Source organism: Symphalangus syndactylus, chromosome 16, assembly GCF_028878055.3.
Source record: "Symphalangus syndactylus isolate Jambi chromosome 16, NHGRI_mSymSyn1-v2.1_pri, whole genome shotgun sequence".
NCBI lineage: Eukaryota > Metazoa > Chordata > Mammalia > Primates > Hylobatidae > Symphalangus > Symphalangus syndactylus.
Window position 1 is genome coordinate 104,610,775 of NC_072438.2, and position 144,179 is coordinate 104,754,953.

The following is a 144,179-nucleotide window of genomic DNA, read 5'->3' on the forward strand; positions in this document are numbered from 1 at the left end:
GAAACTTCTTTCTGATCTGTGCATTCAGCTAACAGAGTTAAACCATACTTTTGATTGAGCAGATCTGAACACTCTTTCTGTAGAAAATGCAACTGGACATTTGGAGCGCTAAGAGAGTAGTAGTGGAAAAAGGAATATATTCAAATATAAACTACACAGAAGCATTCTGTGAAACTTCTTTCTGATCTGAGCTTTCAGCTAACAGAGTTAAACCATACTTTTGATTGAGCAGTTTTGAAACACTCTGTCTGTAGAAAATGCAACTGGACATTCGTAGCGCTAAGTGGGTAATAGTGGAAAAAAGAGTATGTTCAAATATAAACTACACAGAAGCATTGTATGAAACTTCTTTCTGTTCTGTGCATTCAACTAACAGAGTTGAACCTTAGTTTTGATTGAGCCTTTCTGAAACACTCTTTCTGTAGAAACTGCAATTGGACATTCTGAGCGCTAAGAGGCCTCTATTGGGAAAAATAATAGCTTCAAATAAAAACTACACAGAAGCATTGTGTGAAACTTATTTCTGATATGTTCATTAAGCTAACAGAGTTAAACCATACTTTTGATTGCACAGTTCTGAACACTCTTTCTGTAGAAAATGCAAGTGGACATTCGGAGCGCTAAGAGGGTAATAGTGGAATAAGGAATATATTCAAATATAAACTACACAGTAGCATTCTGTGAAAATTCTTTCTGTTCTGTGCATTCAACTAACAGAGTTGAACCTTACTTTTGATTGAGCCGTTCTGAAACACTCTTTCTGTAGAAACTGCAATTGGACATGCTAAGCGCTAAGAGGCCTACATTGGGAAAAAGAATATCTTCAAATAAAAACTACACAGATGCATTCTGTGAAACTTATTTCTGATCTGTAAATTCAGTTAACAGAGATAAAACATATTTTTGATTGAGCAGTTATGAAACACTCTTTTTGTAGAAAATGCAAGTGGAGATTCGGAGCGCTAAGAGGGTAATAGTGGAAAAAGGAATGTCTTCAAATATAAACTACACAGAATCATTCGGTGAAACTTCTTTCTGATCTGTGCATTCAGCTAACAGAGTTAAACCATACTTTTGATTGAGCAGATCTGAACACTCTTTCTGTAGAAAATGCAACTGGACATTTGGAGCGCTAAGAGCCTAGTAGTGGAAAAAGGAATATATTCATATATAAACTACACAGAAGCATTCTGTGAAACTTCTTTCTGATCTGAGCATTCAGCTAACAGAGTTAAACCATACTTTTCACTGAGCAGTTTTGAAACAGTCTGTCTGTAGAAAATGCAACTGGACATTCGTAGCGCTAAGTGGGTAATAGTGGAAAAAAGAATATGTTCAAATATAAACTGCACAGAAGCATTGTATGAAATTTCTTTCTGTTCTGTGCATTCAACTAACAGAGATGAACCTTACTTTTGATTGAGCCGTTCTGAAACACTCTTTCTGTAGAAACTGCAATTGGACATTCTGAGCGCTAAGAGGCCTATATTGGGAAAAAGAATGTCTACAAATAAAAACTACACAGAAGAATTGTGTGAAACTTCTTTCTGTTCTGTTTGTTCAAGTAAAAGAGTTGAACCTTTGTTTTGATTGAGCCGTTCTGAAACACTCTTTCTGTAGAAAATGCAAGTGGAGATTCGGAGCGCTAAGAGGGTAATAGTGGAAAAAGGAATGTCTCCAAATATAAACTACACAGAATCATTCTGTGAAACTTCTTTCTGATCTGTGCATTCAGCTAACAGAGTTAAACCATACTTTTGATTGAGCAGTTTTCAAACACTCTGTCTGTAGAAAATGCAACTGGACATTCGTAGCGCTAAGTGGGTAATAGTGGGAAAAAGAGTATGTTCAAATATAAACTACACAGAAGCATTGTATGAAACTTCTTTCTGTTCTGTGCATTCAACTAACAGAGTTGAACCTTACTTTTGATTGAGCCTTTCTGAAACACTCTTTCTGTAGAAACTGCAATTGGACATTCTCAGCGCTAAGAGGCCTCTATTGGGAAAAATAATATCTTCAAATAAAAACTACACAGGAGCATTGTGTGAAACTTATTTCTGATATGTTCATTAAGCTAACAGAGTTAAACCATACTTTTGATTGCGCAGTTCTGAACACTCTTTCTGTAGAAAATTCAAGTGGATATTCGGAGCGCTAAGAGGGTAATAGTGGAAAAAGGAATATATTCAAATATAAACTACACAGTAGCATTCTGTGAAAATTCTTTCTGTTCTGTGCATTCAACTAACAGAGTTGAACCTTACTTTTGATTGAGCCGTTCTGAAACACTCTTTCTGTAGAAACTGCAATTGGACATGCTAAGCGCTAAGAGGCCTACATTGGGAAAAAGACTATCTTCAAATAAAAACTACACAGATGCATTCTGTGAAACTTATTTCTGATCTGTAAATTCAGTTAACAGAGATAAAACAAATTTTTGATTGAGCAGTTATGAAACAATCTTTTTGTAGAAAATGCAAGTGGAGATACGGAGCGCTAAGCGGGTAATAGTGGAAAAAGGAATGTCTTCAAATATAAACTACACAGAATCATTCGGTGAAACTTCTTTCTGATCTGTGCATTCAGCTAACAGTGTTAAACCATACTTTTGATTGAGCAGATCTGAACACTCTTTCTGTAGAAAATGCAACTGGACATTTGGAGCGCTAAGAGCGTAGTAGTGGAAAAAGGAATATATTCAAATATAAACTACACAGAAGCATTCTGTGATACTTCTTTCTGATCTGAGCATTCAGCTAACAGAGTTAAACCATACTTTTCACTGAGCAGTTTAGAAACACTCTGTCTGTAGAAAATGCAACTGGACATTCGTAGCGCTAAGTGGGTAATAGTGGAAAAAAGAATATGTTCAAATAGAAACGACACAGACGCATTGTATGAAACTTCTTTCTGTTCTGTGCATTCAACTAACAGAGTTGAACCTTACTTTTGATTGAGCCGTTCTGATACACTCTTTCTGTAGAAACTGCAATTGGACATTCTGAGCGCTAAGAGGCCTATATTGGGAAAAAGAATGTCTACAAATAAAAACTACAGAGAAGAATTGTGTGAAACTTCTCTCTGTTCTGTTTGTTCAACTAAAAGAGTTGAACCTTTGTTTTCATTGAGCCGTTCTGAAACACTCTTTCTGTAGAAAATGCAAGTGGAGATTCGGAGCGCTAAGAGGGTAATAGTGGAAAAAGGAATGTCTCCAAATATAAACTACACAGAATCATTCTGTGAAACTTCTTTCTGATCTGTGCACTCAGCTAACAGAGTTAAACCATAGTTTTGATTGAGCAGATCTGAACACTCTTTCTGTAGAAAATGCAACTGGACATTTGGAGCGCTAAGAGCGTAGTAGTGGAAAAAGGAATATATTCAAATATAAACTACACAGAAGCATTCTGTGAAACTTTTTTCTGATCTGAGCATTCAGCTAACAGAGTTAAACCACACTTTTGATTGAGCAGTTTTGAAACACTCTGTCTGTAGAAAATGCAACTGGACATTCGTAGCGCTAAGTGGGTAATAGTGGAAAAAAGAATATGTTCAAATATAAACTACACAGAAGCATTCTGTGAAACTTCTTTCTGTTCTGTGCATTCAACTAACAGAGTTGAACCTTACTTTTGATTGAGCCGTTCTGAAACACTCTTTCTGTAGAAACTGCAATTGGACCTTCTGAGCGCTAAGAGGCCTATATTGGGAAAAAGAATGTCTACAAATAAAAACTACACAGAAGAATTGTGTGAAACTTCTTTCTGTTCTGTTTGTTCAAATAAAAGAGTTGAACCTTTGTTTTGATTGAGCCGTTCTGAAACACTCTTTCTGTAGAAAGTGCAAGTGGAGATTCGGAGCGCTAAGAGGGTAATAGTGGAAAAAGGAATGTCTCCAAATATAAACTACACAGAATCATTCTGTGAAACTTCTTTCTGATCTGTGCATTCAGCTAACAGAGTTAAACCATACTTTTGATTGAGCAGATCTGAACACTCTTTCTGTAGAAAATGCAACTGGACATTTGGAGCGCTAAGAGAGTAGTAGTGGAAAAAGGAATATATTCAAATATAAACTACACAGAAGCATTCTGTGAAACTTCTTTCTGATCTGAGCATTCAGCTAACAGAGTTAAACCATACTTTTGATTGAGTAGTTTTGAAACACTCTGTCTGTAGAAAATGCAACTGGACATTCGTAGCGCTAAGTGGGTAATAGTGGAAAAAAGAGTATGTTCAAATATAAACTACACAGAAGCATTGTATGAAACTTCTTTCTGTTCTGTGCATTCAACTAACAGAGTTGAACCTTAGTTTAGATTGAACCTTTCTGAAACACTCTTTCTGTAGAAACTGCAATTGGACATTCTGAGCGCTAAGAGGCCTCTATTGGGAAAAATAATATCTTCAAATTAAAACTACACAGAAGCATTGTGTGAAACTTATTTCTGATATGTTCATTAAGCTAACAGAGTTAAACCATACTTTTGATTGCGCAGTTCTGAACACTCTTTCTGTAGAAAATGCAAGTGGACATTCGGAGCGCTAAGAGGGTAATAGTGGAATAAGGAATATATCCAAATATAAACTACACAGTAGCATTCTGTGAAAATTCTTTCTGTTCTGAGCATTCAACTAACAGAGTTGAACCTTACTTTTGATTGAGCCATTCTGAAACACTCTTTCTGTAGAAACTGCAATTGGATATGCTAAGCGCTAAGAGGCCTACATTGGGAAAAAGAATATCTTCAAATAAAAACTACACAGATGCATTCTGTGAAACTTATTTCTGATCTGTAAATTCAGTTAACAGAGATAAAACATATTTTTGATTGAGCAGTTATGAAACACTCTTTTTGTAGAAAATGCAAGTGGAGATTCGGAGCGCTAAGAGGGTAATAGTGGAAAAAGGAATGTCTTCAAATATAAACTACACAGAATCATTCGGTGAAACATCTTTCTGATCTGTGCATTCAGCTAACAGAGTTAAACCATACTTTTGATTGAGCAGATCTGAACACTCTTTCTGTAGAAAATGCAACTGGACATTTGGAGCGCTAAGAGCGTAGTAGTGGAAAAAGGAATATATTCATATATAAACTACACAGAAGCATTCTGTGAAACTTCTTTCTGATCTGAGCATTCAGCTAACAGAGTTAAACCATACTTTTCACAGAGCAGTTTTGAAACACTCTGTCTGTAGAAAATGCAACTGGACATTCGTAGCGCTAAGTGGGTAATAGTGGAAAAAAGAATATGTTCAAATATAAACTGCACAGAAGCATTGTATGAAATTTCTTTCTGTTCTGTGCATTCAACTAACAGAGTTGAACCTTACTTTTGATTGAGCCGTTCTGAAACACTCTTTCTGAAGAAACTGCAATTGGACATTCTGAGCGCTAAGAGGCCTATATTGGGAAAAAGAATGTCTACAAATAAAAACTACACAGAAGAATTGTGTGAAACTTCTTTCTGTTCTGTTTGTTCAAGTAAAAGAGTTGAACCTTTGTTTTGATTGAGCCGTTCTGAAACACTCTTTCTGTAGAAAATGCAAGTGGAGATTCGGAGCGCTAAGAGGGTAATAGTGGAAAAAGGAATGTCTCCAAATATAAACTACACAGAATCATTCTGTGAAACTTCTTTCTGATCTGTGCATTCAGCTAACAGAGTTAAACCATACTTTTGATTGAGCAGATCTGAACACTCTTTCTGTAGAAAATGCAACTGGACATTTGGAGCGCTAAGAGAGTAGTAGTGGAAAAAGGAATATATTCAAATATAAACTACACAGAAGGATTCTGTGAAACTTCTTTCTGATCTGAGCATTCAGCTAACAGAGTTAAACCATACTTTTGATTGAGCAGTTTTGAAACACTCTGTCTGTAGAAAATGCAACTGGACATTCGTAGCGCTAAGTGGGTAATAGTGGAAAAAAGAGTATGTTCAAATATAAACTACACAGAAGCATTGTATGAAACTTCTTTCTGTTCTGTGCATTCAACTAACAGAGTTGAACCTTACTTTTGATTGAGCCTTTCTGAAACACTCTTTCTGTAGAAACTGCAATTGGACATTCTGAGCGCTAAGAGGCCTCTATTGGGAAAAATAATATCTTCAAATAAAAACTACACAGAAGTATTGTGTGAAACTTATTTCTGATATGTTCATTAAGCTAACAGAGTTAAACCATACTTTTGATTGCGCAGTTCTGAACACTCTTTCTGTCGAAAATGCAAGTGGATATTCGGAGCGCTAAGAGGGTAATAGTGGAAAAAGGAATATATTCAAATATAAACTACACAGTAGCATTCTGTGAAAATTCTTTCTGTTCTGTGCATTCAACTAACAGAGTTGAACCTTACTTTTGATTGAGCCGTTCTGAAACACTCTTTCTGTAGAAACTGCAATTGGACATGCTAAGCGCTAAGAGGCCTACATTGGGAAAAAGACTATCTTCAAATAAAAACTACACAGATGCATTCTGTGAAACTTATTTCTGATCTGTAAATTCAGTTAACAGAGATAAAACAAATTTTTGATTGAGCAGTTATGAAACACTCTTTTTGTAGAAAATGCAAGTGGAGATACGGAGCGCTAAGAGGGTAATAGTGTAAAAAGGAATGTCTTCAAATATAAACTACACAGAATCATTCGGTGAAACTTCTTTCTGATCTGTGCATTCAGCTAACAGTGTTAAACCATACTTTTGATTGAGCAGATCTGAACACTCTTTCTGTAGAAAATGCAACTGGACATTTGGAGCGCTAAGAGCGTAGTAGTGGAAAAAGGAATATATTCAAATATAAACTACACAGAAGCATTCTGTGAAACTTCTTTCTGATCTGAGCATTCAGCTAACAGAGTTAAAACATACTTTTCACTGAGCAGTTTTGAAACACTCTGTCTGTAGAAAATGCAACTGGACATTCGTAGCGCTAAGTGGGTAATAGTGGAAAAAAGAATATGTTCAAATAGAAACTACACAGACGCATTGTATGAAACTTCCTTCTGTTCTGTGCATTCAACTAACAGAGTTGAACCTTACTTTTGATTGAGCCGTTCTGATACACTCTTTCTGTAGAAACTGCAATTGGACATTCTGAGCGCTAAGAGGCCTATATTGGGAAAAAGAATGTCTACAAATAAAAACTACACAGAAGAATTGTGTGAAACTACTTTCTGTTCTGTTTGTTCAACTAAAAGAGTTGAACCTTAGTTTTGATTGAGCCGTTCTGAAACACTCTTTCTGTAGAAAATGCAAGTGGAGATTCGGAGCGCTAAGAGGGTAATAGTGGAAAAAGGAATGTCTCCAAATATAAACTACACAGAATCATTCTGTGAAACTTCTTTCTGATCTGTGCATTCAGCTAACAGAGTTAAACCATACTTTTGATTGAGCAGATCTGAACACTCTTTCTGTAGAAAATGCAACTGGACATTTGGAGCGCTAAGAGAGTAGTAGTGGAAAAAGGAATATATTCAAATATAAACTACACAGAAGCATTCTGTGAAACTTCTTTCTGATCTGAGCATTCAGCTAACAGAGTTAAACCATACTTTTGATAGAGCAGTTTTGAAACACTCTGTCTGTAGAAAATGCAACTGGACATTCGTAGCGCTAAGTGGGTAATAGTGGAAAAAAGAATATGTTCAAATATAAACTACACAGAAGCATTGTATGAAACTTCTTTCTGTTCTGTGCATTCAACTAACAGATTTGAACCTTACTTTTGATTGAGCCTTTCTGAAACACTCTTTCTGTAGAATCTGCAATTGGACATTCTGAGCGCTAAGAGGACTATATTGGGAAAAATAATATCTTCAAATAAAAACTACACAGAAGCATTGTGTGAAACTTATTTCTGATATGTTCATTAAGCTAACAGAGTTAAACCATACTTTTGATTGCGCAGTTCTGAACACTCTTTCTGTAGAAAATGCAAGTGGACATTCGGAGCGCTAAGAGGGTAATAGTGGAAAAAGGAATATATTCAAATATAAACTACACAGTAGCATTCTGTGAAAATTCTTTCTGTTCTGTGCATTCAACTAACCGAGTTGAACCTTACTTTTGATTGAGCCGTTCTGAAACACTCTTTCTGTAGAAATTGCAATTGGACAGGCTAAGCGCTAAGAGGCCTATATTGGGAAAAAGAATATCTTCAAATAAAAACTACACAGAGGCATTCTGTGAAACTTATTTCTGATCTATAAATTCAGTTAACAGAGATAAAACATATTTTTGATTGAGCAGTTATGAAACACTCTTTTTGTAGAAAATGCAAGTGGAGATGCGGAGCGCTAAGAGGGTAATAGTGGAAAAAGGAATGTCTTCAAATATAAACTACACAGAATCATTCGGTGAAACTTCTTTCTGATCTGTGCATTCAGCTAACAGAGTTAAACCATACTTTTGATTGAGCAGATCTGAACACTCTTTCTGTTGAAAATGCAACTGGACATTTGGAGCGCTAAGAGCGTAGTAGTGGAAAAAGGAATATATTCAAATATAAACTACACAGAAGCTTTCTGTGAAACTTCTTTCTGATCTGAGCATACAGCTAACAGAGTTAAACCATACTTTTGATTGAGCAGTTTTGAAACACTCTGTCTGTAGAAAATGCAACTGGACATTCGTAGCGCTAAGTGGGTAATAGTGGAAAAGAGAATATGTTCAAATATAAACTACACAGAAGCATTGTATGAAACTTCTTTCTGTTCTGTGCATTCAACTAACAGAGTTGAACCTTACTTTTGATTGAGGCGTTCTGAAACACTCTTTCTGTAGAAACTGCAATTGGACATTCTGAGCGCTAAGAGGCCTATATTGGGAAAAAGAATGTCTACAAATAAAAACTACACAGAAGAATTGTGTGAAACTTCTTTCTGTTCTGTTTGTTCAACTAAAAGAGTTGAAACTTAGTTTTGATTGAGCCGTTCTGAAACACTCTTTCTGTAGAAAATGCAAGTGGAGATTCGGAGCGCTAAGAGGGTAATAGTGGAAAAAGGAATGTCTCCAAATATAAACTACACAGAATCATTCTGTGAAACTTCTTTCTGATCTGTGCATTCAGCTAACAGAGTTAAACCATACTTTTGATTGAGCAGATCTGAACACTCTTTCTGTAGAAAATGCAACTGGACATTTGGAGCGCTAAGAGAGTAGTAGTGGAAAAAGGAATATATTCAAATATAAACTACACAGAAGCATTCTGTGAAACTTCTTTCTGATCTGAGCATTCAGCTAACAGAGTTAAACCATACTTTTGATTGAGCAGTTTTGAAACACTCTGTCTGTAGAAAATGCAACTGGACATTCGTAGTGCTAAGTGGGTAATAGTGGAAAAAAGAATATGTCCAAATATAAACTACACAGAAGCATTGTATGAAACTTCTTTCTGTTCTGTGCATTCAACTAACAGAGTTGAACCTTACTTTTGATTGAGCCTTTCTGAAACACACTTTCTGTAGAATCTGCAATTGGACATTCTGAGCGCTAAGAGTCCTATATTGGGAAAAATAATATCTTCAAATAAAAACTACACAGAAGCATTGTGTGAAACTTATTTCTGATATGTTCATTAAGCTAACAGAGTTAAACCATGCTTTTGATTGCGCAGTTCTGAACACTCTTTCTGTAGAAAATGCAAGTGGACATTCGGAGCGCTAAGAGGGTAATAGTGGAAAAAGGAATATATTCAAATATAAACTACACAGTAGCATTCTGTGAAAATTCTTTCTGTTCTGTGCATTCAACTAACAGAGTTGAACCTTACTTTTGATTGAGCCGTTCTGAAACACTCTTTCTGTAGAAACTGCAATTGGACATGCTAAGCGCTAAGAGGCCTACATTGGGAAAAAGAATATCTTCAAATAAAAACTACACAGATGCATTCTGTGAAACTTATTTCTGATCTGTAAATTCATTTAACAGAGATAAAACATATTTTTGATTGAGCAGTTATGAAATACTCTTTTTGTAGAAAATGCAAGTGGAGATTCGGAGCGCTAAGAGGGTAATAGTGGAAAAAGGAATGTCTTCAAATATAAACTACACACAATCATTCGGTGAAACTTATTTCTGATCTGTGCATTCAGCTAACAGAGTTAAACCATACTTTTGATTGAGCAGATCTGAACACTCTTTCTGTTGAAAATGCAACTGGACATTTGGAGCGCTAAGAGCGTAGTAGTGGAAAAAGTAATATATTCAAATATAAACTACACAGAAGCATTCTGTGAAACTACTTTCTGATCTGAACATTCAGCTAACAGAGTTAAACCATACTTTTGATTGAGCAGTTTTGAAACACTCTGTCTGTAGAAAATGCAACTGGACATTCGTAGCGCTAAGTGGGTAAGAGTGGAAAAAAGAATATGTTCAAATATAAACTACACAGAAGCATTGTATGAAACTTCTTTCTGTTCTGTGCATTCAACTAACAGAGTTGAACCTTACATTTGATTGAGCCTTTCTGAAACACTCTTTCTATAGAAACTGCAATTGGACATTCTGAGCGCTAAGAGGCCTCTATTGGGAAAAATAATATCTTCAAATAAAAACTACACAGAAGCATTGTGTGAAACTTATTTCTGATATGTTCATTAAGCTAACAGAGTTAAACCATACTTTTGATTGCGCAATTCTGAACACTCTTTCTGTAGAAAATGCAAGTGGACATTCGGAGCGCTAAGAGGGTAATAGTGGAAAAAGGAATATATTCAAATATAAACTACACAGTAGCATTCTGTGAAAATTCTTTCTGTTCTGTGCATTCAACTAACAGAGTTGAACCTTACTTTTGATTGAGCCGTTCTGAAACACTCTTTCTGTAGAAAGTGCAATTGGACATGCTAAGCGCTAAGAGGCCTACATTGGGAAAAAGAATATCTTCAAATAAAAACTACACAGATGCATTCTGTGAAACTTATTTCCGATCTGTAAATTCAGTTAACAGAGATAAAACATATTTTTGATTGAGCAGTTATGAAACACTCTTTTTGTAGAAAATGCAAGTGGAGATTCGGAGCGCTAAGAGGGTAATAGTGGAAAAAGGAATGTCTTCAAATATAAACTACACAGAATCATTCGGTGAAACTTCTTTCTGATCTGTGCATTCAGCTAACAGAGTTAAACCATACTTTTGATTGAGCAGATCTGAACACTCTTTCTGTTGAAAATGCAACTGGACATTTGGAGCGCTAAGAGCGTAGTAGTGGAAAAAGGAATATATTCATATATAAACTACACAGAAGCATTCTGTGAAACTTCTTTCTGATCTGAGCATTCAGCTAACAGAGTTAAACCATACTTTTGATTGAGCAGTTTTGAAACACTCTGTCTGTAGAAAATGCAACTGGACATTCGTAGCGCTAAGTGGGTAATAGTGGAAAAAATATATGTTCAAATATAAACTACACAGAAACATTGTATGAAACTTCTTTCTGTTCTGTGCATTCAACTAACAGAGTTGAACCTTACTTTTGATTGAGCCGTTCTGAAACACTCTTTCTGTAGAACCTGCAATTGGATATTCTGAGCGCTAAGAGGCCTATATTGGGAAAAAGAATGTCTACAAATAAAAACTACACAGAAGAATTGTGTGAAACTTCTTTCTGTTCTGTTTGTTCAATTAAAAGAGTTGAACCTTAGTTTTGATTGAGCCGTTCTGAAACACTCTTTTTGTAGAAAATGCAAGTGGAGATTCGGAGCGCTAAGAGGGTAATAGTGGAAAAAGGAATGTCTCCAAATATAAACTACACAGAATCATTCTGTGAAACTTCTTTCTGATCTGTGCATTCAGCTAATAGAGTTAAACCATACTTTTGATTGAGCAGATCTGAACACTCTTTCTGTAGAAAATGCAACTGGACATTTGGAGCGCTAAGAGAGTAGTAGTGGAAAAAGGAATATATTCAAATATAAACTACACAGAAGTATTCTGGGAAACTTCTTTCTGATCTGAGCATTCAGCTAACAGAGTTAAACCATACTTTTGATTGAGCAGTTTTGAAACACTCTGTCTGTAGAAAATGCAACTGGACATTCGTAGTGCTAAGTGGGTAATAGTGGAAAAAAGAATATGTTCAAATATAAACTACACAGAAGCATTGTATGAAACTTCTTTCTGTTCTGTGCATTCAACTAACAGAGTTGAACCTTACTTTTGATTGAGCCTTTCTGAAACACTCTTTCTGTAGAATCTGCAATTGGACATTCTGAGCGCTTAGAGGCCTATATTGGGAAAAATAATATCTTCAAATAAAAACTACACAGAAGCATTGTGTGAAACTTATTTCTGATATGTTCATTAAGCTAACAGAGTTAAACCATACTTTTGATTGCGCAGTTCTGAACACTCTTTCTGTAGAAAATGCAAGTGGACATTCGGAGCGCTAAGAGGGTAATAGTGGAAAAAGGAATATATTCAAATATAAACTACACAGTAGCATTCTGTGAAAATTCTTTCTGTTCTGTGCATTCAACTAACAGAGTTGAACCTTACTTTTGATTGAGCCGTTCTGAAACACTCTTTCTGTAGAAACTGCAATTGGACATGCTAAGCGCTAAGAGGCCTACATTGGGAAAAAGAATATCTTCAAATAAAAACTACACAGATGCATTCTGTGAAACTTATTTCTGATCTGTAAATTCATTTAACAGAGATAAAACATATTTTTGATTGAGCAGTTATGAAATACTCTTTTTGTAGAAAATGCAAGTGGAGATTCGGAGCGCTAAGAGGGTAATAGTGGAAAAAGGAATGTCTTCAAATATAAACTACACACAATCATTCGGTGAAACTTATTTCTGATCTGTGCATTCAGCTAACAGAGTTAAACCATACTTTTGATTGAGCAGATCTGAACACTCTTTCTGTTGAAAATGCAACTGGACATTTGGAGCGCTAAGAGCGTAGTAGTGGAAAAAGTAATATATTCAAATATAAACTACACAGAAGCATTCTGTGAAACTACTTTCTGATCTGAACATTCAGCTAACAGAGTTAAACCATACTTTTGATTGAGCAGTTTTGAAACACTCTGTCTGTAGAAAATGCAACTGGACATTCGTAGCGCTAAGTGGGTAATAGTGGAAAAAAGAATATGTTCAAATATAAACTACACAGAAGCATTGTATGAAACTTCTTTCTGTTCTGTGCATTCAACTAACAGAGTTGAACCTTACATTTGATTGAGCCTTTCTGAAACACTCTTTCTATAGAAACTGCAATTGGACATTCTGAGCGCTAAGAGGCCTCTATTGGGAAAAATAATATCTTCAAATAAAAACTACACAGAAGCATTGTGTGAAACTTATTTCTGATATGTTCATTAAGCTAACAGAGTTAAACCATACTTTTGATTGCGCAATTCTGAACACTCTTTCTGTAGAAAATGCAAGTGGACATTCGGAGCGCTAAGAGGGTAATAGTGGAAAAAGGAATATATTCAAATATAAACTACACAGTAGCATTCTGTGAAAATTCTTTCTGTTCTGTGCATTCAACTAACAGAGTTGAACCTTACTTTTGATTGAGCCGTTCTGAAACACTCTTTCTGTAGAAAGTGCAATTGGACATGCTAAGCGCTAAGAGGCCTACATTGGGAAAAAGAATATCTTCAAATAAAAACTACACAGATGCATTCTGTGAAACTTATTTCCGATCTGTAAATTCAGTTAACAGAGATAAAACATATTTTTGATTGAGCAGTTATGAAACACTCTTTTTGTAGAAAATGCAAGTGGAGATTCGGAGCGCTAAGAGGGTAATAGTGGAAAAAGGAATGTCTTCAAATATAAACTACACAGAATCATTCGGTGAAACTTCTTTCTGATCTGTGCATTCAGCTAACAGAGTTAAACCATACTTTTGATTGAGCAGATCTGAACACTCTTTCTGTTGAAAATGCAACTGGACATTTGGAGCGCTAAGAGCGTAGTAGTGGAAAAAGGAATATATTCATATATAAACTACACAGAAGCATTCTGTGAAACTTCTTTCTGATCTGAGCATTCAGCTAACAGAGTTAAACCATACTTTTGATTGAGCAGTTTTGAAACACTCTGTCTGTAGAAAATGCAACTGGACATTCGTAGCGCTAAGTGGGTAATAGTGGAAAAAATATATGTTCAAATATAAACTACACAGAAACATTGTATGAAACTTCTTTCTGTTCTGTGCATTCAACTAACAGAGTTGAACCTTACTTTTGATTGAGCCGTTCTGAAACACTCTTTCTGTAGAACCTGCAATTGGATATTCTGAGCGCTAAGAGGCCTATATTGGGAAAAAGAATGTCTACAAATAAAAACTACACAGAAGAATTGTGTGAAACTTCTTTCTGTTCTGTTTGTTCAATTAAAAGAGTTGAACCTTAGTTTTGATTGAGCCGTTCTGAAACACTCTTTCTGTAGAAAATGCAAGTGGAGATTCGGAGCGCTAAGAGGGTAATAGTGGAAAAAGGAATGTCTCCAAATATAAACTACACAGAATCATTCTGTGAAACTTCTTTCTGATCTGTGCATTCAGCTAATAGAGTTAAACCATACTTTTGATTGAGCAGATCTGAACACTCTTTCTGTAGAAAATGCAACTGGACATTTGGAGCGCTAAGAGAGTAGTAGTGGAAAAAGGAATATATTCAAATATAAACTACACAGAAGTATTCTGTGAAACTTCTTTCTGATCTGAGCATTCAGCTAACAGAGTTAAACCATACTTTTGATTGAGCAGTTTTGAAACACTCTGTCTGTAGAAAATGCAACTGGACATTCGTAGTGCTAAGTGGGTAATAGTGGAAAAAAGAATATGTTCAAATATAAACTACACAGAAGCATTGTATGAAACTTCTTTCTGTTCTGTGCATTCAACTAACAGAGTTGAACCTTACTTTTGATTGAGCCTTTCTGAAACACTCTTTCTGTAGAATCTGCAATTGGACATTCTGAGCGCTTAGAGGCCTATATTGGGAAAAATAATATCTTCAAATAAAAACTACACAGAAGCATTGTGTGAAACTTATTTCTGATATGTTCATTAAGCTAACAGAGTTAAACCATACTTTTGATTGCGCAGTTCTGAACACTCTTTCTGTAGAAAATGCAAGTGGACATTCGGAGCGCTAAGAGGGTAATAGTGGAAAAAGGAATATATTCAAATATAAACTACACAGTAGCATTCTGTGAAAATTCTTTCTGTTCTGTGCATTCAACTAACAGAGTTGAACCTTACTTTTGATTGAGCCGTTCTGAAACACTCTTTCTGTAGAAACTGCAATTGGACATGCTAAGCGCTAAGAGGCCTACATTGGGAAAAAGAATATCTTCAAATAAAAACTACACAGATGCATTCTGTGAAACTTATTTCTGATCTGTAAATTCAGTTAACAGAGATAAAACATATTTTTGATTGAGCAGTTATGAAACACTCTTTTTGTAGGAAATGCAAGTGGAGATGCGGAGCGCTAAGAGGGTAATAGTGGAAAAAGGAATGTCTTCAAATATAAACTACACAGAATCATTCGGTGAAACTTCTTTCTGATCTGTGCATTCAGCTAACAGAGTTAAACCATACTTTTGATTGAGCAGATCTGAACACTCTTTCTGTTGAAAATGCAACTGGACATTTGGAGCGCTAAGAGCGTAGTAGTGGAAAAAGGAATATATTCAAATATAAACTACACAGAAGCTTTCTGTGAAACTTCTTTCTGATCTGAGCATACAGCTAACAGAGTTAAACCATAATTTTGATTGAGCAGTTTTGAAACACTCTGTCTGTAGAAAATGCAACTGGACATTCGTAGCGCTAAGTGGGTAATAGTGGAAAAGAGAATATGTTCATATATAAACTACACAGAAGCATTGTATGAAACTTCTTTCTGTTCTGTGCATTCAACTAACAGAGTTGAACCTTACTTTTGATTGAGCCGTTCTGAAACACTCTTTCTGTAGAAACTGCAATTGGACATTCTGAGCGCTAAGAGGCCTATATTGGGAAAAAGCATGTCTACAAATATAAACTACACAGAAGAATTGTGTGAAACTTCTTTCTGTTCTGTTTGTTCAACTAAAAGAGTTGAACCTTAGTTTTGATTGAGCCGTTCTGAAACACTCTTTCTGTAGAAAATGCAAGTGGAGATTCGGAGCGCTAAGAGGGTAATAGTGGAAAAAGGAATGTCTCCAAATATAAACTACACAGAATCATTCTGTGAAACTTCTTTCTGATCTGTGCATTCAGCTAACAGAGTTAAACCATACTTTTGATTGAGCAGATCTGAACACTCTTTCTGTTGAAAATGCAACAGGACATTTGGAGCGCTAAGAGCGTAGTAGTGGAAAAAGGAATATATTCAAATATAAACTACACAGAAGCATTCTGTGAAACTTCTTTCTGATCTGAGCATTCAGCTAACAGAGTTAAACCATACTTTTGATTGAGCAGTTTTGAAACACTCTGTCTGTAGAAAATGCAACTGGACATTCGTAGTGCTAAGTGGGTAATAGTGGAAAAAAGAATATGTTCAAATATAAACTACACAGAAGCATTGTATGAAACTTCTTTCTGTTCTGTGCATTCAACTAACAGAGTTGAACCTTAGTTTTGATTGAGCCTTTCTGAAACACTCTTTCTGTAGAATCTGCAATTGGACATTCTGAGCGCTAAGAGGCCTATATTGGGAAAAATAATATCTTCAAATAAAAACTACACAGAAGCATTGTGTGAAACTTATTTCTGATATGTTCATTAAGCTAACAGAGTAAAACCAAACTTTTGATTGCGCAGTTCTTAACACTCTTTCTGTAGAAAATGCAAGTGGACATTCGGAGCGCTAAGAGGGTAATAGTGGAAAAAGGAATATATTCAAATATAAACTACACAGTAGCATTCTGTGAAAATTCTTTCTGTTCTGTGCATTCAACTAACAGAGTTGAACCTTACTTTTGATTGAGCCGTTCTGAAACACTGTTTCTGTAGAAACTGCTATTGGACATGCTAAGCGCTAAGAGGCCTACATTGGGAAAAAGAATATCTTCAAATAAAAACTACACAGATGCATTCTGTGAAACTTATTTCTGATCTGTAAATTCAGTTAACAGAGATAAAACTTATTTTTGATTGAGCAGTTATGAAACACTCTTTTTGTAGAAAATGCAAGTGGAGATTCGGAGCGCTAAGAGGGTAATAGTGGAAAAAGGAATGTCTTCAAATATAAACTACACAGAATCATTCGGTGAAACTTCTTTCTAATCTGTGCATTCAGCTAACAGAGTTAAAACATACTTTTGATTCAGCAGATCTGAACACTCTTTCTGTTGAAAATGCAACTGGACATTTGGAGCGCTAAGAGCGTAGTAGTGGAAAAAGGAATATATTCAAATATAAACTACACAGAAGCATTCTGTGAAACTTCTTTCTGATCTGAGCATACAGCTAGCAGAGTTAAACCATACTTTTGATTGAGCAGTTTTGAAACACTCTGTCTGTAAAAAATGCACTGGACATTCGTAGCGCTAAGTGGGTAATAGTGGAAAAGAGAATATGTTCAAATATAAACTACACAGAAGCATTGTATGAAACTTCTTTCTGTTCTGTGCATTCAACTAACAGAGTTGAACCTTACTTTTGATTGAGCCGTTCTGAAACACTCTTTCTGTAGAAACTGCAATTGGACATTCTGAGCGCTAAGAGGCCTATATTGGGAAAAAGAATGTCTACAAATAAAAACTACACAGAAGAATTGTGTGAAACTTCTTTCTGTTCTGTTTGTTCAACTAAAAGAGTTGAACCTTAGTTTTGATTGAGCCGTTCTGAAACACTCTTTCTGTAGAAAATGCAAGTGGAGATTCGGAGCGCTAAGAGGGTAATAGTGGAAAAAGGAATGTCTCCAAATATAAACTACACAGAATCATTCTGTGAAACTTCTTTCTGATCTGTGCATTCAGCTAACAGAGTTCAACAATACTTTTGATTGAGCAGATCTGAACACTCTTTCTGTAGAAAATGCAACTGGACATTTGGAGCGCTAAGAGAGTAGTAGTGGAAAAAGGAATATATTCAAATATAAACTACACAGAAGCATTCTGTGAAACTTCTTTCTGATCTGAGCATTCAGCTAACAGAGTTAAACCATACTTTTGATTGAGCAGTTTTGAAACACTCTGTCTGTAGAAAATGCAACTGGACATTCGTAGCGCTAAGTGGGTAATAGTGGAAAAAAGAATATGTTCAAATATAAACTACACAGAAGCATTGTATGAAACTTCTTTCTGTTCTGTGCATTCAACTAACAGAGTTGAACCTTACGTTTCATTGAGCCTTTCTGAAACACTCTTTCTGTAGAAACTGCAATTGGACATTCTCAGCGCTAAAAGGCTTATATTGGGAAAAATAATATCTTCAAATTAAAACTACACAGAAGCATTGTGTGAAACTTATTTCTGATATGTTCATTAAGCTAACAGAGTTAAACCATGCTTTTGATTGCGCAGTTCTGAACACTCTTTCTGTAGAAAATGCAAGTGGACATTCGGAGTGCTAAGAGGGTAATAGTGGAAAAAGGAATATATTCAAATATAAACTACACAGTAGCATTCTGTGAAAATTCTTTCTGTTCTGTGCATTCAACTAACAGAGTTGAACCTTACTTTTGATTGAGCCGTTCTGAAACACTCTTTCTGTAGAAACTGCAATTAGACATGCTAAGCGCTAAGAGGCCTACATTGGGAAAAAGAATATCTTCAAATAAAAACTACACAGATGCATTCTGTGAAACTTATTTCTGATCTGTAAATTCAGTTAACAGAGATAAAACATATTTTTGATTGAGCAGTTATGAAATACTCTTTTTGTAGAAAATGCAAGTGGAGATTCGGAGCGCTAAGAGGGTAATAGTGGAAAAAGGAATGTCTTCAAATATAAACTACACAGAATCGTTCGGTGAAACTTCTTTCTGATCTGTGCATTCAGCTAACAGAGTTAAACCATACTTTTGATTGAGCAGATCTGAACACTCTTTCTGTTGAAAATGCAACTGGACATTTGGAGCGCTAAGAGCGTAGTAGTGGAAAAAGTAATATATTCAAATATAAACTACACAGAAGCATTCTGTGAAACTTCTTTCTGATCTGAACATTCAGCTAACAGAGTTAAACCATACTTTTGATTGAGCAGTTTTGAAACACTCTGTCTGTAGAAAATGCAACTGGACATTCGTAGCGCTAAGTGGGTAATAGTGGAAAAAAGAATATGTTCAAATATAAACTACACAGAAGCATTGTATGAAACTTCTTTCTGTTCTGTGCATTCAACTAACAGAGTTGAACCTTACTTTTGATTGAGCCTTTCTGAAACACTCTTTCTGTAGAAACTGCAATTGGACATTCTGAGCGCTAAGAGGCCTCTATTGGGAAAAATAATATCTTCAAATAAAAACTACACAGAAGCATTGTGTGAAACTTATTTCTGATATGTTCATTAAGCTAACAGAGTTAAACCATACTTTTGATTGCGCAGTTCTGAACACTCTTTCTGTAGAAAATGCAAGTGGACATTCGGAGCGCTAAGAGGGTAATAGTGGAAAAAGGAATATATTCAAATATAAACTACACAGTAGCATTCTGTGAAAATTCTTTCTGTTCTGTGCATTCAACTAACAGAGTTGAACCTTACTTTTGATTGAGCCGTTCTGAAACACTCTTTCTGTAGAAACTGCAATTGGACATGCTAAGCGCTAAGAGGCCTACATTGGGAAAAAGAATATCTTCAAATAAAAACTACACAGATGCATTCTGTGAAACTTATTTCTGATGTGTAAATTCAGTTAACAGAGATAAAACATATTTTTGATTGAGCAGTTATGAAACACTCTTTTTGAAGAAAATGCAAGTGGAGATTCGGAGCGCTAAGAGGGTAATAGTGGAAAAAGGAATGTCTTCAAATATAAACTACACAGAATCATTCGGTGAAACTTCTTTCTGATCTGTGCATTCAGCTAACAGAGTTAAACCATAATTTTGATTGAGCAGATCTGAACACTCTTTCTGTTGAAAATGCAACTGGACATTTGGAGCGCTAAGAGCGTAGTAGTGGAAAAAGGAATATATTCAAATATAAACTACACAGAAGCATTCTGTGAAACTTCTTTCTGATCTGAGCATTCAGCTAACAGAGTTAAACCATACTTTTGATTGAGCAGTTTTGAAACACTCTGTCTGTAGAAAATGCAACTGGACATTCGTAGCGCTAAGAGGGTAATAGTGGAAAAAAGAATATGTTCAAATATAAACTACACAGAAGCATTGTATGAAACTTCTTTCTGTTCTGTGCATTCAACTAACAGAGTTGAACCTTACTTTTGATTGAGAAGTTCTGAAACACTCTTTCTGTAGAAACTGCAATTGGACATTCTGAGCGCTAAGAGGCCTATATTGTAAAAAAGAATGTCTACAAATAAAAACTACACAGAAGAATTGTGTGAAACTACTTTCTGTTCTGTTTGTTCAACTAAAAGAGTTGAACCTTACTTTTGATTGAGCCGTTCTGAAACACTCTTTCTGTAGAAACTGCAATTGGACATGCTAAGCGCTAAGAGGCCTACATTGGGAAAAAGAATATCTTCAAATAAAAACTACACAGATGCATTCTGTGAAACTTATTTCTGATCTGTAAATTCAGTTAACAGAGATAAAACATATTTTTGATTGAGCAGTTATGAAACACACTTTTAGTAGAAAATGTAAGTGGAGATTCGGAGCGCTAAGAGGGGAATAGTGGAAAAAGGAATGTCTTCAAATATAAACTACACAGAATCATTCGGTGAAACTTCTTTCTGATCTGTGCATTCAGCTAACAGAGTTAAACCATACTTTTGATTGAGCAGATCTGAACACTCTTTCTGTAGAAAATGCAACTGGACATTTGGAGCGCTAAGAGCGTAGTAGTGGAAAAAGGAATATATTCATATATGAACTACACAGAAGCATTCTGTGAAACTTCTTTCTGATCTGGGCATTCAGCTAACAGAGTTAAACCATACTTTTGATTGAGCAGTTTTGAAACACTCTGTCTGTAGAAAATGCAACTGGACATTCGTAGCGCTAAGTGGGTAATAGTGGAAAAAAGAATATGTCCAAATTTAAACTACACAGAAGCATTGTATGAAACTGCTTTCTGTTCTGTGCATTCAACTAACAGAGTTGAACCTTACTTTTGATTGAGCCGTTCTGAAACACTCTTTCTGTAGAAACTGCAATTGGACATGCTGAGCGCTAAGAGGCCTACATTGGGAAAAAGAATATCTTCAAATAAAAACTACACAGATGCATTCTGTGAAACTTATTTCTGATCTGTAAATTTAGTTAACAGAGATAAAACATATTTTTGATTGAGCAGTTATGAAACACACTTTTTGTAGAAAATGCAAGTGGAGATTCGGAGCGCTAAGAGGGTAATAGTGGAAAAAGGAATGTCTTCAAATATAAACTACACAGAATCATTCGGTGAAACTTCTTTCTGATCTGTGCATTCAGCTAACAGAGTTAAACCATACTTTTGATTGAGCAGATCTGAACACTCTTTCTGTTGAAAATGCAACTGGACATTTGGAGCGCTAAGAGCGTAGTAGTGGAAAAAGGAATATATTCAAATATAAACTACACAGAAGCATTCTGTGAAACTTCTTTCTGATCTGAGCATTCAGCTAACAGAGTTAAACTATACTTTTGATTGAGCAGTTTTGAAACACTCTGTCTGTAGAAAATGCAACTGGACATTCGTAGCGCTAAGTGGGTAATAGTGGAAAAAAGAATATGTCCAAATATAAACTACACAGAAGCATTGTATGAAACTTCTTTCTGTTCTGTGCATTCAACTAACAGAGTTGAACCTTACTTTTGATTGAGCCGTTCTGAAACACTCTTTCTGTAGAAACTGCAATTGGACATTCTGAGCGCTAAGAGGCCTATATTGGGAAAAAGAATGTCTACAAATAAAAACTACACAGAAGAATTGTGTGAAACTTCTTTCTGTTCTGTTTGTTCAACTAAAATAGTTGAACCTTAGTTTTGATTGAGCGGTTCTGAAACACTCTTTCTGTAGAAAATGAAAGTGGAGATTCGGAGCGCTAAGAGGGCAATAGTGGAAAAAGGAATATATTCAAATATAAACTACACAGTAGAATTCTGTGATAATTCTTTCTGTTCTGTGCATTCAACTAACAGAGTTGAACCTTACTTTTGATTGAGCCGTTCTGAAACACTCTTTCTGTAGAAACTGCAATTGGACATGCTAAGCGCTAAGAGGCCTACATTGGGAAAAAGAATATCTTCAAATAAAAACTACACAGATGCATTCTGTGAAACTTATTTCTGATCTGTAAATTCAGTTAACAGAGATAAAACATATTTTTGATTGAGCAGTTATGAAACACTCTTTTTGTAGAATATGCAAGTGGAGATTCGGAGTGCTAAGAGGGTAATAGTGGAAAAAGGAATGTCTTCAAATATAAACTACACAGAATCATTCGGTGAAACTTCTTTCTGATCTGTGCATTCAGCTAACAGAGTTAAACCATACTTTTGATTGAGCAGATCTGAACACTCTTTCTGTTGAAAATGCAACTGGACATTTGGAGCGCTAAGAGCGTAGTAGTGGAAAAAGGAATATATTCAAATATAAACTACACAGAAGCATTCTGTGAAACTTCTTTCTGATCTGAGCATTCAGCTAACAGAGTTAAACCATACTTTTGATTGAGCAGTTTTGAAACACTCTGTCTGTAGAAAATGCAACTGGTCATTCGTAGTGCTAAGTGGGTAATAGTGGAAAAAAGAATATGTTCAAATATAAACTACACAGAAGCATTGTATGAAACTTCTTTCTCTTCTGTGCATTTAACTAACAGAGTTGAACCTTACTTTTGATTGAGCCTTTCTGAAACACTCTTTCTGTAGAAACTGCAATTGGACATTCTGAGCGCTAAGAGGCATATATTGGGAAAAATAATATCTTCAAATAAAAACTACACAGAAGCATTGTGTGAAACTTATTTCTGATATGTTCATTAAGCTAACAGAGTTAAACCATACTTTTGATTGCGCAGTTCTGAACACTCTTTCTGTAGAAAATGCAAGTGGACATTCGGAGCGCTAAGAGGGTAATAGTGGAAAAAGGAATATATTCAAATATAAACTACACAGTAGCATTCTGTGAAAATTCTTTCTGTTCTGTGCATTCAACTAACAGAGTTGAACCTTACTTTTGATTGAGCCGTTCTGAAACACTCTTTCTGTAGAAACTGCAATTGGACATGCTAAGCGCTAAGAGGCCTACATTGGGAAAAAGAATATCTTCAAATAAAAACTACACAGATGCATTCTGTGAAACTTATTTCTGATCTGTAAATTCAGTTAACAGATATAAAACATATTTTTGATTGAGCAGTTATGAAACACACTTTTTGTAGAAAATGCAAGTGTAGATTCGGAGCGCTAAGAGGGTAACAGTGGAAAAAGGAATGTCTTCAAATATAAACTACACAGAATCATTCGGTGAAACTTCTTTCTGATCTGTGCATTCAGCTAACAGAGTTAAACCATACTTTTGATTGAGCAGATCTGAACACTCTTTCTGTAGAAAATGCAACTGGACATTTGGAGCGCTAAGAGCGTAGTAGTGGAAAAAGGAATATATTCAAATATAAACTACACAGAAGCATTCTGTGAAACTTCTTTCTGATCTGGGCATTCAGCTAACAGAGTTAAACCATACTTTTGATTGAGCAGATTTGAAACACTCTGTCTGTAGAAAATGCAACTGGACATTCGTAGCGCTAAGTGGGTAATAGTGGAAAAATGAATATGTCCAAATATAAACTACACAGAAGCATTGTATGAAACTTCTTTCTGTTCTGTGCATTCAACTAACAGAGTTGAACCTTACTTTTGATTGAGCCGTTCTGAAACACTCTTTCTGTAGAAACTGCAATTGGACATTCTGAGCGCTAAGAGGCCTATATTGGGAAAAAGAATGTCTACAAATAAAAACTACACAGAAGAATTGTGTGAAACTTCTATCTGTTCTGTTTGTTCAACTAAAAGAGTTGAACCTTAGTTTTCATTGAGCCGTTCTGTAACAGTCTTTCTGTAGAAAATGCAAGTGGAGATTCGGAGCGCTAAGAGGGTAATAGTGGAAAAAGGAATGTCTCCAAATATAAACTACACAGAATCATTCTGTGAAACTTCTTTCTGATCTGTGCATTCAGCTAACAGAGTTAAACCATACTTTTGATTGAGCAGACCTGAACACTCTTTCTGTAGAAAATGCAACTGGACATTTGGAGCGCTAAGAGAGTAGTAGTGGAAAAAGGAATATATTCAAATATAAACTACACAGAAGCATTCTGTGAAACTTCTTTCTGATCTGAGCATTCAGCTTACAGAGTTAAACCATACTTTTGATTGAGCAGTTTTGAAACACTCTGTCTGTAGAAAATGCAACTGGACATTCGTAGCGCTAAGTGGGTAATAGTGGAAAAAAGAATATGTTCAAATATAAACTACACAGAAGCATTGTATGAAACTTCTTTCTGTTCTGTGCATTCAACTAACAGAGTTGAACCTTACTTTTGATTGAGCCTTTCTGAAACACTCTTTCTGTAGAAACTGCAATTGGCCATTCTGAGCGCTAAGAGGCCTCTATTGGGAAAAATAATATCTTCAAATAAAAACTACACAGAAGCATTGTGTGAAACTTATTTCTGATATGTTCATTAAGCTAACAGAGTTAAACCATACTTTTGATTGCGCAGTTCTGAACACTCTTTCTGTAGAAAATGCAAGTGGACATTCGGAGCGCTATGAGGGTAATAGTGGAAAAAGGAATATATTCAAATATAAACTACACAGTAGCATTCTGTGAAAATTCTTTCTGTTCTGTGCATTCAACTAACAGAGTTGAACCTTACTTTTGATTGAGCTGTTCTGAAACACTCTTTCTGTAGAAACTGCAATTGGACATGCTAAGCGCTAAGAGGCCTACATTGGGAAAAAGAATATCTTCAAATAAAAACTACACAGATGCATTCTGTGAAACCTATTTCTGATCTGAAAATTCAGTTAACAGATATAAAACATATTTTTGATTGAGCAGTTATGAAACACACTTTTTGTAGAAAATGCAAGTGGAGATTCGGTGCGCTAAGAGGGTAACAGTGGAAAAAGGAATGTCTTCAAATATAAACTACACAGAATCATTCGGTGAAACTTCTTTCTGATCTGTGCATTCAGCTAACAGAGTTAAACCATACTTTTGATTGAGCAGATCTGAACACTCTTTCTGTAGAAAATGCAACTGGACATTTGGAGCGCTAAGAGCGTAGTAGTGGAAAAAGGAATATATTCAAATATAAACTACACAGAAGCATTCTGTGAAACTTCTTTCTGATCTGGGCATTCAGCTAACAGAGTTAAACCATACTTTTGATTGAGCAGTTTTGAAACACTCTGTCTGTAGAAAATGCAACTGGACATTCGTAGCGCTAAGTGGGTAATAGTGGAAAAAAGAATATGTCCAAATATAAACTACACAGAAGCATTGTATGAAACATCTTTCTGTTCTGTGCATTCAACTAACAGAGTTGAACTTTACTTTTGATTGAGCCGTTCTGAAACACTCTTTCTGTAGAAACTGCAATTGGACATTCTGAGCGCTAAGAGGCCTATATTGGGAAAAAGAATGTCTACAAATAAAAACTACACAGAAGAATTGTGTGAAACTTCTTTCTGTTCTGTTTGTTCAACTAAAAGAGTTGAACCTTAGTTTTGATTGAGCCGTTCTGAAACACTCTTTCTGTAGAAAATGCAAGTGGAGATTCGGAGCGCTAAGAGGGTAATAGTGGAAAAAGGAATACATTCAAATATAAACTACACAGTAGAATTCTGTGATAATTCTTTCTGTTCTGTGCATTCAACTAACAGAGTTGAACCTTACTTTTGATTGAGCCGTTCTGAAACACTCTTTCTGTAGAAACTGCAATTGGACATGCTAAGCGCTAAGAGGCCTACATTGGGAAAAAGAATATCTTCAAATAAAAACTACACAGATGCATTCTGTGAAACTTATTTCTGATCTGTAAATTCAGTTAACAGAGATAAAACATATTTTTGATTGAGCAGTTATGAAACATTCTTTTTGTAGAATATGCAAGTGGAGATTCGGAGCGCTAAGAGGGTAATAGTGGAAAAAGGAATGTCTTCAAATATAAACTACACAGAATCATTCGGTGAAACTTCTTTCTGATCTGTGCATTCAGCTAACAGAGTTAAACCATACTTTTGATTGAGCAGATCTGAACACTCTTTCTGTTGAAAATGCAACTGGACATTTGGAGCGCTAAGAGCGTAGTAGTGGAAAAAGGAATATATTCAAATATAAACAACACAGAAGCATTCTGTGAAACTTCTTTCTGATCTGAGCATTCAGCTAACAGAGTTAAACCATACTTTTGATTGAGCAGTTTTGAAACACTCTGTCTGTAGAAAATGCAACTGGTCATTCGTAGTGCTAAGTGGGTAATAGTGGAAAAAAGAATATGTTCAAATATAAACTACACAGAAGCATTGTATGAAACTCCTTTCTCTTCTGTGCATTCAACTAACAGAGTTGAACCTTACTTTGGATTGAGCCTTTCTGAAACACTCTTTCTGTAGAAACTGCAATTGGATATTCTGAGCGCTAAGAGGCATATATTGGGAAAAATAATATCTTCAAATAAAAACTACACAGAAGCATTGTGTGAAACTTATTACTGATATGTTCATTAAGCTAACAGAGTTAAACCATACTTTTGATTGCGCAGTTCTGAACACTCTTTCTGTAGAAAATGCAAGTGGACATTCGGAGCGCTAAGAGGGTAATAGTGGAAAAAGGAATTTATTCAAATATAAACTACACAGTAGCATTCTGTGAAAATTCTTTCTGTTCTGTGCATTCAACTAACAGAGTTGAACCTTACTTTTGATTGAGCCGTTCTGAAACACTCTTTCTGTAGAAACTGCAATTGGACATGCTAAGCGCTAAGAGGCCTACATTGGGAAAAAGAATATCTTCAAATAAAAACTACACAGATGCATTCTGTGAAACTTATTTCTGATCTGTAAATTCAGTTAACAGATATAAAACATATTTTTGATTGAGCAGTTATGAAACACTCTTTTTGTAGAAAATGCAAGTGGAGATTCGGAGCGCTAAGAGGGTAACAGTGGAAAAAGGAATGTCTTCAAATATAAACTACACAGAATCATTCGGTGAAACTTCTTTCTGATCTGTGCATTCAGCTAACAGAGTTAAACCATACTTTTGATTGAGCAGATCTGAACACTCTTTCTGTAGAAAATGCAACTGGACATTTGGAGCGCTAAGAGCGTAGTAGTGGAAAAAGGAATATATTCAAATATAAACTACACAGAAGCATTCTGTGAAACTTCTTTCTGATCTGGGCATTCAGCTAACAGAGTTAAACCATACTTTTGATTGAGCAGATTTGAAACACTCTGTCTGTAGAAAATGCAACTGGACATTCGTAGCGCTAAGTGGGTAATAGTGGAAAAATGAATATGTCCAAATATAAACTACACAGAAGCATTGTATGAAACTTCTTTCTGTTCTGTGCATTCAACTAACAGAGTTGAACCTTACTTTTGATTGAGCCGTTCTGAAACACTCTTTCTGTAGAAACTGCAATTGGACATTCTGAGCGCTAAGAGGCCTATATTGGGAAAAAGAATGTCTACAAATTAAAACTACACAGAAGAATTGTGTGAAACTTCTTTCTGTTCTGTTTGTTCAACTAAAAGAGTTGAACCTTAGTTTTGATTGAGCCGTTCTGAAACACTCTTTCTGTAGAAAATGCAAGTGGAGATTCGGAGCGCTAAGAGGGTAATAGTGGAAAAAGGAATGTCTCCAAATATAAACTACACAGAATCATTCTGTGAAACTTCTTTCTGATCTGTGCATTCAGCTAACAGAGTTAAACCATACTTTTGATTGAGCAGATCTGAACACTCTTTCTGTAGAAAATGCAACTGGACATTTGGAGCGCTAAGAGAGTAGTAGTGGAAAAAGGAATATATTCAAATATAAACTACACAGAAGCATTCTGTGAAACTTCTTTCTGATCTGAGCATTCAGCTAACAGAGTTAAACCATACTTTTGATTGAGCAGTTTTGAAACACTCTGTCTGTAGAAAATGCAACTGGACATTCGTAGCGCTAAGTGGGTAATAGTGGAAAAAAGAATATGTTCAAATATAAACTACACAGAAGCATTGTATGAAACTTCTTTCTGTTCTGTGCATTCAACTAACAGAGTTGAACCTTACTTTTGATTGAGCCTTTCTGAAACACTCTTTCTGTAGAAACTGCAATTGGACATTCTGAGTGCTAAGAGGCCTATATTGGGAAAAATAATATCTTCAAATAAAAACTACACAGAAGCATTGTGTGAAACTTATTTCTGATATGTTCATTAAGCTAACAGAGTTAAACCATACTGTTGATTGCGCAGTTCTGAACACTCTTTCTGTAGAAAATGCAAGTGGACATTCGGAGCGCTAAGAGGGTAATAGTGGAAAAAGGAATATATTCAAATATAAACTACACAGTAGAATTCTGTGATAATTCTTTCTGTTCTGTGCATTCAACTAACAGAGTTGAAACTTACTTTTGATTGAGCCGTTCTGAAACACTCTTTCTGTAGAAACTGCAATTGGACATGCTAAGCGCTAAGAGGCCTACATTGGGAAAAAGAATATCTTCAAATAAAAACTACACAGATGCATTCTGTGAAACTTATTTCTGATCTGTAAATTCAGTTAACAGAGATAAAACATATTTTTGATTGAGCAGTTATGAAACATTCTTTTTGTAGAGTATGCAAGTGGAGATTCGGAGCGCTAAGAGGGTAATAGTGGAAAAAGGAATGTCTTCAAATATAAACTACACAGAATCATTCGGTGAAACTTCTTTCTGATCTGTGCATTCAGCTAACAGAGTTAAACCACACTTTTGATTGAGCAGATCTGAACACTCTTTCTGTTGAAAATGCAACTGGACATTTGGAGCGCTAAGAGCGTAGTAGTGGAAAAAGGAATATATTCAAATATAAACTACACAGAAGCATTCTGTGAAACTTCTTTCTGATCTGAGCATTCAGCTAACAGAGTTAAACCATACTTTTGATTGAGCAGTTTTGAAACACTCTGTCTGTAGAAAATGCAACTGGTCATTCGTAGTGCTAAGTGGGTAATAGTGGAAAAAAGAATATGTTCAAATATAAACTACACAGAAGCATTGTATGAAACTTCTTTCTCTTCTGTGCATTCAACTAACAGAGTTGAACCTTACTTTTGATTGAGCCTTTCTGAAACACTCTTTCTGTAGAAACTGCAATTGGACATTCTGAGCGCTAAGAGGCATATATTGGGAAAAATAATATCTTCAAATAAAAACTACACAGAAGCATTGTATGAAACTTATTTCTGATATGTTCATTAAGCTAACAGAGTTAAACCATACTTTTGATTGCGCAGTTCTGAACACTCTTTCTGTAGAAAATGCAAGTGGACATTCGGAGCGCTAAGAGGGTAATAGTGGAAAAAGGAATATATTCAAATATAAACTACACAGTAGCATTCTGTGAAAATTCTTTCTGTTCTGTGCATTCAACTAACAGTGTTGAACCTTACTTTTGATTGAGCCGTTCTGAAACACTCTTTCTGTAGAAACTGCAATTGGACATGCTAAGCGCTAAGAGGCCTACATTGGGAAAAAGAATATCTTCAAATAAAAACTACACAGATGCATTCTGTGAAACTTATTTCTGATCTGTAAATTCAGTTAACAGATATAAAACATATTTTTGATTGAGCAGTTATGAAACACTCTTTTTGTAGAAAATGCAAGTGGAGATTCGGAGCGCTAAGAGGGTAACAGTGGAAAAAGGAATGTCTTCAAATATAAACTACACAGAATCATTCGGTGAAACTTCTTTCTGATCTGTGCATTCAGCTAACAGAGTTAAACCATACTTTTGATTGAGCAGATCTGAACACTCTTTCTGTTGAAAATGCAACTGGACATTTGGAGCGCTAAGAGCGTAGTAGTGGAAAAAGGAATATATTCAAATATAAACTACACAGAAGCATTCTGTGAAACTTCTTTCTGATCTGGGCATTCAGCTAACAGAGTTAAACCATACTTTTGATTGAGCAGTTTTGAAACACTCTGTCTGTAGAAAATGCAACTGGACATTCGTAGCGCTAAGTGGGTAACAGTGGAAAAAAGAATATGTCCAAATATAAACTACACAGGAGCATTGTATGAAACTTCTTTCTGTTCTGTGCATTCAACTAACAGAGTTGAACCTTACTTTTGATTGAGCCGTTCTGAAACACTCTTTCTGTAGAAACTGCAATTGGACATGCTAAGCGCTAAGAGGCCTACATTGGGAAAAAGAATATCTTCAAATAAAAACTACACAGATGCATTCTGTGAAACTTATTTCTGATCTGTAAATTCAGTTAACAGAGATAAAACATATTTTTGATTGAGCAGTTATGAAACACACTTTTAGTAGAAAATGTAAGTGGAGATTCTGACCGCTAAGAGGGTAATAGTGGAAAAAGGAATGTCTTCAAATATAAACTACACAGAATCATTCGGTGAAACTTCTTTCTGATCTGTGCATTCAGCTAACAGAGTTAAACCATACTTTTGATTGAGCAGATCTGAACACTCTTTCTGTAGAAAATGCAACTGGACATTTGGAGCGCTAAGAGCGTAGTAGTGGAAAAAGGAATATATTCAAATATAAACTACACAGAAGCATTCTGTGAAACTTCTTTCTGATCTGGGCATTCAGCTAACAGAGTTAAACCATACTTTTGATTGAGCAGTTTTGAAACACTCTGTCTGTAGAAAATGCAACTGGACATTCGTAGCGCTAAGTGGGTAATAGTGGAAAAAAGAATATGTCCAAATTTAAACTACACAGAAGCATTGTATGAAACTTCTTTCTGTTCTGTGCATTCAACTAACAGAGTTGAACGTTACTTTTGATTGAGCCGTTCTGAAACACTCTTTCTGTAGAAACTGCAATTGGACATGCTAAGCGCTAAGAGGCCTACATTGGGAAAAAGAATATCTTCAAATAAAAACTACACAGATGCATTCTGTGAAACTTATTTCTGATCTGTAAATTTAGTTAACAGAGATAAAACATATTTTTGATTGAGCAGTTATGAAACACACTTTTTGTAGAAAATGCAAGTGGAGATTCGGAGCGTTAAGAGGGTAATAGTGGAAAAAGGAATGTCTTCAAATATAAACTACACAGAATCATTCGGTGAAACTTCTTTCTGATCTGTGCATTCAGATAACAGATTTAAACCATACTTTTGATTGAGCAGATCTGAACACTCTTTCTGTTGAAAATGCAACTGGACATTTTGAGCGCTAAGAGCGTAGTAGTGGAAAAAGGAATATATTCAAATATAAACTACACAGAAGCATTCTGTGAAACTTCTTTCTGATCTGAGCATTCAGCTAACAGAGTTAAACCATACTTTTGATTGAGCAGTTTTGAAACACTCTGTCTGTAGAAAATGCAACTGGACATTCGTAGCGCTAAGTGGGTAATAGTGGAAAAAAGAATATGTCCAAATATAAACTACACAGAAGCATTGTATGAAACTTCTTTCTGTTCTGTGCATTCAACTAACAGAGTTGAACTTTACTTTTGATTGAGCCGTTCTGAAACACTCTTTCTGTAGAAACTGCAATTGGACATTCTGAGCGCTAAGAGGCCTATATTGGGAAAAAGAATGTCTACAAATAAAAACTACACAGAAGAATTGTGTGAAACTTCTTTGTGTTCTGTTTGTTCAACTAAAAGAGTTGAACCTTAGTTTTGATTGAGCCGTTCTGAAACACTCTTTCTGTAGAAAATGCAAGTGGAGATTCGGAGCGCTAAGAGGGTAATAGTGGAAAAAGGAATATATTCAAATATAAACTACACAGTAGAATTCTGTGATAATTCTTTCTGTTCTGTGCATTCAACTAACAGAGTTGAACCTTACTTTTGATTGAGCCGTTCTGAAACACTCTTTCTGTAGAAACTGCAATTGGACATGCTAAGCGCTAAGAGGCCTACATTGGGAAAAAGAATATCTTCAAATAAAAACTACACAGATGCATTCTGTGAAACTTATTTCTGATCTGTAAATTCAGTTAACAGAGATAAAACATATTTTTGATTGAGCAGTTATGAAACATTCTTTTTGTAGAATATGCAAGTGGAGATTCGGAGCGCTAAGAGGGTAATAGTGGAAAAAGGAATGTCTTCAAATATAAACTACACAGAATCATTCGGTGAAACTTCTTTCTGATCTGTGCATTCAGCTAACAGAGTTAAACCATACTTTTGATTGAGCAGATCTGAACACTCTTTCTGTTGAAAATGCAACTGGACATTTGGAGCGCTAAGAGCGTAGTAGTGGAAAAAGGAATATATTCAAATATAAACTACACAGAAGCATTCTGTGAAACTTCTTTCTGATCTGAGCATTCAGCTAACAGAGTTAAACCATACTTTTGATTGAGCAGTTTTGAAACACTCTGTCTGTAGAAAATGCAACTGGTCATTCGTAGTGCTAAGTGGGTAATAGTGGAAAAAAGAATATGTTCAAATATTAACTACACAGAAGCATTGTATGAAACTCCTTTCTCTTCTGTGCATTCAACTAACAGAGTTGAACCTTACTTTTGATTGAGCCTTTCTGAAACACTCTTTCTGTAGAAACTGCAATTGGACATTCTGAGCGCTAAGAGGCATATATTGGGAAAAATAATATCTTCAAATAAAAACTACACAGAAGCATTGTGTGAAACTTATTTCTGATATGTTCATTAAGCTAACAGAGTTAAACCATACTTTTGATTGCGCAGTTCTGAACACTCTTTCTGTAGAAAATGCAAGTGGACATTCGGAGCGCTAAGAGGGTAATAGTGGAAAAAGGAATATATTCAAATATAAACTACACAGTAGCATTCTGTGAAAATTCTTTCTGTTCTGTGCATTCAACTAACAGAGTTGAACCTTACTTTTGATTGAGCCGTTCTGAAACACTCTTTCTGTAGAAACTGCAATTGGACATGCTAAGCGCTAAGAGGCCTACATTGGGAAAAAGAATATCTTCAAATAAAAACTACACAGATGCATTCTGTGAAACTTATTTCTGATCTGTAAATTCAGTTAACAGATATAAAACATATTTTTGATTGAGCAGTTATGAAACACTCTTTTTGTAGAAAATGCAAGTGGAGATTCGGAGCGCTAAGAGGGTAACAGTGGAAAAAGGAATGTCTTCAAATATAAACTACACAGAATCATTCGGTGAAACTTCTTTCTGATCTGTGCATTCAGCTAACAGAGTTAAACCATACTTTTGATTGAGCAGATCTGAACACTCTTTCTGTAGAAAATGCAACTGGACATTTGGAGCGCTAAGAGCGTAGTAGTGGAAAAAGGAATATATTCAAATATAAACTACACAGAAGCATTCTGTGAAACTTCTTTCTGATCTGGGCATTCAGCTAACAGAGTTAAACCATACTTTTGATTGAGCAGATTTGAAACACTCTGTCTGTAGAAAATGCAACTGGACATTCGTAGCGCTAAGTGGGTAATAGTGGAAAAATGAATATGTCCAAATATAAACTACACAGAAGCATTGTATGAAACTTCTTTCTGTTCTGTGCATTCAATTAACAGAGTTGAACCTTACTTTTGATTGAGCCGTTCTGAAACACTCTTTCTGTAGAAACTGCAATTGGACATTCTGAGCGCTAAGAGGCCTATATTGGGAAAAAGAATGTCTACAAATTAAAACTACACAGAAGAATTGTGTGAAACTTCTTTCTGTTCTGTTTGTTCAACTAAAAGAGTTGAACCTTAGTTTTGATTGAGCCGTTCTGAAACACTCTTTCTGTAGAAAATGCAAGTGGAGATTCGGAGCGCTAAGAGGGTAATAGTGGAAAAAGGAATGTCTCCAAATATAAACTACACAGAATCATTCTGTGAAACTTCTTTCTGATCTGTGCATTCAGCTAACAGAGTTAAACCATACTTTTGATTGAGCAGATCTGAACACTCTTTCTGTAGAAAATGCAACTGGACATTTGGAGCGCTAAGAGAGTAGTAGTGGAAAAAGGAATATATTCAAATATAAACTACACAGAAGCATTCTGTGAAACTTCTTTCTGATCTGAGCATTCAGCTAACAGAGTTAAACCATACTTTTGATTGAGCAGTTTTGAAACACTCTGTCTGTAGAAAATGCAACTGGACATTCGTAGCGCTAAGTGGGTAATAGTGGAAAAAAGAATATGTTCAAATATAAACTACACAGAAGCATTGTATGAAACTTCTTTCTGTTCTGTGCATTCAACTAACAGAGTTGAACCTTACTTTTGATTGAGCCTTTCTGAAACACTCTTTCTGTAGAAACTGCAATTGGACATTCTGAGTGCTAAGAGGCCTATATTGGGAAAAATAATATCTTCAAATAAAAACTGCACAGAAGCATTGTGTGAAACTTTTTTCTGATATGTTCATTAAGCTAACAGAGTTAAACCATACTGTTGATTGCGCAGTTCTGAACACTCTTTCTGTAGAAAATGCAAGTGGACATTCGGAGCGCTAAGAGGGTAATAGTGGAAAAAGGAATATATTCAAATATAAACTACACAGTAGAATTCTGTGATAATTCTTTCTGTTCTGTGCATTCAACTAACAGAGTTGAAACTTACTTTTGATTGAGCCGTTCTGAAACACTCTTTCTGTAGAAACTGCAATTGGACATGCTAAGCGCTAAGAGGCCTACATTGGGAAAAAGAATATCTTCAAATAAAAACTACACAGATGCATTCTGTGAAACTTATTTCTGATCTGTAAATTCAGTTAAGAGAGATAAAACATATTTTTGATTGAGCAGTTATGAAACATTCTTTTTGTAGAATATGCAAGTGGAGATTCGGAGCGCTAAGAGGGTAATAGTGGAAAAAGGAATGTCTTCAAATATAAACTACACAGAATCATTCGGTGAAACTTCTTTCTGATCTGTGCATTCAGCTAACAGAGTTAAACCATACTTTTGATTGAGCAGATCTGAACACTCTTTCTGTTGAAAATGCAACTGGACATTTGGAGCGCTAAGAGCGTAGTAGTGGAAAAAGGAATATATTCAAATATAAACTACACAGAAGCATTCTGTGAAACTTCTTTCTGATCTGAGCATTCAGCTAACAGAGTTAAACCATACTTTTGATTGAGCAGTTTTGAAACACTCTGTCTGTAGAAAATGCAACTGGTCATTCGTAGTGCTAAGTGGGTAATATTGGAAAAAAGAATATGTTCAAATATAAACTACACAGAAGCATTGTATGAAACTTCTTTCTCTTCTGTGCATTCAACTAACAGAGTTGAACCTTACTTTTGATTGAGCCTTTCTGAAACACTCTTTCTGTAGAAACTGCAATTGGACATTCTGAGCGCTAAGAGGCATATATTGGGAAAAATAATATCTTCAAATAAAAACTACACAGAAGCATTGTATGAAACTTATTTCTGATATGTTCATTAAGCTAACAGAGTTAAACCATACTTTTGATTGCGCAGTTCTGAACACTCTTTCTGTAGAAAATGCAAGTGGACATTCGGAGCGCTAAGAGGGTAATAGTGGAAAAAGGAATATATTCAAATATAAACTACACAGTAGCATTCTGTGAAAATTCTTTCTGTTCTGTGCATTCAACTAACAGTGTTGAACCTTACTTTTGATTGAGCCGTTCTGAAACACTCTTTCTGTAGAAACTGCAATTGGACATGCTAAGCGCTAAGAGGCCTACATTGGGAAAAAGAATATCTTCAAATAAAAACTACACAGATGCATTCTGTGAAACTTATTTCTGATCTGTAAATTCAGTTAACAGATATAAAACATATTTTTGATTGAGCAGTTATGAAACACTCTTTTTGTAGAAAATGCAAGTGGAGATTCGGAGCGCTAAGAGGGTAACAGTGGAAAAAGGAATGTCTTCAAATATAAACTACACAGAATCATTCGGTGAAACTTCTTTCTGATCTGTGCATTCAGCTAACAGAGTTAAACCATACTTTTGATTGAGCAGATCTGAACACTCTTTCTGTAGAAAATGCAACTGGACATTTGGAGCGCTAAGAGCGTAGTAGTGGAAAAAGGAATATATTCAAATATAAACTACACAGAAGCATTCTGTGAAACTTCTTTCTGATCTGGGCATTCAGCTAACAGAGTTAAACCATACTTTTGATTGAGCAGATTTGAAACACTCTGTCTGTGGAAAATGCAACTGGACATTCGTAGCGCTAAGTGGGTAATAGTGGAAAAATGAATATGTCCAAATATAAACTACACAGAAGCATTGTATGAAACTTCTTTCTGTTCTGTGCATTCAACTAACAGAGTTGAACCTTACTTTTGATTGAGCCGTTCTGAAACACTCTTTCTGTAGAAACTGCAATTGGACATTCTGAGCGCTAAGAGGCCTATATTGGGAAAAAGAATGTCTACAAATTAAAACTACACAGAAGAATTGTGTGAAACTTCTTTCTGTTCTGTTTGTTCAACTAAAAGAGTTGAACCTTAGTTTTGATTGAGCCGTTCTGAAACACTCTTTCTGTAGAAAATGCAAGTGGAGATTCGGAGCGCTAAGAGGGTAATAGTGGAAAAAGGAATGTCTCCAAATATAAACTACACAGAATCATTCTGTGAAACTTCTTTCTGATCTGTGCATTCAGCTAACAGAGTTAAACCATACTTTTGATTGAGCAGATCTGAACACTCTTTCTGTAGAAAATGCAACTGGACATTTGGAGCGCTAAGAGAGTAGTAGTGGAAAAAGGAATATATTCAAATATAAACTACACAGAAGCATTCTGTGAAACTTCTTTCTGATCTGAGCATTCAGCTAACAGAGTTAAACCATACTTTTGATTGAGCAGTTTTGAAACACTCTGTCTGTAGAAAATGCAACTGGACATTCGTAGCGCTAAGTGGGTAATAGTGGAAAAAAGAATATGTTCAAATATAAACTACACAGAAGCATTGTATGAAACTTCTTTCTGTTCTGTGCATTCAACTAACAGAGTTGAACCTTACTTTTGATTGAGCCTTTCTGAAACACTCTTTCTGTAGAAACTGCAATTGGACATTCTGAGTGCTACGAGGCCTATATTGGGAAAAATAATATCTTCAAATAAAAACTACACAGAAGCATTGTGTGAAACTTATTTCTGATATGTTCATTAAGCTAACAGAGTTAAACCATACTGTTGATTGCGCAGTTCTGAACACTCTTTCTGTAGAAAATGCAAGTGGACATTCGGAGCGCTAAGAGGGTAATAGTGGAAAAAGGAATATATTCAAATATAAACTACACAGTAGCATTCTGTGAAAATACTTCCTGTTCTGTGCATTCAACTAACAGTGTTGAAACTTACTTTTGATTGAGCCGTTCTGAAACACTGTTTCTGTAGAAACTGCAATTGGACATGCTAAGCGCTAAGAGGCCTACATTGGGAAAAAGAATATCTTCAAATAAAAACTACACAGATGCATTCTGTGAAACTTATTTCTGATCTGTAAATTCAGTTAACAGAGATAAAATATATTTTTGATTGAGCAGTTATGAAACACTCTTTTTGTAGAAAATGCAAGTGGAGATTCGGAGCGCTAAGAGGGTAATAGTGGAAAAAGGAATGTCTTCAAATATAAACTACACAGAATCATTCGGTGAAACTTCTTTCTGATCTGTGCATTCAGCTAACAGAGTTAAACCATACTTTTGATTGAGCAGATCTGAACACTCTTTCTGTTGAAAATGCAACTGGACATTTGGAGCGCTAAGAGAGTAGTAGTGGAAAAAGGAATATACTCAAATATAAACTACACAGAAGCATTCTGTGAAACTTCTTTCTGATCTGAGCATACAGCTAACAGAGTTAAACCATACTTTTGATTGAGCAGTTTTGAAACACTCTGTCTGTAGAAAATGCAACTGGACATTCGTAGCACTAAGTGGGTAATAGTGGAAAAAAGAATATGTTCAAATATAAACTACACAGAAGCATTGTATGAAACTTCTTTCTGTTCTGTGCATTCAACTAACAGAGTTGAACCTTACTTTTGATTGAGCCGTTCTGAAACACTCTTTCTGTAGAAACTGCAATTGGACATTCTGAGCGCTAAGAGGCCTATATTGGGAAAAAGAATGTCTACAAATAAAAACTACACAGAAGAATTGTGTGAAACTTCTTTCTGTTCTGTTTGTTCAACTAAAAGAGTTGAACCTTAGTTTTGATTGAGCCGTTCTGAAACACTCTTTCTGTAGAAAATGCAAGTGGAGATTCGGAGCGCTAAGAGGGTAATAGTGGAAAAAGGAATGTCTCCAAATATAAACTACACAGAATCATTCTGTGAAACTTCTTTCTGATCTGTGCATTCAGCTAACAGAGTTAAACCATACTTTTGATTGAGCAGATCTGAACACTCTTTCTGTAGAAAATGCAACTGGACATTTGGAGCGCTAAGAGAGTAGTAGTGGAAAAAGGAATATATTCAAATATAAACTACACAGAAGCATTCTGTGAAACTTCTTTCTGATCTGAGCATTCAGCTAACAGAGTTAAACCATACTTTTGATTGAGCAGTTTTGAAACAGTCTGTCTGTAGAAAATGCAACTGGACATTCGTAGCGCTAAGTGGGTAATAGTGGAAAAAAGAATATGTTCAAATATAAACTACACAGAAGCATTGTATGAAACTTCTTTCTGTTCTGTGCATTCAACTAACAGAGTTGAACCTTACTTTTGATTGAGCCTTTCTGAAACACTCTTTCTGTAGAAACTGCAATTGGACATTCTGAGTGCTAAGAGGCCTATATTGGGAAAAATAATATCTTCAAATAAAAACTACACAGAAGCATTGTGTGAAACTTATTTCTGATATGTTCATTAAGCTAACAGAGTTAAACCATACTGTTGATTGCGCAGTTCTGAACACTCTTTCTGTAGAAAATGCAAGTGGACATTCGGAGCGCTAAGAGGGTAATAGTGGAAAAAGGAATATATTCAAATATAAACTACACAGTAGCATTCTGTGAAAATACTTCCTGTTCTGTGCATTCAACTAACAGTGTTGAACCTTACTTTTGATTGAGCCGTTCTGAAACACTCTTTCTGTAGAAACTGCAATTGGACATGCTAAGCGCTAAGAGGCCTACATTGGGAAAAAGAATATCTTCAAATAAAAACTACACAGATGCATTCTGTGAAACTTATTTCTGATCTGTAAATTCAGTTAACAGAGATAAAATATATTTTTGATTGAGCAGTTATGAAACACTCTTTTTGTAGAAAATGCAAGTGGAGATTCGGAGCGCTAAGAGGGTAATAGTGGAAAAAGGAATGTCTTCAAATATAAACTACACAGAATCCTTCGGTGAAACTTCTTTCTGATCTGTGCATTCAGCTAACAGAGTTAAACCATACTTTTGATTGAGCAGATCTGAACACTCTTTCTGTTGAAAATGCAACTGGACATTTGGAGCGCTAAGAGCGTAGTAGTGGAAAAAGGAATATACTCAAATATAAACTACACAGAAGCATTCTGTGAAACTTCTTTCTGATCTGAGCATACAGCTAACAGAGTTAAACCATACTTTTGATTGAGCAGTTTTGAAACACTCTGTCTGTAGAAAATGCAACTGGACATTCGTAGCACTAAGTGGGTAATAGTGGAAAAAAGAATATGTTCAAATATAAACTACACAGAAGCATTGTATGAAACTTCTTTCTGTTCTGTGCATTCAACTAACAGAGTTGAACCTTACTTTTGATTGAGCCGTTCTGAAACACTCTTTCTGTAGAAACTGCAATTGGACATTCTGAGCGCTAAGAGGCCTATATTGGGAAAAAGAATGTCTACAAATAAAAACTACACAGAAGAATTGTGTGAAACTTCTTTCTGTTCTGTTTGTTCAACTAAAAGAGTTGAACCTTAGTTTTGATTGAGCCGTTCTGAAACACTCTTTCTGTAGAAACTGCAATTGGACATTCTGAGCGCTAAGAGGCCTATATTGGGAAAAATAATATCTTCAAATAAAAACTACACAGAAGCATTGTGTGAAACTTATTTCTGGTATGTTCATTAAGCTAACAGAGTTAAACCATACTTTTGATTGCGCAGTTCTGAACACTCTTTCTGTAGAAAATGCAAGTGGACATTCGGAGCGCTAAGAGGGTAATAGTGGAAAAAGGAATATATTCAAATATAAACTACACAGTAGCATTCTGTGAAAATTCTTTCTGTTCTGTGCATTCAACTAACAGAGTTGAACCTTACTTTTGATTGAGCCGTTCTGAAACACTCTTTCTGTACAAACTGCAATTGGACATGCTAAGCGCTAAGAGGCCTACATTGGGAAAAAGAATATCTTCAAATAAAAACTACACAGATGCATTCTGTGAAACTTATTTCTGATCTGTAAATTCAGTTAACAGAGATAAAACATATTTTTGATTGAGCAGTTATGAAACACTCTTTTTGTAGAAAATGCAAGTGGAGATTCGGAGCGCTAAGAGGGTAATAGTGGAAAAAGGAATGTCTTCAAATATAAACTACACAGAATCATTCGGTGAAACTTCTTTCTGATCTGTGCATTCAGCTAACAGAGTTAAACCATACTTTTGATTGAGCAGATCTGAACACTCTTTCTGTTGAAAATGCAACTGGACATTTGGAGCGCTAAGAGCGTAGTAGTGGAAAAAGGAATATATTCAAATATAAACTACACAGAAGCATTCTGTGAAACTTCTTTCTGATCTGAGCATTCAGCTAACAGAGTTAAACCATACTTTTGATTGAGCAGTTTTGAAACACTCTGTCTGTAGAAAATGCAACTGGACATTCGTAGCGCTAAGTGGGTAATAGTGGAAAAAAGAATATGTTCAAATATAAACTACACAGAAGCATTGTATGAAACTTCTTTCTATTCTGTGCATTCAACTAACAGAGTTGAACCTTACTTTTGATTGAGCCTTTCTGAAACACTCTTTCTGTAGAAACTGCAATGGGACATTCTGGGCGCTAAGAGGCCTCTATTGGGAAAAATAATATCTTCAAATAAAAACTACACAGAAGCATTGTGTGAAACTTATTTCTGATATGTTCATTAAGCTAACAGAGTTAAACCATACTTTTGATTGCGCAGTTCTGAACACTCTTTCTGTAGAAAATGCAAGTGGACATTCGGAGCGCTAAGAGGTTAATAGTGGAAAAAGGAATATATTCAAATATAAACTACACAGTAGCATTCTGTGAAAATTCTTTCTGTTCTGTGCATTCAACTAACAGAGTTGAACCTTACTTTTGATTGAGCCGTTCTGAAACACTCTTTCTGTAGAAACTGCAATTGGACATGCTAAGCGCTAAGAGGCCTACATTGGGAAAAAGAATATCTTCAAATAAAAACTACACAGATGCTTTCTGTGAAACTTATTTCTGATCTGTAAATTCAGTTAACAGATATAAAACATATTTTTGATTGAGCAGTTATGAAACACTCTTTTTGTAGAAAATGCAAGTGGAGATTCGGAGCGCTAAGAGGGTAACAGGGGAAAAAGGAAAGTCTTCAAATATAAACTACACAGAATCATTCGGTGAAACTTCTTTCTGATCTGTGCATTCAGCTAACAGAGTTAAACCATACTTTTGATTGAGCAGATCTGAACACTCTTTCTGTAGATAATGCAACTGGACATTTGGAGCGCTAAGAGCGTAGTAGTGGAAAAAGGAATATATTCAAATATAAACTACACAGAAGCATTCTGTGAAACTTCTTTCTGATCTGGGCATTCAGCTAACAGAGTTAAACCATACTTTTGATTGAGCAGTTTTGAAACACTCTGTCTGTAGAAAATGCAACTGGACATTCGTAGCGCTAAGTGGGTAATAGTGGAAAAAAGAATATGTCCAAATATAAACTACACAGAAGCATTGTATGAAACTTCTTTCTGTTCTGTGCATTCAACTAACAGAGTTGAACCTTACTTTTGATTGAGCCGTTCTGAAACACTCTTTCTGTAGAAACTGCAATTGGACATTCTGAGCGCTAAGAGGCCTATATTGGGAAAAAGAATGTCTACAAATAAAAACTACACAGAAGAATTGTGTGAAACTTCTTTCTGTTCTGTTTGTTCAACTAAAAGAGTTGAACCTTAGTTTTGATTGAGCCGTTCTGAAACACTCTTTCTGTAGAAAATGCAAGTGGAGATTCGGAGCGCTAAGAGGGTAATAGTGGAAAAAGGAATATATTCAAATATAAACTACACAGTAGAATTCTGTGATAATTCTTTCTGTTCTGTGCATTCAACTAACAGAGTTGAACCTTACTTTTGATTGAGCCGTTCTGAAACACTCTTTCTGTAGAAACTGCAATTGGACATGCTAAGCGCTAAGAGGCCTACATTGGGAAAAATAATATCTTCAAATAAAAACTACACAGATGCATTCTGTGAAACTTATTTCTGATCTGTAAATTCAGTTAACAGAGATAAAACATATTTTTGATTGAGCAGTTATGAAACACTCTTTTTGTAGAATATGCAAGTGGAGATTCGGAGCGCTAAGAGGGTAATAGTGGAAAAAGGAATGTCTTCAAATATAAACTACACAGAATCATTCGGTGAAACTTCTTTCTGATCTGTGCATTCAGCTAACAGAGTTAAACCATACTTTTGATTGAGCAGATCTGAAGACCCTTTCTGTTGAAAATGCAACTGGACATTTGGAGCGCTAAGAGCGTAGTAGTGGAAAAAGGAATATATTCAAATATAAACTACACAGAAGCATTCTGTGAAACTTCTTTCTGATCTGAGCATTCAGCTAACAGAGTTAAACCATACTTTTGATTGAGCAGTTTTGAAACACTCTGTCTGTAGAAAATGCAACTGGTCATTCGTAGTGCTAAGTGGGTAATAGTGGAAAAAACAATATGTTCAAATATAAACTACACAGAAGCATTGTATGAAACTTCTTTCTCTTCTGTGCATTCAACTAACAGAGTTGAACCTTACTTTTGATTGAGCCTTTCTGAAACACTCTTTCTGTAGAAACTGAAATTGGACATTCTGAGCGCTAAGAGGCCTATATTGGGAAAAATAATATCTTCAAATAAAAACTACACAGAAGCATTTTGTGAAACTTATTTCTGATATGTTCATTAAGCTAACAGAGTTAAACCATACATTTGAATGCGCAGTTCTGAACACTCTTTCTGTAGAAAATGCAAGTGGAGATTCGGAGCGCTAAGAGGGTAATAGTGGAAAAAGGAATATATTCAAATATAAACTACACAGTAGCATTCTGTGAAAATTCTTTCTGTTCTGTGCATTCAACTAACAGAGTTGAACCTTACTTTTGATTGAGCCGTTCTGAAACACTCTTTCTGTAGAAACTGCAATTGGACATGCTAAGCGCTAAGAGGCCTACATTGGGAAAAAGAATATCTTCAAATAAAACTACACAGAGGCATTCTGTGAAACTTATTTCTGATCTGTAAATTCAGTTAACAGATATAAAACATATTTTTGATTGAGCAGTTTTGAAACACTCTTTTTGTAGAAAATGAAAGTGGAGATTCGGAGCGCTAAGAGGGTAATAGTGGAAAAAGGAATGTCTTCAAATATAAACTACACAGAATCATTCGGTGAAACTTCTTTCTGATCTGTGCATTCAGCTAACAGAGTTAAGCCATACTTTTGATTGAGCAGATCTGAACACTCTTTCTGTTGAAAATGCAACTGGACATTTGGAGCGCTAAGAGCGTAGTAGTGGAAAAAGGAATATATTCAAATATAAACTACACAGAAGCATTCTGTGAAACTTCTTTCTGATCTGAGCATTCAGCTAACAGAGTTAAACCATACTTTTGATTGAGCAGTTTTGAAACACTCTGTCTGTAGAAAATGCAACTGGACATTCGTAGCGCTAAGTGGGTAATAGTGGAAAAAAGAATATCTTCAAATATAAACTACACAGAAGCATTGTATGAAACTTCTTTCTGTTCTGTGCATTCAACTAACAGAGTTGAACCTTACTTTTGATTGAGCCGTTCTGAAACACTCTTTCTGTAGAAACTGCAATTGGACATTCTGAGCGCTAAGAGGCCTCTATTGGGAAAAATAATATCTTCAAATAAAAACTACACAGAAGTATTGTGTGAAACTTATTTCTGATATGTTCATTAAGCTAACAGAGTTAAACCATACTTTTGATTGCGCAGTTCTGAACACTCTTTCTGTAGAAAATGTAAGTGGACATTCGGAGCGCTAAGAGGGTAATAGTGGAAAAAGGAATATATTCAAATATAAACTACACAGTAGCATTCTGTGAAAATTCTTTCTGTTCTGTGCATTCAACTAACAGAGTTGAACCTTACTTTTGATTGAGCCGTTCTGAAACACTCTTTCTGTAGAAACTGCAATTGGACATGCTAAGCGCTAAGAGGCCTACATTGGGAAAAAGAATATCTTCAAATAAAAACTACACAGATGCATTCTGTGAAACTTATTTCTGATCTGTAAATTCACTTAACAGATATAAAACATATTTTTGATTGAGCAGTTATGAAACACTCTTTTTGTAGAAAATGCAAGTGGAGATTCGGAGCGCTAAGAGGGTAACAGTGGAAAAAGGAATGTCTTCAAATATAAACTACACAGAATCATTCGGTGAAACTTCTTTCTGATCTGTGCATTCAGCTAACAGAGTTAAACCATACTTTTGATTGAGCAGATCTGAACACTCTTTCTGTAGAAAATGCAACTGGACATTTGGAGCGCTAAGAGCGTAGTAGTGGAAAAAGGAATATATTCAAATATAAACTACACAGAAGCATTCTGTGAAACTTATTTCTGATCTGGGCATTCAGCTAACAGAGTTAAACCATACTTTTGATTGAGCAGTTTTGAAACACTCTGTCTGTAGAAAATGCAACTGGACATTCTTAGCGCTAAGTGGGTAATAGTGGAAAAAAGAATATGTCCAAATATAAACTACACAGAAGCATTGTATGAAACTACTTTCTGTTCTGTGCATTCAACTAACAGAGTTGAACCTTACTTTTGATTGAGCCGTTCTGAAACACTCTTTCTGTAGAAACTGCAATTGGACATTCTGAGCGCTAAGAGGCCTATATTGGGAAAAAGAATGTCTACAAATAAAAACTACACAGAAGAATTGTGTGAAACTTCTTTCTGTTCTGTTTGTTCAACTAAAAGAGTTGAACCTTAGTTTTGATTGAGCCGTTCTGAAACACTCTTTCTGTAGAAAATGCAAGTGGAGATTCCGAGCGCTAAGAGGGTAATAGTGGAAAAAGGAATGTCTCCAAATATAAACTACACAGAATCATTCTGTGAAACTTCTTTCTGATCTGTGCATTCAGCTAACAGAGTTAAACCATACTTTTGATTGAGCAGATCTGAACACTCTTTCTGTAGAAAATGCAACTGGACATTTGGAGCGCTAAGAGAGTAGTAGTGGAAAAAGGAATATATTCAAATATAAACTACACAGAAGCATTCTGTGAAACTTCTTTCTGATCTGAGCATTCAACTAACAGAGTTAAACCATACTTATGATTGAGCAGTTTTGAAACACTCTGTCTGTAGAAAATGCAACTGGACATTCGTAGCGCTAAGTGGGTAATAGTGGAAAAAAGAATATGTTCAAATATAAACTACAAAGAAGCATTGTATGAAACTTCTTTCTGTTCTGTGCATTCAACTAACAGAGTTGAACCTTACTTTTGATTGAGCCTTTCTGAAACACTCTTTCTGTTGAAACTGCAATTGGACATTCTGAGCGCTAAGAGGCCTATATTGGGAAAAATAATATCTTCAAATAAAAACTACACAGAAGCATTGTGTGAAATTTATTTCTGATATGTTCATTAAGCTAACAGAGTTAAACCATACTTTTGATTGCGCAGTTCTGAACACTCTTTCTGTAGAAAATGCAAGTGGACATTCGGAGCGCTAAGAGGGTAATAGTGGAAAAAGGAATATATTCAAATATAAACTACACAGTAGCATTCTGTGAAAATACTTTCTGTTCTGTGCATTCAACTAACAGAGTTGAACCTTACTTTTGATTGAGCCGTTCTGAAACACTCTTTCTGTAGAAACTGCAATTGGACATGCTAAGCGCTAAGAGGCCTACATTGGGAAAAAGAATATCTTCAAATAAAAACTACACAGATGCATTCTGTGAAACTTATTTCTGATCTGTAAATTCAGTTAACAGAGATAAAACATATTTTTGATTGAGCAGTTATGAAACACTCTTTTTGTAGAAAATGCAAGTGGAGATTCGGAGCGCTAAGAGGATAACAGTGGAAAAAGGAATGTCTTCAAATATAAACTACACAGAATCATTCGGTGAAACTTCTTTCTGATCTGTGCATTCAGCTAACAGAGTTAAACCATACTTTTGATTGAGCAGATCTGAACACTCTTTCTGTAGAAAATGCAACTGGACATTTGGAGCGCTAAGAGCGTAGTAGTGGAAAAAGGAATATATTCAAATATAAACTACACAGAAGCATTCTGTGAAACTTCTTTCTGATCTGGGCATTCAGCTAACAGAGTTAAACCATACTTTTGATTGAGCAGTTTTGAAACACTCTGTCTGTAGAAAATGCAACTGGACATTCGTAGCGCTAAGTGGGTAATAGTGGAAAAAAGAATATGTCCAAATATAAACTACACAGAAGCATTGTATGAAACTTCTTTCTGTTCTGTGCATTCAACTAACAGAGTTGAACCTTACTTTTGATTGAGCCGTTCTGAAACACTCTTTCTGTAGAAACTGCAATTGGACATTCTGAGCGCTAAGAGGCCTATATTGGGAAAAAGAATGTCTACAAATAAAAACTACACAGAAGAATTGTGTGAAACTTCTTTCTGTTCTGTTTGTTCAACTAAAAGAGTTGAACCTTAGTTTTGATTGAGCCGTTCTGAAACACTCTTTCTGTAGAAAATGCAAGTGGAGATTCGGAGCGCTAAGAGGGTAATAGTGGAAAAAGGAATGTCTCCAAATATAAATTACACAGAATCATTCTGTGAAACTTCTTTCTGATCTGTGCATTCAGCTAACAGAGTTAAACCATACTTTTGATTGAGCAGATCTGAACACTCTTTCTGTTGAAAATGCAACTGGACATTTGGAGCGCTAAGAGCGTAGTAGTGGAAAAAGGAATATACTCAAATATAAACTACACAGAAGCATTCTGTGAAACTTCTTTCTGATCTGAGCATACAGCTAACAGAGTTAAACCATACTTTTGATTGAGCAGTTTTGAAACACTCTGTCTGTAGAAAATGCAACTGGACATTCGTAGCACTAAGTGGGTAATAGTGGAAAAAAGAATATGTTCAAATATAAACTACACAGAAGCATTGTATGAAACTTCTTTCTGTTCTGTGCATTCAACTAACAGAGTTGAACCTTACTTTTGATTGAGCCGTTCTGAAACACTCTTTCTGTAGAAACTGCAATTGGACATTCTGAGCGCTAAGAGGCCTATATTGGGAAAAAGAATGTCTACAAATAAAAACTACACAGAAGAATTGTGTGAAACTTCTTTCTGTTCTGTTTGTTCAACTAAAAGAGTTGAACCTTAGTTTTGATTGAGCCGTTCTGAAACACTCTTTCTGTAGAAACTGCAATTGGACATTCTGAGCGCTAAGAGGCCTATATTGGGAAAAATAATATCTTCAAATAAAAACTACACAGAAGCACTGTGTGAAACTTATTTCTGGTATGTTCATTAAGCTAACAGAGTTAAACCATACTTTTGATTGCGCAGTTCTGAACACACTTTCTGTAGAAAATGCAAGTGGACATTCGGAGCGCTAAGAGGGTAATAGTGGAAAAAGGAATATATTCAAATATAAACTACACAGTAGCATTCTGTGAAAATTCTTTCTGTTCTGTGCATTCAACTAACAGAGTTGAACCTTACTTTTGATTGAGCCGTTCTGAAACACTCTTTCTGTACAAACTGCAATTGGACATGCTAAGCGCTAAGAGGCCTACATTGGGAAAAAGAATATCTTCAAATAAAAACTACACAGACGCATTCTGTGAAACTTATTTCTGATCTGTAAATTCAGTTAACAGAGATAAAACATATTTTTGATTGAGCAGTTATGAAACACTCTTTTTGTAGAAAATGCAAGTGGAGATTCGGAGCGCTAAGAGGGTAATAGTGGAAAAAGGAATGTCTTCAAATATAAACTACACAGAATCATTCGGTGAAACTTCTTTCTGATCTGTGCATTCAGCTAACAGAGTTAAACCATACTTTTGATTGAGCAGATCTGAACACTCTTTCTGTTGAAAATGCAACTGGACATTTGGAGCGCTAAGAGCGTAGTAGTGGAAAAAGGAATATATTCAAATATAAACTACACAGAAGCATTCTGTGAAACTTCTTTCTGATCTGAGCATTCAGCTAACAGAGTTAAACCATACTTTTGATTGAGCAGTTTTGAAACACTCTGTCTGTAGAAAATGCAACTGGACATTCGTAGCGCTAAGTGGGTAATAGTGGAAAAAAGAATATGTTCAAATATAAACTACACAGAAGCATTGTATGAAACTTCTTTCTATTCTGTGCATTCAACTAACAGAGTTGAACCTTACTTTTGATTGAGCCTTTCTGAAACACTCTTTCTGTAGAAACTGCAATGGGACATTCTGGGCGCTAAGAGGCCTCTATTGGGAAAAATAATATCTTCAAATAAAAACTACACAGAAGCATTGTGTGAAACTTATTTCTGATATGTTCATTAAGCTAACAGAGTTAAACCATACTTTTGATTGCGCAGTTCTGAACACTCTTTCTGTAGAAAATGCAAGTGGACATTCGGAGCGCTAAGAGGTTAATAGTGGAAAAAGGAATATATTCAAATATAAACTACACAGTAGCATTCTGTGAAAATTCTTTCTGTTCTGTGCATTCAACTAACAGAGTTGAACCTTACTTTTGATTGAGCCGTTCTGAAACACTCTTTCTGTAGAAACTGCAATTGGACATGCTAAGCGCTAAGAGGCCTACATTGGGAAAAAGAATATCTTCAAATAAAAACTACACAGATGCTTTCTGTGAAACTTATTTCTGATCTGTAAATTCAGTTAACAGATATAAAACATATTTTTGATTGAGCAGTTATGAAACACTCTTTTTGTAGAAAATGCAAGTGGAGATTCGGAGCGCTAAGAGGGTAACAGTGGAAAAAGGAAAGTCTTCAAATATAAACTACACAGAATCATTCGGTGAAACTTCTTTCTGATCTGTGCATTCAGCTAACAGAGTTAAACCATACTTTTGATTGAGCAGATCTGAACACTCTTTCTGTAGATAATGCAACTGGACATTTGGAGCGCTAAGAGCGTAGTAGTGGAAAAAGGAATATATTCAAATATAAACTACACAGAAGCATTCTGTGAAACTTCTTTCTGATCTGGGCATTCAGCTAACAGAGTTAAACCATACTTTTGATTGAGCAGTTTTGAAACACTCTGTCTGTAGAAAATGCAACTGGACATTCGTAGCGCTAAGTGGGTAATAGTGGAAAAAAGAATATGTCCAAATATAAACTACACAGAAGCATTGTATGAAACTACTTTCTGTTCTGTGCATTCAACTAACAGAGTTGAACCTTACTTTTGATTGAGCCGTTCTGAAACACTCTTTCTGTAGAAACTGCAATTGGACATTCTGAGCGCTAAGAGGCCTATATTGGGAAAAAGAATGTCTACAAATAAAAACTACACAGAAGAATTGTGTGAAACTTCTTTCTGTTCTGTTTGTTCAACTAAAAGAGTTGAACCTTAGTTTTGATTGAGCCGTTCTGAAACACTCTTTCTGTAGAAAATGCAAGTGGAGATTCGGAGCGCTAAGAGGGTAATAGTGGAAAAAGGAATATATTCAAATATAAACTACACAGTAGAATTCTGTGATAATTCTTTCTGTTCTGTGCATTCAACTAACAGAGTTGAACCTTACTTTTGATTGAGCCGTTCTGAAACACTCTTTCTGTAGAAACTGCAATTGGACATGCTAAGCGCTAAGAGGCCTACATTGGGAAAAATAATATCTTCAAATAAAAACTACACAGATGCATTCTGTGAAACTTATTTCTGATCTGTAAATTCAGTTAACAGAGATAAAACATATTTTTGATTGAGCAGTTATGAAACACTCTTTTTGTAGAATATGCAAGTGGAGATTCGGAGCGCTAAGAGGGTAATAGTGGAAAAAGGAATGTCTTCAAATATAAACTACACAGAATCATTCGGTGAAACTTCTTTCTGATCTGTGCATTCAGCTAACAGAGTTAAACCATACTTTTGATTGAGCAGATCTGAAGACCCTTTCTGTTGAAAATGCAACTGGACATTTGGAGCGCTAAGAGCGTAGTAGTGGAAAAAGGAATATATTCAAATATAAACTACACAGAAGCATTCTGTGAAACTTCTTTCTGATCTGAGCATTCAGCTAACAGAGTTAAACCATACTTTTGATTGAGCAGTTTTGAAACACTCTGTCTGTAGAAAATGCAACTGGTCATTCGTAGTGCTAAGTGGGTAATAGTGGAAAAAACAATATGTTCAAATATAAACTACACAGAAGCATTGTATGAAACTTCTTTCTCTTCTGTGCATTCAACTAACAGAGTTGAACCTTACTTTTGATTGAGCCTTTCTGAAACACTCTTTCTGTAGAAACTGAAATTGGACATTCTGAGCGCTAAGAGGCCTATATTGGGAAAAATAATATCTTCAAATAAAAACTACACAGAAGCATTTTGTGAAACTTATTTCTGATATGTTCATTAAGCTAACAGAGTTAAACCATACATTTGAATGCGCAGTTCTGAACACTCTTTCTGTAGAAAATGCAAGTGGAGATTCGGAGCGCTAAGAGGGTAATAGTGGAAAAAGGAATATATTCAAATATAAACTACACAGTAGCATTCTGTGAAAATTCTTTCTGTTCTGTGCATTCAACTAACAGAGTTGAACCTTACTTTTGATTGAGCCGTTCTGAAACACTCTTTCTGTAGAAACTGCAATTGGACATGCTAAGCGCTAAGAGGCCTACATTGGGAAAAAGAATATCTTCAAATAAAACTACACAGAGGCATTCTGTGAAACATATTTCTGATCTGTAAATTCAGTTAACAGATATAAAACATATTTTTGATTGAGCAGTTTTGAAACACTCTTTTTGTAGAAAATGAAAGTGGAGATTCGGAGCGCTAAGAGGGTAATAGTGGAAAAAGGAATGTCTTCAAATATAAACTACACAGAATCATTCGGTGAAACTTCTTTCTGATCTGTGCATTCAGCTAACAGAGTTAAGCCATACTTTTGATTGAGCAGATCTGAACACTCTTTCTGTTGAAAATGCAACTGGACATTTGGAGCGCTAAGAGCGTAGTAGTGGAAAAAGGAATATATTCAAATATAAACTACACAGAAGCATTCTGTGAAACTTCTTTCTGATCTGAGCATTCAGCTAACAGAGTTAAACCATACTTTTGATTGAGCAGTTTTGAAACACTCTGTCTGTAGAAAATGCAACTGGACATTCGTAGCGCTAAGTGGGTAATAGTGGAAAAAAGAATATGTTCAAATATAAACTACACAGAAGCATTGTATGAAACTTCTTTCTGTTCTGTGCATTCAACTAACAGAGTTGAACCTTACTTTTGATTGAGCCGTTCTGAAACACTCTTTCTGTAGAAACTGCAATTGGACATTCTGAGCGCTAAGAGGCCTCTATTGGGAAAAATAATATCTTCAAATAAAAACTACACAGAAGTATTGTGTGAAACTTATTTCTGATATGTTCATTAAGCTAACAGAGTTAAACCATACTTTTGATTGCGCAGTTCTGAACACTCTTTCTGTAGAAAATGCAAGTGGACATTCGGAGCGCTAAGAGGGTAATAGTGGAAAAAGGAATATATTCAAATATAAACTACACAGTAGCATTCTGTGAAAATTCTTTCTGTTCTGTGCATTCAACTAACAGAGTTGAACCTTACTTTTGATTGAGCCGTTCTGAAACACTCTTTCTGTAGAAACTGCAATTGGACATGCTAAGCGCTAAGAGGCCTACATTGGGAAAAAGAATATCTTCAAATAAAAACTACACAGATGCATTCTGTGAAACTTATTTCTGATCTGTAAATTCAGTTAACAGATATAAAACATATTTTTGATTGAGCAGTTATGAAACACTCTTTTTGTAGAAAATGCAAGTGGAGATTCGGAGCGCTAAGAGGGTAACAGTGGAAAAAGGAATGTCTTCAAATATAAACTACACAGAATCATTCGGTGAAACTTCTTTCTGATCTGTGCATTCAGCTAACAGAGTTAAACCATACTTTTGATTGAGCAGATCTGAACACTCTTTCTGTAGAAAATGCAACTGGACATTTGGAGCGCTAAGAGCGTAGTAGTGGAAAAAGGAATATATTCAAATATAAACTACACAGAAGCATTCTGTGAAACTTATTTCTGATCTGGGCATTCAGCTAACAGAGTTAAACCATACTTTTGATTGAGCAGTTTTGAAACACTCTGTCTGTAGAAAATGCAACTGGACATTCTTAGCGCTAAGTGGGTAATAGTGGAAAAAAGAATATGTCCAAATATAAACTACACAGAAGCATTGTATGAAACTACTTTCTGTTCTGTGCATTCAACTAACAGAGTTGAACCTTACTTTTGATTGAGCCGTTCTGAAACACTCTTTCTGTAGAAACTGCAATTGGACATTCTGAGCGCTAAGAGGCCTATATTGGGAAAAAGAATGTCTACAAATAAAAACTACACAGAAGAATTGTGTGAAACTTCTTTCTGTTCTGTTTGTTCAACTAAAAGAGTTGAACCTTAGTTTTGATTGAGCCGTTCTGAAACACTCTTTCTGTAGAAAATGCAAGTGGAGATTCCGAGCGCTAAGAGGGTAATAGTGGAAAAAGGAATGTCTCCAAATATAAACTACACAGAATCATTCTGTGAAACTTCTTTCTGATCTGTGCATTCAGCTAACAGAGTTAAACCATACTTTTGATTGAGCAGATCTGAACACTCTTTCTGTAGAAAATGCAACTGGACATTTGGAGCGCTAAGAGAGTAGTAGTGGAAAAAGGAATATATTCAAATATAAACTACACAGAAGCATTCTGTGAAACTTCTTTCTGATCTGAGCATTCAACTAACAGAGTTAAACCATACTTATGATTGAGCAGTTTTGAAACACTCTGTCTGTAGAAAATGCAACTGGACATTCGTAGCGCTAAGTGGGTAATAGTGGAAAAAAGAATATGTTCAAATATAAACTACACAGAAGCATTGTATGAAACTTCTTTCTGTTCTGTGCATTCAACTAACAGAGTTGAACCTTACTTTTGATTGAGCCTTTCTGAAACACTCTTTCTGTTGAAACTGCAATTGGACATTCTGAGCGCTAAGAGGCCTATATTGGGAAAAATAATATCTTCAAATAAAAACTACACAGAAGCATTGTGTGAAATTTATTTCTGATATGTTCATTAAGCTAACAGAGTTAAACCATACTTTTGATTGCGCAGTTCTGAACACTCTTTCTGTAGAAAATGCAAGTGGACATTCGGAGCGCTAAGAGGGTAATAGTGGAAAAAGGAATATATTCAAATATAAACTACACAGTAGCATTCTGTGAAAATACTTTCTGTTCTGTGCATTCAACTAACAGAGTTGAACCTTACTTTTTATTGAGCCGTTCTGAAACACTCTTTCTGTAGAAACTGCAATTGGACATGCTAAGCGCTAAGAGGCCTACATTGGGAAAAAGAATATCTTCAAATAAAAACTACACAGATGCATTCTGTGAAACTTATTTCTGATCTGTAAATTCAGTTAACAGAGATAAAACATATTTTTGATTGAGCAGTTATGAAACACTCTTTTTGTAGAAAATGCAAGTGGAGATTCGGAGCGCTAAGAGGATAACAGTGGAAAAAGGAATGTCTTCAAATATAAACTACACAGAATCATTCGGTGAAACTTCTTTCTGATCTGTGCATTCAGCTAACAGAGTTAAACCATACTTTTGATTGAGCAGATCTGAACACTCTTTCTGTAGAAAATGCAACTGGACATTTGGAGCGCTAAGAGCGTAGTAGTGTAAAAAGGAATATATTCAAATATAAACTACACAGAAGCATTCTGTGAAACTTCTTTCTGATCTGGGCATTCAGCTAACAGAGTTAAACCATACTTTTGATTGAGCAGTTTTGAAACACTCTGTCTGTAGAAAATGCAACTGGACATTCGTAGCGCTAAGTGGGTAGTAGTGGAAAAAAGAATATGTCCAAATATAAACTACACAGAAGCATTGTATGAAACTTCTTTCTGTTCTGTGCATTCAACTAACAGAGTTGAACCTTACTTTTGATTGAGCCGTTCTGAAACACTCTTTCTGTAGAAACTGCAATTGGACATTCTGAGCGCTAAGAGGCCTATATTGGGAAAAAGAATGTCTACAAATAAAAACTACACAGAAGAATTGTGTGAAACTTCTTTCTGTTCTCTTTGTTCAACTAAAAGAGTTGAACCTTAGTTTTGATTGAGCCGTTCTGAAACACTCTTTCTGTAGAAAATGCAAGTGGAGATTCGGAGCGCTAAGAGGGTAATAGTGGAAAAAGGAATGTCTCCAAATATAAATTACACAGAATCATTCTGTGAAACTTCTTTCTGATCTGTGCATTCAGCTAACAGAGTTAAACCATACTTTTGATTGAGCAGATCTGAACACTCTTTCTGTAGAAAATGCAACTGGACATTTGGAGCGCTAAGAGAGTAGTAGTGGAAAAAGGAATATATTCAAATATAAACTACACAGAAGCATTCTGTGAAACTTCTTTCTGATCTGAGCATTCAACTAACAGAGTTAAACCATACTTATGATTGAGCAGTTTTGAAACACTCTGTCTGTAGAAAATGCAACTGGACATTCGTAGCGCTAAGTGGGTAATAGTGGAAAAAAGAATATGTTCAAATATAAACTACACAGAAGCATTGTATGAAACTTCTTTCTGTTCTGTGCATTCAACTAACAGAGTTGAACCTTACTTTTGATTGAGCCTTTCTGAAACACTCTTTCTGTAGAAACTGCAATTGGACATTCTGAGCGCTAAGAGGCCTATATTGGGAAAAATAATATCTTCAAATAAAAACTACACAGAAGCATTGTGTGAAACTTATTTCTGATATGTTCATTAAGCTAACAGAGTTAAACCATACTTTTGATTGCGCAGTTCTGAACACTCTTTCTGTAGAAAATGCAAGTGGACATTCGGAGCGCTAAGAGGGTAATAGTGGAAAAAGGCATATATTCAAATATAAATTACACAGCAGCATTTTGTGAAAATACTTTCTGTTCTGTGCATTCAACTAACAGAGTTGAACCTTACTTTTGATTGAGCCGTTCTGAAACACTCTTTCTGTAGAAACTGCAATTGGTCATGCTAAGCGCTAAGAGGCCTACATTGGGAAAAAGAATATCTTCAAATAAAACTACACAGAGGCATTCTGTGAAACTTATTTCTGATCTGTAAATTCAGTTAACAGATATAAAACATATTTTTGATTGAGCAGTTATGAAACACTCTTTTTGTAGAAAATGCAAGTGGAGATTCGGAGCGCTAAGAGGGTAATAGTGGAAAAAGGAATGACTTCAAATATAAACTACACAGAATCATTCGGTGAAACTTCTTTCTGATCTGTGCATTCAGCTAACAGAGTTAAACCATACTTTTGATTGAGCAGATCTGAACACTCTTTCTGTTGAAAATGCAACTGGACATTTGGAGCGCTAAGAGCGTAGTAGTGGAAAAAGGAATATATTCAAATATAAACTACACAGAAGCATTCTGTGAAACTTCTTTCTGATCTGGGCATTCAGCTAACAGAGTTAAACCATACTTTTGATTGAGCAGTTTTGAAACACTCTGTCTGTAGAAAATGCAACTGGACATTCGTAGCGCTAAGTGGGTAATAGTGGAAAAAAGAATATGTCCAAATATAAACTACACAGAAGCATTGTATGAAACTTCTTTCTGTTCTGTGCATTCAACTAACAGAGTTGAACCTTACTTTTGATTGAGCCTTTCTGAAACACTCTTTCTGTTGAAACTGCAATTGGACATTCTGAGCGCTAAGAGGCCTATATTGGGAAAAATAATATCTTCAAATAAAAACTACACAGAAGCATTGTGTGAAACTTATTTCTGATATGTTCATTAAGCTAACAGAGTTAAACCATACTTTTGATTGCGCAGTTCTGAACACTCTTTCTGTAGAAAATGCAAGTGGACATTCGGAGCGCTAAGAGGGTAATAGTGGAAAAAGGAATATATTCAAATATAAACTACACAGTAGCATTCTGTGAAAATACTTTCTGTTCTGTGCATTCAACTAACAGAGTTGAACCTTACTTTTGATTGAGCCGTTCTGAAACACTCTTTCTGTAGAAACTGCAATTGGACATGCTAAGCGCTAAGAGGCCTACATTGGGAAAAAGAATATCTTCAAATAAAAACTACACAGATGCATTCTGTGAAACTTATTTCTGATCTGTAAATTCAGTTAACAGAGATAAAACATATTTTTGATTGAGCAGTTATGAAACACTCTTTTTGTAGAAAATGCAAGTGGAGATTCGGAGCGCTAAGAGGATAACAGTGGAAAAAGGAATGTCTTCAAATATAAACTACACAGAATCATTCGGTGAAACTTCTTTCTGATCTGTGCATTCAGCTAACAGAGTTAAACCATACTTTTGATTGAGCAGATCTGAACACTCTTTCTGTAGAAAATGCAACTGGACATTTGGAGCGCTAAGAGCGTAGTAGTGGAAAAAGGAATATATTCAAATATAAACTACACAGAAGCATTCTGTGAAACTTCTTTCTGATCTGGGCATTCAGCTAACAGAGTTAAACCATACTTTTGATTGAGCAGTTTTGAAACACTCTGTCTGTAGAAAATGCAACTGGACATTCGTAGCGCTAAGTGGGTAATAGTGGAAAAAAGAATATGTCCAAATATAAACTACACAGAAGCATTGTATGAAACTTCTTTCTGTTCTGTGCATTCAACTAACAGAGTTGAACCTTACTTTTGATTGAGCCGTTCTGAAACACTCTTTCTGTAGAAACTGCAATTGGACATTCTGAGCGCTAAGAGGCCTATATTGGGAAAAAGAATGTCTACAAATAAAAACTACACAGAAGAATTGTGTGAAACTTCTTTCTGTTCTGTTTGTTCAACTAAAAGAGTTGAACCTTAGTTTTGATTGAGCCGTTCTGAAACAATCTTTCTGTAGAAAATGCAAGTGGAGATTAGGAGCGCTAAGAGGGTAATAGTGGAAAAAGGAATGTCTCCAAATATAAATTACACAGAATCATTCTGTGAAACTTCTTTCTGATCTGTGCATTCAGCTAACAGAGTTAAACCATACTTTTGATTGAGCAGATCTGAACACTCTTTCTGTAGAAAATGCAACTGGACATTTGGAGCGCTAAGAGAGTAGTAGTGGAAAAAGGAATATATTCAAATATAAACTACACAGAAGCATTCTGTGAAACTTCTTTCTGATCTGAGCATTCAACTAACAGAGTTAAACCATACTTATGATTGAGCAGTTTTGAAACACTCTGTCTGTAGAAAATGCAACTGGACATTCGTAGCGCTAAGTGGGTAATAGTGGAAAAAAGAATATGTTCAAATATAAACTACACAGAAGCATTGTATGAAACTTCTTTCTGTTCTGTGCATTCAACTAACAGAGTTGAACCTTACTTTTGATTGAGCCTTTCTGAAACACTCTTTCTGTAGAAACTGCAATTGGACATTCTGAGCGCTAAGAGGCCTATATTGGGAAAAATAATATCTTCAAATAAAAACTACACAGAAGCATTGTGTGAAACTTATTTCTGATATGTTCATTAAGCTAACAGAGTTAAACCATACTTTTGATTGCGCAGTTCTGAACACTCTTTCTGTAGAAAATGCAAGTGGACATTCGGAGCGCTAAGAGGGTAATAGTGGAAAAAGGAATATATTCAAATATAAACTACACAGTAGCATTCTGTGAAAATACTTTCTGTTCTGTGCATTCAACTAACAGAGTTGAACCTTACTTTTGATTGAGCCGTTCTGAAACACTCTTTCTGTAGAAACTGCAATTGGACATGCTAAGCGCTAAGAGGCCTACATTGGGAAAAAGAATATCTTCAAATAAAACTACACAGAGGCATTCTGTGAAACTTATTTCTGATCTGTAAATTCAGTTAACAGATATAAAACATATTTTTGATTGAGCAGTTATGAAACACTCTTTTTGTAGAAAATGCAAGTGGAGATTCGGAGCGCTAAGAGGGTAATAGTGGAAAAAGGAATGTCTTCAAATATAAACTACACAGAATCATTCGGTGAAACTTCTTTCTGATCTGTGCATTCAGCTAACAGAGTTAAACCATACTTTTGATTGAGCAGATCTGAACACTCTTTCTGTTGAAAATGCAACTTGACATTTGGAGCGCTAAGTGCGTAGTAGTGGAAAAAGGAATATATTCAAATATAAACTACACAGAAGCATTCTGTGAAACTTCTTTCTGATCTGAGCATTCAGCTAACAGAGTTAAACCATACTTTTGATTGAGCAGTTTTGAAACACTCTGTCTGTAGAAAATGCAACTGGACATTCGTAGCGCTAAGTGGGTAACAGTGGAAAAAAGAATATGTTCAAATATAAACTACACAGAAGCATTGTATGAAACTTCTTTCTGTTCTGTGCATTCAACTAACAGAGTTGAACCTTACTTTTGATTGAGCCGTTCTGAAACACTCTTTCTGTAGAAACTGCAAATGGACATTCTGAGCGCTAAGAGGCCTCTATTGGGAAAAATAATATCTTCAAATAAAAACTACACAGAAGTATTGTGTGAAACTTATTTCTGATATGTTCATTAAGCTAACAGAGTTAAACCATACCTTTGATTGCGCAGTTCTGAACACTCTTTCTGTAGAAAATGCAAGTGGACATTCGGAGCGCTAAGAGGGTAATAGTGGAAAAAGGAATATATTCAAATATAAACTACACAGTAGCATTCTGTGAAAATTCTTTCTGTTCTGTGCATTCAACTAACAGAGTTGAACCTTACTTTTGATTGAGCCGTTCTGAAACACTCTTTCTGTAGAAACTGCAATTGGACATGCTAAGCGCTAAGAGGCCTACATTGGGAAAAAGAATATCTTCAAATAAAAACTACACAGATGCATTCTGTGAAACTTATTTCTGATCTGTAAATTCAGTTAACAGATATAAAACATATTTTTGATTGAGCAGTTATGAAACCCTCTTTTTGTAGAAAATGCAAGTGGAGATTCGGAGCGCTAAGAGGGTAACAGTGGAAAAAGGAATGTCTTCAAATATAAACTACACAGAATCATTCGGTGAAACTTCTTTCTGATCTGTGCATTCAGCTAACAGAGTTAAACCATACTTTTGATTGAGCAGATCTGAACACTCTTTCTGTAGAAAATGCAACTGGACATTTGGAGCGCTAAGTGCGTAGTAGTGGAAAAAGGAATATATTCAAATATAAACTACACAGAAGCATTCTGTGAAACTTATTTCTGATCTGGGCATTCAGCTAACAGAGTTAAACCATACTTTTGATTGAGCAGTTTTGAAACACTCTGTCTGTAGAAAATGCAACTGGACATTCGTAGCGCTAAGTGGGTAATAGTGGAAAAAAGAATATGTCCAAATATAAACTACACAGAAGCATTGTATGAAACTACTTTCTCTTCTGTGCATTCAACTAACAGAGTTGAACCTTACTTTTGATTGAGCCGTTCTGAAACACTCTTTCTGTAGAAACTGCAATTGGACATTCTGAGCGCTAAGAGGCCTATATTGGGAAAAATAATATCTTCAAATAAAAACTACACAGAAGCATTGTGTGAAAATTATTTCTGATATGTTCATTAAGCTAACAGAGTTAAACCATACTTTTGATTGCGCAGTTCAGAACACTCTTTCTGTAGAAAATGCAAGTGGACATTCGGAGCGCTAAGAGGGTAATAGTGGAAAAAGGAATATATTCAAATATAAACTACACAGTAGCATTCTGTGAAAATACTTTCTGTTCTGTGCATTCAACTAACAGAGTTGAACCTTACTTTTGATTGAGCCGTTCTGAAACACTCTTTCTGTAGAAACTGCAATTGGACATGCTAAGCGCTAAGAGGCCTACATTGGGAAAAAGAATATCTTCAAATAAAAACTACACAGATGCATTCTGTGAAACTTATTTCTGATCTGTAAATTCAGTTAACAGAGATAAAACATATTTTTGATTGAGCAGTTATGAAACACTCTTTTTGTAGAAAATGCAAGTGGAGATTCGGAGCGCTAAGAGGATAACAGTGGAAAAAGGAATGTCTTCAAATATAAACTACACAGAATCATTCGGTGAAACTTCTTTCTGATCTGTGCATTCAGCTAACAGAGTTAAACCATACTTTTGATTGAGCAGATCTGAACACTCTTTCTGTAGAAAATGCAACTGGACATTTGGAGCGCTAAGAGCGTAGTAGTGGAAAAAGGAATATATTCAAATATAAAATACACAGAAGCATTCTGTGAAACTTCTTTCTGATCTGGGCATTCAGCTAACAGAGTTAAACCATACTTTTGATTGAGCAGTTTTGAAACACTCTGTCTGTAGAAAATGCAACTGGACATTCGTAGCGCTAAGTGGGTAATAGTGGAAAAAAGAATATGTCCAAATATAAACTACACAGAAGCATTGTATGAAACTTCTTTCTGTTCTGTGCATTCAACTAACAGAGTTGAACCTTACTTTTGATTGAGCCGTTCTGAAACGCTCTTTCTGTAGAAACTGCAATTGGACATTCTGAGCGCTAAGAGGCCTATATTGGGAAAAAGAATGTCTACAAATAAAAACTACACAGAAGAATTGTGTGAAACTTCTTTCTGTTCTGTTTGTTCAACTAAAAGAGTTGAACCTTAGTTTTGATTGAGCCGTTCTGAAACACTCTTTCTGTAGAAAATGCAAGTGGAGATTCGGAGCGCTACGAGGGTAATAGTGGAAAAAGGAATGTCTCCAAATATAAATTACACAGAATCATTCTGTGAAACTTCTTTCTGATCTGTGCATTCAGCTAACAGAGTTAAACCATACTTTTGATTGAGCAGATCTGAACACTCTTTCTGTAGAAAATGCAACTGGACATTTGGAGCGCTAAGAGAGTAGTAGTGGAAAAAGGAATATATTCAAATATAAACTACACAGAAGCATTCTGTGAAACTTCTTTCTGATCTGAGCATTCAGCTAACAGAGTTATACCATACTTTTGATTGAGCAGTTTTGAAACACTCTGTCTGTAGAAAATGCAACTGGACATTCGTAGCGCTAAGTGGGTAATATTGGAAAAAAGAATATGTTCAAATATAAACTACACAGAAGCATTGTATGAAACTTCTTTTTTTCTGTGCATTCAACTAACAGAGTTGAACCTTACTTTTGATTGAGCCGTTCTGAAACACTCTTTCTGTAGAAACTGCAATTGGACATTCTGAGCGCTAAGAGGCCTCTATTGGGAAAAATAATATCTTCAAATAAAAACTACACAGAAGCATTGTGTGAAACTTATTTCTGATATGTTCATTAAGCTAACAGAGTTAAACCATACTTTTGATTGCGCAGTTCTGAACACTCTTTCTGTAGAAAATGCAAGTGGACATTCGGAGCGCTAAGAGGGTAATAGTGGAAAAAGGAATATATACAAATATAAACTACACAGTAGCATTCTGTGAAAATTCTTTCTGTTCTGTGCATTCAACTAACAGAGTTGAACCTTACTTTTGATTGAGCCGTTCTGAAACACTCTTTCTGTAGAAACTGCAATTGGACATGCTAAGCGCTAAGAGGCCTACATTGGGAAAAAGAATATCTTCAAATAAAAACTACACAGATGCATTCTGTGAAACTTATTTCTGATATGTAAATTCAGTTAACAGAGATAAAACATATTTTTGATTGAGCAGTTATGAAACACTCTTTTTGTAGAAAATGCAAGTGGAGATTCGGAGCGCTAAGAGGGTAATAGTGGAAAAAGGAATGTCTTCAAATATAAACTACACAGAATCATTCGGTGAAACTTCTTTCTGATCTGTGCATTCAGCTAACAGAGTTAAACCATACTTTTGATTGAGCAGATCTGAACACTCTTTCTGTTGAAAATGCAACTGGACATTTGGAGCACTAAGAGCTTAGTAGTGGAAAAAGGAATATATTCAAATATAAACTACACAGAAGCATTCTGTGAAACTTCTTTCTGATCTGAGCATACAGCTAACAGAGTTAAACCATACTTTTGATTGAGCAGTTTTGAAACACTCTGTCTGTAGAAAATGCAACTGGACATTCGTAGCGCTAAGTGGGTAATAGTGGAAAAGAGAATATGTTCAAATATAAACTACACAGAAGCATTGTATGAAACTTCTTTCTGTTCTGTGCATTCAACTAACAGAGTTGAACCTTACTTTTGATTGAGCCGTTCTGAAACACTCTTTCTGTAGAAACTGCAATTGGACATTCTGAGCGCTAAGAGGCCTATATTGGGAAAAAGAATGTCTACAAATAAAAACTACACAGAAGAATTGTGTGAAACTTCTTTCTGTTCTGTTTGTTCAACTAAAAGAGTTGAACCTTAGTTTTGATTGAGCCGTTCTGAAACACTCTTTCTGTAGAAAATGCAAGTGGAGATTCGGAGCGCTAAGAGGGTAATAGTGGAAAAAGGAATGTCTCCAAATATAAACTACACCGAATCATTCTGTGAAACTTCTTTCTGATCTGTGCATTCAGCTAACAGAGTTAAACCATACTTTTGATTGAGCAGATCTGAACACTCTTTCTGTAGAAAATGAAACTGGACATTTGGAGCGCTAAGAGAGTAGTAGTGGAAAAAGGAATATATTCAAATATAAACTACACAGAAGCATTCTGTGAAACTTATTTCTGATCTGAGCATTCAGCTAACAGAGTTAAAACATACTTATGATTGAGCAGTTTTGAAACACTCTGTCTGTAGAAAATGCAACTGGACATTCGTAGCGCTAAGTGGGTAATAGTGGAAAAAAGAATATGTTCAAATAAAAACTACACAGAAGCATTGTGTGAAACTTATTTCTGATATGTTCATTAAGCTAACAGAGTTAAACCATACTTTTGATTGCGCAGTTCTGAACACTCTTTCTGTAGAAAATGCAAGTGGACATTCGGAGCGCTAAGAGGGTAATAGTGGAAAAAGGAATATATTCAAATATAAACTACACAGTAGCATTCTGTGAAAATTCTTTCTGTTCTGAGCATTCAACTAACAGAGTTGAACCTTACTTTTGATTGAGCCGTTCTGAAACACTCTTTCTGTAGAAACTGCAATTGGACATGCTAAGCGCTAAGAGGCCTACATTGGGAAAAAGAATATCTTCAAATAAAAACTACACAGATGCATTCTGTGAAACTTATTTCTGATCTGTAAATTCAGTTAACAGAGATAAAACATATTTTTGATTGAGCAGTTATGAAACACTCTTTTTGTAGAAAATGCAAGTGGAGATTCGGAGCGCTAATAGGGTAATAGTGGAAAAAGGAATGTCTTCAAATATAAACTACACAGAATCATTCGGTGAAACTTCTTTCTGATCTGTGCATTCAGCTAACAGAGTTAAACCATACTTTTGATTGAGCAGATCTGAACACTCTTTCTGTTGAAAATGCAACTGGACATTTGGAGCGCTAAGAGCGTAGTAGTGGAAAAAGGAATATATTCAAATATAAAATACACAGAAGCATTCTGTGAAACTTCTTTCTGATCTGAGCCTTCAGCTAACAGAGTTAAACCATACTTTTGATTGAGCAGTTTTGAAACACTCTGTCTGTAGAAAATGCAACTGGACATTCGTAGCGCTAAGTGGGTAATATTGGAAAAAAGAATATGTTCAAATATAAACTACACAGAAGCATTGTATGAAACTTCTTACTGTTCTGTGCATTCAACTAACAGAGTTGAACCTTACTTTTGATTGTGCCTTTCTGAAACACTCTTTCTGTAGAAACTGCAATTGGACATTCTGAGCGCTAAGAGGCCTATATTGGGAAAAATAATATCTTCAAATAAAAACTACACAGAAGCATTGTGTGAAACTTATTTCTGATATGTTCATTAAGCTAACAGAGTTAAACCATACTTTTGATTGCGCAGTTCTGAACACTCTTTCTGTAGAAAATGCAAGTGGACATTCGGAGCGCTAAGAGGGTAATAGTGGAAAAAGGAATATATTCAAATATAAACTACATAGTAGCATTCTGTGAAAATACTTTCTGTTCTGTGCATTCAACTAACAGAGTTGAACCTTACTTTTGATTGAGCCGTTCTGAAACACTCTTTCTGTAGAAACTGCAATTGGACATGCTAAGCGCTAAGAGGCCTACATTGGGAAAAAGAATATCTTCAAATAAAAACTACACAGATGCATTCTGTTAAACTTATTTCTGATCTGTAAATTCAGTTAACAGAGATAAAACATATTTTTGATTGAGCAGTTATGAAACACTCTTTTTGTAGAAAATGCAAGTGGAGATTCGGAGCGCTAAGAGGGTAATAGTGGAAAAAGGAATGTCTTCAAATATAAACTACACAGAATCATTCGGTGAAACTTCTTTCTGATCTGTGCATTCAGCTAACAGTGTTAAACCATACTTTTGATTGAGCAGATCTGAACACTCTTTCTGTAGAAAATGCAACTGGACATTTGGAGCGCTAAGAGCGTAGTAGTGGAAAAAGGAATATATTCAAATATAAACTACACAGAAGCATTCTGTGAAACTTCTTTCTGATCTGGGCATTCAGCTAACAGAGTTAAACCATACTTTTGATTGAGCAGTTTTGAAACACTCTGTCTGTAGAAAATGCAACTGGACATTCGTAGCGCTAAGTGGGTAATAGTGGAAAAAAGAATATGTCCAAATATAAACTACACAGAAGCATTGTATGAAACTTCTTTCTGTTCTGTGCATTCAACTAACAGAGTTGAACCTTACTTTTGATTGAGCCGTTCTGAAACACTCTTTCTGTAGAAACTGCAATTGGACATTCTGAGCGCTAAGAGGCCTATATTGGGAAAAAGAATGTCTACAAATAAAAACTACACAGAAGAATTGTGTGAAACTTCTTTCTGTTCTGTTTGTTCAACTAAAAGAGTTGAACCTTAGTTTTGATTGAGCCGTTCTGAAACACTCTTTCTGTAGAAAATGCAAGTGGAGATTCGGAGCGCTAAGAGGGTAATAGTGGAAAAAGGAATGTCTCCAAATATAAACTACACCGAATCATTCTGTGAAACTTCTTTCTGATCTGTGCATTCAGCTAACAGAGTTAAACCATACTTTTGATTGAGCAGATCTGAACACTCTTTCTGTAGAAAATGAAACTGGACATTTGGAGCGCTAAGAGAGTAGTAGTGGAAAAAGGAATATATTCAAATATAAACTACACAGAAGCATTCTGTGAAACTTATTTCTGATCTGAGCATTCAGCTAACAGAGTTAAAACATACTTATGATTGAGCAGTTTTGAAACACTCTGTCTGTAGAAAATGCAACTGGACATTCGTAGCGCTAAGTGGGTAATAGTGGAAAAAAGAATATGTTCAAATAAAAACTACACAGAAGCATTGTGTGAAACTTATTTCTGATATGTTCATTAAGCTAACAGAGTTAAACCATACTTTTGATTGCGCAGTTCTGAACACTCTTTCTGTAGAAAATGCAAGTGGACATTCGGAGCGCTAAGAGGGTAATAGTGGAAAAAGGAATATATTCAAATATAAACTACACAGTAGCATTCTGTGAAAATTCTTTCTGTTCTGAGCATTCAACTAACAGAGTTGAACCTTACTTTTGATTGAGCCGTTCTGAAACACTCTTTCTGTAGAAACTGCAATTGGACATGCTAAGCGCTAAGAGGCCTACATTGGGAAAAAGAATATCTTCAAATAAAAACTACACAGATGCATTCTGTGAAACTTATTTCTGATCTGTAAATTCAGTTAACAGAGATAAAACATATTTTTGATTGAGCAGTTATGAAACACTCTTTTTGTAGAAAATGCAAGTGGAGATTCGGAGCGCTAATAGGGTAATAGTGGAAAAAGGAATGTCTTCAAATATAAACTACACAGAATCATTCGGTGAAACTTCTTTCTGATCTGTGCATTCAGCTAACAGAGTTAAACCATACTTTTGATTGAGCAGATCTGAACACTCTTTCTGTTGAAAATGCAACTGGACATTTGGAGCGCTAAGAGCGTAGTAGTGGAAAAAGGAATATATTCAAATATAAAATACACAGAAGCATTCTGTGAAACTTCTTTCTGATCTGAGCCTTCAGCTAACAGAGTTAAACCATACTTTTGATTGAGCAGTTTTGAAACACTCTGTCTGTAGAAAATGCAACTGGACATTCGTAGCGCTAAGTGGGTAATATTGGAAAAAAGAATATGTTCAAATATAAACTACACAGAAGCATTGTATGAAACTTCTTACTGTTCTGTGCATTCAACTAACAGAGTTGAACCTTACTTTTGATTGTGCCTTTCTGAAACACTCTTTCTGTAGAAACTGCAATTGGACATTCTGAGCGCTAAGAGGCCTATATTGGGAAAAATAATATCTTCAAATAAAAACTACACAGAAGCATTGTGTGAAACTTATTTCTGATATGTTCATTAAGCTAACAGAGTTAAACCATACTTTTGATTGCGCAGTTCTGAACACTCTTTCTGTAGAAAATGCAAGTGGACATTCGGAGCGCTAAGAGGGTAATAGTGGAAAAAGGAATATATTCAAATATAAACTACATAGTAGCATTCTGTGAAAATTCTTTCTGTTCTGTGCATTCAACTAACAGAGTTGAACCTTACTTTTGATTGAGCCGTTCTGAAACACTCTTTCTGTAGAAACTGCAATTGGACATGCGAAGCGCTAAGAGGCCTACATTGGGAAAAAGAATATCTTCAAATAAAAACTACACAGATGCATTCTGTTAAACTTATTTCTGATCTGTAAATTCAGTTAACAGAGATAAAACATATTTTTGATTGAGCAGTTATGAAACACTCTTTTTGTAGAAAATGCAAGTGGAGATTCGGAGCGCTAAGAGGGTAATAGTGGAAAAAGGAATGTCTTCAAATATAAACTACACAGAATCATTCGGTGAAACTTCTTTCTGATCTGTGCATTCAGCTAACAGTGTTAAACCATACTTTTGATTGAGCAGATCTGAACACTCTTTCTGTAGAAAATGCAACTGGACATTTGGAGCGCTAAGAGCGTAGTAGTGGAAAAAGGAATATATTCAAATATAAACTACACAGAAGCATTCTGTGAAACTTCTTTCTGATCTGGGCATTCAGCTAACAGAGTTAAACCATACTTTTGATTGAGCAGTTTTGAAACACTCTGTCTGTAGAAAATGCAACTGGACATTCGTAGCGCTAAGTGGGTAATAGTGGAAAAAAGAATATGTCCAAATATAAACTACACAGAAGCATTGTATGAAACTTCTTTCTGTTCTGTGCATTCAAATAACAGAGTTGAACCTTACTTTTGATTGAGCCGTTCTGAAACACTCTTTCTGTAGAAACTGCAATTGGACATTCTGAGCGCTAAGAGGCCTATATTGGGAAAAAGAATGTCTACAAATAAAAACTACACAGAAGAATTGTGTGAAACTTCTTTCTGTTCTGTTTGTTCAACTAAAAGAGTTGAACCTTAGTTTTGATTGAGCCGTTCTGAAACACTCTTTCTGTAGAAAATGCAAGTGGAGATTCCGAGCGCTAAGAGGGTAATAGTGGAAAAAGGAATGTCTCCAAATATAAACTACACAGAATAATTCTGTGAAACTTCTTTCTGATGTGTGCATTCAGCTAACAGAGTTAAACCATACTTTTGATTGAGCAGATCTGAACACTCTTTCTGTTGAAAATGCAACTGGACATTTGGAGCGCTAAGAGAATACTAGTGGAAAAAGGAATATATTCAAATATAAACTACACAGAAGCATTCTGTGAAACATCTTTCTGATCTGAGCATTCAGCTAACAGAGTTAAACCATACTTTTTATTGAGCAGTTTTGAAACACTCTGTCTGTAGAAAATGCAACTGGACATTTGTAGCGCTAAGTGGGTAATAGTGGAATAAAAATATGTTCAAATATAAACTACACAGAAGCATTGTATGAAACTTCTTTCTGTTCTGTGCATTCAACTAACAGAGTTGAACCTTACTTTTGATTGAGCCTTTCTGAAACACTATTTCTGTAGAAACTGCAATTGGACATTCTGAGCTCTAAGAGTTCTCTATTGGGAAAAATAATATCTTCAAATAAAAACTACACAGAAGCATTGTGTGAAACTTATTTCTGATATGTTCATTAAGCTAACAGAGTTAAACCATATTTTTGATTGCGCAGTTCTGAACACTCTTTCTGTAGAAAATGCAAGTGGACATTCGGAGCGCTAAGAGGGTAATAGTGGAGAAGGGAATATATTCAAATATAAACTACACAGCAGCATTCTGTGAAAATTCTTTCTGTTCTGTGCATTCAACTAACAGAGTTGAACCTTACTTTTGATTGAGCCGTTCTGAAACACTCTTTCTGTAGAAACTGCAATTGGACATGCTAAGCGCTAAGAGGCCTACATTGGGAAAAAGTATATCTTCAAATAAACACTACACAGATGCATTCTGTGAAACTTATTTCTGATCTGTAAATTCAGTTAACAGAGATAAAACATATTTTTGATTGAGCAGTTATGAAACACTCTTTTTGTAGAAAATGCAAGTGGAGATTCGGAGCGCTAAGAGGTTAATAGTGGAAAAAGGAATGTCTTCAAATATAAACTACAGAGAATCATTCGGTGAAACTTCTTCCTGATCTGTGCATTCAGCTAACAGAGTTAAACCATACTTTTGATTGAGCAGATCTGAACACTCTTTCTGTAGAAAATGCACCCGGACATTTGGAGCGCTAAGAGCGTAGTAGTGGAAAAAGGAATATATTCAAATATAAACTACACAGAAGCATTCTGTGAAACATCTTTCTGATCTGAGCATTCAGCTAACAGAGTTAAACCATACTTTTGATTGAGCAGTTTTGAAACACTCTGTCTGTAGAAAATGCAACTGGACATTCGTAGCTCTAAGTGGGTAATAGTGGAAAAAAGAATATGTTCAAATATAAACTACACAGAAGCATTGTATGAAACTTCTTTCTGTTCTGTGCATTCAACTAACAGAGTTGAACCTTACTTTAGATTGAGCCGTTCTGAAACACTCTTTCTGTAGAAACTGCAATTGGACATTCTGAGCGCTAAGAGGCCTATATTGGGAAAAAGAATGTCTACAAATAAAAACTACACAGAAGAATTGTGTGAAACTTCTTTCTGTTCTGTTTGTTCAACTAAAAGAGTTGAACCTTAGTTTTGATTGAGCCGTTCTGAATCACTCTTTCTGTAGAAAATGCAAGTGGAGATTCGGAGCGCTAAGAGGGTAATAGTGGAAAAAGGAATGTCTTCAAATATAAACTACACAGAATCATTCGGTGAAACTTCTTTCTGATCTGTGCATTCAGCTAACAGAGTTAAACCATACTTTTGATTGAGCAGATCTGAACACTCTTTCTGTAGAAAATGCAACTGGACATTTGGAGCGCTAAGAGCGTAGTAGTGGAAAAAGGAATATATTCAAATATAAACTACACAGAAGCATTCTGTGAATCTTCTTTCTGATCTGAGCATTCAGCTAACAGAATTAAACCATACTTTTGATTGAGCAGTTTTGAAACACTCTGTCTGTAGAAAATGCAACTGGACATTCGTAGCGCTAAGTGGGTAATAGTGGAAAAAACAATATGTTCAAATATAAACTACACAGAAGCATTGTATGAAACTTCTTTCTGTTCTGTGCATTCAACTAACAGAGTTGAACCTTACTTTTGATTGAGCCGTTCTGAAACACTCTTTCTGTAGAAACTGCATTTGGACATTCTGAGCGCTAAGAGGCCTATATTGGGAAAAAGAATGTCTACAAATAAAAACTACACAGAAGAATTGTGTGAAACTTCTTTCTGTTCTGTTTGTTCAACTAAAAGAGTTGAACCTTAGTTTTGATTGAGCCGTTCTGAAACACTCCTTATGTAGAAAATGCAAGTGGAGATTCGGAGCGCTAAGAGGGTAATAGTGGAAAAAGGAATGTCTACAAATATAAACTACACAGAATCATTCTGTGAAACTTCTTTCTGATCTGTGCATTCAGCTAACAGAGTTAAACCATACTTTTGATTGAGCAGTTTTGAAACACTCTGTCTGTAGAAAATGCAACTGGACTTTCGTAGCGCTAAGTGGGTTATAGTGGAAAAAAGAATATGTTCAAATATAAACTACACAGAAGCATTGTATGAAACTTCTTTCTGTTCTGTGCATTCAACTAACAGTGTTGAACCTTACTTTGATTGAGCCTTTCTGAAACACTCTTTCCGTAGAAACTGCAATTGGACATTCTGAGCGCTAAGATTCCTCTATTGGGAAAAATAATATCTTCAAATAGAAACTACACAGAAGCATTGTGTGAAACTTATTTCTGATATGTTCATTAAGCTAACAGAGTTAAACCATACTTTTGATTGCGCAGTTCTGAACACTCTTTCTGTAGAAAATGCAAGTGGACATTCGGAGCGCTAAGAGGGTAATAGTGGAAAAAGGAATATATTCAAATATAAACTACACAGTAGCATTCTGTGAAAATTCTTTCTGTTCTGTGCATTCAACTAACAGAGTTGAACCTTACTTTTGATTGAGCCGTTCTGAAACACTCTTTCTGTAGAAACTGCAATTGGACATGCTAAGCGCTAAGAGGCCTACATTGGGAAAAAGAATACCTTCAAATAAAAACTACACAGATGCATTCTGTGAAACTTATTTCTGATCTGTAAATTCAGTTAACAGAGATAAAACATATTTTTGATTGAGCAGTTATGAAACACTCTTTTTGTAGAAAATGCAAGTGGAGATTCGGAGCGCTAAGAGGGTAATAGTGGAAAAAGGAATGTCTTCAAATATAAACTACACAGAATCATTCGGTGAAACTTCTTTCTGATCTGTGCATTCAGCTAACAGAGTTAAACCATACTTTTGATTGAGCAGATCTGAACACTCTTTGTGTAGAAAATGCAACTGGACATTTGGAGCGCTAAGAGCGTAGTAGTGGAAAAAGGAATATATTCAAATATAAACTACACAGAAGCATTCTGTGAAACTACTTTCTGATCTGAGCTTTCAGCTAACAGAGTTAAACCATACTTTTGATTGAGCAATTTTGAAACACTCTGTCTGTAGAAAATGCAACTGGACATTCGTAGCGCTAAGTGGGTAATAGTGGAAAAAAGAATATGTTCAAATATAAACTACACAGAAGCATTGTTTGAAATTTCTTTCTGTTCTGTGCATTCAACTAACAGAGTTGAACCTTAGTTTTGATTGAGCCTTTCTGAAACACTCTTTCTGTAGAAACAGCAATTGGACATTCTGAGCGCTAAGAGGCCTATATTGGGAAAAAGAATGTCTACAAATAAAAACTACACAGAAGAATTGTGTGAAACTACTTTCTGTTCTGTTTGTTCAACTAAAAGAGTTGAACTTTAGTTTTGATTGAGTCATTCTGAAACACTCTTTCTGTAGAAAATGCAAGTGGAGATTCGGAGCGCTAAGAGGGTAATAGTGGAAAAAAGAATGTCTCCAAATATAAACTACACAGAATCATTCTGTGAAATTTCTTTCTGATCTGGGCATTCAGCTAACAGAGTAAAACCATACTTTTGATTGAGCAGATCTGAACACTCTTTCTGTAGAAAATGCAACTGGACATTTGGAGCGCTAAGAGAGTAGTAGTGGAAAAAGGAATATATTCAAATATAAACTACACAGAAGCATTCTGTGAAACTTCTTTCTGATCTGAGCATTCAGCTAATAGAGTTAAACCATACTTTTGATTGAGCAGTTTTGAAACACTCTGTCTGTAGAAAATGCAACTGGGCATTCGTAGCGCTAAGTGGGTAATAGTGGAAAAAAGAATATGTTCAAATATAAACTACACAGAAGCATTGTTTGAAATTTCTTTCTGTTCTGTGCATTCAACTAACAGAGTTGAACCTTAGTTTTGATTGAGCCTTTCTGAAACACTCTTTCTGTAGAAACTGCAATTGGACATTCTGAGCGCTAAAAGGCCTATATTGGGAAAAATAATATCTTCAAATAAAAACTACACAGAAGCATTGTGTGAAACTTATTTCTGATGTGTTCATTAAGCTAACAGAGTTAAACCATACTTTTGATTGCGCAGTTCTGAACTCTCTTTCTGTAGAAAATGCAAGTGGACATTCGGAGCGCTAAGAGGGTAATAGTGGAGAAAGGAATATATTCAAATATAAACTACACAGTAGCATTCTGTGAAAATTCTTTCTGTTCTGTGCATTCAACTAACAGAGTTGAACCTTACTTTTGATTGAGCCGTTCTGAAACACTCTTTCTGTAGAAAATGCAATTGGACATGCTAAGCGCTAAGAGGCCTACATTGGGAAAAAGAATATCTTCAAATAAAAACTACACAGATGCATTCTGTGAAACTTATTTCTGATCTGTAAATTCAGTTAACAGAGATAAAACATATTTTTGATTGAGCAGTTATGAAACACTCTTTTTGTAGAAAATGCAAGTGGAGATTCGGAGCGCTAAGAGGGTAATAGTGGAAAAAGGAATGTCTTCAAATATAAACTACACAGAATCATTCGGTGAAACTTCTTTCTGATCTGTGCATTCAGCTAACAGAGTTAAACCATACTTTTGATTGAGCAGATCTGAACACTCTTTGTGTAGAAAATGCAACTGGACATTTGGAGCGCTAAGAGCGTAGTAGTGGAAAAAGGAATATATTCAAATATAAACTACACAGAAGCATTCTGTGAAACTACTTTCTGATCTGAGCTTTCAGCTAACAGAGTTAAACCATACTTTTGATTGAGCAATTTTGAAACACTCTGTCTGTAGAAAATGCAACTGGACATTCGTAGCGCTAAGTGGGTAATAGTGGAAAAAAGAATATGTTCAAATATAAACTACACAGAAGCATTGTTTGAAATTTCTTTCTGTTCTGTGCATTCAACTAACAGAGTTGAACCTTAGTTTTGATTGAGCCTTTCTGAAACACTCTTTCTGTAGAAACAGCAATTGGACATTCTGAGCGCTAAGAGGCCTATATTGGGAAAAAGAATGTCTACAAATAAAAACTACACAGAAGAATTGTGTGAAACTACTTTCTGTTCTGTTTGTTCAACTAAAAGAGTTGAACTTTAGTTTTGATTGAGTCATTCTGAAACACTCTTTCTGTAGAAAATGCAAGTGGAGATTCGGAGCGCTAAGAGGGTAATAGTGGAAAAAAGAATGTCTCCAAATATAAACTACACAGAATCATTCTGTGAAATTTCTTTCTGATCTGGGCATTCAGCTAACAGAGTAAAACCATACTTTTGATTGAGCAGATCTGAACACTCTTTCTGTAGAAAATGCAACTGGACATTTGGAGCGCTAAGAGAGTAGTAGTGGAAAAAGGAATATATTCAAATATAAACTACACAGAAGCATTCTGTGAAACTTCTTTCTGATCTGAGCATTCAGCTAATAGAGTTAAACCATACTTTTGATTGAGCAGTTTTGAAACACTCTGTCTGTAGAAAATGCAACTGGGCATTCGTAGCGCTAAGTGGGTAATAGTGGAAAAAAGAATATGTTCAAATATAAACTACACAGAAGCATTGTTTGAAATTTCTTTCTGTTCTGTGCATTCAACTAACAGAGTTGAACCTTAGTTTTGATTGAGCCTTTCTGAAACACTCTTTCTGTAGAAACTGCAATTGGACATTCTGAGCGCTAAAAGGCCTATATTGGGAAAAATAATATCTTCAAATAAAAACTACACAGAAGCATTGTGTGAAACTTATTTCTGATGTGTTCATTAAGCTAACAGAGTTAAACCATACTTTTGATTGCGCAGTTCTGAACTCTCTTTCTGTAGAAAATGCAAGTGGACATTCGGAGCGCTAAGAGGGTAATAGTGGAGAAAGGAATATATTCAAATATAAACTACACAGTAGCATTCTGTGAAAATTCTTTCTGTTCTGTGCATTCAACTAACAGAGTTGAACCTTACTTTTGATTGAGCCGTTCTGAAACACTCTTTCTGTAGAAAATGCAATTGGACATGCTAAGCGCTAAGAGGCCTACATTGGGAAAAAGAATATCTTCAAATAAAAACTACACAGATGCATTCTGTGAAACTTATTTCTGATCTGTAAATTCAGTTAACAGAGATAAAACATATTTTTGATTGAGCAGTTATGAAACACTCTTTTTGTAGAAAATGCAAGTGGAGATTCGGAGCGCTAAGAGGGTAATAGTGGAAAAAGGAATGTCTTCAAATGTAAACTACACAGAATCATTCGGTGAAACTTGTTTCTGATCTGTGCATTCAGCTAACAGAGTTAAACCATACTTTTGATTGAGCAGATCTGAACACTCTTTCTGTAGAAAATGCAACTGGACATTTGGAGCGCTAAGAGCGTAGTAGTGGAAAAAGGAATATATTCAAATATAAACTACACAGAAGCATTCTGTGAAACTTCTTTCTGATCTGAGCATTCAGCTAACAGAGTTAAACCATACTTTTGATTGAGCAGTTTTGAAACACTCTGTCTGTAGAAAATGCAACTGGACATTCGTAGCGCTAAGTGGGTAATAGTGGAAAAAAGAATATGTTCAAATATAAACTACACAGAAGCATTGTATGAAACTTCTTTCTGTTCTGTGCATTCAACTAACAGAGTTGAACCTTACTTTTGATTGAGCCGTTCTGAAACACTCTTTCTGTAGAAACTGCATTTGGACATTCTGAGCGCTAAGAGGCCTATATTGGGAAAAAGAATGTCTACAAATAAAAACTACACAGAAGAATTGTGTGAAACTTCTTTCTGTTCTGTTTGTTCAACTAAAAGAGTTGAACCTTAGTTTTGATTGAGCCGTTCTGAAACACTCCTTATGTAGAAAATGCAAGTGGAGATTCGGAGCGCTAAGAGGGTAATAGTGGAAAAAGGAATGTCTACAAATATAAACTACACAGAATCATTCTGTGAAACTTCTTTCTGATCTGTGCATTCAGCTAACAGAGTTAAACCATACTTTTGATTGAGCAGTTTTGAAACTCTCTGTCTGTAGAAAATGCAACTGGACTTTCGTAGCGCTAAGTGGGTAATAGTGGAAAAAAGTATATGTTCAAATATAAACTACACAGAAGCATTGTATGAAACTTCTTTCTGTTCTGTGCATTCAACTAACAGTGTTGAACATTACTTTTGATTGAGCCTTTCTGAAACACTCTTTCCGTAGAAACTGCAATTGGACATTCTGAGCGCTAAGATTCCTCTATTGGGAAAAATAATATCTTCAAATAGAAACTACACAGAAGCATTGTGTGAAACTTATTTCTGATATGTTCATTAAGCTAACAGAGTTAAACCATACTTTTGATTGCGCAGTTCTGAACACTCTTTCTGTAGAAAATGCAAGTGGACATTCGGAGCGCTAAGAGGGTAATAGTGGAAAAAGGAATATATTCAAATATAAACTACACAGTAGCATTCTGTGAAAATTCTTTCTGTTCTGTGCATTCAACTAACAGTGTTGAACCTTACTTTTGATTGAGCCGTTCTGAAACACTCTTTCTGTAGAAACTGCAATTGGACATGCAAAGCGCTAAGAGGCCTACATTGGGAAAAAGAATACTTTCAAATAAAAACTACACAGATGCATTCTGTGAAACTTATTTCTGATCTGTAAATTCAGTTAACAGAGATAAAACATATTTTTGATTGAGCAGTTATGAAACACTCTTTTTGTAGAAAATGCAAGTGGAGATTCGGAGTGCTAAGAGGGTAATAGTGGAAAAAGGAATGTCTTCAAATATAAACTACACAGAATCATTCGGTGAAACTTCTTTCTGATCTGTGCATTCAGCTAACGGAGTTAAAGCATACTTTTGATTGAGCAGATCTGAACACTCTTTGTGTAGAAAATGCAACTGGACATTTGGAGCGCTAAGAGCGTAGTAGTGGAAAAAGGAATATATTCAAATATAAACTACACAGAAGCATTCTGTGAAACTTCTTTCTGATCTGAGCATTCAGCTAACAGAGTTAAACCATACTTTTGATTGAGCAGTTTTGAAACACTCTGTCTGTAGAAAATGCAACTGGACATTCGTAGCGCTAAGTGGGTAATAGTGGAAAAAAGAATATGTTCAAATATAAACTAAACAGAAGCATTGTATGAAACTTCTTTCTGTTCTGTGCATTCAACTAACAGAGTTGAACTTTACTTTTGATTGAGCCGTTCTGAAACACTCTTTCTGTAGAAACTGCAATTGGACATTCTGAGACCTAAGAGGCCTATATTGGGAAAAAGAATGTCTACAAATAAAAACTACACAGAAGAATTGTGTGAAACTGCTTTCTGTTCTGTTTGTTCAACTAAAAGAGTTGAACCTTAGTTTTGATTGAGCCGTTCTGAAACACTCTTTCTGTAGAAAATGCAAGTGGAGATTCGGAGCGCTAAGAGGCTAATAGTGGAAAAAGGAATGTCTCCAAATATAAACTACACAGAATCATTCTGTGAAACTTCTTTCTGATCTGTGCATTCAGCTAACAGAGTTAAACCATACTTTTGATTGAGCAGATCTGAACACTCTTTCTGTAGAAAATGCAACTGGACAATTGGAGCGCTAAGAGAGTAGTAGTGGAAAAAGGAATATATTCAAATATAAACTACACAGAAGCATTCTGTGAAACTTCTTTCTGATCTGAGCATTCAGCTAACAGAGTTAAACCATACTTTTGATTGAGCAGTTTTGAAACACTCTGTATGTAGAAAATGCAACTGGACATTCGTAGCGCTAAGTGGGTAATAGTGGAAAAAAGAATATGTTCAAATATAAACTACACAGAAGCATTGTATGAAACTTCTTTCTGTTCTGTGCATTCAACTAACAGAGTTGAACCTTACTTTTGATTGAGCCTTTCTGAAACACTCTTTCTGTAGAAACTGCAATTGGACATTCTGAGCGCTAAGAGGCCTATATTGGGAAAAATAATATCTTCAAATAAAAACTACACAGAAGCATTGTGTGAAACTTATTTCTGATATGTTCATTAAGCTAACAGAGTTAAACCATACTTTTGATTGCGCAGTTCTGAACACTCTTTCTGTAGAAAATGCAAGTGGACATTCGGAGCGCTAAGAGGGTAATAGTGGAAAAAGGAATATATTCAAATATAAACTACACAGTAGCATTATGTGAAAATACTTTCTGTTCTGTGCATTCAACTAACAGAGTTGAACCTTACTTTTGATTGAGCCGTTCTGAAACACTCTTTCTGTAGAAACTGCAATTGAACATGCTAAGCGCTAAGAGGCCTATATTGGGAAAAAGAATATCTTCAAATAAAAACTACACAGACGCATTCTGTGAAACTTATTTCTGATCTGTAAATTCAGTTAACAGAGATAAAACATATTTTTGATTGAGCAGTTATGAAACACTCTTTTTGTAGAAAATGCAAGTGGAGATTCGGAGCGCTAAGAGGGTAATAGTGGAAAAAGGAATGTCTTCAAATATCAACTACACAGATCATTCGGTGAAACTTCTTTCTGATCTGTGCATTCAGCTAACAGAGTTAAACCATACTTTTGATTGAGCAGATCTGAACACTCTTTCTGTAGAAAATGCAACTGGACATTTGGAGCGCTAAGAGAGTAGTAGTGGAAAAAGGAATATATTCAAATATAAACTACACAGAAGCATTCTGTGAAACTTCTTTCTGATCTGAGCATTCAGCTAACAGAGTTAAACCATACTTTTGATTGAGCAGTTTTGAAACACTCTGTCTGTAGAAAATGCAACTGGACATTCGTAGCGCTAAGTGGGTAATAGTGGAAAAAAGAATATGTTCAAATATAAACTACACAGAAGCATTGTATGAAACTTCTTTCTGTTCTGTGCATTCAACTAACAGAGTTGAACCTTACTTTTGATTGAGCCTTTCTGAAACACTCTTTCTGTAGAAACTGCAATTGGACATTCTGAGCGCTAAGAGGCCTCTATTGGGAAAAATAATATCTTCAAATAAAAACTACACAGAAGCATTGTGTGAAACTTATTTCTGATATGTTCATTAAGCTAACAGAGTTAAACCATACTTTTGATTGCGCAGTTCTGAACACTCTTTCTGTAGAAAATGCAAGTGGACATTCGGAGCGCTAAGAGGGTAATAGTAGAAAAAGGAATATATTCAAATATAAACTACACAGTAGCATTCTGTGAAAATTCTTTCTGTTCTGTGCATTAAACTAACAGAGTTGAACCTTACTTTTGATTGAGCCGTTCTGAAACACTCTTTCTGTAGAAACTGCAATTGGACATGCTAAGCGCTAAGAGGCCTACATTGAGAAAAAGAATATCTTCAAATAAAAACTACACAGATGCATTCTGTGAAACTTATTTCTGATCTGTAAATTCAGTTAACAGAGATAAAACATATTTTTGATTGAGCAGTTATGAAACACTCTTTTTGTATAAAATGCAAGTGGAGATTCGGAGCACTAAGAGGGTAATAGTGGAAAAAGGAATGTCTTCAAATATAAACTACACAGAATCATTCGGTGAAACTTCTTTCTGATCTGTGCATTCAGCTAACAGAGGTAAACCATACTTTTGATTGAGCAGATCTGAACACTCTTTCTGTAGAAAATGCAACTGGACATGTGGAGCGCTAAGAGCGTAGTAGTGGAAAAAGGAATATATTCAAATATAAACTACACAGAAGCATTCTGTGAAACTTCTTTCTGATCTGAGCATTCAGCTAACAGAGTTAAACCATACTTTTGATTGAGCAGTTTTGAAACACTCTGTCTGTAGAAAATGCAACTGGACATTCGTAGCGCTAAGTGGGTAATAGTGGAAAAAAGAATATGTTCAAATATAAACTACACAGAAGCATTGTATGAAACTTCTTTCTGTTCTGTGCATTCAACTAACAGAGTTGAACCTTACTTTTGATTGAGCCGTTCTGAAACTCTCTTTGTGTAGAAACTCCAATTGGACATTCTGAGCGCTAAGAGGCCTATATTGGGAAAAAGAATGTCTACAAATAAAAACTACACAGAAGAATTGTGTGAAACTTCTTTCTGTTCTGTTTGTTCAACTAAAAGAGTTGAACCTTAGTTTTGATTGAGCCGTTCTGAAACACTCTTTCTGTAGAAAATGCAAGTGGAGATTCGGAGCGCTAAGAGGCTAATAGTGGAAAAAGGAATGTCTCCAAATATAAACTACACAGAATCATTCTGTGAAACTTCTTTTTGATCTGTGCATTCAGCTAACAGAGTTAAACCATACTTTTGATGGAGCAGATCTGAACACTCTTTCTGTAGAAAATGCAACTGGACAATTGGAGCGCTAAGAGAGTAGTAGTGGAAAAAGGAATATATTCAAATATAAACTACACAGAAGCATTCTGTGAAACTTCTTTCTGATCTGAGCATTCAGCTAACAGATTTAAACCATACTTTTGATTGAGCAGTTTTGAAACACTCTGTCTGTAGAAAATGGAACTGGACATTCATAGCGCTAAGTGGGTAATAGTGGAAAAAAGAATATGTTCAAATATAAACTACACAGAAGCATTGTATGAAACTACTTTCTGTTCTGTGCATTCAACTAACAGAGTTGAACCTTACTTTTGATTGAGCCTTTCTGAAACACTCTTTCTGTAGAAACTGCAATTGCACATTCTGAGCGCTAAGAGGCCTATATTGGGAAAAATAATATCTTCAAATAAAAACTACACAGAAGCATTGTGTGAAACTTATTTCTGATATGTTCATTAAGCTAACAGAGTTAAACCATACTTTTGATTGCGCAGTTCTGAACACTCTTTCTGTAGAAAATGCAAGTGGACATTCGGAGCGCTAAGAGGGTAATAGTGGAAAAAGGAATGTCTCCAAATATAAACTACACAGAATCATTCTGTGAAACTTCTTTCTGATCTGTGCATTCAGCTAACAGAGTTAAACCATACTTTTGATTGAGCAGATCTGAACACTCTTTCTGTAGAAAATGCAACTGTACATTTGGAACGCTAAGAGAGTAGTAGTGGAAAAAGGAATATATTCAAATATAAACTACACAGAAGCATTCTGTGAAACTTCTTTCTGATCTGAGCATTCAGCTAACAGAGTTAAACCATACTTTTGATTGAGCAGTTTTGAAACACTCTGTCTGTAGAAAATGCAACTGGACATTCGTAGCGCTAAGTGGGTAATAGTGGAAAAAATCATATGTTCAAATATAAACTACACAGAAGCATTGTATGAAACTTCTTTCTGTTCTGTGCATTCAAATAACAGAGTTGAACTTTACTTTTGATTGAGCCTTTCTGAAACACTCTTTCTGTAGAAACTGCAATTGGACATTCTGAGCGCTAAGAGGCCTCTATTGGGAAAAATAATATCTTCAAATAAAAACTACACAGAATCATTGTGTGAAACTTATTTCTGATATGTTCATTAAGCTAACAGAGTTAAACCATACTTATGATTGCGCAGTTCTGAACACACTTTCTGTAGAAAATGCAAGTGGACATTCGGAGCGCTAAGAGGGTAATAGTGGAAAAAGGAATATATTCAAATATAAACTACACAGTAGCATTCTGTGAAAATTCTTTCTGTTCTGTGCATTCAACTAACAGAGTTGAACCTTACTTTTGATTGAGCCGTTCTGAAACACTCTTTCTGTAGAAACTGCAATTGGACATGCTAAGCGCTAAGAGGCCTACATTGGGAAAAATAATATCTTCAAATAAAAACTACACAGATGCATTCTGTGAAACATATTTCTGATCTGTAAATTCAGTTAACAGAGATAAAACATATTTTTGATTGAGCAGTTATGAAACACTATTTTTGTAGAAAATGAAAGTGGAGATTCGGAGCGCTAAGAGGGTAATAGTGGAAAAAGGAATGTCTTCAAATATAAACTACACAGAATCATTCGGTGAAACTTCTTTCTGATCTGTGCATTCAGCTAACAGAGTTAAACCATACTTTTGATTGAGCAGATCTAAACACTCTTTCTGTAGAAAATGCAACTGAACATTTGGAGCGCTAAGAGCGTAGTAGTGGAAAAAGGAATATATTCAAATATAAACTACACAGAAGCATTCTGTGAAACTTCTTTCTGATCTGAGCATTCAGCTAACAGAGTTAAACCATACTTTTGATTGAGCAGTTTTGAAACACTCTGTCTGTACAAAATGCAACTGGACATTCGTAGCGCTAAGTGGGTAATAGTGGAAAAAAGAATATTTTCAAATATAAACTACACAGAAGCATTGTATGAAACTTCTTTCTGTTCTGTGCATTCAACTAACAGAGTTGAACCTTACTTTTGATTGAGCCGTTCTGAAACACTCTTTCTGTAGAAACTGCAATCGGACATTCTGACCGCTAAGAGGCCTATATTGGGAAAAAGAATGTCTACAAATAAAAACTACACAGAAGAATTGTGTGAAACTTCTTTCTGTTCTGTTTGTTCAACTAAAAGAGTTGAACCTTAGTTTTGATTGAGCCGTTCTGAAACACTCTTTCTGTAGAAAATGCAAGTGGAGATTCGGAGCGCTAAGAGGGTAATAGTGGAAAAAGGAATGTCTCCAAATATAAACTACACAGAATCATTCTGTGAAACTTCTTTCTGATCTGTGCATTCAGCTAACAGCGTTAAACCATACTTTTGATTGAGCAGATCTGAACACTCTTTCTGTAGAAAATGCAACTGGACATTTGGAGCGCTAAGAGAGTAGTAGTGGAAAAAGGAATATATTCAAATATAAACTACACAGAAGCATTCTGTGAAACTTCTTTCTGGTCTGAGCATTCAGCTAACAGAGTTAAACCATACTTTTGATTGAGCAGTTTTGAAACACTCTGTAGAAAATGCAACTGGACATTCGTAGCGCTAAGTGGGTAATAGTGGAAAAAAGAATATGTTCAAATATAAACTACACAGAAGCATTGTATGAAACTTCTTTCTGTTCTGTGCATTCAACTAACAGAGTTGAACCTTACATTTGATTGAGCCTTTCTGAAATACTCTTTCTGTAGAAACTGCAATTGGACATTCTGAGCGCTAAGAGGCCTATATTGGGAAAAATAATATCTTCAAATAAAAACTACACAGAAGCATTGTGTGAAACTTATTTCTGATATGTTCATTAAGCTAACAGAGTTAAACCATACTTTTGATTGCGCAGTTCTGAACACTCTTACTGTAGAAAATGCAAGTGGACATTCGGAGCGCTAAGAGGGTAATAGTGGAAAAAGAAATATATTCAAATATAAACTACACAGTAGCATTCTGTGAAAATTCTTTCTGTTCTGTGCATTCAACTAACAGAGTTGAACCTTACTTTTGATTGAGCCGTTCTGAAACACTCTTTCTGTAGAAACTGCAATTGGACATGCTAAGCGCTAAGAGGCCTATATTGGGAAAAAGAATATCTTCAAATAAAAACTACACAGATGCATTCTGTGAAACTTATTTCTGATCTGTAAATTCAGTTAACAGAGATAAAACATATTTTTGATTGAGCAGTTATGAAACACTGTTTTTGTAGAAAATGCAAGTGGAGATTCGGAGCGCTAAGGGGGTAATAGTGGAAAAAGGAATGTCTTCAAATATAAACTACACAGAATCATTCGGTGAAACTTCTTTCTGATCTGTGCATTCAGCTAACAGAGTTAAACCATACTTTTGATTGAGCAGATCTGAACACTCTTTCTGTAGAAAATGCAACTGGACATTTGGAGCGCTAAGAGCGTAGTAGTGGAAAAAGGAATATATTCAAATATAAACTACACAGAAGCATTCTGTGAAACTTCTTTCTGATCTGAGCATTCAGCTAACAGAGTTAAACCATTCTTTTGATTGAGCAGTTTTGAAACACTCTGTCTGTAGAAAATGCAACTGGACATTCGTAGCGCTAAGTGGGTAATAGTGGAAAAAAGAATATGTTCAAATATAAACTACACAGAAGCATTGTATGAAACTTCTTTCTGTTCTGTGCATTCAACTAACAGAGTTGAACCTTACTTTTGATTGAGCCGTTCTGAAACACTCTTTCTGTAGAAACTGCAATTGGACATTCTGAGCGCTAAGAGGCCTATATTGGGAAAAAGAATATCTTCAAATAAAAACTACACAGACGCATTCTGTGAAACTTATTTCTGATCTGTAAATTCAGTTAACAGAGATAAAACATATTTTTGATTGAGCAGTTATGAAACACTCTTTTTGTAGAAAATGCAAGTGGAGATTCGGAGCGCTAAGAGGGTAATAGTGGAAAAAGGAATGTCTTCAAATATCAACTACACAGATCATTCGGTGAAACTTCTTTCTGATCTGTGCATTCAGCTAACAGAGTTAAACCATACTTTTGATTGAGCAGATCTGAACACTCTTTCTGTAGAAAATGCAACTGGACATTTGGAGCGCTAAGAGAGTAGTAGTGGAAAAAGGAATATATTCAAATATAAACTACACGGAAGCATTCTGTGAAACTTCTTTCTGATCTGAGCATTCAGCTAACAGAGTTAAACCATACTTTTGATTGAGCAGTTTTGAAACACTCTGTCTGTAGAAAATGCAACTGGACATTCGTAGCGCTAAGAGGGTAATAGTGGAAAAAAGAATATGTTCAAATATAAACTACACAGAATCATTGTATGAAACTTCTTTCTGTTCTGTGCATTCAACTAACAGAGTTGAACCTTACTTTTGATTGAGCCTTTCTGAAACACTCTTTCTGTAGAAACTGCAATTGGACATTCTGAGTGCTAAGAGGCCTCTATTGGGAAAAATAATATCTTCAAATAAAAACTACACAGAAGCATTGTGTGAAACTTATTTCTGATATGTTCATTAAGCTAACAGAGTTAAACCATACTTTTGATTGCGCAGTTCTGAACACTCTTTCTGTAGAAAATGCAAGTGGACATTCGGAGCGCTAAGAGGGTAATAGTGGAAAAAGGAATGTATTCAAATATAAACTACACAGTAGCATTCAGTGAAAATTCTTTCTGTTCTGTGCATTCAACTAACAGAGTTGAACCTTACTTTTGATTGAGCCGTTCTGAAACACTCTTTCTGTAGAAACTGCAATTGGACATGCTAAGCGCTAAGAGGCCTACATTGGGAAAAAGAATATCTTCAAATAAAAACTACACAGATGCATTCTGTGAAACTTATTTCTGATCTGTAAATTCAGTTAACAGAGATAAAACATATTTTTGATTGAGCAGTTATGAAACACTCTTTTTGTAGAAAATGCAAGTGGAGATTCGGAGCGCTAAGAGGGTAATAGTGGAAAAAGGAATGTCTTCAAATATAAACTACACAGAATCATTCTGTGAAACTTCTTTCTGATCTGTGCATTCAGGTAACAGAATTAAAACATACTTTTGATTCAGCAGATCTGAACACTCTTTCTGTAGAAAATGCAACTGGACATTTGGAGCGCTAAGTGGGTAATAGTGGAAAAAGGAATATGTTCAAATATAAACTACACAGAATCATTCTGTGAAACTTCTTTCTGATCTGTGCATTCAGCTAACAGAGTTAAACCATACTTTTGATTGAGCAGATCTGAACACTCTTTCTGTAGAAAATGCAACTGGACATTTGGATCGCTAAGAGAGTAGTAGTGGAAAAAGTAATATATTCAAATATAAACTACACAGAAGCATTCTGTGAAACTTCTTTCTGATCTGAGCATTCAGCTAACAGAGTTAAACCATACTTTTGATTGAGCAGTTTTGAAACACTCTGTCTGTAGAAAATGCAACTGGACATTCGTAGCGCTAAGTGGGTAATAGTGGAAAAAAGAATATGTTCAAATATAAACTACACAGAAGCATTGTATGAAACTTCTTTCTGTTCTGTGCATTCAACTAACAGAGTTGAACCTTACTTTTGATTGAGCCTTTCTGAAACACTCTTTCTGTAGAAACTGGAATTGGACATTCTGAGCGCTAAGAGGCCTATATTGGGAAAAATAATATCTTCAAATAAAAACTACACAGAAGCATTGTGTGAAACTTATTACTGATATGTTCATTAAGCTAACAGAGTTAAACCATACTTTTGATTGCGCAGTTCTGAGCACTCTTTCTGTAGAAAATGCAAATGGACATTCGGAGCGCTAAGAGGGTAATAGTGGAAAAAGGAATATATTCAAATATAAACTACACAGTAGCATTCTGTGAAAATTCTTTCTGTTCTGTGCATTCAGCTAACAGAGTTGAACCTTACTTTTGATTGAGCCGTTCTGAAACACTCTTCCTGTAGAAACTGCAATTGGACATGCTAAGCGCTAAGAAGCCTATATTGGGAAAAAGAATATCTTCAAATAAAAACTACCCAGATGCATTCTGTGAAACATATTTCTGACCTGTAAATTCAGTTAACAGAGATAAAACATATTTTTGATTGAGCAGGTATGAAACACTCGTTTTGTAGAAAATGCAAGTGGAGATTCGGAGCGCTAAGAGGGTAATAGTGGAAAAAGGAATGTCTTCAAATATAAACTACACAGAATCATTCGGTGAAACTTCTTTCTGATCTGTGCATGCAGCTAACAGAGTTAAACCATACTTTTGATTGAGCAGATCTGAACACTCTTTCTGTAGAAAACGCAACTGGACATTTGGAGCGCTAAGAGCGTAGTAGTGGAAAAAGGAATATATTCAAATATAAACTACACAGTAGCATTCTGTGAAAATTCTTTCTGTTCTGTGCATTCAACTAACAGAGTTGAACCTTACTTTTGATTGAGCCGTTCTGAAACACTCTTTCTGTAGAAACTGCAATTGGACATGCTAAGCGCTAAGAGTCCTACATTGGGAAAAAGAATATCTTCAAATAAAAACTACACAGATGCATTCTGTGAAACTTATTTCTGACCTGTAAATTCAGTTAACAGAGATAAAACATATTTTTGATTGAGCAGGTATGAAACACTCTTTTTGTAGAAAATGCAAGTGGAGTTTCGGAGCGCTAAGAGGGTAATAGTGGAAAAAGGAATGTCTTCAAATATAAACTACACAGAATCATTCGGTGAAACTTCTTTCTGATCTGTGCATGCAGCTAACAGAGTTAAACCATACTTTTGATTGAGCAGATCTGAACACTCTTTCTGTAGAAAATGCAACTGGACATTTGGAGCGCTAAGAGCGTAGTAGTGGAAAAAGGAATATATTCAAATATAAACTACACAGAAGCATTCTGTGAAACTTCTTTCTGATCTGAGCATTCAGCTAAAAGAGTTAAAACATACTTTTGATTGAGCAGTTTTGAAACACTCTGTCTGTAGAAAATGCAACTGGACATTCGTAGCACTAAGTGGGTAATAGTGGAAAAAAGAATATGTTCAAATATAAACTACACAGAAGCATTGTATGAAACTTCTTTCTGTTCTGTGCATTCAACTAACAGTGTTGAACCTTACTTTTGATTGAGCCTTTCTGAAACACTCTTTCTGTAGAAACTGCCATTGGACATTCTGAGCGCTAAGAGGCCTATATTGGGAAAAATAATATCTTCAAATAAAAACTACACAGAAGCATTGTGTGAAACTTATTTCTGATATGTTCATTAAGCTAACAGAGTTAAACCATACTTTTGATTGCGCAGTTCTGAACACTCTTTCTGTAGAAAATGCAAGTGGACATTCGGAACGCTAAGAGGGTAATAGTGGAAAAAGGAATGTCTTCAAGTATAAACTACACAGAATCATTCGGTGAAACTTCTTTCTGATCTGTGCATTCAGCTAACAGAGTTAAACCATACTTTTGATTGAGCAGATCTGAACACTCTTTCTGTAGAAAATGCAACTGGACATTTGGAGCGCTAAGAGCGTAGTAGTGGAAAAAGGAATATATTCAAATATAAACTACACAGAAGCATTCTGTGAAACTTCTTTCTGATCTGAGCATTCAGCTAACAGAGTTAAACCATACTTTTGATTGAGCAGTTTTGAAACACTCTGTCTGTAGAAAATGCAACTGGACATTCGTAGCGCTAAGTGGGTAATAGTGGAAAAAAGAATATGTTCAAATATAAACTACACAGAAGCATTGTATGAAACTTCTTTCTGTTCTGTGCATTCAACTAACAGAGTTGAACCTTACTTTTGATTGAGCCGTTCTGAAACACACTTTCTGGAGAAACTGCAATTGGACATTCTGAGCGCTAAGAGGCCTATATTGGGAAAAAGAATGTCTACAAATAAAAACTACACAGAAGAATTGTGTGAAACTACTTTCTGTTCTCTTTGTTCAACTAAAAGAGTTCAACCTTAGTTTTGATTGAGCCGTTCTGAAACACTCTTTCTGTAGAAAATGCAAGTGGAGATTCGGAGCGCTAAGAGGGTAATAGTGGAAAAAGGAATGTCTCCAAATATAAACTACACAGAATCATTCTGTGAAACTTCTTTCTGATCTGTGCATTCAGCTAACAGAGTTAAACCATACTTTTGATTGAGCAGATCTGAACACTCTTTCTGTAGAAAATGCAACTGGACATTTGGAGCGCTAAGAGAGTAGTAGTGGAAAAAGGAAAATATTCAAATATAAACTACACAGAAGCATTCTGTGAAACTTCTTTCTGATCTGAGCATTCAGCTAACAGAGTTAAACCATACTTTTGATTGAGCAGTTTTGAAACACTCTGTCTGTAGAAAATGCAACTGGGCATTCGTAGCGCTAAGTGGGTAATAGTGGAAAAAAGAATATGTTCAAATATAAACTACACAGAAGCATTGTATGAAACTTCTTTCTGTTCTGTGCATTCAACTAACAGAGTTGAACCTTACTTTTGATTGAGCCGTCCTGAAACTCTCTTTCTGTAGAAACTGCAATTGGACATTCTGAGCGCTAAGAGGCCTATATTGGGAAAAATAATATCTTCAAATAAAAACTACACAGAAGCATTGTGTGAAACTTATTTCTGATATGTTCATTAAGCTAACAGAGTTAAACCATACTTTTGATTGCGCAGTTCTGAACACTCTTTCTGTAGAAAATGCAAGTGGACATTCGGAGCGCTAAGAGGGTAATAGTGGAAAAAGAAATATATTCAAATATAAACTACACAGTAGCATTCAGTGAAAATTCTTTCTGTTCTGTGCATTCAACTAACAGAGTTGAACCTTACTTTTGATTGAGCCATTCTGAAACACTCTTTCTGTAGAAACTGCAATTGGACATGCTAAGCGCTAAGAGGCCTATATTGGGAAAAAGAATATCTTCAAATAAAAACTACACAGATGCATTCTGTGAAACTTATTTCTGATCTGTAAATTCAGTTAACAGAGATAAAATATATTTTTGATTGAGCAGTTATGAAACACTGTTTTTGTAGAAAACGCAAGTGGAGATTCGGAGCGCTAAAGGGGTAATAGTGGAAAAAGGAATGTCTTCAAATATAAACTACACAGAATCATTCGGTGAAACTTCTTTCTGATCTGTGCATTCAGCTAACAGAGTTAAACCATACTTTTGATTGAGCAGATCTGAACACTCTTTCTGTAGAAAATGCAACTGGACATTTGGAGCGCTAAGAGCGCAGTAGTGGAAAAAGGAATATATTCAAATATAAACTACACAGAAGCATTCTGTGAAACTTCTTTCTGATCTGAGCATTCAGCTAACAGAGTTAAACCATTCTTTTGATTGAGCAGTTTTGAAACACTCTGTCTGTAGAAAATGCAACTGGACATTCGTAGCGCTAAGTGGGTAAGAGTGGAAAAAAGAATATGTTCAAATATAAACTGCACAGAAGCATTGTATGAAACTTCTTTCTGTTCTGTGCATTCAACTAACAGAGTTGAACCTTACTTTTGATTGAGCCGTTCTGAAACACTCTTTCTGTAGAAACTGCAATTGGACATTCTGAGCGCTAAGAGGCCTATATTGGGGAAAAGAATGTCTACAAATAAAAACTACACAGAAGAATTGTGTGAAACTTCTTTCTGTTCTGTTTGTTCAACTAAAAGAGTTGAACCTTAGTTTTGATTGAGCCGTTCTGAAACACTCTTTCTGTAGAAAATGCAAGTGGAGATTTGGAGCGCTAAGAGGGTAATAGTGGAAAAAGGAATGTCTCCAAATATAAACTACACAGAATCATTCTGTGAAACTTCTTTCTGATCTGTGCATTCAGCTAACAGAGTTAAACCATACTTTTGATTGAGCAGATCTGAACACTCTTTCTGTAGAAAATGCAACTGGACATTTGGAGCGCTAAGAGAGTAGTAGTGGAAAAAGGAATATATTCAAATATAAACTACACAGAAGCATTCTGTGAAACTTCTTTCTGATCTGAGCATTCAGCTAACAGAGTTAAACCATACTTTTGATTGAGCAGTTTTGAAACACTCTGTCTGTAGAAAATGCAACTGGACATTCGTAGCGCTAAGTGGGTAAGAGTGGAAAAAAGAATATGTTCAAATATAAACTACACAGAAGCATTGTATGAAACTTCTTTCTGTTCTGTGCATTCAACTAACAGAGTTGAACCTTACTTTTGATTGAGCCTTTCTGAAACACTCTTTCTGTAGAAACTGCCATTGGACATTCTGAGCGCTAAGAGGCCTATATTGGGGAAAATAATATCTTCAAATAAAAACTACACAGAAGCATTGTGTGAAACTTATTTCTGATATGTTCATTAAGCTAACAGAGTTAAACCATACTTTTGATTGCGCAGTTCTGAACACTCTTTCCGTAGAAAATGCAAGTGGACATTCGGAGCGCTAAGAGGGTAATAGTGGAAAAAGGAATGTCTTCAAGTATAAACTACACAGAATCATTCGGTGAAACTTCTTTCTGATCTGTGCATTCAGCTAACAGAGTTAAACCATACTTTTGATTGAGCAGATCTGAACACTCTTTCTGTAGATAATGCAACTGGACATTTGGAGCGCTAAGAGCGTAGTAGTGGAAAAAGGAATATATTCAAATATAAACTACACAGAAGCATTCTGTGAAACTTCTTTCTGATCTGAGCATTCAGCTAACAGAGTTAAACCATACTTTTGATTGAGCAGTTTTGAAACACTCTGTCTGTAGAAAATGCAACTGGACATTCGTAGCGCTAAGTGGGTAATAGTGGAAAAAAGAATATGTTCAAATATAAACTACACAGAAGCATTGTATGAAACTTCTTTCTGTTCTGTGCATTCAACTAACAGAGTTGAACCTTAGTTTTGATTGAGCCTTTCTGAAACACTCTTTCTGTAGAAACTGCAATTGGACATTCTGAGCGCTAAGAGGCCTATATTGGGAAAAATAATATCTTCAAATAAAAACTACACAGAAGCATTGTGTGAAACTTATTTCTGATATGCTCATTAAGCTAACAGAGTTAAACCATACTTTTGATTGCGCAGTTCTGAACACTCTTTCTGTAGAAAATGCAAGTGGACATTCGGAGCGCTACGAGGGTAATAGTGGAAAAAGGAATATATTCAAATATAAACTACACAGTAGCATTCTGTGAAAATTCTTTCTGTTCTGTGCATTCAACTAACAGAGTTGAACCTTACTTTTGATTGAGCCGTTCTGAAACACTCTTTCTGTAGAAACTGCAATTGGACATGCTAAGCGCTAAGAGGCCTATATTGGGAAAAAGAATATCTTCAAATAAAAACTACACAGATGCATTCTGTGAAACTTATTTCTGATCTGTAAATTCAGTTAACAGAGATAAAACATATTTTTGATTGAGCAGTTATGAAACACTGTTTTTGTAGAAAATGCAAGTGGAGATTCGGAGCGCTAAGGGGGTAATAGTGGAAAAAGGGATGTCTTCAAATATAAACTACACAGAATCATTCGGTGAAACTTCTTTCTGATCTGTGCATTCAGCTAACAGAGTTAAACCATACTTTTGATTGAGCAGATCTGAACACTCTTTCTGTAGAAAATGCAACTGGACATTTGGAGCGCTAAGAGCGTAGTAGTGGAAAAAGGAATATATTCAAATATAAACTACACAGAAGCATTCTGTGAAACTTCTTTCTGATCTGAGCATTCAGCTAACAGAGTTAAACCATTCTTTTGATTGAGCAGTTTTGAAACACTCTGTCTGTAGAAAATGCAACTGGACATTCGTAGCGCTAAGTGGGTAATAGTGGAAAAAAGAATATGTTCAAATATAAACTACACAGAAGCATTGTATGAAACTTCTTTCTGTTCTGTGCATTCAACTAACAGAGTTGAACCTTACTTTTGATTGAGCCGTTCTGAAACACTCTTTCTGTAGAAACTGCAATTGGACATTCTGAGTGCTAAGAGGCCTATATTGGGGAAAAGAATGTCTACAAATAAAAACTACACAGAAGAATTGTGTGAAACTTCTTTCTGTTCTGTTTGTTCAACTAAAAGAGTTGAACCTTAGTTTTGATTGAGCCGTTCTGAAACACTCTTTCTGTAGAAAATGCAAGTGGAGATTCGGAGCGCTAAGAGGGTCATAGTGGAAAAAGGAATGTCTCCAAATATAAACTACACAGAATCATTCTGTGAAACTTCTTTCTGATCTGTGCATTCAGCTAACAGAGTTAAACCATACTTTTGATTGAGCAGATCTGAACACTCTTTCTGTAGAAAATGCAACTGGACATTTGGAGCGCTAAGAGAGTAGTAGTGGAAAAAGGAATATATTCAAATATAAACTACACAGAAGCATTCTGTGAAACTTCTTTCTGATCTGAGCATTCAGCTAACAGAGTTAAACCATACTTTTGATTGAGCAGTTTTGAAACACTCTGTCTGTAGAAAATGCAACTGGACATTCGTAGCGCTAAGTGGGTAATAGTGGAAAAAAGAATATGTTCAAATATAAACTACACAGAAGCATTGTATGAAACTTCTTTCTGTTCTGTGCATTCAACTACCAGAGTTGAACCTTACTTTTGATTGAGCCTTTCTGAAACACTCTTTCTGTAGAAACTGCCATTGGACATTCGGAGCGTTAAGAGGCCTATATTGGGAAAAATAATATCTTCAAATAAAAACTACACAGAAGCATTGTGTGAAACTTATTTCTGATATGTTCATTAAGCTAACAGAGTTAAACCATACTTTTGATTGCGCAGTTCTGAACACTCTTTCTGTAGAAAATGCAAGTGGACATTCGGAGCGCTAAGAGGGTAATAGTGGAAAAAGGAATGTCTTCAAGTATAAACTACACAGAATCATTCGGTGAAACTTCTTTCTGATCTGTGCATTCAGCTAACAGAGTTAAACCATACTTTTGATTGAGCAGATCTGAACACTCTTTCTGTAGAAAATGCAACTGGACATTTGGAGCGCTAAGAGCGTAGTAGTGGAAAAAGGAATATATTCAAATATAAACTACACAGAAGCATTCTGTGAAACTTCTTTCTGATCTGAGCATTCAGCTAACAGAGTTAAACCATACTTTTGATTGAGCAGTTTTGAAACACTCTGTCTGTAGAAAATGCAACTGGACATTCGTAGCGCTAAGTGGGTAATAGTGGAAAAAAGAATATGTTCAAATATAAACTACACAGAAGCATTGTATGAAACTTCTTTCTGTTCTGTGCATTCAACTAACAGAGTTGAACCTTACTTTTGATTGAGCCTTTCTGAAACACTCTTTCTGTAGAAACTGCAATTGGACATTCTGAGCGCTAAGAGGCCTATATTGGGAAAAATAATATCTTCAAATAAAAACTACACAGAAGCATTGTGTGAAACTTATTTCTGATATGCTCATTAAGCTAACAGAGTTAAACCATACTTTTGATTGCGCAGTTCTGAACACTCTTTCTGTAGAAAATGCAAGTGGACATTCGGAGCGCTAAGAGGGTAATAGTGGAAAAAGGAATATATTCAAATATAAACTACACAGTAGAATTCTGTGAAAATTCTTTCTGTTCTGTGCATTCAACTAACAGAGTTGAACCTTACTTTTGATTGAGCCGTTCTGAAACACTCTTTCTGTAGAAACTGCATTTGGACATGCTAAGCGCTAAGAGGCCTACATTGGGAAAAAGAATATCTTCAAATAAAAACTACACAGATGCATTCTGTGAAACTTATTTCTGATCTCTAAATTCAGTTAACAGAGATAAAACATATTTTTGATTGAGCAGCTATGAAACACTCTTTCTGTATAAAATGCAAGTGGAGATTCGGAGCGCTAAGAGGGTAATAGTGGAAAAAGGAATGTCTTCAAATATAAACTACACAGAATCATTCTGTGAAACTTCTTTCTGATCTGTGCATTCAGCTAACAGAGTTAAACCATACTTTTGATTGAGCAGATCTGAACACTCTTTCTGTAGAGAATGCAACTGGACATTTGGAGCCCTAAGAGAGTAGTAGTGGAAAAAGGAATATATTCAAATATAAACTACACAGAAGCATTCTGTGAAACTTCTTTCTGATCTGAGCATTCAGCTAACAGAGTTAACCATACTTTTGATTGAGCAGTTTTGAAACACTCTGTCTGTAGAAAATGCAACTGTACATTCGTAGCGCTAAGTGGGTAATAGTGGAAAAAAGAATATGTTCAAATATAAACTACACAGAAGCATTGTATGAAACTTCTTTCTGTTCTGTGCATTCAACTAACAGAGTTGAACCTTACTTTTGATTGAGCCGTTCTGAAACACTCTTTCTGTAGAAACTGCAATTGGACATTCTGAGCGCTAAGAGGCCTATATTGGGAAAAAGAATGTCTACAAATTAAAACTACACAGAAGAATTGTGTGAAACTTCTTTCTGTTCTCTTTGTTCAACTAAAAGAGTTCAACCTTAGTTTTGATTGAGCCGTTCTGAAACACTCTTTCTGTAGAAAATGCAAGTGGAGATTCGGAGCGCTAAGAGGGTAATAGTGGAAAAAGGAATGTCTCCAAATATAAACTACAAAGAATCATTCTGTGAAACTTCTTTCTGAACTGTGCATTCAGCTAACAGATTTAAACCATACTTTTGATTGAGCAGATCTGAACACTCTTTCTGTAGAAAATGCAACTGGACATTTGGAGCGCTAAGAGAGTAGTAGTGGAAAAAGGAATATATTCAAATATAAACTACACAGAAGCATTCTGTGAAACTTCTTTCTGATCTGAGCATTCTGCTAACAGAGTTAAACCATACTTTTGATTGAGCAGTTTTGAAACACTCTGTCTGTAGAAAATGCAACTGGACATTCGTAGCGCTAAGTGGGTAATAGTGGAAAAAAGAATATGTTCAAATATAAACTACACCGAAGCATTGTATGAAACTTCTTTCTGTTCTGTGCATTCAACTAACAGAGTTGAACCTTACTTTTGATTGAGCCGTCCTGAAACACTCTTTCTGTAGAAACTGCAATTGCACATTGTGAGCGCTAAGAGGCCTATATTGGGAAAAATAATATCTTCAAATAAAAACTACACAGAAGCATTGTGTGAAACTTATTTCTGATATGTTCATTAAGCTAACAGAGTTAAATCATACTTTAGATTGCGCAGTTCTGAACACTCTTTCTGTAGAAAATTCAAGTGGACATTCGGAGCGCTAAGAGGGTAATAGCGGAAAAAGAAATATATTCAAATATAAACTACACAGTAGCATTCTGTGAAAATTCTTTCTGTTCTGTGCATTCAACTAACAGAGTTGAACCTTACTTTTGATTGAGCCGTTCTGAAACACTCTTTCTGTAGAAACTGCAATTGGACATGCTAAGCGCTAAGAGGCCTATATTGGGAAAAAGAATATCTTCAAATAAAAACTACACAGATGCATTCTGTGAAACTTATTTCTGATCTGTAAATTCAGTTAACAGAGATAAAACATATTTTTGATTGAGCAGATATGAAACACTGTTTTTGTAGAAAATGCAAGTGGAGATTCGGAGCGCTAAGAGGGTAATAGTGGAAAAAGGAATGTCTTCAAATATAAACTACACAGAATCATTCGGTGAAACTTCTTTCTGATCTGTGCATTCAGCTAACAGAGTTAAACCATACTTTTGATTGAGCAGATCTGAACACTCTTTCTGTAGAAAATGCAACTGGACATTTGGAGCGCTAAGAGAGTAGTAGTGGGAAAAGGAATATATTCAAATATAAACTACACAGAAGCATTCTGTGAAACTTCTTTCTGATCTGAGCATTCAGCTAACAGAGTTAAACCATACTTTGATTGAGCAGTTTTGAAACACTCTGTCTGTAGAAAATGCAACTGGACATTCGTAGCGCTAAGTGGGTAATCGTGGAAAAAAGAATATGTTCAAATATAAACTACACAGAAGCATTGTATGAAACTTCTTTCTGTTCTGTGCATTCAACTAAAAGAGTTGAACCTTACTTTTGATTGAGCCTTTCTGAAACACTCTTTCTGTAGAAACTGCGATTGGACATTCTGAGCGCTAAGAGGCCTATATTGGGAAAAATAATATCTTCAAATAAAAACTACACAGAAGCATTGTGTGAAACTTATTTCTGATATGTTCATTAAGCTAACAGAGTTAAACCATACTTTTGATTGCGCAGTTCTGAACACTCTTTCTGTAGAAAATGCAAGTGGACATTCGGAGCGCTAAGAGGGTAATAGTGGAAAAAGGAATGTCTTCAGGTATAAACTACACAGAATCATTCGGTGAAACTTCTTTCTGATCTGTGCATTCAGCTAACAGAGTTAAACCATACTTTTGATTGAGCAGATTTGAACACTCTTTCTGTAGAAAATGCAACTGGACAATTGGAGCGCTAAGAGCGTAGTAGTGGAAAAAGGAATATATTCAAATATAAACTACACAGAAGCATTCTGTGAAACTTCTTTCTGATCTGAGCATTCAGCTAACAGAGTTAAACCATACTTTTGATTGAGCAGTTTTGAAACACTCTGTCTGTAGAAAATGCAACTGGACATTCGTAGCGCTAAGTGGGTAATAGTGGAAAAAAGAATATGTTCAAATATAAACTACACAGAAGCATTGTATGAAACTTCTTTCTGTTCTGTGCATTCAACTAACAGAGTTGAACCTTACTTTTGATTGAGCCTTTCTGAAACACTCTTTCTGTAGAAACTGCCATTGGACATTCTGAGCGCTAAGAGGCCTATATTGGGAAAAATAATATCTTCAAATAAAAACTACACAGAAGCATTGTGTGAAACTTATTTCTGATATGTTCATTAAGCTAACAGAGTTAAACCATACTTTTGATTGCGCAGTTCTGAACACTCTTTCTGTAGAAAATGCAAGTGGACATTCGGAACGCTAAGAGGGTAATAGTGGAAAAAGGAATGTCTTCAAGTATAAACTACACAGAATCATTCGGTGAAACTTCTTTCTGATCTGTGCATTCAGCTAACAGAGTTAAACCATACTTTTGATTGAGCAGATCTGAACACTCTTTCTGTAGAAAATGCAACTGGACATTTGGAGCGCTAAGAGCGTAGTAGTGGAAAAAGGAATATATTCAAATATAAACTACACAGAAGCATTCTGTGAAACTTCTTTCTGATCTGAGCATTCAGCTAACAGAGTTAAACCATACTTTTGATTGAGCAGTTTTGAAACACTCTGTCTGTAGAAAATGCAACTGGACATTCGTAGCGCTAAGTGGGTAATAGTGGAAAAAAGAATATGTTCAAATATAAACTACACAGAAGCATTGTATGAAACTTCTTTCTGTTCTGTGCATTCAACTAACAGAGTTGAACCTTACTTTTGATTGAGCCGTTCTGAAACTCTCTTTCTGGAGAAACTGCAATTGGACATTCTGAGCGCTAAGAGGCCTATATTGGGAAAAAGAATGTCTACAAATAAAAACTACACAGAAGAATTTTGTGAAACTACTTTCTGTTCTCTTTGTTCAACTAAAAGAGTTCAACCTTAGTTTTGATTGAGCCGTTCTGAAACACTCTTTCTGTAGAAAATGCAAGTGGAGATTCGGAGCGCTAAGAGGGTAATAGTGGAAAAAGGAATGTCTCCAAATATAAACTACACAGAATCATTCTGTGAAACTTCTTTCTGATCTGTGCATTCAGCTAACAGAGTTAAACCATACTTTTGATTTAGCAGATCTGAACACTCTTTCTGTAGAAAATGCAACTGGACATTTGGAGCGCTAAGAGAGTAGTAGTGGAAAAAGGAATATATTCAAATATAAACTACACAGAAGCATTCTGTGAAACTTCTTTCTGATCTGAGCATTCAGCTAACAGAGTTAAACCATACTTTTGATTGAGCAGTTTTGAAACACTCTGTCTGTAGAAAATGCAACTGGACATTCGTAGCGCTAAGTGGGTAATAGTGGAAAAAAGAATATGTTCAAATATAAACTACACAGAAGCATTGTATGAAACTTCTTTCTGTTCTGTGCATTCAACTAACAGAGTTGAACCTTACTTTTGATTGAGCCGTCCTGAAACTCTCTTTCTGTAGAAAATGCAATTGGACATTCTGAGCGCTAAGAGGCCTATATTGGGAAAAATAATATCTTCAAATAAAAACTACACAGAAGCATTGTGTGAAACTTATTTCTGATATGTTCATTAAGCTAACAGAGTTAAACCATACTTTAGATTGCGCAGTTCTGAACAATCTTTCTGTAGAAAATTCAAGTGGACATTCGGAGCGCTAAGAGGGTAATAGTGGAAAAAGAAATATATTCAAATATAAACTACACAGTAGCATTCTGTGAAAATTCTTTCTGTTCTGTGCATTCAACTAACAGAGTTGAACCTTACTTTTGATTGAGCCGTTCTGAAACACTCTTTCTGTAGAAACTGCAATTGGACATGCTAAGCGCTAAGAGGCCTATATTGGGAAAAAGAATATCTTCAAATAAAAACTACACAGATGCATTCTGTGAAACTTATTTCTGATCTGTAAATTCAGTTAACAGAGATAAAATATATTTTTGATTGAGCAGTTATGAAACACTGTTTTTGTAGAAAACGCAAGTGGAGATTCGGAGCGCTAAAGGGGTAATAGTGGAAAAAGGAATGTCTTCAAATATAAACTACACAGAATCATTCGGTGAAACTTCTTTCTGATCTGTGCATTCAGCTAACAGAGTTAAACCATACTTTTGATTGAGCAGATCTGAACACTCTTTCTGTAGAAAATGCAACTGGACATTTGGAGCGCTAAGAGCGCAGTAGTGGAAAAAGGAATATATTCAAATATAAACTACACAGAAGCATTCTGTGAAACTTCTTTCTGATCTGAGCATTCAGCTAACAGAGTTAACCATACTTTTGATTGAGCAGTTTTGAAACACTCTGTCTGTAGAAAATGCAACTGTACATTCGTAGCGCTAAGTGGGTAATAGTGGAAAAAAGAATATGTTCAAATATAAACTACACAGAAGCATTGTATGAAACTTCTTTCTGTTCTGTGCATTCAACTAACAGAGTTGAACCTTACTTTTGATTGAGCCGTTCTGAAACACTCTTTCTGTAGAAACTGCAATTGGACATTCTGAGCGCTAAGAGGCCTATATTGGGAAAAAGAATGTCTACAAATTAAAACTACACAGAAGAATTGTGTGAAACTTCTTTCTGTTCTCTTTGTTCAACTAAAAGAGTTCAACCTTAGTTTTGATTGAGCCGTTCTGAAACACTCTTTCTGTAGAAAATGCAAGTGGAGATTCGGAGCGCTAAGAGGGTAATAGTGGAAAAAGGAATGTCTCCAAATATAAACTACAAAGAATCATTCTGTGAAACTTCTTTCTGAACTGTGCATTCAGCTAACAGATTTAAACCATACTTTTGATTGAGCAGATCTGAACACTCTTTCTGTAGAAAATGCAACTGGACATTTGGAGCGCTAAGAGAGTAGTAGTGGAAAAAGGAATATATTCAAATATAAACTACACAGAAGCATTCTGTGAAACTTCTTTCTGATCTGAGCATTCTGCTAACAGAGTTAAACCATACTTTTGATTGAGCAGTTTTGAAACACTCTGTCTGTAGAAAATGCAACTGGACATTCGTAGCGCTAAGTGGGTAATAGTGGAAAAAAGAATATGTTCAAATATAAACTACACCGAAGCATTGTATGAAACTTCTTTCTGTTCTGTGCATTCAACTAACAGAGTTGAACCTTACTTTTGATTGAGCCGTCCTGAAACACTCTTTCTGTAGAAACTGCAATTGGACATTGTGAGCGCTAAGAGGCCTATATTGGGAAAAATAATATCTTCAAATAAAAACTACACAGAAGCATTGTGTGAAACTTATTTCTGATATGTTCATTAAGCTAACAGAGTTAAATCATACTTTAGATTGCGCAGTTCTGAACACTCTTTCTGTAGAAAATTCAAGTGGACATTCGGAGCGCTAAGAGGGTAATAGCAGAAAAAGAAATATATTCAAATATAAACTACACAGTAGCATTCTGTGAAAATTCTTTCTGTTCTGTGCATTCAACTAACAGAGTTGAACCTTACTTTTGATTGAGCCGTTCTGAAACACTCTTTCTGTAGAAACTGCAATTGGACATGCTAAGCGCTAAGAGGCCTATATTGGGAAAAAGAATATCTTCAAATAAAAACTACACAGATGCATTCTGTGAAACTTATTTCTGATCTGTAAATTCAGTTAACAGAGATAAAACATATTTTTGATTGAGCAGATATGAAACACTGTTTTTGTAGAAAATGCAAGTGGAGATTCGGAGCGCTAAGAGGGTAATAGTGGAAAAAGGAATGTCTTCAAATATAAACTACACAGAATCATTCGGTGAAACTTCTTTCTGATCTGTGCATTCAGCTAACAGAGTTAAACCATACTTTTGATTGAGCAGATCTGAACACTCTTTCTGTAGAAAATGCAACTGGACATTTGGAGCGCTAAGAGAGTAGTAGTGGGAAAAGGAATATATTCAAATATAAACTACACAGAAGCATTCTGTGAAACTTCTTTCTGATCTGAGCATTCAGCTAACAGAGTTAAACCATACTTTGATTGAGCAGTTTTGAAACACTCTGTCTGTAGAAAATGCAACTGGACATTCGTAGCGCTAAGTGGGTAATCGTGGAAAAAAGAATATGTTCAAATATAAACTACACAGAAGCATTGTATGAAACTTCTTTCTGTTCTGTGCATTCAACTAAAAGAGTTGAACCTTACTTTTGATTGAGCCTTTCTGAAACACTCTTTCTGTAGAAACTGCGATTGGACATTCTGAGCGCTAAGAGGCCTATATTGGGAAAAATAATATCTTCAAATAAAAACTACACAGAAGCATTGTGTGAAACTTATTTCTGATATGTTCATTAAGCTAACAGAGTTAAACCATACTTTTGATTGCGCAGTTCTGAACACTCTTTCTGTAGAAAATGCAAGTGGACATTCGGAGCGCTAAGAGGGTAATAGTGGAAAAAGGAATGTCTTCAGGTATAAACTACACAGAATCATTCGGTGAAACTTCTTTCTGATCTGTGCATTCAGCTAACAGAGTTAAACCATACTTTTGATTGAGCAGATTTGAACACTCTTTCTGTAGAAAATGCAACTGGACAATTGGAGCGCTAAGAGCGTAGTAGTGGAAAAAGGAATATATTCAAATATAAACTACACAGAAGCATTCTGTGAAACTTCTTTCTGATCTGAGCATTCAGCTAACAGAGTTAAACCATACTTTTGATTGAGCAGTTTTGAAACACTCTGTCTGTAGAAAATGCAACTGGACATTCGTAGCGCTAAGTGGGTAATAGTGGAAAAAAGAATATGTTCAAATATAAACTACACAGAAGCATTGTATGAAACTTCTTTCTGTTCTGTGCATTCAACTAACAGAGTTGAACCTTACTTTTGATTGAGCCTTTCTGAAACACTCTTTCTGTAGAAACTGCCATTGGACATTCTGAGCGCTAAGAGGCCTATATTGGGAAAAATAATATCTTCAAATAAAAACTACACAGAAGCATTGTGTGAAACTTATTTCTGATATGTTCATTAAGCTAACAGAGTTAAACCATACTTTTGATTGCGCAGTTCTGAACACTCTTTCTGTAGAAAATGCAAGTGGACATTCGGAACGCTAAGAGGGTAATAGTGGAAAAAGGAATGTCTTCAAGTATAAACTACACAGAATCATTCGGTGAAACTTCTTTCTGATCTGTGCATTCAGCTAACAGAGTTAAACCATACTTTTGATTGAGCAGATCTGAACACTCTTTCTGTAGAAAATGCAACTGGACATTTGGAGCGCTAAGAGCGTAGTAGTGGAAAAAGGAATATATTCAAATATAAACTACACAGAAGCATTCTGTGAAACTTCTTTCTGATCTGAGCATTCAGCTAACAGAGTTAAACCATACTTTTGATTGAGCAGTTTTGAAACACTCTGTCTGTAGAAAATGCAACTGGACATTCGTAGCGCTAAGTGGGTAATAGTGGAAAAAAGAATATGTTCAAATATAAACTACACAGAAGCATTGTATGAAACTTCTTTCTGTTCTGTGCATTCAACTAACAGAGTTGAACCTTACTTTTGATTGAGCCGTTCTGAAACTCTCTTTCTGGAGAAACTGCAATTGGACATTCTGAGCGCTAAGAGGCCTATATTGGGAAAAAGAATGTCTACAAATAAAAACTACACAGAAGAATTTTGTGAAACTACTTTCTGTTCTCTTTGTTCAACTAAAAGAGTTCAACCTTAGTTTTGATTGAGCCGTTCTGAAACACTCTTTCTGTAGAAAATGCAAGTGGAGATTCGGAGCGCTAAGAGGGTAATAGTGGAAAAAGGAATGTCTCCAAATATAAACTACACAGAATCATTCTGTGAAACTTCTTTCTGATCTGTGCATTCAGCTAACAGAGTTAAACCATACTTTTGATTTAGCAGATCTGAACACTCTTTCTGTAGAAAATGCAACTGGACATTTGGAGCGCTAAGAGAGTAGTAGTGGAAAAAGGAATATATTCAAATATAAACTACACAGAAGCATTCTGTGAAACTTCTTTCTGATCTGAGCATTCAGCTAACAGAGTTAAACCATACTTTTGATTGAGCAGTTTTGAAACACTCTGTCTGTAGAAAATGCAACTGGACATTCGTAGCGCTAAGTGGGTAATAGTGGAAAAAAGAATATGTTCAAATATAAACTACACAGAAGCATTGTATGAAACTTCTTTCTGTTCTGTGCATTCAACTAACAGAGTTGAACCTTACTTTTGATTGAGCCGTCCTGAAACTCTCTTTCTGTAGAAAATGCAATTGGACATTCTGAGCGCTAAGAGGCCTATATTGGGAAAAATAATATCTTCAAATAAAAACTACACAGAAGCATTGTGTGAAACTTATTTCTGATATGTTCATTAAGCTAACAGAGTTAAACCATACTTTAGATTGCGCAGTTCTGAACAATCTTTCTGTAGAAAATTCAAGTGGACATTCGGAGCGCTAAGAGGGTAATAGTGGAAAAAGAAATATATTCAAATATAAACTACACAGTAGCATTCTGTGAAAATTCTTTCTGTTCTGTGCATTCAACTAACAGAGTTGAACCTTACTTTTGATTGAGCCGTTCTGAAACACTCTTTCTGTAGAAACTGCAATTGGACATGCTAAGCGCTAAGAGGCCTATATTGGGAAAAAGAATATCTTCAAATAAAAACTACACAGATGCATTCTGTGAAACTTATTTCTGATCTGTAAATTCAGTTAACAGAGATAAAATATATTTTTGATTGAGCAGTTATGAAACACTGTTTTTGTAGAAAACGCAAGTGGAGATTCGGAGCGCTAAAGGGGTAATAGTGGAAAAAGGAATGTCTTCAAATATAAACTACACAGAATCATTCGGTGAAACTTCTTTCTGATCTGTGCATTCAGCTAACAGAGTTAAACCATACTTTTGATTGAGCAGATCTGAACACTCTTTCTGTAGAAAATGCAACTGGACATTTGGAGCGCTAAGAGCGCAGTAGTGGAAAAAGGAATATATTCAAATATAAACTACACAGAAGCATTCTGTGAAACTTCTTTCTGATCTGAGCATTCAGCTAACAGAGTTAAACCATACTTTTGATTGAGCAGTTTTGAAACACTCTGTCTGTAGAAAATGCAACTGGACATTCGTAGCGCTAAGTGGGTAATAGTGGAAAAAATCATATGTTCAAATATAAACTACACAGAAGCATTGTATGAAACTTCTTTCTGTTCTGTGCATTCAAATAACAGAGTTGAACTTTACTTTTGATTGAGCCTTTCTGAAACACTCTTTCTGTAGAAACTGCAATTGGACATTCTGAGCGCTAAGAGGCCTCTATTGGGAAAAATAATATCTTCAAATAAAAACTACACAGAATCATTGTGTGAAACTTATTTCTGATATGTTCATTAAGCTAACAGAGTTAAACCATACTTATGATTGCGCAGTTCTGAACACACTTTCTGTAGAAAATGCAAGTGGACATTCGGAGCGCTAAGAGGGTAATAGTGGAAAAAGGAATATATTCAAATATAAACTACACAGTAGCATTCTGTGAAAATTCTTTCTGTTCTGTGCATTCAACTAACAGAGTTGAACCTTACTTTTGATTGAGCCGTTCTGAAACACTCTTTCTGTAGAAACTGCAATTGGACATGCTAAGCGCTAAGAGGCCTACATTGGGAAAAATAATATCTTCAAATAAAAACTACACAGATGCATTCTGTGAAACATATTTCTGATCTGTAAATTCAGTTAACAGAGATAAAACATATTTTTGATTGAGCAGTTATGAAACACTATTTTTGTAGAAAATGAAAGTGGAGATTCGGAGCGCTAAGAGGGTAATAGTGGAAAAAGGAATGTCTTCAAATATAAACTACACAGAATCATTCGGTGAAACTTCTTTCTGATCTGTGCATTCAGCTAACAGAGTTAAACCATACTTTTGATTGAGCAGATCTAAACACTCTTTCTGTAGAAAATGCAACTGAACATTTGGAGCGCTAAGAGCGTAGTAGTGGAAAAAGGAATATATTCAAATATAAACTACACAGAAGCATTCTGTGAAACTTCTTTCTGATCTGAGCATTCAGCTAACAGAGTTAAACCATACTTTTGATTGAGCAGTTTTGAAACACTCTGTCTGTACAAAATGCAACTGGACATTCGTAGCGCTAAGTGGGTAATAGTGGAAAAAAGAATATTTTCAAATATAAACTACACAGAAGCATTGTATGAAACTTCTTTCTGTTCTGTGCATTCAACTAACAGAGTTGAACCTTACTTTTGATTGAGCCGTTCTGAAACACTCTTTCTGTAGAAACTGCAATCGGACATTCTGACCGCTAAGAGGCCTATATTGGGAAAAAGAATGTCTACAAATAAAAACTACACAGAAGAATTGTGTGAAACTTCTTTCTGTTCTGTTTGTTCAACTAAAAGAGTTGAACCTTAGTTTTGATTGAGCCGTTCTGAAACACTCTTTCTGTAGAAAATGCAAGTGGAGATTCGGAGCGCTAAGAGGGTAATAGTGGAAAAAGGAATGTCTCCAAATATAAACTACACAGAATCATTCTGTGAAACTTCTTTCTGATCTGTGCATTCAGCTAACAGCGTTAAACCATACTTTTGATTGAGCAGATCTGAACACTCTTTCTGTAGAAAATGCAACTGGACATTTGGAGCGCTAAGAGAGTAGTAGTGGAAAAAGGAATATATTCAAATATAAACTACACAGAAGCATTCTGTGAAACTTCTTTCTGGTCTGAGCATTCAGCTAACAGAGTTAAACCATACTTTTGATTGAGCAGTTTTGAAACACTCTGTCTGTAGAAAATGCAACTGGACATTCGTAGCGCTAAGTGGGTAATAGTGGAAAAAAGAATATGTTCAAATATAAACTACACAGAAGCATTGTATGAAACTTCTTTCTGTTCTGTGCATTCAACTAACAGAGTTGAACCTTACATTTGATTGAGCCTTTCTGAAATACTCTTTCTGTAGAAACTGCAATTGGACATTCTGAGCGCTAAGAGGCCTATATTGGGAAAAATAATATCTTCAAATAAAAACTACACAGAAGCATTGTGTGAAACTTATTTCTGATATGTTCATTAAGCTAACAGAGTTAAACCATACTTTTGATTGCGCAGTTCTGAACACTCTTTCTGTAGAAAATGCAAGTGGACATTCGGAGCGCTAAGAGGGTAATAGTGGAAAAAGAAATATATTCAAATATAAACTACACAGTAGCATTCTGTGAAAATTCTTTCTGTTCTGTGCATTCAACTAACAGAGTTGAACCTTACTTTTGATTGAGCCGTTCTGAAACACTCTTTCTGTAGAAACTGCAATTGGACATGCTAAGCGCTAAGAGGCCTATATTGGGAAAAAGAATATCTTCAAATAAAAACTACACAGATGCATTCTGTGAAACTTATTTCTGATCTGTAAATTCAGTTAACAGAGATAAAACATATTTTTGATTGAGCAGTTATGAAACACTGTTTTTGTAGAAAATGCAAGTGGAGATTCGGAGCGCTAAGGGGGTAATAGTGGAAAAAGGAATGTCGTCAAATATAAACTACACAGAATCATTCGGTGAAACTTCTTTCTGATCTGTGCATTCAGCTAACAGAGTTAAACCATACTTTTGATTGAGCAGATCTGAACACTCTTTCTGTAGAAAATGCAACTGGACATTTGGAGCGCTAAGAGCGTAGTAGTGGAAAAAGGAATATATTCAAATATAAACTACACAGAAGCATTCTGTGAAACTTCTTTCTGATCTGAGCATTCAGCTAACAGAGTTAAACCATTCTTTTGATTGAGCAGTTTTGAAACACTCTGTCTGTAGAAAATGCAACTGGACATTCGTAGCGCTAAGTGGGTAATAGTGGAAAAAAGAATATGTTCAAATATAAACTACACAGAAGCATTGTATGAAACTTCTTTCTGTTCTGTGCATTCAACTAACAGAGTTGAACCTTACTTTTGATTGAGCCGTTCTGAAACACTCTTTCTGTAGAAACTGCAATTGGACATTCTGAGCGCTAAGAGGCCTATATTGGGAAAAAGAATATCTTCAAATAAAAACTACACAGACGCATTCTGTGAAACTTATTTCTGATCTGTAAATTCAGTTAACAGAGATAAAACATATTTTTGATTGAGCAGTTATGAAACACTCTTTTTGTAGAAAATGCAAGTGGAGATTCGGAGCGCTAAGAGGGTAATAGTGGAAAAAGGAATGTCTTCAAATATCAACTACACAGATCATTCGGTGAAACTTCTTTCTGATCTGTGCATTCAGCTAACAGAGTTAAACCATACTTTTGATTGAGCAGATCTGAACACTCTTTCTGTAGAAAATGCAACTGGACATTTGGAGCGCTAAGAGAGTAGTAGTGGAAAAAGGAATATATTCAAATATAAACTACACGGAAGCATTCTGTGAAACTTCTTTCTGATCTGAGCATTCAGCTAACAGAGTTAAACCATACTTTTGATTGAGCAGTTTTGAAACACTCTGTCTGTAGAAAATGCAACTGGACATTCGTAGCGCTAAGAGGGTAATAGTGGAAAAAAGAATATGTTCAAATATAAACTACACAGAATCATTGTATGAAACTTCTTTCTGTTCTGTGCATTCAACTAACAGAGTTGAACCTTACTTTTGATTGAGCCTTTCTGAAACACTCTTTCTGTAGAAACTGCAATTGGACATTCTGAGTGCTAAGAGGCCTCTATTGGGAAAAATAATATCTTCAAATAAAAACTACACAGAAGCATTGTGTGAAACTTATTTCTGATATGTTCATTAAGCTAACAGAGTTAAACCATACTTTTGATTGCGCAGTTCTGAACACTCTTTCTGTAGAAAATGCAAGTGGACATTCGGAGCGCTAAGAGGGTAATAGTGGAAAAAGGAATGTATTCAAATATAAACTACACAGTAGCATTCAGTGAAAATTCTTTCTGTTCTGTGCATTCAACTAACAGAGTTGAACCTTACTTTTGATTGAGCCGTTCTGAAACACTCTTTCTGTAGAAACTGCAATTGGACATGCTAAGCGCTAAGAGGCCTACATTGGGAAAAAGAATATCTTCAAATAAAAACTACACAGATGCATTCTGTGAAACTTATTTCTGATCTGTAAATTCAGTTAACAGAGATAAAACATATTTTTGATTGAGCAGTTATGAAACACTCTTTTTGTAGAAAATGCAAGTGGAGATTCGGAGCGCTAAGAGGGTAATAGTGGAAAAAGGAATGTCTTCAAATATAAACTACACAGAATCATTCTGTGAAACTTCTTTCTGATCTGTGCATTCAGGTAACAGAATTAAAACATACTTTTGATTCAGCAGATCTGAACACTCTTTCTGTAGAAAATGCAACTGGACATTTGGAGCGCTAAGTGGGTAATAGTGGAAAAAGGAATATGTTCAAATATAAACTACACAGAATCATTCTGTGAAACTTCTTTCTGATCTGTGCATTCAGCTAACAGAGTTAAACCATACTTTTGATTGAGCAGATCTGAACACTCTTTCTGTAGAAAATGCAACTGGACATTTGGATCGCTAAGAGAGTAGTAGTGGAAAAAGTAATATATTCAAATATAAACTACACAGAAGCATTCTGTGAAACTTCTTTCTGATCTGAGCATTCAGCTAACAGAGTTAAACCATACTTTTGATTGAGCAGTTTTGAAACACTCTGTCTGTAGAAAATGCAACTGGACATTCGTAGCGCTAAGTGGGTAATAGTGGAAAAAAGAATATGTTCAAATATAAACTACACAGAAGCATTGTATGAAACTTCTTTCTGTTCTGTGCATTCAACTAACAGAGTTGAACCTTACTTTTGATTGAGCCTTTCTGAAACACTCTTTCTGTAGAAACTGGAATTGGACATTCTGAGCGCTAAGAGGCCTATATTGGGAAAAATAATATCTTCAAATAAAAACTACACAGAAGCATTGTGTGAAACTTATTACTGATATGTTCATTAAGCTAACAGAGTTAAACCATACTTTTGATTGCGCAGTTCTGAGCACTCTTTCTGTAGAAAATGCAAATGGACATTCGGAGCGCTAAGAGGGTAATAGTGGAAAAAGGAATATATTCAAATATAAACTACACAGTAGCATTCTGTGAAAATTCTTTCTGTTCTGTGCATTCAGCTAACAGAGTTGAACCTTACTTTTGATTGAGCCGTTCTGAAACACTCTTCCTGTAGAAACTGCAATTGGACATGCTAAGCGCTAAGAAGCCTATATTGGGAAAAAGAATATCTTCAAATAAAAACTACCCAGATGCATTCTGTGAAACATATTTCTGACCTGTAAATTCAGTTAACAGAGATAAAACATATTTTTGATTGAGCAGGTATGAAACACTCGTTTTGTAGAAAATGCAAGTGGAGATTCGGAGCGCTAAGAGGGTAATAGTGGAAAAAGGAATGTCTTCAAATATAAACTACACAGAATCATTCGGTGAAACTTCTTTCTGATCTGTGCATGCAGCTAACAGAGTTAAACCATACTTTTGATTGAGCAGATCTGAACACTCTTTCTGTAGAAAACGCAACTGGACATTTGGAGCGCTAAGAGCGTAGTAGTGGAAAAAGGAATATATTCAAATATAAACTACACAGTAGCATTCTGTGAAAATTCTTTCTGTTCTGTGCATTCAACTAACAGAGTTGAACCTTACTTTTGATTGAGCCGTTCTGAAACACTCTTTCTGTAGAAACTGCAATTGGACATGCTAAGCGCTAAGAGTCCTACATTGGGAAAAAGAATATCTTCAAATAAAAACTACACAGATGCATTCTGTGAAACTTATTTCTGACCTGTAAATTCAGTTAACAGAGATAAAACATATTTTTGATTGAGCAGGTATGAAACACTCTTTTTGTAGAAAATGCAAGTGGAGTTTCGGAGCGCTAAGAGGGTAATAGTGGAAAAAGGAATGTCTTCAAATATAAACTACACAGAATCATTCGGTGAAACTTCTTTCTGATCTGTGCATGCAGCTAACAGAGTTAAACCATACTTTTGATTGAGCAGATCTGAACACTCTTTCTGTAGAAAATGCAACTGGACATTTGGAGCGCTAAGAGCGTAGTAGTGGAAAAAGGAATATATTCAAATATAAACTACACAGAAGCATTCTGTGAAACTTCTTTCTGATCTGAGCATTCAGCTAAAAGAGTTAAAACATACTTTTGATTGAGCAGTTTTGAAACACTCTGTCTGTAGAAAATGCAACTGGACATTCGTAGCACTAAGTGGGTAATAGTGGAAAAAAGAATATGTTCAAATATAAACTACACAGAAGCATTGTATGAAACTTCTTTCTGTTCTGTGCATTCAACTAACAGTGTTGAACCTTACTTTTGATTGAGCCTTTCTGAAACACTCTTTCTGTAGAAACTGCCATTGGACATTCTGAGCGCTAAGAGGCCTATATTGGGAAAAATAATATCTTCAAATAAAAACTACACAGAAGCATTGTGTGAAACTTATTTCTGATATGTTCATTAAGCTAACAGAGTTAAACCATACTTTTGATTGCGCAGTTCTAAACACTCTTTCTGTAGAAAATGCAAGTGGACATTCGGAACGCTAAGAGGGTAATAGTGGAAAAAGGAATGTCTTCAAGTATAAACTACACAGAATCATTCGGTGAAACTTCTTTCTGATCTGTGCATTCAGCTAACAGAGTTAAACCATACTTTTGATTGAGCAGATCTGAACACTCTTTCTGTAGAAAATGCAACTGGACATTTGGAGCGCTAAGAGCGTAGTAGTGGAAAAAGGAATATATTCAAATATAAACTACACAGAAGCATTCTGTGAAACTTCTTTCTGATCTGAGCATTCAGCTAACAGAGTTAAACCATACTTTTGATTGAGCAGTTTTGAAACACTCTGTCTGTAGAAAATGCAACTGGACATTCGTAGCGCTAAGTGGGTAATAGTGGAAAAAAGAATATGTTCAAATATAAACTACACAGAAGCATTGTATGAAACTTCTTTCTGTTCTGTGCATTCAACTAACAGAGTTGAACCTTACTTTTGATTGAGCCGTTCTGAAACACACTTTCTGGAGAAACTGCAATTGGACATTCTGAGCGCTAAGAGGCCTATATTGGGAAAAAGAATGTCTACAAATAAAAACTACACAGAAGAATTGTGTGAAACTACTTTCTGTTCTCTTTGTTCAACTAAAAGAGTTCAACCTTAGTTTTGATTGAGCCGTTCTGAAACACTCTTTCTGTAGAAAATGCAAGTGGAGATTCGGAGCGCTAAGAGGGTAATAGTGGAAAAAGGAATGTCTCCAAATATAAACTACACAGAATCATTCTGTGAAACTTCTTTCTGATCTGTGCATTCAGCTAACAGAGTTAAACCATACTTTTGATTGAGCAGATCTGAACACTCTTTCTGTAGAAAATGCAACTGGACATTTGGAGCGCTAAGAGAGTAGTAGTGGAAAAAGGAATATATTCAAATATAAACTACACAGAAGCATTCTGTGAAACTTCTTTCTGATCTGAGCATTCAGCTAACAGAGTTAAACCATACTTTTGATTGAGCAGTTTTGAAACACTCTGTCTGTAGAAAATGCAACTGGGCATTCGTAGCGCTAAGTGGGTAATAGTGGAAAAAAGAATATGTTCAAATATAAACTACACAGAAGCATTGTATGAAACTTCTTTCTGTTCTGTGCATTCAACTAACAGAGTTGAACCTTACTTTTGATTGAGCCGTCCTGAAACTCTCTTTCTGTAGAAACTGCAATTGGACATTCTGAGCGCTAAGAGGCCTATATTGGGAAAAATAATATCTTCAAATAAAAACTACACAGAAGCATTGTGTGAAACTTATTTCTGATATGTTCATTAAGCTAACAGAGTTAAACCATACTTTTGATTGCGCAGTTCTGAACACTCTTTCTGTAGAAAATGCAAGTGGACATTCGGAGCGCTAAGAGGGTAATAGTGGAAAAAGAAATATATTCAAATATAAACTACACAGTAGCATTCAGTGAAAATTCTTTCTGTTCTGTGCATTCAACTAACAGAGTTGAACCTTACTTTTGATTGAGCCGTTCTGAAACACTCTTTCTGTAGAAACTGCAATTGGACATGCTAAGCGCTAAGAGGCCTATATTGGGAAAAAGAATATCTTCAAATAAAAACTACACAGATGCATTCTGTGAAACTTATTTCTGATCTGTAAATTCAGTTAACAGAGATAAAATATATTTTTGATTGAGCAGTTATGAAACACTGTTTTTGTAGAAAACGCAAGTGGAGATTCGGAGCGCTAAAGGGGTAATAGTGGAAAAAGGAATGTCTTCAAATATAAACTACACAGAATCATTCGGTGAAACTTCTTTCTGATCTGTGCATTCAGCTAACAGAGTTAAACCATACTTTTGATTGAGCAGATCTGAACACTCTTTCTGTAGAAAATGCAACTGGACATTTGGAGCGCTAAGAGCGCAGTAGTGGAAAAAGGAATATATTCAAATATAAACTACACAGAAGCATTCTGTGAAACTTCTTTCTGATCTGAGCATTCAGCTAACAGAGTTAAACCATTCTTTTGATTGAGCAGTTTTGAAACACTCTGTCTGTAGAAAATGCAACTGGACATTCGTAGCGCTAAGTGGGTAAGAGTGGAAAAAAGAATATGTTCAAATATAAACTGCACAGAAGCATTGTATGAAACTTCTTTCTGTTCTGTGCATTCAACTAACAGAGTTGAACCTTACTTTTGATTGAGCCGTTCTGAAACACTCTTTCTGTAGAAACTGCAATTGGACATTCTGAGCGCTAAGAGGCCTATATTGGGGAAAAGAATGTCTACAAATAAAAACTACACAGAAGAATTGTGTGAAACTTCTTTCTGTTCTGTTTGTTCAACTAAAAGAGTTGAACCTTAGTTTTGATTGAGCCGTTCTGAAACACTCTTTCTGTAGAAAATGCAAGTGGAGATTTGGAGCGCTAAGAGGGTAATAGTGGAAAAAGGAATGTCTCCAAATATAAACTACACAGAATCATTCTGTGAAACTTCTTTCTGATCTGTGCATTCAGCTAACAGAGTTAAACCATACTTTTGATTGAGCAGATCTGAACACTCTTTCTGTAGAAAATGCAACTGGACATTTGGAGCGCTAAGAGAGTAGTAGTGGAAAAAGGAATATATTCAAATATAAACTACACAGAAGCATTCTGTGAAACTTCTTTCTGATCTGAGCATTCAGCTAACAGAGTTAAACCATACTTTTGATTGAGCAGTTTTGAAACACTCTGTCTGTAGAAAATGCAACTGGACATTCGTAGCGCTAAGTGGGTAAGAGTGGAAAAAAGAATATGTTCAAATATAAACTACACAGAAGCATTGTATGAAACTTCTTTCTGTTCTGTGCATTCAACTAACAGAGTTGAACCTTACTTTTGATTGAGCCTTTCTGAAACACTCTTTCTGTAGAAACTGCCATTGGACATTCTGAGCGCTAAGAGGCCTATATTGGGGAAAATAATATCTTCAAATAAAAACTACACAGAAGCATTGTGTGAAACTTATTTCTGATATGTTCATTAAGCTAACAGAGTTAAACCATACTTTTGATTGCGCAGTTCTGAACACTCTTTCCGTAGAAAATGCAAGTGGACATTCGGAGCGCTAAGAGGGTAATAGTGGAAAAAGGAATGTCTTCAAGTATAAACTACACAGAATCATTCGGTGAAACTTCTTTCTGATCTGTGCATTCAGCTAACAGAGTTAAACCATACTTTTGATTGAGCAGATCTGAACACTCTTTCTGTAGATAATGCAACTGGACATTTGGAGCGCTAAGAGCGTAGTAGTGGAAAAAGGAATATATTCAAATATAAACTACACAGAAGCATTCTGTGAAACTTCTTTCTGATCTGAGCATTCAGCTAACAGAGTTAAACCATACTTTTGATTGAGCAGTTTTGAAACACTCTGTCTGTAGAAAATGCAACTGGACATTCGTAGCGCTAAGTGGGTAATAGTGGAAAAAAGAATATGTTCAAATATAAACTACACAGAAGCATTGTATGAAACTTCTTTCTGTTCTGTGCATTCAACTAACAGAGTTGAACCTTAGTTTTGATTGAGCCTTTCTGAAACACTCTTTCTGTAGAAACTGCAATTGGACATTCTGAGCGCTAAGAGGCCTATATTGGGAAAAATAATATCTTCAAATAAAAACTACACAGAAGCATTGTGTGAAACTTATTTCTGATATGCTCATTAAGCTAACAGAGTTAAACCATACTTTTGATTGCGCAGTTCTGAACACTCTTTCTGTAGAAAATGCAAGTGGACATTCGGAGCGCTACGAGGGTAATAGTGGAAAAAGGAATATATTCAAATATAAACTACACAGTAGCATTCTGTGAAAATTCTTTCTGTTCTGTGCATTCAACTAACAGAGTTGAACCTTACTTTTGATTGAGCCGTTCTGAAACACTCTTTCTGTAGAAACTGCAATTGGACATGCTAAGCGCTAAGAGGCCTATATTGGGAAAAAGAATATCTTCAAATAAAAACTACACAGATGCATTCTGTGAAACTTATTTCTGATCTGTAAATTCAGTTAACAGAGATAAAACATATTTTTGATTGAGCAGTTATGAAACACTGTTTTTGTAGAAAATGCAAGTGGAGATTCGGAGCGCTAAGGGGGTAATAGTGGAAAAAGGGATGTCTTCAAATATAAACTACACAGAATCATTCGGTGAAACTTCTTTCTGATCTGTGCATTCAGCTAACAGAGTTAAACCATACTTTTGATTGAGCAGATCTGAACACTCTTTCTGTAGAAAATGCAACTGGACATTTGGAGCGCTAAGAGCGTAGTAGTGGAAAAAGGAATATATTCAAATATAAACTACACAGAAGCATTCTGTGAAACTTCTTTCTGATCTGAGCATTCAGCTAACAGAGTTAAACCATTCTTTTGATTGAGCAGTTTTGAAACACTCTGTCTGTAGAAAATGCAACTGGACATTCGTAGCGCTAAGTGGGTAATAGTGGAAAAAAGAATATGTTCAAATATAAACTACACAGAAGCATTGTATGAAACTTCTTTCTGTTCTGTGCATTCAACTAACAGAGTTGAACCTTACTTTTGATTGAGCCGTTCTGAAACACTCTTTCTGTAGAAACTGCAATTGGACATTCTGAGTGCTAAGAGGCCTATATTGGGGAAAAGAATGTCTACAAATAAAAACTACACAGAAGAATTGTGTGAAACTTCTTTCTGTTCTGTTTGTTCAACTAAAAGAGTTGAACCTTAGTTTTGATTGAGCCGTTCTGAAACACTCTTTCTGTAGAAAATGCAAGTGGAGATTCGGAGCGCTAGGAGGGTCATAGTGGAAAAAGGAATGTCTCCAAATATAAACTACACAGAATCATTCTGTGAAACTTCTTTCTGATCTGTGCATTCAGCTAACAGAGTTAAACCATACTTTTGATTGAGCAGATCTGAACACTCTTTCTGTAGAAAATGCAACTGGACATTTGGAGCGCTAAGAGAGTAGTAGTGGAAAAAGGAATATATTCAAATATAAACTACACAGAAGCATTCTGTGAAACTTCTTTCTGATCTGAGCATTCAGCTAACAGAGTTAAACCATACTTTTGATTGAGCAGTTTTGAAACACTCTGTCTGTAGAAAATGCAACTGGACATTCGTAGCGCTAAGTGGGTAATAGTGGAAAAAAGAATATGTTCAAATATAAACTACACAGAAGCATTGTATGAAACTTCTTTCTGTTCTGTGCATTCAACTACCAGAGTTGAACCTTACTTTTGATTGAGCCTTTCTGAAACACTCTTTCTGTAGAAACTGCCATTGGACATTCTGAGCGTTAAGAGGCCTATATTGGGAAAAATAATATCTTCAAATAAAAACTACACAGAAGCATTGTGTGAAACTTATTTCTGATATGTTCATTAAGCTAACAGAGTTAAACCATACTTTTGATTGCGCAGTTCTGAACACTCTTTCTGTAGAAAATGCAAGTGGACATTCGGAGCGCTAAGAGGGTAATAGTGGAAAAAGGAATGTCTTCAAGTATAAACTACACAGAATCATTCGGTGAAACTTCTTTCTGATCTGTGCATTCAGCTAACAGAGTTAAACCATACTTTTGATTGAGCAGATCTGAACACTCTTTCTGTAGAAAATGCAACTGGACATTTGGAGCGCTAAGAGCGTAGTAGTGGAAAAAGGAATATATTCAAATATAAACTACACAGAAGCATTCTGTGAAACTTCTTTCTGATCTGAGCATTCAGCTAACAGAGTTAAACCATACTTTTGATTGAGCAGTTTTGAAACACTCTGTCTGTAGAAAATGCAACTGGACATTCGTAGCGCTAAGTGGGTAATAGTGGAAAAAAGAATATGTTCAAATATAAACTACACAGAAGCATTGTATGAAACTTCTTTCTGTTCTGTGCATTCAACTAACAGAGTTGAACCTTAGTTTTGATTGAGCCTTTCTGAAACACTCTTTCTGTAGAAACTGCAATTGGACATTCTGAGCGCTAAGAGGCCTATATTGGGAAAAATAATATCTTCAAATAAAAACTACACAGAAGCATTGTGTGAAACTTATTTCTGATATGCTCATTAAGCTAACAGAGTTAAACCATACTTTTGATTGCGCAGTTCTGAACACTCTTTCTGTAGAAAATGCAAGTGGACATTCGGAGCGCTAAGAGGGTAATAGTGGAAAAAGGAATATATTCAAATATAAACTACACAGTAGAATTCTGTGAAAATTCTTTCTGTTCTGTGCATTCAACTAACAGAGTTGAACCTTACTTTTGATTGAGCCGTTCTGAAACACTCTTTCTGTAGAAACTGCAATTGGACATGCTAAGCGCTAAGAGGCCTACATTGGGAAAAAGAATATCTTCAAATAAAAACTACACAGATGCATTCTGTGAAACTTATTTCTGATCTCTAAATTCAGTTAACAGAGATAAAACATATTTTTGATTGAGCAGCTATGAAACACTCTTTCTGTATAAAATGCAAGTGGAGATTCGGAGCGCTAAGAGGGTAATAGTGGAAAAAGGAATGTCTTCAAATATAAACTACACAGAATCATTCTGTGAAACTTCTTTCTGATCTGTGCATTCAGCTAACAGAGTTAAACCATACTTTTGATTGAGCAGATCTGAACACTCTTTCTGTAGAGAATGCAACTGGACATTTGGAGCCCTAAGAGAGTAGTAGTGGAAAAAGGAATATATTCAAATATAAACTACACAGAAGCATTCTGTGAAACTTCTTTCTGATCTGAGCATTCAGCTAACAGAGTTAACCATACTTTTGATTGAGCAGTTTTGAAACACTCTGTCTGTAGAAAATGCAACTGTACATTCGTAGCGCTAAGTGGGTAATAGTGGAAAAAAGAATATGTTCAAATATAAACTACACAGAAGCATTGTATGAAACTTCTTTCTGTTCTGTGCATTCAACTAACAGAGTTGAACCTTACTTTTGATTGAGCCGTTCTGAAACACTCTTTCTGTAGAAACTGCAATTGGACATTCTGAGCGCTAAGAGGCCTATATTGGGAAAAAGAATGTCTACAAATTAAAACTACACAGAAGAATTGTGTGAAACTTCTTTCTGTTCTCTTTGTTCAACTAAAAGAGTTCAACCTTAGTTTTGATTGAGCCGTTCTGAAACACTCTTTCTGTAGAAAATGCAAGTGGAGATTCGGAGCGCTAAGAGGGTAATAGTGGAAAAAGGAATGTCTCCAAATATAAACTACAAAGAATCATTCTGTGAAACTTCTTTCTGAACTGTGCATTCAGCTAACAGATTTAAACCATACTTTTGATTGAGCAGATCTGAACACTCTTTCTGTAGAAAATGCAACTGGACATTTGGAGCGCTAAGAGAGTAGTAGTGGAAAAAGGAATATATTCAAATATAAACTACACAGAAGCATTCTGTGAAACTTCTTTCTGATCTGAGCATTCTGCTAACAGAGTTAAACCATACTTTTGATTGAGCAGTTTTGAAACACTCTGTCTGTAGAAAATGCAACTGGACATTCGTAGCGCTAAGTGGGTAATAGTGGAAAAAAGAATATGTTCAAATATAAACTACACCGAAGCATTGTATGAAACTTCTTTCTGTTCTGTGCATTCAACTAACAGAGTTGAACCTTACTTTTGATTGAGCCGTCCTGAAACACTCTTTCTGTAGAAACTGCAATTGGACATTGTGAGCGCTAAGAGGCCTATATTGGGAAAAATAATATCTTCAAATAAAAACTACACAGAAGCATTGTGTGAAACTTATTTCTGATATGTTCATTAAGCTAACAGAGTTAAATCATACTTTAGATTGCGCAGTTCTGAACACTCTTTCTGTAGAAAATTCAAGTGGACATTCGGAGCGCTAAGAGGGTAATAGCGGAAAAAGAAATATATTCAAATATAAACTACACAGTAGCATTCTGTGAAAATTCTTTCTGTTCTGTGCATTCAACTAACAGAGTTGAACCTTACTTTTGATTGAGCCGTTCTGAAACACTCTTTCTGTAGAAACTGCAATTGGACATGCTAAGCGCTAAGAGGCCTATATTGGGAAAAAGAATATCTTCAAATAAAAACTACACAGATGCATTCTGTGAAACTTATTTCTGATCTGTAAATTCAGTTAACAGAGATAAAACATATTTTTGATTGAGCAGATATGAAACACTGTTTTTGTAGAAAATGCAAGTGGAGATTCGGAGCGCTAAGAGGGTAATAGTGGAAAAAGGAATGTCTTCAAATATAAACTACACAGAATCATTCGGTGAAACTTCTTTCTGATCTGTGCATTCAGCTAACAGAGTTAAACCATACTTTTGATTGAGCAGATCTGAACACTCTTTCTGTAGAAAATGCAACTGGACATTTGGAGCGCTAAGAGAGTAGTAGTGGGAAAAGGAATATATTCAAATATAAACTACACAGAAGCATTCTGTGAAACTTCTTTCTGATCTGAGCATTCAGCTAACAGAGTTAAACCATACTTTGATTGAGCAGTTTTGAAACACTCTGTCTGTAGAAAATGCAACTGGACATTCGTAGCGCTAAGTGGGTAATCGTGGAAAAAAGAATATGTTCAAATATAAACTACACAGAAGCATTGTATGAAACTTCTTTCTGTTCTGTGCATTCAACTAAAAGAGTTGAACCTTACTTTTGATTGAGCCTTTCTGAAACACTCTTTCTGTAGAAACTGCGATTGGACATTCTGAGCGCTAAGAGGCCTATATTGGGAAAAATAATATCTTCAAATAAAAACTACACAGAAGCATTGTGTGAAACTTATTTCTGATATGTTCATTAAGCTAACAGAGTTAAACCATACTTTTGATTGCGCAGTTCTGAACACTCTTTCTGTAGAAAATGCAAGTGGACATTCGGAGCGCTAAGAGGGTAATAGTGGAAAAAGGAATGTCTTCAGGTATAAACTACACAGAATCATTCGGTGAAACTTCTTTCTGATCTGTGCATTCAGCTAACAGAGTTAAACCATACTTTTGATTGAGCAGATTTGAACACTCTTTCTGTAGAAAATGCAACTGGACAATTGGAGCGCTAAGAGCGTAGTAGTGGAAAAAGGAATATATTCAAATATAAACTACACAGAAGCATTCTGTGAAACTTCTTTCTGATCTGAGCATTCAGCTAACAGAGTTAAACCATACTTTTGATTGAGCAGTTTTGAAACACTCTGTCTGTAGAAAATGCAACTGGACATTCGTAGCGCTAAGTGGGTAATAGTGGAAAAAAGAATATGTTCAAATATAAACTACACAGAAGCATTGTATGAAACTTCTTTCTGTTCTGTGCATTCAACTAACAGAGTTGAACCTTACTTTTGATTGAGCCTTTCTGAAACACTCTTTCTGTAGAAACTGCCATTGGACATTCTGAGCGCTAAGAGGCCTATATTGGGAAAAATAATATCTTCAAATAAAAACTACACAGAAGCATTGTGTGAAACTTATTTCTGATATGTTCATTAAGCTAACAGAGTTAAACCATACTTTTGATTGCGCAGTTCTGAACACTCTTTCTGTAGAAAATGCAAGTGGACATTCGGAACGCTAAGAGGGTAATAGTGGAAAAAGGAATGTCTTCAAGTATAAACTACACAGAATCATTCGGTGAAACTTCTTTCTGATCTGTGCATTCAGCTAACAGAGTTAAACCATACTTTTGATTGAGCAGATCTGAACACTCTTTCTGTAGAAAATGCAACTGGACATTTGGAGCGCTAAGAGCGTAGTAGTGGAAAAAGGAATATATTCAAATATAAACTACACAGAAGCATTCTGTGAAACTTCTTTCTGATCTGAGCATTCAGCTAACAGAGTTAAACCATACTTTTGATTGAGCAGTTTTGAAACACTCTGTCTGTAGAAAATGCAACTGGACATTCGTAGCGCTAAGTGGGTAATAGTGGAAAAAAGAATATGTTCAAATATAAACTACACAGAAGCATTGTATGAAACTTCTTTCTGTTCTGTGCATTCAACTAACAGAGTTGAACCTTACTTTTGATTGAGCCGTTCTGAAACTCTCTTTCTGGAGAAACTGCAATTGGACATTCTGAGCGCTAAGAGGCCTATATTGGGAAAAAGAATGTCTACAAATAAAAACTACACAGAAGAATTTTGTGAAACTACTTTCTGTTCTCTTTGTTCAACTAAAAGAGTTCAACCTTAGTTTTGATTGAGCCGTTCTGAAACACTCTTTCTGTAGAAAATGCAAGTGGAGATTCGGAGCGCTAAGAGGGTAATAGTGGAAAAAGGAATGTCTCCAAATATAAACTACACAGAATCATTCTGTGAAACTTCTTTCTGATCTGTGCATTCAGCTAACAGAGTTAAACCATACTTTTGATTTAGCAGATCTGAACACTCTTTCTGTAGAAAATGCAACTGGACATTTGGAGCGCTAAGAGAGTAGTAGTGGAAAAAGGAATATATTCAAATATAAACTACACAGAAGCATTCTGTGAAACTTCTTTCTGATCTGAGCATTCAGCTAACAGAGTTAAACCATACTTTTGATTGAGCAGTTTTGAAACACTCTGTCTGTAGAAAATGCAACTGGACATTCGTAGCGCTAAGTGGGTAATAGTGGAAAAAAGAATATGTTCAAATATAAACTACACAGAAGCATTGTATGAAACTTCTTTCTGTTCTGTGCATTCAACTAACAGAGTTGAACCTTACTTTTGATTGAGCCGTCCTGAAACTCTCTTTCTGTAGAAAATGCAATTGGACATTCTGAGCGCTAAGAGGCCTATATTGGGAAAAATAATATCTTCAAATAAAAACTACACAGAAGCATTGTGTGAAACTTATTTCTGATATGTTCATTAAGCTAACAGAGTTAAACCATACTTTAGATTGCGCAGTTCTGAACAATCTTTTTGTAGAAAATTCAAGTGGACATTCGGAGCGCTAAGAGGGTAATAGTGGAAAAAGAAATATATTCAAATATAAACTACACAGTAGCATTCTGTGAAAATTCTTTCTGTTCTGTGCATTCAACTAACAGAGTTGAACCTTACTTTTGATTGAGCCGTTCTGAAACACTCTTTCTGTAGAAACTGCAATTGGACATGCTAAGCGCTAAGAGGCCTATATTGGGAAAAAGAATATCTTCAAATAAAAACTACACAGATGCATTCTGTGAAACTTATTTCTGATCTGTAAATTCAGTTAACAGAGATAAAATATATTTTTGATTGAGCAGTTATGAAACACTGTTTTTGTAGAAAACGCAAGTGGAGATTCGGAGCGCTAAAGGGGTAATAGTGGAAAAAGGAATGTCTTCAAATATAAACTACACAGAATCATTCGGTGAAACTTCTTTCTGATCTGTGCATTCAGCTAACAGAGTTAAACCATACTTTTGATTGAGCAGATCTGAACACTCTTTCTGTAGAAAATGCAACTGGACATTTGGAGCGCTAAGAGCGCAGTAGTGGAAAAAGGAATATATTCAAATATAAACTACACAGAAGCATTCTGTGAAACTTCTTTCTGATCTGAGCATTCAGCTAACAGAGTTAAACCATTCTTTTGATTGAGCAGTTTTGAAACACTCTGTCTGTAGAAAATGCAACTGGACATTCGTAGCGCTAAGTGGGTAAGAGTGGAAAAAAGAATATGTTCAAATATAAACTACACAGAAGCATTGTATGAAACTTCTTTCTGTTCTGTGCATTCAACTAACAGAGTTGAACCTTACTTTTGATTGAGCCGTTCTGAAACACTCTTTCTGTAGAAACTGCAATTGGACATTCTGAGCGCTAAGAGGCCTATATTGGGGAAAAGAATGTCTACAAATAAAAACTACACAGAAGAATTGTGTGAAACTTCTTTCTGTTCTGTTTGTTCAACTAAAAGAGTTGAACCTTAGTTTTGATTGAGCCGTTCTGAAACACTCTTTCTGTAGAAAATGCAAGTGGAGATTTGGAGCGCTAAGAGGTTAATAGTGGAAAAAGGAATGTCTCCAAATATAAACTACACAGAATCATTCTGTGAAACTTCTTTCTGATCTGTGCATTCAGCTAACAGTGTTAAACCATACTTTTGATTGAGCAGATCTGAACACTCTTTCTGTAGAAAATGCAACTGGACATTTGGAGCGCTAAGAGAGTAGTAGTGGAAAAAGGAATATATTCAAATATAAACTACACAGAAGCATTCTGTGAAACTTCTTTCTGATCTGAGCATTCAGCTAACAGAGTTAAACCATACTTTTGATTGAGCAGTTTTGAAACACTCTGTCTGTAGAAAATGCAACTGGACATTCGTAGCGCTAAGTGGGTAAGAGTGGAAAAAAGAATATGTTCAAATATAAACTACACAGAAGCATTGTATGAAACTTCTTTCTGTTCTGTGCATTCAACTAACAGAGTTGAACCTTACTTTTGATTGAGCCTTTCTGAAACACTCTTTCTGTAGAAACTGCCATTGGACATTCTGAGCGCTAAGAGGCCTATATTGGGAAAAATAATATCTTCAAATAAAAACTACACAGAAGCATTGTGTGAAACTTATTTCTGATATGTTCATTAAGCTAACAGAGTTAAACCATACTTTTGATTGCGCAGTTCTGAACACTCTTTCTGTAGAAAATGCAAGTGGACATTCGGAGCGCTAAGAGGGTAATAGTGGAAAAAGGAATGTCTTCAAGTATAAACTACACAGAATCATTCGGTGAAACTTCTTTCTGATCTGTGCATTCAGCTAACAGAGTTAAACCATACTTTTGATTGAGCAGATCTGAACACTCTTTCTGTAGATAATGCAACTGGACATTTGGAGCGCTAAGAGCGTAGTAGTGGAAAAAGGAATATATTCAAATATAAACTACACAGAAGCATTCTGTGAAACTTCTTTCTGATCTGAGCATTCAGCTAACAGAGTTAAACCATACTTTTGATTGAGCAGTTTTGAAACACTCTGTCTGTAGAAAATGCAACTGGACATTCGTAGCGCTAAGTGGGTAATAGTGGAAAAAAGAATATGTTCAAATATAAACTACACAGAAGCATTGTATGAAACTTCTTTCTGTTCTGTGCATTCAACTAACAGAGTTGAACCTTAGTTTTGATTGAGCCTTTCTGAAACACTCTTTCTGTAGAAACTGCAATTGGACATTCTGAGCGCTAAGAGGCCTATATTGGGAAAAATAATATCTTCAAATAAAAACTACACAGAAGCATTGTGTGAAACTTATTTCTGATATGCTCATTAAGCTAACAGAGTTAAACCATACTTTTGATTGCGCAGTTCTGAACACTCTTTCTGTAGAAAATGCAAGTGGACATTCGGAGCGCTAAGAGGGTAATAGTGGAAAAAGGAATATATTCAAATATAAACTACACAGTAGCATTCTGTGAAAATTCTTTCTGTTCTGAGCATTCAACTAACAGAGTTGAACCTTACTTTTGATTGAGCCGTTCTGAAACACTCTTTCTGTAGAAACTGCAATTGGACATGCTAAGCGCTAAGAGGCCTACATTGGGAAAAAGAATATCTTCAAATAAAAACTACACAGATGCATTCTGTGAAACTTATTTCTGATCTGTAAATTCAGTTAACAGAGATAAAACATATTTTTGATTGAGCAGTTATGAAACACTCTTTTTGTAGAAAATGCAAGTGGAGATTCGGAGCGCTAAGAGGGTGATAGTGGAAAAAGGAATGTCTTCAAATATAAACTACACAGAATCATGCGGTGAAACTTCTTTCTGATCTGTGCATTCAGCTAACAGAGTTAAACCATACTTTTGATTGAGCAGATCTGAACACTCTTTCTGTAGAAAATGCAACTGGACATTTGGAGCGCTAAGAGCGTAGTAGTGGAAAAAGGAATATATTCAAATATAAACTACACAGAAGCATTCTGTGAAACTTCTTTCTGATCTGAGCATTCAGCTAACAGAGTTAAACCATACTTTGGATTGAGCAGTTTTGAAACACTCTGTCTGTAGAAAATGCAACTGGACATTCGTAGCGCTAAGTGGGTAATAGTGGAAAAAAGAATATGTTCAAATATAAACTACACAGAAGCATTGTATGAAACTTCTTTCTGTTCTGTGCATTCAACTAACAGAGTTGAACCTTACTTTTGATTGAGCCGTTCTGAAACACTCTTTCTGTAGAAACTGCAATTGGACTTTCTGAGGGCTAAGAGGCCTATATTGGGAAAAAGAATGTCTACAAATAAAAACTACACAGAAGAATTGTGTGAAACTTCTTTCTGTTCTGTTTGTTCAACTAAAAGAGTTGAACCTTAGTTTTGATTGAGCCGTTCTGAAACACTCTTTCTGTAGAAAATGCAAGTGGAGATTCGGAGCGCTAAGAGGGTAATAGTGGAAAAAGGAATGTCTCCAAATATAAACTACACAGAATCATTCTGTGAAACTTCTTTCTGATCTGTGCATTCAGCTAACAGAGTTAAACCATACTTTTGATAGAGCAGATCTGAACACTCTTTCTGTAGAAAATGCTACTGGACATTTGGTGCGCTAAGAGAGTATTAGTGGAAAAAGGAATATATTCAAATATAAACTACACAGAAGCATTCTGTGAAACTTCTTTCTGATCTTAGCATTCAGCTAACAGAATTAAACCATACTTTATATTGAGCAGTTTTGAAACACTCTGTCTGTAGAAAATGCAACTGGACATTCGTAGCGCTAAGTTGGTAATAGTGGAAAAAAGAATATGTTCAAATATAAACTACACAGAAGCATTGTATGAAACTTCTTTCTGTTCTGTGCTTTCAACTAACAGAGATGAACCTTACTTTTGATTGAGCCTTTCTGAAACACTCTTTCTGTAGAAACTGCAATTGGACATTCTGAGCGCTAAGAGGCCTCTATTGGGAAAAATAATATCTTCAAATAAAAACTACACAGAAGCATTGTGTGAAACTTATTTCTGATATGTTCATTAAGCTAACAGAGTTAAACCATACTTTTGATTGCGCAGTTCTGAACACTCTTTCTGTAGAAAATGCAAGTGGACATTCGGAGCGCTAAGAGGGTAATAGTGGAAAAAGGAATATATTCAAATATAAACTACACAGTAGCATTCTGTGAAAATTCTTTCAGTTCTGTGCATTCAACTGACAGAGTTGAACCTTACTTTTGATTGAGCCGTTCTGAAACACTCTTTCTGTAGAAAATGCAATTGGACATTCTAAGCGCTAAGAGGCCTACATTGGGAAAAAGAATATCTTCAAATAAAAACTACACAGATGCATTCTTTGAAACTTATTTCTGATCTGTAAATTCAGTTAACAGAGATAAAACATATTTTTGATTGAGCAGTTATGAAACACTCTTTTTGTAGAAAATGCAAGTGGAGATTCGGAGCGCTAAGTGGGTAATAGTGGAAAAATAATGTCTTCAAATATAAACTACACAGAATCATTCGGTGAAACTTCTTTCTGATCTGTGCATTCAGCTAACAGAGTTAAACCATACTTTTGATTGAGCAGATCTGAACACTCTTTCTGTAGAAAATGCAACTGGTCATTTGGAGCGCTAAGAGCGTAGTAGTGGAAAAAGGAATATATTCAAATATAAACTACACAGAAGCATTCTGTGGAACTTCTTTCTGATCTGAGCATTCAGCTAACAGAGTTAAACCATAGTTTTGATTGAGCAGTTTTGAAACACTCTGTCTGTAGAAAATGCAACTGGACATTCGTAGCGCTAAGTGGGTAATAGTGGAAAAAAGAATATGTTCAAATATAAACTACACAGAAGCATTGTATGAAACTTCTTTCGGTTCTGTGCATTCAACTAACAGAGTTGAACCTTACTTTTGATTGAGCCGTTCTGAAACACTCTTTCTGTAGAAACTGCAATTGGACATTCTGAGCGCTAAGAGGCCTATATTGGGAAAAAGAATGTCTACACATAAAAACTACACAGAAGAATTGTGTGAAACTTCTTTCTGTTCTGTTTCTTCAACTAAAAGACTTGAACCTTAGTTTTGATTGAGCCGTTCTGAAACACTCTTTCTGTAGAAAATGCAAGTGGAGATTCGGAGCGCTAAGAGGGTAATAGTGGAAAAAGGAATGTCTCCAAATATAAACTACACAGCATCATTCTGTGAAACTTCTTTCTGATCTGTGCATTCAGCTAACAGAGTTAAACCATACATTTGATTGAGCAGATCTGAACACTCTTTCTGTAGAAAATGCAACTGGACATTTGGAGCGCTAAGAGGGTAGTAGTGGAAAAAGGAATATAATCAAATATAAACTACACAGAAGCATTCTGTGAAACTTCTTTCTGATCTGAGCATTCAGCTAACAGAGTTAAACCATACTTTTGATTGAGCAGTTTTGAAACACTCTGTCTGTAGAATATGCAACTGGACATTCGTAGCGCTAAGTGCGTAATACTGGAAAAAAGAATATGTTAAATATAAACTACACAGAAGCATTGTATGAAACTGCTTTCTGTTCTGTGCATTCAACTAACAGAGTTGAACCTTACTTTTGATTGAGCCGTTCTGAAACACTCTTTCTGTAGAAACTGCAATTGGACATGCTAAGCGCTAAGAGGCCTACATAGGGAAAAATAATATCTTCAAATAAAAACTACACAGATGCATTCTGTGAAACTTATTTCTGATCTGTAAATTCAGTTAACAGAGATAAAACATATTTTTCTTTGAGCAGTTATGAAACAATCTTTTTGTAGAAAATGCAAGTGGAGATTCGGAGCGCTAAGTGGGTAGTAGTGGAAAAAGGAATGTCTTCAAATATAAACTACACAGAATCATTCGGTGAAACTTCTTTCTGATCTGTGCATTCAGCTAACAGAGTTAAACCATACTTTTGATTGAGCAGATCTGAACACTCTTTCTGTAGAAAATGCAACTGGACATTTGGAGCGCTAAGAGCGTAGTAGTGGAAAAATTAATATATTCAAATATAAACTACACAGAAGCATTCTGTGAAACTTCTTTCTGATCTGAGCATTCAGCTAACAGAGTTAAACCATACTTTTGATTGAGCAGTTTTGAAACACTCTGTCTGTAGAAAATGCAACTGGACATTCGTAGCGCTAAGTGGGTAATAGTGGAAAAAAGAATATGTTCAAATATAAACTACACAGAAGCATTGTATGAAACTTCTTTCTGTTCTGTGCATTCAACTAACAGAGTTGAACCTTACTTTTGATTGAGGCGTTCTGAAACACTCTTTCTGTAGAAACTGCAATTGGACATTCTGAGCGCTAAGAGGACTATATTGGGAAAAAGAATGTCTACAAATAAAAACTACACAGAAGAATTGTGTGAAACTTCTTTCTGTTCTGTTTGTTCAACTAAAAGATTTGAACTTTAGTTTTGATTGAGCCGTTCTGAAACACTCTTTCTGTAGAAAATGCAAGTGGAGATTCGGAGTGCTAAGAGGGTAATAGTGGAAAAAGGAATGTCTCCAAATATAAACTACACAGAATCATTCTGTGAAACTTCTTTCTGATCTGTGCATTCAGCTAACAGAGTTAAACCATACTTTTGATTGAGCAGATCTGAACACTCTTTCTGTAGAAAATGCAACTGGACATTTGGAGCGCTAAGAGAGTAGTAGTGGAAAAAGGAATATATTCAAATATAAAGTACACAGAAGCATTCTGTGAAACTTCTTTCTGATCTGAGCATTCAGCTAACAGAATTAAACCATACTTTTGATTGAGCAGTTTTGAAACACTCTGTCTGTAGAAAATGCAACTGGACATTCGTAGCGCTAAGTGGGTAATAGTGGAAAAAAGAATATGTTCAAATATAAACTACACAGAAGCATTTTATGAAACTTCTTTCTGTTCTGTGCATTCAACTAACACAGTTGAACCTTACTTTTGATTGAGCCTTTCTGAAACACTCTTTCTGTAGAAACTGCAATTGGACATTCTGAGCGCTAAGAGGCCTCTATTGGGAAAAATAATATCTTCAAATAAAAACTACACAGAAGCATTGTGTGAAACTTATTTCTGATATGTTCATTAAGCTAACAGAGTTAAACCATACTTTTGATTGCGCAGTTCTGAACACTCTTTCTGTAGAAAATGCAAGTGGACATTCGGAGCGCTAAGAGGATAATAGTGGAAAAAGGAATATATTCAAATATAAACTACACAGTAGCATTCTGTGAAAATTCTTTCTGTTCTGTGCATTCAACTAACAGAGTTGAACCTTACTTTTGATTGAGCCGTTCTTAAACACTCTTTCTGTAGAAACTGCAATTGGACATGCTAAGCGCTAAGAGGCCTATATTGGGAAAAAGAATATCTTCAAATAAAAACTACACAGATGCATTCTGTGAAACTTATTTCTGATCTGTAAATTCAGTTAACAGAGATAAAACATATTTTTGATTGAGCAGTTATGAAACACTGTTTTTGTAGAAAATGCAAGTGGAGATTAGGAGCGCTAAGAGGGTAATAGTGGAAAAAGGAATGTCTCCAAATATAAACTACACAGAATCATTCTGTGAAACTTCTTTCTGATCTGTGCATTCAGCTAACAGAGTTAAACCATACTTTTGATTGAGCAGAACTGAACACTCTTTCTGTAGAAAATGCAACTGGACATTTGGAGCGCTAAGAGAGTAGTAGTGGAAAAAGGAATATATTCAAATATAAACTACACAGAAGCATTCTGTGAAACTTCTTTCTGATCTGAGCATTCAGCTAACAGAGTTAAACCATACTTTTGATTGAGCAGTTTTGAAACACTCTGTCTGTAGAAAATGCAACTGGACATTCGTAGCGCTAAGTGGGTAATAGTGGAAAAAAGAATATGTTCAAATATAAACTACACAGAAGCATTGTATGAAACTTCTTTCTGTTCTGTGCATTCAACTAACAGAGTTGAACCTTAATTTTGATTGAGCCGTCCTGAAACACTCTTTCTGTAGAAACTGCAATTGGACATTGTGAGCGCTAAGAGGCCTATATTGGGAAAAATAATATCTTCAAATAAAAACTACACAGAAGCATTGTGTGAAACTTATTTCTGATATGTTCATTAAGCTAACAGAGTTAAACCATACTTTAGATTGCGCAGTTCTGAACACTCTTTCTGTAGAAAATTCAAGTGGACATTCAGAGCGCTAAGAGGGTAATAGTGGAAAAAGAAATATATTCAAATATAAACTACACAGTAGCATTCTGTGAAAATTCTTTCTGTTCTGTGCATTCAACTAACAGAGTTGAACCTTACTTTTGATTGAGCCGTTCTTAAACACTCTTTCTGTAGAAACTGCAATTGGACATGCTAAGCGCTAAGAGGCCTATATTGGGAAAAAGAATATCTTCAAATAAAAACTACACAGATGCATTCTGTGAAACTTATTTCTGATCTGTAAATTCAGTTAACAGAGATAAAACATATTTTTGATTGAGCAGTTATGAAAAACTGTTTTTGTAGAAAATGCAAGTGGAGATTCGGAGCGCTAAGGGGGTAATAGTGGAAAAAGGGATGTCTTCAAATATAAACTACACAGAATCATTCGGTGAAACTTCTTTCTGATCTGTGCATTCAGCTAACAGTGTTAAACCATACTTTTGATTGAGCAGATCTGAACACTCTTTCTGTAGAAAATGCAACTGGACATTTGGAGCGCTAAGAGCGTAGTAGTGGAAAAAGGAATATATTCAAATATAAACTACACAGAAGCATTCTGTGAAATTTCTTTCTGATCTGAGCATTCAGCTAACAGAGTTAAACCATTCTTTTGATTGAGCAGTTTTGAAACACTCTGTCTGTAGAAAATGCAACTGGACATTCGTAGCGCTAAGTGGGTAATAGTGGAAAAAAGAATATGTTCAAATATAAACTACACAGAAGCATTGTATGAAACTTCTTTCTGTTCTGTGCATTCAACTAACAGAGTTGAACCTTACTTTTGATTGAGCCGTTCTGAAACACTCTTTCTGTAGAAACTGCAATTGGACATTCTGAGCGCTAAGAGGCCTATATTGGGAAAAAGAATGTCTAAAAATAAAAACTACACAGAAGAATTGTGTGAAACTCCTTTCTGTTCTGTTTGTTCAACTAAAAGAGTTGAACCTTAGTTTTGATTGAGCCGTTCTGAAACACTCTTTCTGTAGAAAATGCAAGTGGAGATTAGGAGCGCTAAGAGGGTAATAGTGGAAAAAGGAATGTCTCCAAATATAAACTACACAGAATCATTCTGTGAAACTTCTTTCTGATCTGTGCATTCAGCTAACAGAGTTAAACCATACTTTTGATTGAGCAGAACTGAACACTCTTTCTGTAGAAAATGCAACTGGACATTTGGAGCGCTAAGAGAGTAGTAGTGGAAAAAGGAATATATTCAAATATAAACTACACAGAAGCATTCTGTGAAACTTCTTTCTGATCTGAGCATTCAGCTAACAGAGTTAAACCATACTTTTGATTGAGCAGTTTTGAAACACTCTGTCTGTAGAAAATGCAACTGGACATTCGTAGCGCTAAGTGGGTAATAGTGGACAAAAGAATATGTTCAAATATAAACTACACAGAAGCATTGTATGAAACTTCTTTCTGTTCTGTGCATTCAACTAACAGAGTTGAACCTTACTTTTGATTGAGCCGTCCTGAAACACTCTTTCTGTAGAAACTGCAATTGGACATTCTGAGCGCTAAGAGGCCTATATTGGGAAAAATAATATCTTCAAATAAAAACTACACAGAAGCATTGTGTGAAACTTATTTCTGATATGTTCATTAAGCTAACAGAGTTAAACCATACTTTAGATTGCGCAGTTCTGAACACTCTTTCTGTAGAAAATTCAAGTGGACATTCAGAGCGCTAAGAGTGTAATAGTGGAAAAAGAAATATATTCAAATATAAACTACACAGTAGCATTCTGTGAAAATTCTTTCTGTTCTGTGCATTCAACTAACAGAGTTGAACCTTACTTTTGATTGAGCCGTTCTTAAACACTCTTTCTGTAGAAACTGCAATTGGACATGCTAAGCCCTAAGAGGCCTATATTGGGAAAAAGAATATCTTCAAATAAAAACTACACAGATGCATTCTGTGAAACTTATTTCTGATCTGTAAATTCAGTTAACAGAGATAAAACATATTTTTGATTGAGCAGTTATGAAACACTGTTTTTGTAGAAAATGCAAGTGGAGATTAGGAGCGCTAAGAGGGTAATAGTGGAAAAAGGAATGTCTCCAAATATAAACTACACAGAATCATTCTGTGAAACTTCTTTCTGATCTGTGCATTCAGCTAACAGAGTTAAACCATACTTTTGATTGAGCAGAACTGAACACTCTTTCTGTAGAAAATGCAACTGGACATTTGGAGCGCTAAGAGAGTAGTAGTGGAAAAAGGAATATATTCAAATATAAACTACACAGAAGCATTCTGTGAAACTTCTTTCTGATCTGAGCATTCAGCTAACAGAGTTAAACCATACTTTTGATTGAGCAGTTTTGAAACACTCTGTCTGTAGAAAATGCAACTGGACATTCGTAGCGCTAAGTGGGTAATAGTGGAAAAAAGAATATGTTCAAATATAAACTACACAGAAGCATTGTATGAAACTTCTTTCTGTTCTGTGCATTCAACTAACAGAGTTGAACCTTACTTTTGATTGAGCCGTCCTGAAACACTCTTTCTGTAGAAACTGCAATTGGACATTGTGAGCGCTAAGAGGCCTATATTGGGAAAAATAATATCTTCAAATAAAAACTACACAGAAGCATTGTGTGAAACTTATTTCTGATATGTTCATTAAGCTAACAGAGTTAAACCATACTTTAGATTGCGCAGTTCTGAACACTCTTTCTGTAGAAAATTCAAGTGGACATTCAGAGCGCTAAGAGGGTAATAGTGGAAAAAGAAATATATTCAAATATAAACTACACAGTAGCATTCTGTGAAAATTCTTTCTGTTCTGTGCATTCAACTAACAGAGTTGAACCTTACTTTTGATTGAGCCGTTCTTAAACACTCTTTCTGTAGAAACTGCAATTGGACATGCTAAGCGCTAAGAGGCCTATATTGGGAAAAAGAATATCTTCAAATAAAAACTACACAGATGCATTCTGTGAAAGTTATTTCTGATCTGTAAATTCAGTTAACAGAGATAGAACATATTTTTGATTGAGCAGTTATGAAACACTGTTTTTGTAGAAAATGCAAGTGGAGATTCGGAGCGCTAAGGGGGTAATAGTGGAAAAAGGGATGTCTTCAAATATAAACTACAAAGAATCATTCGGTGAAACTTCTTTCTGATCTGTGCATTCAGCTAACAGAGTTAAACCATACTTTTGATTGAGCAGATCTGAACACTCTTTCTGTAGAAAATGCAACTGGACATTTGGAGCGCTAAGAGCGTAGTAGTGGAAAAAGGAATATATTCAAATATAAACTACACAGAAGCATTCTGTGAAATTTCTTTCTGATCTGAGCATTCAGCTAACAGAGTTAAACCATTCTTTTGATTGAGCAGTTTTGAAACACTCTGTCTGTAGAAAATGCAACTGGACATTCGTAGCGCTAAGTGGGTAATAGTGGAAAAAAGAATATGTTCAAATATAAACTACACAGAAGCATTGTATGAAACTTCTTTCTGTTCTGTGCATTCAACTAACAGAGTTGAACCTTACTTTTGATTGAGCCGTTCTGAAACACTCTTTCTGTAGAAACTGCAATTGGACATTCTGAGCGCTAAGAGGCCTATATTGGGAAAAAGAATGTCTAAAAATAAAAACTACACAGAAGAATTGTGTGAAACTCCTTTCTGTTCTGTTTGTTCAACTAAAAGAGTTCAACCTTAGTTTTGATTGAGCCGTTCTGAAACACTCTTTCTGTAGAAAATGCAAGTGGAGATTAGGAGCGCTAAGAGGGTAATAGTGGAAAAAGGAATGTCTCCAAATATAAACTACACAGAATCATTCTGTGAAACTTCTTTCTGATCTGTGCATTCAGCTAACAGAGTTAAACCATACTTTTGATTGAGCAGAACTGAACACTCTTTCTGTAGAAAATGCAACTGGACATTTGGAGCGCTAAGAGAGTAGTAGTGGAAAAAGGAATATATTCAAATATAAACTACACAGAAGCATTCTGTGAAACTTCTTTCTGATCTGAGCATTCAGCTAACAGAGTTAAACCATACTTTTGATTGAGCAGTTTTGAAACACTCTGTCTGTAGAAAATGCAACTGGACATTCGTAGCGCTAAGTGGGTAATAGTGGACAAAAGAATATGTTCAAATATAAACTACACAGAAGCATTGTATGAAACTTCTTTCTGTTCTGTGCATTCAACTAACAGAGTTGAACCTTACTTTTGATTGAGCCGTCCTGAAACACTCTTTCTGTAGAAACTGCAATTGGACATTCTGAGCGCTAAGAGGCCTATATTGGGAAAAATAATATCTTCAAATAAAAACTACACAGAAGCATTGTGTGAAACTTATTTCTGATATGTTCATTAAGCTAACAGAGTTAAACCATACTTTAGATTGCGCAGTTCTGAACACTCTTTCTGTAGAAAATTCAAGTGGACATTCAGAGCGCTAAGAGTGTAATAGTAGAAAAAGAAATATATTCAAATATAAACTACACAGTAGCATTCTGTGAAAATTCTTTCTGTTCTGTGCATTCAACTAACAGAGTTGAACCTTACTTTTGATTGAGCCGTTCTTAAACACTCTTTCTGTAGAAACTGCAATTGGACATGCTAAGCCCTAAGAGGCCTATATTGGGAAAAAGAATATCTTCAAATAAAAACTACACAGATGCATTCTGTGAAACTTATTTCTGATCTGTAAATTCAGTTAACAGAGATAAAACATATTTTTGATTGAGCAGTTATGAAACACTGTTTTTGTAGAAAATGCAAGTGGAGATTAGGAGCGCTAAGAGGGTAATAGTGGAAAAAGGAATGTCTCCAAATATAAACTACACAGAATCATTCGGTGAAACTTCTTTCTGATCTGTGCATTCAGCTAACAGAGTTAAACCATACTTTTGATTGAGCAGAACTGAACACTCTTTCTGTAGAAAATGCAACTGGACATTTGGAGCGCTAAGAGAGTAGTAGTGGAAAAAGGAATATATTCAAATATAAACTACACAGAAGCATTCTGTGAAACTTCTTTCTGATCTGAGCATTCAGCTAACAGAGTTAAACCATACTTTTGATTGAGCAGTTTTGAAACACTCTGTCTGTAGAAAATGCAACTGGACATTCGTAGCGCTAAGTGGGTAATAGTGGAAAAAAGAATATGTTCAAATATAAACTACACAGAAGCATTGTATGAAACTTCTTTCTGTTCTGTGCATTCAACTAACAGAGTTGAACCTTACTTTTGATTGAGCCGTCCTGAAACACTCTTTCTGTAGAAACTGCAATTGGACATTGTGAGCGCTAAGAGGCCTATATTGGGAAAAATAATATCTTCAAATAAAAACTACACAGAAGCATTGTGTGAAACTTATTTCTGATATTTTCATTAAGCTAACAGAGTTAAACCATACTTTAGATTGCGCAGTTCTGAACACTCTTTCTGTAGAAAATTCAAGTGGACATTCAGAGCGCTAAGAGGGTAATAGTGGAAAAAGAAATATATTCAAATATAAACTACACAGTAGCATTCTGTGAAAATTCTTTCTGTTCTGTGCATTCAACTAACAGAGTTGAACCTTACTTTTGATTGAGCCGTTCTTAAACACTCTTTCTGTAGAAACTGCAATTGGACATGCTAAGCGCTAAGAGGCCTATATTGGGAAAAAGAATATCTTCAAATAAAAACTACACAGATGCATTCTGTGAAACTTATTTCTGATCTGTAAATTCAGTTAACAGAGATAAAACATATTTTTGATTGAGCAGTTATGAAACACTGTTTTTGTAGAAAATGCAAGTGGAGATTCGGAGCGCTAAGGGGGTAATAGTGGAAAAAGGGATGTCTTCAAATATAAACTACACAGAATCATTCGGTGAAACTTCTTTCTGATCTGTGCATTCAGCTAACAGAGTTAAACCATACTTTTGATTGAGCAGATCTGAACACTCTTTCTGTAGAAAATGCAACTGGACATTTGGAGCGCTAAGAGCGTAGTAGTGGAAAAAGGAATATATTCAAATATAAACTACACAGAAGCATTCTGTGAAATTTCTTTCTGATCTGAGCATTCAGCTAACAGAGTTAAACCATTCTTTTGATTGAGCAGTTTTGAAACACTCTGTCTGTAGAAAATGCAACTGGACATTCGTAGCGCTAAGTGGGTAATAGTGGAAAAAAGAATATGTTCAAATATAAACTACACAGAAGCATTGTATGAAACTTCTTTCTGTTCTGTGCATTCAACTAACAGAGTTGAACCTTACTTTTGATTGAGCCGTTCTGAAACACTCTTTCTGTAGAAACTGCAATTGGACATTCTGAGCGCTAAGAGGCCTATATTGGGAAAAAGAATGTCTAAAAATAAAAACTACACAGAAGAATTGTGTGAAACTCCTTTCTGTTCTGTTTGTTCAACTAAAAGAGTTGAACCTTAGTTTTGATTGAGCCGTTCTGAAACACTCTTTCTGTAGAAAATGCAAGTGGAGATTAGGAGCGCTAAGAGGGTAATAGTGGAAAAAGGAATGTCTCCAAATATAAACTACACAGAATCATTCTGTGAAACTTCTTTCTGATCTGTGCATTCAGCTAACAGAGTTAAACCATACTTTTGATTGAGCAGAACTGAACACTCTTTCTGTAGAAAATGCAACTGGACATTTGGAGCGCTAAGAGAGTAGTAGTGGAAAAAGGAATATATTCAAATATAAACTACACAGAAGCATTCTGTGAAACTTCTTTCTGATCTGAGCATTCAGCTAACAGAGTTAAACCATACTTTTGATTGAGCAGTTTTGAAACACTCTGTCTGTAGAAAATGCAACTGGACATTCGTAGCGCTAAGTGGGTAATAGTGGACAAAAGAATATGTTCAAATATAAACTACACAGAAGCATTGTATGAAACTTCTTTCTGTTCTGTGCATTCAACTAACAGAGTTGAACCTTACTTTTGATTGAGCCGTCCTGAAACACTCTTTCTGTAGAAACTGCAATTGGACATTCTGAGCGCTAAGAGGCCTATATTGGGAAAAATAATATCTTCAAATAAAAACTACACAGAAGCATTGTGTGAAACTTATTTCTGATATGTTCATTAAGCTAACAGAGTTAAACCATACTTTAGATTGCGCAGTTCTGAACACTCTTTCTGTAGAAAATTCAAGTGGACATTCAGAGCGCTAAGAGTGTAATAGTGGAAAAAGAAATATATTCAAATATAAACTACACAGTAGCATTCTGTGAAAATTCTTTCTGTTCTGTGCATTCAACTAACAGAGTTGAACCTTACTTTTGATTGAGCCGTTCTTAAACACTCTTTCTGTAGAAACTGCAATTGGACATGCTAAGCCCTAAGAGGCCTATATTGGGAAAAAGAATATCTTCAAATAAAAACTACACAGATGCATTCTGTGAAACTTATTTCTGATCTGTAAATTCAGTTAACAGAGATAAAACATATTTTTGATTGAGCAGTTATGAAACACTGTTTTTGTAGAAAATGCAAGTGGGGATTAGGAGCGCTAAGAGGGTAATAGTGGAAAAAGGAATGTCTCCAAATATAAACTACACAGAATCATTCTGTGAAACTTCTTTCTGATCTGTGCATTCAGCTAACAGAGTTAAACCATACTTTTGATTGAGCAGAACTGAACACTCTTTCTGTAGAAAATGCAACTGGACATTTGGAGCGCTAAGAGAGTAGTAGTGGAAAAAGGAATATATTCAAATATAAACTACACAGAAGCATTCTGTGAAACTTCTTTCTGATCTGAGCATTCAGCTAACAGAGTTAAACCATACTTTTGATTGAGCAGTTTTGAAACACTCTGTCTGTAGAAAATGCAACTGGACATTCGTAGCGCTAAGTGGGTAATAGTGGAAAAAAGAATATGTTCAAATATAAACTACACAGAAGCATTGTATGAAACTTCTTTCTGTTCTGTGCATTCAACTAACAGAGTTGAACCTTACTTTTGATTGAGCCGTCCTGAAACACTCTTTCTGTAGAAACTGCAATTGGACATTGTGAGCGCTAAGAGGCCTATATTGGGAAAAATAATATCTTCAAATAAAAACTACACAGAAGCATTGTGTGAAACTTATTTCTGATATGTTCATTAAGCTAACAGAGTTAAACCATACTTTAGATTGCGCAGTTCTGAACACTCTTTCTGTAGAAAATTCAAGTGGACATTCAGAGCGCTAAGAGGGTAATAGTGGAAAAAGAAATATATTCAAATATAAACTACACAGTAGCATTCTGTGAAAATTCTTTCTGTTCTGTGCATTCAACTAACAGAGTTGAACCTTACTTTTGATTGAGCCGTTCTTAAACACTCTTTCTGTAGAAACTGCAATTGGACATGCTAAGCGCTAAGAGGCCTATATTGGGAAAAAGAATATCTTCAAATAAAAACTACACAGATGCATTCTGTGAAACTTATTTCTGATCTGTAAATTCAGTTAACAGAGATAAAACATATTTTTGATTGAGCAGTTATGAAACACTGTTTTTGTAGAAAATGCAAGTGGAGATTCGGAGCGCTAAGGGGGTAATAGTGGAAAAAGGGATGTCTTCAAATATAAACTACACAGAATCATTCGGTGAAACTTCTTTCTGATCTGTGCATTCAGCTAACAGAGTTAAACCATACTTTTGATTGAGCAGATCTGAACACTCTTTCTGTAGAAAATGCAACTGGACATTTGGAGCGCTAAGAGCGTAGTAGTGGAAAAAGGAATATATTCAAATATAAACTACACAGAAGCATTCTGTGAAATTTCTTTCTGATCTGAGCATTCAGCTAACAGAGTTAAACCATTCTTTTGATTGAGCAGTTTTGAAACACTCTGTCTGTAGAAAATGCAACTGGACATTCGTAGCGCTAAGTGGGTAATAGTGGAAAAAAGAATATGTTCAAATATAAACTACACAGAAGCATTGTATGAAACTTCTTTCTGTTCTGTGCATTCAACTAACAGAGTTGAACCTTACTTTTGATTGAGCCGTTCTGAAACACTCTTTCTGTAGAAACTGCAATTGGACATTCTGAGCGCTAAGAGGCCTATATTGGGAAAAAGAATGTCTAAAAATAAAAACTACACAGAAGAATTGTGTGAAACTCCTTTCTGTTCTGTTTGTTCAACTAAAAGAGTTGAACCTTAGTTTTGATTGAGCCGTTCTGAAACACTCTTTCTGTAGAAAATGCAAGTGGAGATTAGGAGCGCTAAGAGGGTAATAGTGGAAAAAGGAATGTCTCCAAATATAAACTACACAGAATCATTCTGTGAAACTTCTTTCTGATCTGTGCATTCAGCTAACAGAGTTAAACCATACTTTTGATTGAGCAGAACTGAACACTCTTTCTGTAGAAAATGCAACTGGACATTTGGAGCGCTAAGAGAGTAGTAGTGGAAAAAGGAATATATTCAAATATAAACTACACAGAAGCATTCTGTGAAACTTCTTTCTGATCTGAGCATTCAGCTAACAGAGTTAAACCATACTTTTGATTGAGCAGTTTTGAAACACTCTGTCTGTAGAAAATGCAACTGGACATTCGTAGCGCTAAGTGGGTAATAGTGGACAAAAGAATATGTTCAAATATAAACTACACAGAAGCATTGTATGAAACTTCTTTCTGTTCTGTGCATTCAACTAACAGAGTTGAACCTTACTTTTGATTGAGCCGTCCTGAAACACTCTTTCTGTAGAAACTGCAATTGGACATTCTGAGCGCTAAGAGGCCTATATTGGGAAAAATAATATCTTCAAATAAAAACTACACAGAAGCATTGTGTGAAACTTATTTCTGATATGTTCATTAAGCTAACAGAGTTAAACCATACTTTAGATTGCGCAGTTCTGAACACTCTTTCTGTAGAAAATTCAAGTGGACATTCAGAGCGCTAAGAGTGTAATAGTGGAAAAAGAAATATATTCAAATATAAACTACACAGTAGCATTCTGTGAAAATTCTTTCTGTTCTGTGCATTCAACTAACAGAGTTGAACCTTACTTTTGATTGAGCCGTTCTTAAACACTCTTTCTGTAGAAACTGCAATTGGACATGCTAAGCCCTAAGAGGCCTATATTGGGAAAAAGAATATCTTCAAATAAAAACTACACAGATGCATTCTGTGAAACTTATTTCTGATCTGTAAATTCAGTTAACAGAGATAAAACATATTTTTGATTGAGCAGTTATGAAACACTGTTTTTGTAGAAAATGCAAGTGGAGATTAGGAGCGCTAAGAGGGTAATAGTGGAAAAAGGAATGTCTCCAAATATAAACTACACAGAATCATTCTGTGAAACTTCTTTCTGATCTGTGCATTCAGCTAACAGAGTTAAACCATACTTTTGATTGAGCAGAACTGAACACTCTTTCTGTAGAAAATGCAACTGGACATTTGGAGCGCTAAGAGAGTAGTAGTGGAAAAAGGAATATATTCAAATATAAACTACACAGAAGCATTCTGTGAAACTTCTTTCTGATCTGAGCATTCAGCTAACAGAGTTAAACCATACTTTTGATTGAGCAGTTTTGAAACACTCTGTCTGTAGAAAATGCAACTGGACATTCGTAGCGCTAAGTGGGTAATAGTGGAAAAAAGAATATGTTCAAATATAAACTACACAGAAGCATTGTATGAAACTTCTTTCTGTTCTGTGCATTCAACTAACAGAGTTGAACCTTACTTTTGATTGAGCCGTCCTGAAACACTCTTTCTGTAGAAACTGCAATTGGACATTGTGAGCGCTAAGAGGCCTATATTGGGAAAAATAATATCTTCAAATAAAAACTACACAGAAGCATTGTGTGAAACTTATTTCTGATATGTTCATTAAGCTAACAGAGTTAAACCATACTTTAGATTGCGCAGTTCTGAACACTCTTTCTGTAGAAAATTCAAGTGGACATTCAGAGCGCTAAGAGGGTAATAGTGGAAAAAGAAATATATTCAAATATAAACTACACAGTAGCATTCTGTGAAAATTCTTTCTGTTCTGTGCATTCAACTAACAGAGTTGAACCTTACTTTTGATTGAGCCGTTCTTAAACACTCTTTCTGTAGAAACTGCAATTGGACATGCTAAGCGCTAAGAGGCCTATATTGGGAAAAAGAATATCTTCAAATAAAAACTACACAGATGCATTCTGTGAAACTTATTTCTGATCTGTAAATTCAGTTAACAGAGATAAAACATATTTTTGATTGAGCAGTTATGAAACACTGTTTTTGTAGAAAATGCAAGTGGAGATTCGGAGCGCTAAGGGGGTAATAGTGGAAAAAGGGATGTCTTCAAATATAAACTACACAGAATCATTCGGTGAAACTTCTTTCTGATCTGTGCATTCAGCTAACAGAGTTAAACCATACTTTTGATTGAGCAGATCTGAACACTCTTTCTGTAGAAAATGCAACTGGACATTTGGAGCGCTAAGAGCGTAGTAGTGGAAAAAGGAATATATTCAAATATAAACTACACAGAAGCATTCTGTGAAATTTCTTTCTGATCTGAGCATTCAGCTAACAGAGTTAAACCATTCTTTTGATTGAGCAGTTTTGAAACACTCTGTCTGTAGAAAATGCAACTGGACATTCGTAGCGCTAAGTGGGTAATAGTGGAAAAAAGAATATGTTCAAATATAAACTACACAGAAGCATTGTATGAAACTTCTTTCTGTTCTGTGCATTCAACTAACAGAGTTGAACCTTACTTTTGATTGAGCCGTTCTGAAACACTCTTTCTGTAGAAACTGCAATTGGACATTCTGAGCGCTAAGAGGCCTATATTGGGAAAAAGAATGTCTAAAAATAAAAACTACACAGAAGAATTGTGTGAAACTCCTTTCTGTTCTGTTTGTTCAACTAAAAGAGTTGAACCTTAGTTTTGATTGAGCCGTTCTGAAACACTCTTTCTGTAGAAAATGCAAGTGGAGATTAGGAGCGCTAAGAGGGTAATAGTGGAAAAAGGAATGTCTCCAAATATAAACTACACAGAATCATTCTGTGAAACTTCTTTCTGATCTGTGCATTCAGCTAACAGAGTTAAACCATACTTTTGATTGAGCAGAACTGAACACTCTTTCTGTAGAAAATGCAACTGGACATTTGGAGCGCTAAGAGAGTAGTAGTGGAAAAAGGAATATATTCAAATATAAACTACACAGAAGCATTCTGTGAAACTTCTTTCTGATCTGAGCATTCAGCTAACAGAGTTAAACCATACTTTTGATTGAGCAGTTTTGAAACACTCTGTCTGTAGAAAATGCAACTGGACATTCGTAGCGCTAAGTGGGTAATAGTGGACAAAAGAATATGTTCAAATATAAACTACACAGAAGCATTGTATGAAACTTCTTTCTGTTCTGTGCATTCAACTAACAGAGTTGAACCTTACTTTTGATTGAGCCGTCCTGAAACACTCTTTCTGTAGAAACTGCAATTGGACATTCTGAGCGCTAAGAGGCCTATATTGGGAAAAATAATATCTTCAAATAAAAACTACACAGAAGCATTGTGTGAAACTTATTTCTGATATGTTCATTAAGCTAACAGAGTTAAACCATACTTTAGATTGCGCAGTTCTGAACACTCTTTCTGTAGAAAATTCAAGTGGACATTCAGAGCGCTAAGAGTGTAATAGTGGAAAAAAGAATATGTTCAAATATAAACTACACAGAAGCATTGTATGAAACTTCTTTCTGTTCTGTGCATTCAACTAACAGAGTTGAACCTTACTTTTGATTGAGCCGTTCTTAAACACTCTTTCTGTAGAAACTGCAATTGGACATGCTAAGCGCTAAGAGGCCTATATTGGGAAAAAGAATATCTTCAAATAAAAACTACACAGATGCATTCTGTGAAACTTATTTCTGATCTGTAAATTCAGTTAACAGAGATAAAACATATTTTTGATTGAGCAGTTATGAAACACTGTTTTTGTAGAAAATGCAAGTGGAGATTAGGAGCGCTAAGAGGTTAATAGTGGAAAAAGGAATGTCTCCAAATATAAACTACACAGAATCATTCTGTGAAACATCTTTCTGATCTGTGCATTCAGCTAACAGAGTTAAACCATACTTTTGATTGAGCAGAACTGAACACTCTTTCTGTAGAAAATGCAACTGGACATTTGGAGCGCTAAGAGAGTAGTAGTGGAAAAAGGAATATATTCAAATATAAACTACACAGAAGCATTCTGTGAAACTACTTTCTGATCTGAGAATTCAGCTAACAGAGTTAAACCATACTTTTGATTGAGCAGTTTTGAAACACTCTGTCTGTAGAAAATGCAACTGGACATTCGTAGCGCTAAGTGGGTAATAGTGGAAAAAAGAATATGTTCAAATATAAACTACACAGAAGCATTGTATGAAACTTCTTTCTGTTCTGTGCATTCAACTAACAGAGTTGAACCTTACTTTTGATTGAGCCGTCCTGAAACACTCTTTCTGTAGAAACTGCAATTGGACATTGTGAGCGCTAAGAGGCCTATATTGGGAAAAATAATATCTTCAAATAAAAACTACACAGAAGCATTGTGTGAAACTTATTTCTGATATGTTCATTAAGCTAACAGAGTTAAACCATACTTTAGATTGCGCAGTTCTGAACACTCTTTCTGTAGAAAATTCAAGTGGACATTCAGAGCGCTAAGAGGGTAATAGTGGAAAAAGAAATATATTCAAATATAAACTACACAGTAGCATTCTGTGAAAATTCTTTCTGTTCTGTGCATTCAACTAACAGAGTTGAACCTTACTTTTGATTGAGCCGTTCTTAAACACTCTTTCTGTAGAAACTGCAATTGGACATGCTAAGCGCTAAGAGGCCTATATTGGGAAAAAGAATATCTTCAAATAAAAACTACACAGATGCATTCTGTGAAACTTATTTCTGATCTGTAAATTCAGTTAACAGAGATAAAACATATTTTTGATTGAGCAGTTATGAAACACTGTTTTTGTAGAAAATGCAAGTGGAGATTCGGAGCGCTAAGGGGGTAATAGTGGAAAAAGGGATGTCTTCAAATATAAACTACACAGAATCATTCGGTGAAACTTCTTTCTGATCTGTGCATTCAGCTAACAGAGTTAAACCATACTTTTGATTGAGCAGATCTGAACACTCTTTCTGTAGAAAATGCAACTGTACATTTGGAGCGCTAAGAGCGTAGTAGTGGAAAAAGGAATATATTCAAATATAAACTAAACAGAAGCATTCTGTGAAACTTCTTTCTGATCTGAGCATTCAGCTAACAGAGTTAAACCATTCTTTTGATTGAGCAGTTTTGAAACACTCTGTCTGTAGAAAATGCAACTGGACATTCGTAGCGCTAAGTGGGTAATAGTGGAAAAAAGAATATGTTCAAATATAAACTACACAGAAGCATTGTATGAAACTTCTTTCTGTTCTGTGCATTCAACTAACAGAGTTGAACCTTACTTTTGATTGAGCCGTTCTGAAACACTCTTTCTGTAGAAACTGCAATTGGACATTGTGAGTGCTAAGAGGCCTATATTGGGGAAAAGAATGTCTACAAATAAAAACTATACAGAAGAATTGTGTGAAACTTCTTTCTGTTCTGTTTGTTCAACTAAAGGAGTTGAACCTTAGTTTTGATTGAGCCGTTCTGAAACACTCTTTCTGTAGAAAATGCAAGTGGAGATTCGGAGCGCTAAGAGGGTAATAGTGGAAAAAGGAATGTCTCCAAATACAAACTACACAGAATCATTCTGTGAAACTTCTTTCTGATCTGTGCATTCAGCTAACAGAGTTAAACCATACTTTTGATTGAGCAGATCTGAACACTCTTTCTGTAGAAAATGCAACTGGACATTTGGAGCGCTAAGAGAGTAGTAGTGGAAAAAGGAATATATTCAA